At 41.7% G+C, this 139,288-nt stretch overlaps 4 protein-coding genes across 5 annotated transcripts; 3 read left to right on the forward strand and 1 right to left on the reverse strand.

Moving 5' to 3' along the window:
* The first annotated feature begins 24,681 nt into the window (after nt 1-24,681).
* LOC125466377 (B-cell antigen receptor complex-associated protein beta chain-like) lies at nt 24,682-60,075 on the forward strand. Its single transcript, XM_048560800.2, has 5 exons — nt 24,682-24,899; nt 37,068-37,382; nt 50,571-50,686; nt 53,386-53,436; nt 57,452-60,075. The coding sequence occupies exons 1-5, from the start codon at nt 24,830-24,832 to the stop codon at nt 57,545-57,547; spliced, it is 648 nt and encodes a 215-aa protein (XP_048416757.1). The 5' UTR covers nt 24,682-24,829; the 3' UTR covers nt 57,548-60,075.
* Nucleotides 60,076-84,853: 24,778 nt separating this feature from the next.
* Nucleotides 84,854-92,125, forward strand: gh1 (growth hormone 1). Its single transcript, XM_048560758.2, has 5 exons — nt 84,854-84,925; nt 85,689-85,852; nt 85,962-86,078; nt 88,984-89,124; nt 91,699-92,125. Exons 1-5 carry the CDS (start codon nt 84,916-84,918, stop codon nt 91,897-91,899), a joined length of 633 nt encoding a protein of 210 aa, XP_048416715.1. The 5' UTR covers nt 84,854-84,915; the 3' UTR covers nt 91,900-92,125.
* Nucleotides 92,126-93,978: 1,853 nt separating this feature from the next.
* rdm1 (RAD52 motif containing 1) lies at nt 93,979-121,540 on the forward strand. Of its 2 annotated transcripts, XM_048560307.2 has the most exons (7): nt 93,979-94,119; nt 101,327-101,506; nt 106,472-106,603; nt 112,728-112,896; nt 116,241-116,339; nt 119,463-119,548; nt 120,703-121,539. In XM_048560307.2, the coding sequence occupies exons 1-7, from the start codon at nt 93,997-93,999 to the stop codon at nt 120,802-120,804; spliced, it is 891 nt and encodes a 296-aa protein (XP_048416264.1). In that variant the 5' UTR covers nt 93,979-93,996; the 3' UTR covers nt 120,805-121,539. The 2 variants fall into 2 exon arrangements, with proteins under 2 accessions (XP_048416264.1, XP_048416265.1); XM_048560308.2 differs by lacking the exon at nt 116,241-116,339 and having other exon boundaries at nt 120,703-121,540.
* On the reverse strand, nt 95,631-101,017 carry LOC132206109 (uncharacterized; the record flags this gene model as incomplete). Its single annotated transcript, XM_059638647.1, has 3 exons — nt 100,977-101,017; nt 97,602-97,689; nt 95,631-95,681 (listed from the first exon to the last, which is right to left on the reverse strand). Coding segments are annotated over exons 1-3 (180 nt in total), but the record flags the coding sequence as incomplete, so codon positions are not given.
* Nucleotides 121,541-139,288: the final 17,748 nt, after the last annotated feature.

The following is a 139,288-nucleotide window of genomic DNA, read 5'->3' on the forward strand; positions in this document are numbered from 1 at the left end:
AACACAGGTGCCAAGATTAGAAATGTCACGATGGAGAGGCACTACATAATATTGGCTGTTGAGAGCCTTCATTCTGGGTAGGAAGAGACTTAAACACTAAACACTCTTTTTTTTACTTGTCCTGCTAGCCAATGGTGAGAGCTGATAAGTAGACTAGCCACTAAATGCCACCCAGCTATTCTTCAGATGGGACAGCCAAATATGTGGCATGATACTCACACTTTCTTCTTCCTTTGCAAAAGGTTGGGACGTGCCAGAAGGCAGAGAAATGAACTAGATACAGATAAGCGTATTTAAAAGTTCTGTTCCATTGGAGAAAACCATTGCTGTGATCACAAACTGGGCTGAAACAACTGGTGATGGGGTTACCTCAGACATCATGATCTGTATGGTTTATTTAGTCATTAGGGACATGTACAAATTTCTTTCTGGTGTCCTGTGCACTTCTTATTTCAGGTGTGCATATTCCCAGAAAAGGACTATATTCTCCTCTCTCTGAATCCTGAGATGTGTAGCTTCGCATTCTGAGCTGTACAGAAACATGATGCGAGATGTATTAAATATTGGACAATTTTACCTTAGCCATTCTCCTGGATTCCCTCTCTGACTGTAAGTCCAAACCACTACTGCCTATATTTTAATTTCACTCAGGCACATTCACCTACCAGCCCTATGCATGCCTACTTATTTTGGTACTCAGTCTGGCAATGACTCAGTTTTAAAATATTATTCCCTGTTACCAAATCTAACCATTACTTAGCCATTCCCTAACTTGTAAAAATCGTCTAACTCTTCTACCTTTGTATTTTTTTTTCACGGCCTCTTGCTCATCCCAGATTGGTTGGCTTGCCTTTATCTGTCAAGGCCTTAATTGCTTCTTTGAACTTCTCCACCACCCCACCTCTTTCAACCCCCCCTCCCAAGACACACACTAAATCTAGCTCTTTCACTAAGATTTTGTCCTATTGTCCTAATTTTGCCTCATGTGACATAGTGCCATTAATTGTTTGACAACATTCCTATGTAGTGTCTTCGAGATTAAGGTGCTACATAAATGCAGCTTGCTCTTGGGAGCCCTTGCTAGAATTTGGGTGCAATGGCCAACGGTCCCAAGAAATGTTCCATGGTTAGCCAGCTAAATGCTTTGTGGCAATGGCCTCAAGACTGTACAGCCCACATGACTTTGTGAGGACCATCTTGTTCCAACCGCCTTGACAAGACTAAAGACTCAGCATGGATAAGCTGAAGGCTCTTGTTACTCAGTTGATGCAAATGCAGCATAAGACTAGTCGCTTGGAAGCCAAATGTACAATCTGTAGTAGCCTCCACAGGGCTGAAGTGAGCCTACCTGAGGATGTGAAGGGGCAGAGATGAATGTGGACTAGGAATGCATGAAAATTGGGATTTCTTCATTTTTATAATGGATAGTTCTCTTTGATCAGGTGATGGGAGGATGCCCTGGGTGTCAAGGTCCATCAGCCGACGGTGGATAGGCACCAGAGTTTTCAATAATATGGAGCATACAGGGGCTTGAGATTCTGCTGTAGTGATGCAGATGTCCTTCCTATTGAATCCATAAATTCCCAAGCACACAATGGCCATGGGCCACAAATCCAGCAGACCATTGTCACAAAATTGCTTGCCTAGCTAGCAGAGAAATGGACTCTTGTGATGTTTAGAAGCCTGTAATACGAAAAACTGTGAATCACCCAATTGACACGACCTTCAATTGAAGTTTTTAAGTTTTCAAATATAGTTGTACCTTAAATTATCAGAAATAAAATTAACTCAGAAATATATTTCCGATCAGCAGATGTCTAACCCACACTGAAACTCATGTTTAAGAATCAACCCACCTTGTGGTTCCTGTTTGCCCAATATGGAGTACATCCCGCACGTTGTGAATTCACTGAATGCCGAATTCTAGTTGATGATGCAATATTAACTGGTGACTCGTCCTCGTATTGATAGGAGTAGGCTGGAGCTATAGTTGTTGGATTGGGGAGGCATTTGATATTTAGTTTGTGCCTTTATATGTATTTAGAAGTGCATAGAGACTAGGTTTCACTTCTCTTCATTGCCTAGTTATTTGAGTTGTCATGTATTCCAGCTTCACAGGAACATCTCTCACTTAAGAATTTAACTGGAGGTTTACACAGTTAAAAGGGACTTCCAAGTGTATTCAGGAACATCCAAGTGAGAACAACCTAATTCAAGAAGCAACATTGAACAAAGGACTGGTAAAGTTGCCCACCGAGTTGGTCCATTAGGTGTCCAGACAGCAGAGTGTTTGGAAACTTCATAACTATTTGTGAGACCGCCTAGGTGCTTACTCAATGACTGTTCTTGATCCAAATGCTAACTTCCTGGCATTCATCTGGCAATAATGTTACCTGCCAGTTGCCTGGCTGTTACTCAGATTCTGCATCATGTGGAGACAAAATGCTGCATTATTGCAAATCTTGGAAACAGAACTTAATGCCACGCAGTCTGCCTCAATATGAACTGTTGATATAGGGAATGTCATTGGTGAAACAGCTAAAGATAATAGGACAAAGCCATTTTCATGAGGAATTGCTAAGGCAATATCCTGTTCTTGTGATGATTGGTCTCCGCCAAGCAGAACCATCTTCCTTTGTGTCAAATATAATCCCAGCCACTGGATCTTCCTTTTGAACCCCATTGACATTAACTTTGCTAAGGCTAATTATTCTCTCGCTTTGCAAATACTGTCTTTGATGTCATGGGCAGCCACTTCTCCTCTGGCATTAAGCCCTTGGTCCATACCAAGATCAAGACTGTGGTAAACTTGGAGCACAGAGGTGCTCAGGAATCTTGAACTCAGTTGTCAGTGAGTGGATGATTTGTGAGTATATGTTCTTTGATGGAATTTTTACAGATTCATCTATCACTTTTCCGACTATTGGGCGCAGGTTGATGAGGCATTATTGGATCGATGAGTGTCTTAACAATGTTGGAACAGGTTGGCTGGAGAGGTGGCTAAGTATTTAACACTACAGCCAGATAATTGCAAGGACCCAGAACATTTGATGTGAATTTAGTTACTTCGTGTCAACTGGAACAAACTGAATTGACTGGACAGAAACACAAGGACAAGAATAAATATATGAGGAGATGATCTAAGCTGTCTCTGAATTTTATGATTAAGTGTGTCATCTTGAAGCTACTTCAGTCCCATGAGTATTATATTTCAAAACCACATACAGCTTTACCCGAGCAAACTACAAAATTAAAGAGAACAAGAGAACAAGTAAATGCAGTGAAAAAGATGCAGTCAGAGCCAAACTGGATCACTTTTAACAACAGCTACTTTGCATTAGCACAAGATTCTTCTTCTGTCTCAGTCTCAATGTTTGGAGGCATAAGTGGGCCAATCAACTCTTCATTAATAAACTTCCCTCCTCCATAGGGTCAGAAGTGGGAAAGTTTGCTGATGATTGCACAATTTTTGGCATCAGCCACGACACCTCAGACAATGAAGTAGTCCATAGCCAAATGCTTTAATGCCTGTACAATTTCCAGGTTTAATCTGACAAATTGAAAGTTACATTTGCATCACACAACTGCAATGCATTGACCATGTCCAACAGAGAAAAACCTAACCATTAGCCTTGACATTCAATAACATTACAATCACTAAATTCCCCGCTTTCAACATCCTGACAGTAACCATTGACCAGAAACTGAACTGGACTAGCCGTATAAACGCTATATCTGCAAGTGCAATTCAGAGGCTTAGGAATCCTGCAGCAGGTAAATCCCCAGCACCTATCCACCATTAGCAAGGCACAAGTCAGTACAGTGCTGGAATATGCTTCCATTGCCTGGATGAATGCAACTCCAAGAATGCTCAAAGCCTGGAACCATCGAAGGCAAAAACAGCCCACATGACTGGCACCACATCCACAAGACCACATCCCTCTGTCACCAAAGCTCAGTAAAATCAATGCCTGCCAAATCCAAGATGCCCTGTTCAAACTCATCAGGGCTCCTTAGACAGAACATCCCAAACCCATGACCTCTACCAAGGACAGCTGGCAGATGTGAACACCTCCGCCTGCAAACTCCCTCCAATCCATTTATCATCCTGACTTGGAAATATATCAACATTCCTTTAGTATTTCTGTGTCAAAATCCTAGAATTCCCTCCCTGCAGTGTGGGTGTATGTTCATCACATGGACTACAGCAGTTTAAGAAGGCAGCTCACCACTACCTTCTCAAGGTTTCTCAAGGGCAACTAGGAATGGACAATAAACAATGATCTAGGTAGCAATGCCCAAGTCTCAAAATGAAAGTAAAAAATGTCCCCTGAGCCTGTTCTGCCATAGTTGAGGGATTGATCTACACTACAAAGGTATTACCCCACCATTGCTTCATTGTCTTCTAATAAATCCATGGAACAAACAAAGCAGGTCTGAAGAAGGGTCACTGGTCTCGAAGCATTAACTATGTTTTTTTTTCCACAGATGTTGCCAGGCCTGCTGAGTTTCTCCAGCAATTTTTATTCCTGTTTTTGTTTGTTTCAATTCTCCAGCATCTGAAGTTCTTTGTTTTATAATATTAAATCGATGGATTTCACTCCTGAAATTCAACCATGAAATCCTTTTATTGAGGGAATACCAGTGTTTTTTGCTTTGTATGAAGAAGCACTTCCTGATTTTGCTGCTGAGTGACCTGGCTCTAATTGTAAGCTGCTGCTGTCTTGCACTGTACTGCTGCAGCACACACATTGGTTTCATTCAGAAGGCCAATCGTCACCCAATTATTTATGATCTAAAATCTTACACAATGCACAACAGCTCTCGAATATTTGTTCACACATTTAGCTTTGGCCAATTTATTTCCCTTTCTCTGTCTGTAAGCGCTCAGTATGTTTAAGCTCCACAGAGAGAAACAGGAGTACAATTATAAGACCATTTAGGAGCAGAATTAGGCTATTTGGCCAATCAAGTTTTTCTCTGTCATTCAATCATGGCTGATATGGTTCTCAACTCTGTTCTCCTGACTTCCCCGCATAACTCTTGTTCCCTTATTAATCAAGAACCTATCTATCTCTGTTTTAAGTGTACTTATAATTTGGCCTCCACAGTCTTCTGCAGCAGCAAGTTCCACAGATTCACCACTCTTTAGACAAAGTAATTACTCCTTCTTTCAGTTTGAAGGGGCTATCCCTTTACTCTAAGTCTGTGCCCTCTGGCCCTAGTATCTCCTACTAGTGGAAACATCCTCTCCATTTACATTCTGTCTAGGTCTCTCAGTATTCTGCAAGTTTCAGTCAGATCCCCCTCATCCTTCTAAACTCCATGGATTACAGATCCAGAGTCCTCAACCGCTCCTCGTATGACAAGCCTTTCATCCCCAGTATTGTTCTTGTGAACCTCCTCTGGATCCCCTTACAAGACCAGTACATCTTTCCTAAGATATAGAGCCCAAAACTACTCAATATTCTAAGATAATAAAATGTGAGGCTGGATGAACACAGCAGGCCAAGCAGCATCTCAGGAGCACAAAAGCTGACGTTTCGGGCCTAGACCCTTCATCAGAGAGGGGGATGGGGAAAGGGAACTGGAATAAATAGGGAGAGAGGGGGAGGCGGACTGAAGATGGAGAGAAAAGAAGATAGGTGGAGAGAGTATAGGTGGGGAGGTAGGGAGGGGATAGGTCAGTCCAGGGAAGACGGACAGGTCAAGGAGGTGGGATGAGGTTAGTAGGTAGATGGGGGTGCGGCTCGGGGTGGGAGGAAGGGATGGGTGAGAGGAAGAACCGGTTAGGGAGGCAGAGACAGGTTGGACTGGTTTTGGGATGCAGTGGGTGGGGGGAAAGAGCTGGGCTGGTTGTGTGGTGCAGTGGGGGGAGGGGACGAACTGGGCTGGTTTAGGGATGCAGTAGGGGAAGGGGAGATTTTGAAACTGGTGAAGTCCACATTGATACCATTAGGCTGCAGGGTTCCCAGGCGGAATATGAGTTGCTGTTCCTGCAACCTTCGGGTGGCATCATTGTGGCACTGCAGGAGGCCCATGACGGACATGTCATCTAGAGAATGGGAGGGGGAGTGGAAATGGTTTGCGACTGGGAGGTGCAGTTATTTGTTGCGAACTGAGTGGAGGTGTTCTGCAAAGTGGTTTCCAAGCCTCCGCTTGGTTTCCCCAATGTAGAGGAAGCCACACCGGGTACAGTGGATGCAGTATACCACATTGGCAGATGTACAGGTGAACCTCTGCTTAATGTGGAATGTCATCTTGGGGCCTGGGATAGGGGTGAGGAAGGAGGTGTGGGGGCAAGTGTAGCATTTCCTGCGGTTGCAGGGGAAGGTGCCGGGTGTGGTGGGGTTGGAGGGCAGTGTGGAGCGAACAAGGGAGTCACGGAGAGAGTAGTCTCTCCGGAAAGCATTCTAACCAATATTCTAACCTCAGTCTGACCAAAACTTTATACAGCCTCAAGAGTGCAACCCTGCTCTTTTATTCTTGCCTTCTCGAAATAAATGCTAATATCGCATTTGCCTTCCTAACTGCCATCTGAGCTATGTGTTAACCTTAAGAGAATGTTTAACTAAGACTCCTAAGCCCCTTTTATCTTCAGATTCCTGGAGACTTTCGCCATTAGAAAAATGGTTCCTGCTACAATTATTCTTACCAAATGCATGACCTTGTATTCTCCTACATTGTATTCCATCTGCCATGCCTTGCCCACTCTCTTAGCTGGTCTGTATCCTTCTGCAGCCTTCCCACTCCCTCAACATTACCTGCCCCTTCACATAACTTTGTGTCATCCTCAAGCTTAGCAGCAATGGCCTCAGTTCCTATCCAAATCATTAATGTAAAACATGAGTAGTTGTGGTCCCAACACAGACCCCTATAGAACTCCATTAGTCTCTGTCTGCCATCCTGAAAAAGACCTCTTTATCCCAACCCTCCCTTCAGCTAATTCTCTATCCATGCCGGTACCATGACCCTAAGACCATGTGCTCTTATCTTATTTAGCAGTCTCCTGTACAGCACCTTGTCAAAGGTTTTCTAAAATCTAAACAGATCACGTCCACTGGTCTTTCTGTGTCTAATTTGCTCCCCATTTCCTCAAAGAATTCTAACACATTTGTCAAGCATGACACTCCCTTGCAGAAGCTAACTCAGCGCTATTTTATCAGGTACATACAAGTACTCCACAATCTTATTCTTTAAATATGGATTGTAAAATCTTATCAACCACTGAGATCAGCTAACCAGCCTATAACTTCCTGCCTTCTGCCTCCCTACCTTCTTAACCAAGAGTGTTGCATTAGCCATTTTTCAATTGTCTCAGTCCCTACCTGACTCCAATGATTCCTGAAAGATTACCACCAATGCCTACAAAATCTCATGAGCTATCTCCTCCTGAACTTTGGGGTGTAGTTCACTTGATTAGGGTGATTTACCCACCTTCAGATCTTCCAGTTACCCCAGCAACCTTTCCTTAATGAAGCCATGGAACTACCTCTGTCCCCTACTCTCTTGAAGCTCTGGCATGCTACTGGAATCTTCCACTGTGAAGACTGATGCAAAGTACCTATTCAGTTTCTCCACCATTTCTTTGTTCCTATTACTACTCTTTAACCTCATTTTCTTTTGCTTTTATGCTGTCCCTGCCATTGCTGCACTAATGTCTTCCCTGCTGGGTTCCCCTTCCCATCAACTTTGGCTGGCTCCTCTGTGATGTCTTTGTCATTACCTTTACTCACGTGTATCTGACTCCAGCTCCTCCCTCTCAAACTGAAGGGTGAATTCAATCGTATTATGGTCACTGCCCTCAGGGAATTCCCTTCACTTAAACACTCTTACCAAGTGTGCTTCCTTGCACATTATCGAATCCAGAGTTACCTGTTCCCTAGTTGGTTCTACAACAACCAGCTCCGAGAAACCATCCTGTGGATTTTTCTCAGGAATCTGCTGCCAACCTGATTTTCCTAATCCACCTGCATGTTGAAGTCCCAAGTGATTATTATAGTCGTGCCTTTCTTACATGCCTTTTCTATCTCCTGATTTAGTTTCCATCCCACATTCTGATTACTTCTGGATGGCCTGTACGTACTATACAAGCAATGCGGTCGAGGGCATTCTCACCCACCTTCCTGCAAGAATGCTATCTCCTATTCCCAATTCTTCTGCCTCTGCCGCATCTGCTCCCAAGATGAGGCGTTCCACTTCCAGATATCCCAGATGCCGTCATTTATCAAGGACCGCAATTTCCCCTCCACAGTGGTCGAAAACGCCCTCAACTGCATCTCTTGCATTTCCCATACCGTAGCCCTCACACCCCCTCTCCGCAGTAACAACAAAGACAGAATTCCCCTTGGCCTCATGTATCACCCCATTAACCTCCGGATTCAACGCATCATTCTCCGCCACTTTTGCCACCTGCAATCCAACCCCACTACCAAGGACATGTTTCCCTCCACACCCTTATCTGCATTCCAGAGGGACCGCGCTCTCTGTGACTCCCTCATCCGCTCCACACTCCCCACTAACCCCGGCAGCCCTGCAACCTTTCCCTGCAACCACAGGAAGTGTCACACCTGGCCCTACACCTCCCCTCACATCTCCATCCCAGGCCCCAAGAAAACCTTCCATATTAAACAGATGTTCACCTGCACATCCACTAATGTGGTCTACTGCATCCGCTGTTCCCGATGTGGCCTCCTCTACATTGGGGAAACCAAGCGGAGGCTTGGAGACTGCTTTGTGGAGCACCTAAGCTTGGTTCGTGACAAATGACAACACCTCCCAGTCACGATCCACTTCAGCTCCCCTTCCTACTCCTTGAACGACATGTCCATCCTGGGCTTCCTCCAGTGCCTCAACAATACCACCCAAAAACTGGAGGAACAGCACCTCATATTCCGCCTGGGAACCCTACAACGCAAAGGTCTCAATGTGGACTTTACAAGCTTCCAATTCTCCCCACCCCCAAACTCATCCCAAGACCAGCACCCACCTCTCGTCCCCACTTCCTTAACCTGTCTGTCTTTTCTCCCAGCAATCCGCTCCTCCCATCTCACTGACTAACCCCCACTCCCACTTCCTGCCTACACTCACCTCACCTCTACTAGCCTCATACCCACCTATTTGACCTGTCCATCTTCCCTCCCACCTACCCACCCCTCCTTCCTCACTGACCAACCCCCATCCCAACTCCCTACCTATACTCACCTTTACTGGCTTCATCCCCACCTTCTTGACCTGTCTGTCTTCTCTCCACCTGTCTGCTCCACTATCCACCTTCTTTCACCACCTCCTTTTCTCTCTATTTATTTCAGAGCCCCCTTCTCCTCCCCCATTTCTGAAAAAGGGTCTAGACCTGAATCGTCAGCCTTCCTGCTCCTCCGATGCTCATTGGATCTTTCCCCTCCCACTCCAAGTTCCTGTGCAGTCGAGATGAGATATCTTGAACCTGGGCACCAGGCAAACAACACAACTTTTGGGACTCTCAATCCTAGCTGCAGAGAACAGTGTCTTTTCCCCTGATTATACTATCCCCAACCATAACTTGAGTTCTCTTTTTCTCCGATCTTGAATGGCTCCCTGTATCACAGTGCTATAGTCAGTTTGATCATCCTCCCCTAAGCCCCACTCTCACCTCCCCAAGAATTGAACTTGTATTGTTGGGATTAGTCTGCATTGCAAACCAGCTATCCAGTCAATAGTGCTAACCAGCCAGTAAATATCAGCTACAATGTGAAACAGGTGTCAGGAAATAAACAATATGATACAATTCTTCAGTTAATGATGCAGAGCGATATATCGTCAATGATTAACCATTAATGCAACGAGAAAATTGCACTACCTCATGTACGATTTGCTTACAATCATTTTTAAAATAGCTGCCTTGAACTGTTTTCATGTAAACAAACAGTTATCCTCTATTTCCTGTATTGATGTGACACAAATTTTATATTGCATTGAGAGGGAGTGTGATGCACCTTGGGTTCGTGCGTTGCTAATCTGACTGTGATCTGATGTTTGGTAAGCTTAATGTTCAAGCAGATGGTTATTCAATATGTGACTGTCACAGCAGGTGCAGTAGAGGAAAAACAAGTCATAAAACCACACTTTAATTTTTTTTTCTAAATTGTGAAAAGGTCTAGTGGAGCTATAAAGAGTAGCATCAGAAATGTCACTTGTTTTTAGATGTCAGTGATTGGAGCGCCATTGTGTTTTTGAGTACTCAGAGCCTTATCTTCCTAATATTAAAGTGATAGGACAATCTTCTGTCAGTTTGCAACACACTGAAAGGGATTTTAGGATCAAATTGTGAGATACAATATGTGTGCAGCATGACATCCTTGTTTGACTTGAGTTCTTCCAATGTAAACCTCCTTAAAAATCACATTGCCATACATTGGCCACTTCAGATAATTGTACAACTGGAATATACGAGCAAACAGATGCATACAAATGTTGTACTCCATAAGAAGGCTGCCCATTGATAATGGGCACTCAGTCACCAAACCCACTAATTACCGCAACTTTGTATGACAACATGCCACTCGGGGTTGTGGAGCTTTTGCGTTGGAGTTGAAGGGAAAGGATAGCTCCAATCAGGTGTTCTCAGGACCTTGATGAGGCACTAAGAGCCTCTGATTGAGAGACCCCTCCCTTACTCCCCTTAGGCGCACATCATGTGGAAACAGCCACAGTGGTGGCAGGAAGAGTCCCTTGAATGGTCTTTAATTGGCTACTTAATGGCCTCAATTAACAACAGGGCAGGAAGGTCACCATGGGCCTTTCCATTAAAACCTAATTCTTGTGGAGGCCAGAAGACAGGGGTCTTGGTATGCCTCTGGTCCAGTTAATTACAGGCCCTTCTTCCCTCTAGGCTCACCCTGCTAAGAATAAAAGGTTGTGCCCAAGAAATCGGACAAGATCAGCTGTAATGTGAATTTTACACTAAACTGACGTTAATGGACAGTAAACTAGATAAAGTGTAAAAAAGCCGTGAATTTTCTGGGTCAGCAATTTTTTATCCCTTCGTTTCTGGTAAAGTAAGTCAAATCTACACTATTATTATAGAAAAAATTAATAAAACCTCATTTCATGGCTCAATTAGTTAAGCCCCTAGGGGTGAGTAAGTGCACAGCTGTTCAACTTAATATTTTTTCCAGTTGCTGTTGTCACATTTTAACAAAATTGGCTTCACCAGGACTAGATTCTGCACCTTGCAGTAGATAAAGTGGATACAGTGGCTATTATCCAGCAATGTTAATTTGATAGATTTATGCCAATAATAAAATGTAATCTCAGCAAGCCCATATATGTTGTTGCGCTGCTAATATTGTGTCTAATTTGGAGCAGGAAGGGCGAGAAAGCAACACCATGTTAAATGGCCTCCCCCGTTTGAAACTATCCTTGTGCCCCAAGGAAATAACATTAAAGACTGCTGCACTAAGTCAAAGACCTGCTCCTTTAGTTATCAATTGCCATATTTTAATACTTAGGACAGAATCATGTTCAACTGATTACAGTAAGGCCATGTCAGAATAATTTCTTGCTCATTTTCATGCTGATGCCATCGTGGATTTACGAGTAAATCTGAGTCCCCAGGTCATTGGCAAGCATGATAGAGTTACCACAAAATCAATGGATTTAAACCTAAGGGCAGCACATCCTTAGGACATGCTGAGTGCATAAAATTGGTGTTAAAGCAGAAAAACCCCTCCCTACACAGAGGAGAATGGGATTGTGGTAGGCAGTTAACTTGGTTTAAGCTTGTGGAAGGCAATTAATTTGTGCTTGTCCATTGCATTCACGGCAAAATGTTAAATTCAGGCTTCCTGCTGTTTTGCATAATCTGTTTTGGGGAGCCTTCATTTCCTGCACTGTTCACTGGCTGCATGTATCAGTTGGGGACCTGATAATGTGGGTGCGTATTGCCATTTAAAGGCTGCCAGCTCTAGTCAATTTGTGGGATATGAGTGTCACTGTCTGGGCCAGCATTTCTTGCCCATCTGTAGCTGCCCTTGAGAAGGTGGTGGTGAGCTGCCTTCTTGAACTGCTGCATTCCTCCAGTTGTTGGTTGACCCACAATGCTATTAGGGAGGGAATTCCAGGATTTTGACCCAGCGATGGTGAAGGAACGGTAATATATTTCCAAGTCAGGATAGTGAGTGACTTGGAGGGGAACTTGGAGGTGGTGTTATTTCCATATATCTGCTGCCCTTGTCCTTCTAGATGGAAGTGGTCATGGGTTTGGAAGGTACTGTCTGAGGATCTTTGGTGAATTTCTGTAGTGCATCTTGTAGATAATATAGACAGCTGCTACTGAGCGTCGGTGTTGGAGGGAGTGAATATTTGTGGATGTAGTGGCAATCAAGCGGGCTACTTTGTTCTGGATGATGTGAAGCTTCTTGAGTGTTGTTGGGGCTGCACTCATCCAGGCAAGTGGGGGGTACTCCATCACACTCTTGACTTGTGCCTTGTAGATGGCGGACAGGCTTTGAGGAGTCAGGAGATGAGTTACTCGCTGCAGTATTCCCAGCTTCTGGCCTGCTGTTTTAGTCACAGTGTTAGTGTGGTGAGTCCAGTTGAGTTTCTCATCAATGGTAACCCCCAGGATGTTGATAGTGGGGGAATTCAGCGATGGTAACACCATTGAATGTCAAGGAACGGTGGTTAGATTGTCTCTTATTGGTGACAGTCATAGCCTGGCATTTGTGTGGCGCAAATGTCACTTGCCATTTGTCAGCTCAAGCCTGGATAGTATCCAAATCTTGTTCCAGTCAACATGGACTGCTTCAGTGTCTGAGATGTTACAAATGGTGCTGAAATTTGTGCAATCATCGGCAAACATCCCCATTATGACGCAGGGAAGGTCATTGATGAAGCAGCTGAAGATGGTTGGGCCTAGGACACATCCCTGAGGAACTCCAGCAGAGATGTCTGGAGCTGAGATGATTGACCTCCCACAACCACAACCATCTTCCTGCATGTCAGGTATGACTCCAACCACTGGAGCATTTGCCCTCTGATACCCATTGATTCCAGTTTTGGTAGGACTCCTTGATGCCACACTTGGTCAAATGTAGCCTTGATATCAAGGGCTGTCACTCTTACCTCACCTCCAGAAGTCAGCTGTTTTGTCCATGTTTGAACTAAGGCTGTAATGAGCTCAAGAGCTGAGTGGCCCTGGTGGAACCCAAACTGGGCGTCACTGAGCAGGCTATTGCTGAGCAGGTGCTGCTTGAGAGCTCTGTTACTGACACCTTCCATCACTTTACTGATGATCAAGAGGAGACTGATGGGGCAGTAATTGGCAGAGTTGGATTTGTCCTGCTTTTTATGTACCAGACAAACTTGAGCAATTTTCCACATTGTTGGGTAGATACCAGTGCTGTAACTTTTCTGGAACGGCTTGGCTTAGGGAGCGGCAAGTTCTAGAGCACGGTCTTCAGTACCATTGCCGGAATGTTGTCAGGGCTAGTAGTCTTTGCTGTATCCAGTACTTCCAGCCGTTTCTTGATATCATGTGGAATGAATTGAATTGGCTGAAGACTGGTATCTGTAATGCTGGGGACCATTGGAGGCGGCCGAGATGGATCGTCCAGTTAGCACTTCTAGCTGAAGACTGAATGCTTCTGATTGTGAACGTACATGGTGTCAAGATGAAGTTGAGAGAGTTCTTTTTGCAAACTTAAGGTTTTTGAAAAAGATTGAAGAGTGATTGCAACATGGAAGAAAAGTTGCACCAAAGTTTTTTGATAATAGGTCAGAGGTCTTTGTGCATGAGTGCGTGAGGAGAGACATTCTGTGTTCTCAAAGGGGTGTTAAGAAATCCTTTTTCTGTATGCAGCTAGAGATACTTGCTGTGGTGGATGATGTTAGAGTGCAGCTCAAAAACATAAATGTAGTTTAGGAAGACATTCAATGGTCCCACACATATTCCCAAAAAAGTGAAGTGAATATTCAAGAGGCATATCCTATGAATTGATTGAGCTTTTGTGGTCCAGTAGTTTTGTCCCCATCTCAGAGCTGGGAGGCCCAGTTTCAAGACCAAACTGCTCTTGATGTGTGTAGTAATATCACTGATCAGGTCGATCTGAAAATATCTCCGATCAACTGATTCACCATCTTCACTGTTTTTCAATTCACTACATTCCATCACCCATTTAACAGCAATTGATCTCAAACAGTATGCCATCCAGTGATCCCCATGGCTTAATTCTCCCTCACACACTGAGCGCATGTGACCAGCCTCAAACAGGTAACTCAGAACTTACACCCCGACAGCTATTCAACTATAGAAAGCCATGTCAAAGCATTTCACTGACCCAAATCACTCCTTCTTGCAGGAGAAGTTGATTCAATGAAGGAGGCAGCAGGAAGGAAGTACAGCAGGATAAGTACATCAGCAGCATTTAAATCCTATGGAGGCGACAAGGCAGACCATTATGTGAAATGGCATTATTGAGGTCATAGCCACTGGAAAATCTCTGTCTAGCCAATTTCACTTCTCTTTTCTTACTTTTACTGTATCCTACAATTGTCTCTGACTCATAAGATGTAAATTGCACAGCCACGTATTTCTTTCTCCTTTCCCCTCACCGGAACTGAACTATCCCTTGAATTAATCCAAAGATTTGTAGGTTAGGTGGATTAGCCATGCTAACTTGCCCCACACCATCTAGGATGTGCAGGTTTTGTGGATTAGCCATGGTAAATACATGGTTATGAGGATAGGTGGAAGACTGTGTCTGGGTGGAGTGCTCTTTGGAGGGTCAGTCCAGTCTCGATGGACCAAATGGCCTCTTTCTGCATTAGAGAAATTCTGTGATTCTATGAACCTTTTCTATCTCGAATACCTTAGGCCCCCTCTCTCACTAGGAGAAGGGAAAAGAAGACAATGAAGAATAAAGATGACATAATTCAAACTTGCACCTTCAGTCACTGGCTCACTATCAGTTCATCAAGGATAGGTAGGGAAGGAATCTGTATGCAGTGACAACACAAATGTGTAATACAGGTAGCAGCTCTTTGTTGAATTAGGCTACAGAGGAACGATAATGTGTAAATACACCAAAATACTTGGCGCAGTAGGAAACACGAAGGAAAGACTGCAAGCTCCAGGAACATTGAGGAATCCAACTTCAATTTATCAGTGGACTTTTTGCAATGTATGAATTGCATCCTTTCCAGCACAGAACATGTGATCACCTTCCTCAGGGTCTGTGCAGTGCGGTATGATGTTGTGTTTGAAGATCAATTTGACAGTTTCCATTTCAGTACTCACTTGACATGTCAAAAGCTTCCATGGCCACACAAAAAGTTTCCATCAAAGGTCTGAGTGCCGCAGTGGAGATTCAAACTGCTGCCTTTTACGGTCAGTCCCATGATTAAATTGGCAGCAAGGAACATGATGCCGTTTTATTCCATGACTGATTACTACAATATAGCTAACATCTCACCTTTATATTCCCTGCTCATTTAAATTGCATCAGCATTCAGTCGGTGTTGACTACAGTATCATCAGTAGCTAATACTACTTGAAGCTAGCCACCGGTGCTGAAGGCCAGCTGGTACCACTTTACAGGGAAATGCATTGTAAATGGAACAGGTGCCCAGAGAGAAAGAAATAAATCTGATCAGGGAAACATTGAAGAATGGCAGAACATGGGAAGGTACAATCTCCAAAACCTTTGGATACTGCACTGAAGGTTTTTGTGGATGATGCTGAAAGGAAAGATATTGAGGATCCAGAGGAGATCAAAAAAGCCCCTAATTATACATTGGGAAGATAATAGGAACAGATAGTTGTGAAGTCAATGCTGAAGGTTAATCATGAATGTTGGGTGCAATACAAAACAATGTTCAATGACCTCATGAGAGTGGTCAAGGTCAGAGGATTAATCTTGAGAAGCCGTATGTAATTGTTATGGACAAGACCAGATCCCCTCAAAACGTTTTAAGACGGCAGCCTAGACCCTAACATTTTCTTATTTTAAAGGCAAATGTGAAATGCTGTGTTCTAGATGTAACCGACTGGTCAAATTACTTGACATTAAGCAAAATATGATTTATTTAAAGACTATAGTTAAAATACAACCAAAGAAAGAGGATTTAGAATAAATTAACTCTATTTAAAATTTAACTGAATGATATAGTAACTGTTACTAATTAACTGTTCCAATATAGTAGCATCCCTTGGCAAAAGTGGATAGTTCAGAAAAATAGATTAGTCTCACAGGTAACCCAGCAGCAGAGAGAAACCCCAGCTTCTAAGTGTATCTAAGATAGGGAAAAGATCGCTTCTACTTCTTCAAGCCAATAACAAAAACTACTTAAGGCTAAACCTAAAACTGAAAAAAAAACTAGAAAGCCTGGTCTGTGAGAGTTGACCACACCCAGCCTGGCTGTCTCCATTTTTCCAACTTAAAAAAAAACAAAACTGTTTCCTCTGGTGATTTTGATAGACTGCTTGACACCTCTTTGCCTTACGACCTCTCTTCGAAAAAAAGACCAGGGTGGTACGGTGGGTCAATGGTTAGCCCTGCTGCTTTACAGAGTTCGAACCCACCCTCAGGTGACTGTGTGGAGTTTGCACGTTCTCCCTGTGTCTGTGTGGATTTCCTCCGGGTGCTCTAGTTTCCTCCCACAGTCCAAAAATGTGCAGGCTAGGTGCGTGCTAAATTGTCTGTAGTGTTCAGGGATGTGTAGATTAGGGGTTGGCTCTGGGCAGGATGCTCTGAAGGTTGGTGTGGATTTGTTGGGCTGAAGGACCTGTTTCCACATGATAGGGATTCTATGAATAAACTCTTAAATCCACAACATTGTCTTTATTTGCAATACCAGCATCAGGTACTGTTCAATTTACTCCACTTCGTCATTCACCAATAGTCTTAAATAATCATGAGTCATATTTAACATTAATAGGCTATGTGCATCTTAAACTGAAAGCTGTTCACCTAAACTATATGATTCTTTATGGTTTAAACCTGCATATACTGTCAAATGCAAGTTTTTTTTTACTGATAGACCTACAGTATAATAAATATTAGTTATTCATTGAATCTATATACCTCATTGTATACACCCGTGGTGATCAGTGTTGGCTTTTGTAGGCTGCACTTCCAACTGTCCAGACAACTTAGCCTAAAAAGCCTGTTATTCTTATATCTTCTTTATAGTGTGAATCATCTCCATGATGCCCAGAATGTGTCCTGGAGTCAGGTAACTTTAGAAAACCTTAGATGCCAACATAATAGCCATCTTGACAGTTTGATTGGCATACATTTGTTCCATATCTCTTACCTTATAACAGAAAGGTATAGTAGATGCCCTGAGCATCCCAGAAAGAAAGATCGATTGGTTTGCTAAAAGGAAGCTCCACTGTTCCTCCTTGCCTTTAATGTTAGCACAAATTTTTACCTGTTAATCACATCTAGATTTGATTCAATTTGATGGACCAATTCCCCCCTCACATACATAGGCCTGCTGCAAGTGTCTCCTATACAGTTCAAAGTTCGCACACACTGCCAGCTATTCATTCATGACTGCTATATCATCTAAAAATATTGCACAAAGGTCACTGACACACTTGCACTATTTCCACATGGCAAGGTGGACTCATAATCACAGGGCGACAGGAATGCCTACACGTCCTATTTCCCTTCAAGATGATTGTTGAAACATCAATCGCTAAGGCCATGTACACAGCCAGGACTGAACCACCGAAGGTGTTGGTACTCAAATATTGTTTTTCTCAAATTGGCAATTGATCATAATCCAAATTTCCTTCTAATTTACAGGTGACAGGTGGTTTAAATGTTCACCTCTTGTGTCTCTATTCCCATATCGCAGCTTTACTTTTGTAACCTTTGACCTTCCCAAGATGTGTAACCCAGTCAGATTATAGAGGAAGAACATGATGACAAAGAGACATTGTTCCTTGATTTGACATCTGAAGGACGACACGGTGGCTCAGTGGTTAGCACTGCTACTCAGTGCCAGGGTCCTGGGTTCAACTCCAGCCTTGGGTGACTGAAATTTGCATGTTTTTCCCATGTTTGAATGGGCTTCCTTCAGATGTTCTGGGTTCCTCCCACCGTTCAAAGATGTGCAGGTTACGTGGATTAGTGATGCTGAAAATCACCTTGTAGTCTTCAGGGATGTGTACACTAGCGGGGTTAGCCATGGTGAATATGGGGATAGGGCCAGGAGGCTGGGTCTGGGTAGGGTGCTCTTCGGAGGGTTGGTGCAGATCCTATTGGCTGAATGGCCTCTTTCTGCATTGCAGTGATTGTATGATTCTAACTCCATACTATTGCTCTTATAATTTAGAAGTTAATACGGAGGTATTATGAATTATGCAGGGGATAAAGGTAACATAAACGTCAGCTCACCAATGAGCAATGTTACATCAACATCTGCTGCTGAGGACTGGAATGAGGACTTTGATGGGCAGACCAAGAAGAAGAATAGTGGGTATATTCAATACAATGTTAAAATATGCCATTGTACTTCCTAAACATGGGGCAGAAACCAAAAAAAAACTCATGAGATTGCATACTTGGATTAAGAGAATTGTTTCATATGGTCAACAGGATGAAAGACTGTATGTGTGAGTTGGAAGAAATTCATCCTCTTCTTCTGGTGGTAAAGGCATTGAGGCTGCAACATTTGCTATGCAAATCTATGACTCTAAAGTTTCTTCGACATGAGGTGAAGGGGGTAAATCCACAGGTTCCAACAACTTTTCCGGCTATTCTGAGGGACAGGTTATGTTCTGTTCCTGTTGTGTTCACGAGTTTGCAAGTGGTTCACGTGCTTGTTCAGGACTGCTGCACCTACCTGAACTTTGTATTCACCTCGTATCAACCGTGCCTCTTACACATGCAAGGCCACTTCTATAGTCTCGGCACCAAACTTCATCCTCTGACGTAAACTGTCTCTCTCGCTTAGAGGAGTTTCATGTCCAGCATTGGCATTCCTGACGCCGTTTCACAACACCCTCCCCCAACAAAATATCCAAGAAGATCAGATTTAACCCGGTATGGAGTCTTGTCCCCATTCGCAACTTGGCTGGAGTATTGCATGAGGGGTCCCTGTAGTTGCATGAGAGGTGGTCCAGTAGTTAAATAGGAACCAGCACAGTTTGGCATTGAGTGAAGCTGTCGGCTACTTCTTTAGGCATGCCTTCAAAGTTTGGACTGTTCTTTCTGCCAGACCACTTCATGGTATAGAATTGTCCTTATATACCAAATGGCATTTGACTTTAGGAAATACTCAAATTCCCTACTGGTAGATGATGGCCCATTGTCTGTGACCAACACTTCCTGAAGTCTGTGTTCTGCAAAAGATGCTTGCAGTTTTTCTATCATTGTCCCCATGTTTGACAAATGAACTCTATGCATGTCCAACTGCTTTGGACTGACGTTCATAATAACTAAAGATGTTCAGCCCGTGGTAGGGCTGGCACAGTCAATGTGTAACTGAGTCCAGGGTTTACCTAGCCATTTCCATCAATGTGGGGGATCGGCTGGCAGTAATTTTTGTTCTTCTGGGCAGTGCCCTACCAACACAGCTATGTCTGTATCCAATCCTGGCCACCAGGCATACCTTCTTGCCAACATCTTCATTTTGGACACCCTGGAAGAACCTTGTGGAATTCAGTCAGTATTTGGTAGAGAATTTATTTGGGACAATCACCCTTGTTCCTCGTAATAAAATGCCATCCTCTACAATGATCTGAACTCACCTGATCCAGAAAGATTTCTATTTGGTTGTGATGACCCTTTTGTCTCCCCAGTCACCATCAGCTGTTTTAGTTTGGTGTCCACAGGCTAATATTGTCAAAGGTAACCAGATGGGTGTCCAGAAACTTAAAAACCGGAATAGACAGAATCAGAACCAGAATCTTACAGTGGCAACACTACCAATGATGTATCTGCCAGCAGGAGGTGGCTCAAGGCATCTGCATTTGCAACTTTCCCTCCTGAATATTGTTCCAACCTGTAATTGTACCCACGCAGAATGAGAGCGCACTGCTAATTTCAACCTGAAGCTATGGGTGGCTTGGCTTGTCCTCATTGAGTAGCTCTAGCAGGGGTTTGTGGCCTGTCACTATTGCAAAATTACAAAGGTACTGGTGAAATGTTCTCACACCAAAGATGACCACCTAACCGTCCTTCTGTATCTGAGCGTATTTGCATTCTACATTGGCCAAAGCCAAGGAAGCATACGCTATTAGGTGTTCTTCTCCATTTGACCATCTGTGAGCCAACACTACACTGATACTGTATGGGGAGGCATCACATATCAGCACTAGATCTTGCTTGTGATCACAGTGTGCCAACACCTTAGACAATGTTAGATGCTTCTTCACTTCCCTAAAGGCAATGTCTTAGCTATGAGATCACTTCCAAAATTGATCCTTTCTCAATGGCAGATATCAGGGCACCAGAATGGAGGTCAGGTTATGTCTGAATTTTCTGTAATAATTCACTCACCCAAGGAAAGACCTAAAGTCTGGTACAAACGTGGGAGCCAGAGTGCCTTTTATCATCCTCACCATCTTCCAATGGGTATAACCTGGTTTTGTCAACTCTGTAACCCAAGTAGGTCATTTGAGGTGCTTGGAACACACATTCTTCCCTTCTAAGTCCAATACATGTCTTGGAGAAATGTCTAAGGACTATGTCCAAGTTCTGTATGTTTTCTTTGTTGGTCTTCCCTGTTACTAGCACATCATCCAGATAAATGACAATCAAGGGCAGACCTTATAGAATGTACTCCATTGTCTGCTGAAAAATGGCACAGGCTGACAAAACCCCAAATGACAGTCTCATGTATTGGTACAAACCCTTATGGGTATTAACTGTAGCACACTTCTGAGAATCCTCATCTAACCGCAATTACAACTACTCATGGCTCATGTCCAGCTTCATGAAGAAGAGCACACTTGCTAGTTTTGCATATATGTCATTGTGTGAGGTATTGGGTATATATCCAGCTTCAACAAATGGTTTACCATTTGTTTAAATTCTCCAGAGAGGCAAACCGACCTTTTGGGCTTCACAACTGACTGGTGCTGCCCATTCCACAAACTGTATTGGTTTGATGATTCCTCCGCTTTACAGCCTCTTGATTTCTGCCTCTACTATTGCTGGAAGGCAAATGACATTGGTTGGGCCTTGCAGACTCATGGAATTGCTTCCTGGTCAACCTGCAAGGTGGCCTTGACTCCTGACTATCTTCTGATTATTTAATTAGGACTTCATTCAGGCAGCCACTTGCAAATCGAAAAATATTGAGCCAGTGAAGGTGAATCTTTCTCAACCAATTTCACCCCATCAGCCTTCTGCCTGAACCTTTTACTACTGTCAATAGTAACTGAACCAGCTGTTTCTTGTATGAGACTGGAAGCAAAGTTGTACCCTTAACCTGCAAAGGTTCCCCAGTAAAGGTTCTCAGTCTAGCCAAGGTCTTACTAAATATTAAGGGTTGGAGTTCAGAGAAAATTTTGTTGGAAACAGCTTCTACAATCACTGATACAGCCATGCCAGTGTCAACCTGTCATTAATCATTATTATTAGAATCGGCTGACCATTTAATCAGACATTTCTTTTGATTGGATCCGAGTTGGATGTCACCAAGCAATTTAACTGTTCCAAGACAGATGGAGGTAGGCTTTCCAGGATGTGCACATTCCTGGATAGCAACCTATGGATTCTTCTACTCAATTCAGGTCTACTGGGATCTTGTTCCCTCGAGTCCGCATACTGATAGCAAACACAATGGCTTGCCAGCCTGGATCCTGAAGAAAATTGTAACCATTTGGCCAAAGCTTGGCTTTGTTTTGGGGATTTGCTTTAGGGTTAACTAAAGTTCCTCTGTTCAGATATGTCCTGCATGAGGCTATGCAATTGCCTTCACTGAAGTGGCACTCCGAAGCTCGTACAGCCTGATGAGGTTTTCCACTTCCATCGGAATACCCTGTGATTCATCTGCTCCACTTGCTGCATTTTCCAATGACAAAGTCACTTGCCGTGCCTGTTTGAAATCCACTTGAGCTTCAGCTAATAGGCACTTTTGCATGGTTACACCATTAATCCCACATACTAAACAACTCTCAACATCTCAATAAGGGTTAAACCAAAGTCACATGCCTCTGCTAGTCTTTTTAACCTCATCAAAAATCCCAATAGAGGTTGCCTGGTTCTCAAACTGCTGAGTCAAATCAATAGCATCTCAGAATTAGACGAAGCTTGGAGTCATAATATTCCTTAACCAAATCTATCATTCCTTGAAAGTTTTTACTATTTGGTGCCTCAAAGTGAGTTAGGCTCCTAAAAACCAAAACAAACGCAGTGGGTCCACAAGTTGTAAGGAGAAGCACTTGTTGCTTTTCTTCTGCCCCTACGTGATTTGCCCAGAAAAAATAACACACACTTTCCATTTTCTGGCCCCGGTCACCAATGGCAGGTTCAAAAATGTCAACTTTACAAAAAGTAGCATGATGCCAGAAATGCTTACCCCAATTCAAAGGCACCTTGTTGCAAGCAAATGTCTTCAGGTCTATTTGTTTTTTCCTCTCATTGCCACTAAAATAACACCACAAATGCCAGCACGTCATCGCAAAGTTGTCCTTTATTTGCATGTACATAGTGCTTGACACTGGTCTGGTTTCTTCAGAGCCAGCTCTAAGAGTAAGAAGAACCTCTGCTACTCCTGTCTGTCTGTCTGTCAGCCAGAGTTCCCTGACTGGACCAGGTTAACAGTCCCAATCAGGGAAGTCATATAATTACAGGTCTACCTAGCTGCCATTGTCACGTTTACTATACCTAGCAATAGATATGCCAAACATTAGTCAATTCAGTTTACTCCATATGTATCAGGAAATGATTGAAAGCACTGGATACTGAAAAGTCAATGCATACTGACATGTTTCAGGCCATGTGAAAATGTGCTCCAGAACATGCCACACACCTAGTCAAGTTGTTCCTGTACAGCTATAACATTGGCATCTACCCAGCAATGTTGAAAATCTGCCCAAGTAGGTCCTGACAAGAAAAGCCAAATCCAACTCGACCAATTACTGGCCCATGAATCTACACTCAAACATCAGAAAATGTTGGGAAGTGTTATCATCAGTGTTATCAATCAGCACTTGCCTAGCAATAATTTTCTCACCGATGCTTAGTTTGGGCTCCACTAGGACCACTTTGATGACAAAAAGTCTTTCCAAGATATTATCGCTCCTTAACTCTGCAATGCCTTCATGCCTGTGCATACCTTCCAGCCTGTTCCCTTATTGCACCTCTCTCTTTTAATTCAACTTTAGTTGCAGAATTCCTCACGATTTAGAGAAAAGCGGGTGATTTCTCATAGTATCTTAGTCAACATGTATCCCTCAACTGATACACTAAAAAGATATTGCAAATGGTTGCTGTGTCAGATCTAGCTCTGTGCTTATTGTATGCTTTGTCGCAATAGTGACTACATTTGGAGAGTACTCACTTGGTTAGTTCAGTTGGCAGGATGGCCGGTTGGCAATGCAGAGTGATGCCAACAGTGTGGGTTCAAATCCTGAGTTGGCTAAGACTCCCATGAAGGACTCTCCTTCTCAACCTCTCTCCTTGTTTGAACCAAGTGACTCTCAGATTAAACCTTATTTTTACTCAAGTGGCTGTAAAGCACTTTGGGATGTCGTAAAGTCTTGCCAGGTACTAGATAAATGCAATTTTATGCATTCATTCATTCGTAATGTCCCTACATCAGTAATCTAGCATTTCAGGCTAATATTTTAAGAGTTTTGATTCCAATGCCATCTTGGCAGATGAATTCAGCAAAAAAATCTGGGATAAACGCAACAAAATGCAACTATTAAAAACACGTAACCACCCTGGTAAAACTGCATTGTTTTCACTCATGCCCTTCTAGGAAGAAATTCTGCCATTCAAACAAGTTAGGCCTGTTTGTGACTCCAGATCAATGTTAGATGGTTGACTCTTAACTGCCTTCTGGGTTTTAGGGGTTAGCAATATGTACTGGCCAAGCTAGCAACACCCATGAACAAATATTTAAAAAACCTCGTTACCTAGAAGGGAACCAATTTCAAGAGTTGGGCACTGTATGTGTGAGGAATTCCTGTTTAAAATTTAGAGCAGTTTAAAATGTGTTGTTTTTGCCAGTTTGAAGTTGTATCTGTTTGTCATTTCTGATTTTGACCTTTTCTGTTCTATTTAATATTTACACACCTCTATAAGGTTTTCTCAGATGCATTTTCCGCTGCCTTAATTCAGGATCTCTCAATCTACAAAAGGTCATCGTGACTCTTTGATGTTGACTGTAGAATTGATAAAATCATATGTTCTCAAAAAAAATCACATTTATATTTCAATGTCGAGGTAAAAACATTTGTAAAAGACAGATGACTGTTTTTAACAATTTACTCCACATGGCATGAAATGTAACATTTAAAAAACTGCATTTTATCCAATTTCAATCCTGGTTCCAAAAATATTGCACATTGTTTTCAAGATGTCATCAAGACATAACATAAAATGTAACTGTTTTAAAATATATGTATTTATAAAACATTCTGTTGTTTGAATGGTGTCTGGGGACTGAGTTCTTCCTGTTTCAGCTAAAATTAATGACAAAGGAAATCATACATTAACATTCAAGTATGTTCATTGCAACTCACCAATAGGAGCTGAAGCTACAATGGACAGGATTGAAGTTTCTTGATCAAGATAACTTAGTAAAAAAAAACGAGTACTACAGTGTGAACATCTGCAGCCAGGACAAAAATTCTCACTGAAATTTCTGCTCTGATTATACAATGGCCTTCGGTGCTGGCAAATCAAGACCAGTACCAAGCATTTTCCTTTTTATACTCAGCATTACAATTGGTAAGTATTTCTTCTTATATTTTCCTTCTTCTCATTTGATTCCAAAGTACTCATTATACTTGAAGGATTTGGGGATCTGAAATTGGAGAAGGCATTAGTGTACATCTTTGCAGTCTAACCTGCATATGTTTATAGAATCACTTTAAATGATTTTCTGCATGAATTTCTGTTGAAGTCTACCTCTTCAAGCCGCACTGTGCCATGGGTCAAGCTGAGATCTTTTCAACTCATGAAAGGTGATATTGCACAATGTTGAATGTTTGTCTTGAAATCGAATGATACATGTTGAAGCAGTGTTCTTAGTGCATTTCTTGGTCACTTATTGTATGCTATCCTCAGTTTTAAAAAACATAGAAAGTGCAGATTCCTTTGTTTTTAATATTGTGGCTTAGTCTTACCTCTGCTTGTGAAGAGCAACCTGACAGTAGTTTCTTTCTGAATCGGTAAATGACTTTCTTGATTTTTGTACAATTCTGCTGGAGTGGTTTGCAAGCAGCCTAGGAAAATAAATTGATGCTCAAGCCTGTCAGAAATTAGTGACACATAGTTAAGCAAATATTCCTGTTGTGCCTGTTTCTGTTAGTTTATTGTGTGAAGTTATTTCTTCATCGCTCACCTCTAATCTACTAGTGTCTCCAAAAGGTAACTTAATTTAATGCTGCTTTTAACATCAGCCATGTTAAATATTTTAGCATTTTATACTGGAACCCTGTTGATCTGTAGAATGTACATTGATTGTTTGTTCACCTGAGAAGTGTTTCATGCAAGAAAATTCCTGCCCTGGATGCTATTTTATTGAGTTGGACAAACGACCTTTTACTTAAATTCTTCTATTACTCCACTTTTGGTCTCACCGCCCTTCCAAGTTTCCTTCTATTAGAAATTTGAATTTTGCTTTCTGGACTCATACAAGATCTTTGAGCAAGAATGTGACCTTTTCAGAACCCTAGAGACATCTTTTTATCAATTTTCCCTTTCGCTGTGTCACAGCAGAACATAAACATGAAATCGCCCATCGAACAGCCCAGCCAAGAATTGACATATTTAATATGTACAGTGCAGAAATACATGAATAGATTTCAGTACAGGATTTGAATTTCAGCCTTTGCATAAAGTTTCCTAGCCTTTGAGTTATGAAGCTGGATAAAGTATTAAACATTCACAATTTCTGTAGCTTCTTCATCTGAAGTTTAATCTTTTCAAAACAAAACCTGAGACATAAAAGAGGCAGACATGCTGAAATATTTTTACAGTATGTACTTTTTCTTGTAGATTGCATATCATTCCTGCACCAAACAGATTTTCAACTTCACAAAGTCAGCTTGTAGGGAGAAGAAGAAAGGACAGAACTAAAATGTTTACAACAAATAGGAATTACATTCAGAATACAGTAGATATTTTGTGGTGTAGTGATAGATATAAAATTCTTATCTAATATTTGGTTCAAATAAATTTAAATCTATACTTCCATTAGTTTTCATTTCACAATGAACAAGACGAGGAATTTTTGCTTGTAAGGCTGGGACAGAAAGAAGTAGGCTTTGGCTTAGAGGTACTAAACGAGATATTCATAGACTTCAAATGTTGATTCCAATGATGTAGGCATACTCCTTTTCACAAAGTCTCATTCCTGTCTCAGGAATTGCCATGAAGCAAATGTATGTGTGGTACTAATTACTCTAATCTAATGAACTACAATATAATTAGGAAGTTGTTGATCTATTTTTTTCTGTGAATCCACCAGTCTCCATTTCCAAGATGGCAGTCGTGGGGTCAGCAGCGTTCGGCCTCCGCAGTGGAGGTGACCACACCCACAGCATTTCGCACACATTCATCATTCAGTACCGTGGCAGCTTCATTATCTTTCTACATTTATTTTCTGTGGGAGTCACTTGGAGCCAGGACCCGCACAGCCCCAGATGAATGCTTGGCTCTGGCTCTATAGTAGAGGATTCAGCAGGAGCCTGTGACCAGGATCCCACTGACTAATAACTGGTGGCAGCACTTGGAGGAGCATTAAATGGGGAATAGGAGGCATGAGACCAGGCCCATGGCTCCAGCTAGAATGCAGTGGTTGTGGGAGTGATGGCAAGAGAGGAATTGGCCCCAAAACAGAGACCCCCGAAGCCTATTAGAGATCCCAGACAATGTCAAGAAGCAAGTGTAGGAGTAATGGAGTGTAACAAGAAAAAGAGGAAAAGATGAATTCTAGTGCACTAAAATTTTGCATTACATTCAGTGTTTCAAGATGGCCACCAGAGTTTGACAACTCTTTGTGTGCATATGAAGAAACAGTTTTCATTATATTTTTATATATGTGTGACAATAAATCTAAATGACATAACTTAGAGAGTCAATTTAGGAGATCAGATTTTATAAAATTCTGTTGGATTCCTATGAATGTATTTTGAGTGGTGGTCTGACTGAAGTGCTTGGCATGTTAGAAAGACTAAATAGGGTAGATATAGAAAACCTCTATCTGCTGATTGGAGAAATCAAATGTGAAAGGTGTATTCTTCACATTTGAGGAGAACATTAGGTAACAATTTTACCCCAAATAGTAGGACAAATCTGGAATTCTCAAAAATCTGTGGATGCTGGCAAAATTGAAATTTTCTAAAGTAGGATTAATAGATTTTTTGTTAGTTAAGGTCATCCAAATAGGGAGCTACTGCTGGTAAATTAAACACAAATTAACTATGATCTGACTAACTAGTGGGGCAGGATCAAGAGGCCAAATTAACTATTCCTGCTTCTTTTACACCACCATCCCTCCAAATCACAGGCATGGTTGCATGTTGAATATGTTATTAGTTGAGAAATTGAGAGGCCTGGCAACACGAGTTCAAATCCCACCACGGTAGCTGGAAAATTTTAACTTCAATTCATTAAACATGTCTGGATGAAGAAACTAGTCTCAATAATGGAGTCTATTAATCTAGTGAATTGTTGTAAAAGCCTATCTGGTTCACTAATGTCATTTAAGTAAAGAAAATCTGCTATCTTTATGCAGTCTGGTCTACATGTGACTCCAAAAACACAACACTGTAGTTAACCCTTAATTATCCCCTAGCAACCCATTCCATTACATCAAACCCCTAGTAAAAGTAAAAAAAAAACAAATCTGGACCACCCAGCATTGACAGAAGCAAGTCCAGCTAGTTGATTCTGCAAAGGACACACTCAAAATTGGACCAGCTGTCCGACAGGCTTGTCAAACAATGACCTGACATAATACTGATCACTAAATCGCACCTTTCAGCCTAAGTTCATAGCACTTCAATCACAACTTTCAGTGTATGTCTTGTAATGCTGGCAGGATGTAGTCAACAGATGTAGTAGCACAGTGGTGACTCTGGGAGTCATCGTTCAGTTGGGTTCCCTTGAAATCCAAGGGCAAGGAAGCCTCCTGCTGAGTACTACCTACCACCTTTCTTCAACTTATGAGTCAATATTCCAATACACTGACCACCACTTGGTAAAATCTCTGAGTATAGCAGGAGTAGAGAATGTCCCCTGGCCGAGAGTATTCAATGTGCATTATCATGAGTAGTTTAGTAGCACCACAACTGACCAAGCTGGCTGTGTCTTGAAGGATATATCTGCCAGATTAGGCCACTAGCAGGTGATGAGAAACCAACACAAAGGAGGGAATAATTTGATCTTCACCTATACACTTGGTGCAGATGCATCTATCCATAACAGTATGCAATGTGTAATCACTGCATAATTCTTGTGGAGACAAAGTCCCATCTTCACACCGAGGACACCTTTAATTGTGTTGCATTGCACTAAGACTGTGCTAAATGGGATAGATTTGGAAGGCATCTTGCAAAGGTTGATGTTGTGGGTCATCAGGAACAGCAGAATTGTATTCCACCACAACCTTGAATTTCACGTTCGAGCATAAGTCTCAATCTGCCATTGCCGTTGAGCCAGGGCACAGACCCTAAGTCAATGTGAAGTGTAGAACAGCATGCCAGGAGCAAGAGGCATGCCTTGAAGTACTATGCCAAGACATTGAAGCTCCTTCACAGGATTGCATACCAACTAAACAGCAAAAGGAACATGTGATAACTTACAACCAATGGATTATTTCAAAAACTTAGCATTCATGGGACATCATGGTAACAGTGCAACCATTGAATAACTAACAGCAGGCAAAGGGTCCATGCATATTCATATCCACAGTGACGGCGGAGTCAGCAATGCAACCAACATCAGCTTAGGTACTGGGTTGATGGTCTAAATCAGCATCTTTCTGAAGTACCCAGCATCACAGAGACATGTCATCAGCAAATTCAGCTAACTGAACATAATATGAAGAAACTGTTGGGCCACACTGAAGGAAGCTCTGTTTGGATTCTGCTTGGATCAGTTGGCTCCTGTCCTCAGTCCAGCCTTGGTCCAAATATGAGAAAAAGAAGAAAGATGAGAATGATTACCTTTGACATTGAGGTAATGTTTGACCAAGTGAAGCATCTAGAGCTGGCATAAAATTGAATTCATGAGGGCTGAGGGAAAATCTTTTCAGGGGTTGGAGTCATATGTAATACTAAGAAAGATAGTTGGGATGGGGAAATCATTTCATCCCCAGCAGAGTGTTGTTGGAGTTCGACATATCTATGGAGTCTCTATAATGTGGAAACAGGTTATTTGGCCCAACAAGTCCACACTGACTTGCTAGTTGCCTGATGGTGGAATTGAATCCAGGTCCCTGACGCTGTGAGGCAGCAATGCTAACCATTAAACCACCGTGCCACCCCATTGCTCTGAAGAACATCCCAGTCAGACCATTCCCCACCCAATCACTGTAACACTGCATTTCCCGTGGCTACACATCCACCTTACTTAGCATCCCGGTCACTGTGGGCAGTTTAGCCTGGTCAATCCACCTAACCTGCACATCTTTGGACTGTGGGAGGAAACCCACACAGACACAGGGAGAATGTGCAAACTCCACACAAATGGTGGCCCAAGGCTAGAATTGAATCCAGGTCTCTTGGTGCTGTAACGCAGCAGTGCAAACCACTGAGCCGTCTCGGGGCCACATTAAAAGCTATCTTTAGCTGCTTCGTGAATGATCTTTCTTCAGGTTAGAACTGAGGATGTTTGCTGATAATTGCATCATGTTCAGTGTCATTCACAACTCCTCGGATAATAGGGCTGTTAATACTAGCATGCAGAAAGGCCTGAAAAACATGGGAGTTGTGCTGATGAAAGGCAAGTAGTAGACTTGTATTCTGCCACATTCTGTAATGTCATGGTGCCGCATATCTCTCACCATTACATATACCATTTGGTTTCGATTAGTTGGTTAAATTCAAGCAATGACTGTAACAAATAAGCTAGAATTTGGCCACCTCTCTTGTTATTCAATAGCATTGCCATTGTTGATTCAGCTATCATCAACATCTGAGGTGGCAATGGGGGAGTTAATGTGATTGATCTAAAACAAATACCGTGGCTTCAGAGAATACTTGAGACTGGGAAATGTGTGGTGACTCAGTCACTTCCTGAACCTTAAAGGTCAGTTCACCAACTGCAAGGCAGAAGTCAGGAGTGTGATGAAATGCTCACCAATTGCCTTGAATATTGAATCTCCAACAACATTCAAGCTGCCTGACACCATCTAGGACATAGCAACCTACTTGACTGGCATCCTACCTAACAACTTAAACATTCACTCCCTCCATTACTGGCACTGAGTAGTTACAGTATGTACCATTACAAGATGCACTGCAGCAACTTACCAAGATTTCTTGGACGGCACCTTCCAAATTCTTTAGTTCTAGTTTATTTTTATTGTAGAAAGCCTATACCTATCTGTTAACATTGATTATTACTCTTCTGTCAGAACAATGTCATGTGAAGCGTTTCAAAGAGAGGAAGCTACAATTATAGCAGTCAGGATGAGGCTGCAGTTAAAACAAAATGATGCAAATGCTGCTTTGCATAGTTGATGTTGCTGGAAACGGTAATTTCTTCCCTGCAGCTTTTTGATCTGTGTTGCAAGAGATACTATTTGTTGCTTTAATTTTGCCACAGCTCAATAAACAGTGATTCCTGTCCATTTTCACAGAAAGAGGAAGCAAGTGTGGTAGATATCTATATACACCACACACTTGAAAGATCTTTCACATTCTGACTTATAACTCAAGTTCATTTGGTTTCTGGGACATAATTTGCTCTGCCACTAAGATGCTAGACTACTGTCGCTAGCGACTAGAAAAGACAAAATAAAGGAGGCAATGCCAAATCACCTCCTAATGTGCATGGAGTCACCGTACAGAGATGCCCTGAAGGTGGCATTAAGTTTTGGATTTTACCTTAAGCTCCAAATGAATCCCGTTGCAAATCTTAATGGCCTTAAAGGATAGCCATAGAAAGGATGAGGGCTTACTAATGCAAGAGGAATGTTGTTTTATGTATGAAATTAAGGCGCCTTTCTGAAATCAATTAGGAGGTTAACTTCCTTTTCAAACAATCATTTCTTTCTGTGGAGTAGATCAGAAACAAAATGTCACTATCTGTTCCTGTGAGAATTATCATCTCACAACCCAGCAAGCCGGGAGCAAAAGCAATTCACAACACACATTGTTAACAGCTGGCCTCTATAACATAACATCTATTCCATGTTGCAGCAAAGAGCCCTGTTGTGGCACAAAGGTAGTGTCCCTACCTCTTCACTAGTAGGCCTAGGTTCAAGTCCCATATACTCCAGCAGCGTGTATTAACAGCTCTGACCAGATCAATTACAAAATTAGATTGTTAAAGCAGACTTGGGCCCTCTTGTGGTACAGTATCCTTACCCCCACACCTAGAGACCAGGGTTCAAATACCACCTGTTTCAGAGGTGTCTAATAATGTCTCTGAACCAGGTGATTACAAACATAAACATCCATGGTGAGGCCAAGTGGCCCTTCTTTTAGCACAGTGATGGTGTCCCTACCCCTGGACAAGGAGGTCTGGGTTCAAGTCACACCTCGTCCAGAGGTGTATAATTGCATCTCTGAACAGCTTATTTAGAAAAATAGGTTAATAAATAAAAATGCTGAATTATGTACATAATGAGGCAAAGGTGGGTCTCTTGTGGGACAGTGGCAGTATCCCTACCCTTGGACTGGGATATCTGGGTTCAAATCCTACCTATTGCAGAGGTGTGACAAAACATATCTGTGTAGGATGATTAAAAAAAATCTAACTGATGAGACAAGGGTCCTTATGGTTCAGTGGAATGTCTCTACCTCTGAGGCCAGCAAGCCTGGGTTCATTCCCATCCTGTTCCAGTAGTATGCAATGACATCTCTGATGCAGGTTGATTAGGAAAATATTACTGGGGTTCTTGTGGTGTAGTGGAAGTGTTTCTATATCTGGGCCAGGAGACCTTGGTTCAAGTCCCACCTATTCTCGGGATATGCTGTGACATCTTACAACAATTTTTGTTTTAAATTACACAGTGGGGTAATGGAAGCTTTTGTGGTGCAGTTTTACTGTCCCTACCTCTGAGGCAGGAGACTTGGGTTCAAGTCCCACTTGCTCCAGAGATGTACAACAATGCCTCTGTATAAATTGGCCAGAAACATGGTAGGGTAGCAATTTTACTAGATTAATAATCCCAGAACCCTAGGTTCGTATTCTGCAGGTCATGAGCTCAAATACCATTAAAGCAGATAATGAAATTTGAACTTGATATACATATTCTTAAAAAAACTGGAATAAAAAGCGAGCCTAATGTCAACTATGTAACTGTTGTCATAAAATCCCATCTGGTTCGCTAATACCCATTATGGAAGGAAACCTGCTGACCTGATCTGACCAAATGTAGCTGTAGACCCACAGTAATCTGACAACAGAAAAGAGCATTGAAATGAGTCTCACACATGTCAAAAACTAGCCCAAGCTCAAGAGTAACAACTTCAATGAATGCCCTTGTGCAACTGGCACTGAAATTCTGCATAGCTGGGGCATCAAGAACTGAGAATCTGGGAATGAGCACAGAGGCCTGAATTGATGATAGAAGTGAAGACTTAGGCCATAAAGCTCATGCTGGCCAGGTACTACCTGATAGTAAGGCAGCTCTTCACTGTGCAGAGGGAGAGGAACAGTTTCATGCAGAATTTGGACTTGAGGGGAAGGTCTGACAGCACTGAATTCACTCCAACCCATCTACATTTCATTGGACACCCGAGAGCTAGCTCAATAGGCTATCCTTCCACTTAGAAGGCAGCTATGTCTGTCACTTAGCCAATACGTAGCACTGCAATGTTTCTGTGCTTGTGCGCTCCTCGCACCCCTTAGTGGTGGCATCCCAATGAAACATGCCCTTTCCTGACTCTAGTTTGACCACAAACAGACCTTGAAGAGCAGACAATTACACAACATCTGACAACAGAAAAGAAAAGAACATTGAAATGAGCCTCACATACGTCAAAAATCAGCCAAAGCTCAAGAATACTACTGCTCTCTCAAAGCTCGTGACCCTTTGGAACAAATGGGTTGATGTTTCTGAGGATGAGAAGTTAACCTCTTTAACCTACTCAGTCTGAAATCAGCACATTGATCCCCCCCATCCTCACCTCTGGTAAGCCCATCTAAGACCATTGCTGCCAGCAAATCCAGTTTCCCAGTGATTGGGTGACAGAAACAGACATCGTGTCACCTTCTGCAAGTGATGGAAATCCAGGTCCTGGACATTTTCTTTTAAATTTGGAATGAAAATAGGCCAGTTTCTCACTTCCTGGTGGACAATCTCAGCTTAGCATTGATAAAGCCTTGAGGAAGAGTTTTAGAGATTTATTTCTCAGCCCATTTATAACATGGAAGCAATTAATGCATAAAACAACATGTGTTGTAAAAAGGCAGGAAAGCTTAGACATATTTTATCAAGATACCTCATAAATTAGAAAGTACAATTTGATTCCAATTGTTAGGTGAATGGTTCTGAGCATGCAGCAACAATGCCAAATTTCACTATTATTTTATTTCATAAAAATAATATTTGTGAAGGGGATAACAAAGTGTGGAGCTGGATGAACACAGCAGGCCAAGCAGAGTCATCTTGTTGATAAGTGTGTACCTGGCCACAATGAGTACGAACAGAATCAATTGTATCTACCTGTGATCAAATCTCCTGACAGCACTAATAATCTCAACCATTGTTCCTGTTATCCAAGGCAAGAATATGCTGGCATTGAATCCAGAGAAAGTTCACAAGGTTGATTTCAAGTATGCAGGGACTTTATAATGAGAGGTTAAGTAGGTTGGACTTGTTCTCGTTGGAGTTCAGAAGAGCGATCTTAATGAAACATTTCAAATTCTTATTGAACTTGATAAGACAGACGCGGAGGCATTGTTTCTCCTTGTGGGAGACTAAAGAAAAATTTTGGAGTGAGAAGTCATCCATTCAGACAGTGATGAGGGGGAAGTGTTTCTTCAGAGAGTACTGAATCTATGGCAGTGTTTACCACAGAGGGCTGTTGAGACTGGGTTTGTGTGAATATTCAAAACTGTTTCACATCCCACTTGGGAATGTGGGGCCGATATTACATCCACACCATTCCCAAGGGTGCCACAAAAGCTAAAGATCTAATCAAAGTAATTAAAGTCCCAAATTTACCTGTACGATAGACTCATCTTAACAGAAAATACTGACCTGATTTCTGTACTTAACAAGAACTATTATTTATTACAACTAAATAAATTCTAACCACAGGTAAACAACTAAGAATTAACAATATAAAAAATTTAAAAATGAAATTAGGAGGGCTGGAAAGTGTCAAGAACTGTCCTTGGAAGGTAGGATTAAGGAGAATCCCCAGGCATTTTATAGCCATATTAGGAACAAGAGGATAACTAGGGAAAGGGTAGGTCCACCAATGCACAAAGGGTAGAATTTATATGTGGAGCCAGAGGAAGTAGGTAACATCCTTAATGAGTATTTTTCACATTGTTATTATTTCACATTGGTATTCATGGATGAAAAAAGCACAGATGGAGGTAAGTTTAGAGAGGAGCAAGTTGATAGGGTCTGATGGGATCTATCTCAGGATAATGCGGGAAGCCAGGGAGGAGATTATTGGGACCTTGACAGAGATCTTTGTATCTTCTTTAGCTACACTTGAGGTCCCAAAATACTGGAGAATGGCCAGTGTTGTTCCTTTGTTCAAGAAGGCCAACAGGGATAATCCAGGAAATTATCGGTCAGTGAGTCTTTCATCAGTGGTAGAGAAATTATTCAAGAAAATTCTTAAGGACAGGATTTACTTGCATTTGGAAAAGAATAAATTTATAGTGATAGTCAGCATGGCTTTATACGGGGAAGGTCTTGTCTCTCAAATCTGATTTGAGTTCTTCAAGGAAGTGATGAAGATGATTAATGAGGGTAAGACATTGGATGTTACCTACATGGGCTTTCGAAAAGCATTTGGCAAGGTCTCTCATGATAGCCTGGTCACAAAGATCAAATCGTATGGAATCCATGGTAAGTTGGCAAGTTGGATTCAAAATGAGCTCGGTCATAGAAGACAATGGGTAGTTTTGGAGGGGTGTCCTTTTCTGACAGGAAGTCTATGAATAATAATGTTCCATAAGGATCAGTGCTGGGACTTTTGTTGCTTGTGGTATATATATAATTTGGATGCAAATGTTGGTGGTCTGATTAGGAAAGTTGGAGATGACGTGAAAATTAGAGGATTTGTGGATAGTGAGGAAGGATATCAGCTGGAAAGTTGTGCACAGAAATGGCAGATGGAGTTTAATCCAGGGAATTGTGAGGTGATGCATTTTGGGAAGTCAAATGCAAGTGGAAAGTATACAGTAAAGGGGTGAACCCTTAGGGAAATTGATATACAGAGAAATCTTGAGGTCCAAGCCCATAGCTCCCTAAAAGTAGCAACGTAAGTGGATAAGTAGCAAATAAGATATATAGCATGCTTGCCTCCATCAGCTGGGGCTTTGACTATAAAAGTTGGCAAGTCTTGTTGCAATTTTACAAGACATTGGTCAGGCCATATTTGGAGTGCTCTGTTCAATTCTGGTCTCTGCACTAAAGAAAGGATTTGGAGACTTTGGAGAGGATGCGGAAGAAGTTTATCAGGATGTTGACCAGCTTGGAGTATGTTAGCAATAAGGACAGGTTGGACAAGCTTGAGTTGTTTTCACTAGAACATTGAAGGCTGAGCGACAACCTGATAGAAGCATATAGAATCATGAGAAGCAGAGATCCGATGGATAGTCAGAGTCTCTTTCCCAAAATGGAAATGTCAAATACTGGGGGCATAGGATTAAGGTGAGGGGGGGGAAAGTTTAAAGGAGATGTGCGAGGCAAACTTTTTACACAAAGGGTGGTAAGTGCTTAGAACGCACTGCCAGGTGAGATGGTAAAAGCAGATATGATAACAAAGTTTAAGAGATATTTAGATGGACACATGAGCAGGCAGGAATAGAATGACATGAACCATGTGCTGGCAGATGGGATTAGTTGGGAATGGCATCATGGTCAGCACAAATGAGGTGGGCCAAAAGGTCTGTTCCTGTGTTGTGCTGTTCTATGTTCTAACATATAACTCAACTGTTAAAACAATAACTCTCCCCTTTAAAATCCCTGCACACATAGAGACAGACAAAACAGCATCCCTGAAGGAATAAAGCCTTGAGAAACAGAGAGGGAGAGATCCAGTCTCTTCCTGTCTGGAGGCCTTGTGCCTCTCATGGCTTGCTGTGTTCGTCCAGCTCCACACAGTGTTATCTCATAATGAACTCCCACAACTTATTCTTTTTAAAGGGCAGCAAATCCTCCATAGTCCTGGGTTCAAAACTTTTTTTTTCATTTTAAGCCACAATCAAAAATTTTAAAAATAGAAAAACTGCAAAATTTACAGTTGAGATCAGCAGGCTTTTAATCAGTAAAGGAATGAAGGGTTTTGAGCACAATGCATGGTGTTGGAGTTAAGAGTTATACAATCAGCCAGTATCTTTTTAAGTGCCAGAACAGCCTTGATAGACCAGACTTCTGAGCCTGTGTCGAATAGTTAAACAACAGAGTTCCGCGGTGTGCTATGTTATTACTTGATTTCTATGCAATGGCATCCCTGCTTACCACTTCCTGTAAAAGAAAATTAGCTATTTATAATACATATGTCCACTGTATGTCTGTTTTAATTGCAGGTACATTATGTCAGGGGCTTGCCTTTAATTACTCCGTACCGTATCGAGCTGTTAAGCTCGGAAAGAACGTAAAACTAACTTGTGTCTTTGCACCTCCTGCACAAAAACAAAAGTTTGATGTCAAGTGGTATAAATTTAACGAAGAGCCCATTGAAGCGCGCGAGATATCGGGAGTGACAACCGGAAACGGGGACACATTTTCTTGGCTTCTTATTACGAATGCATCAAAAATTCATTCTGGGATTTACTACTGCAGTTCGTCATTGCAGACCCATACAGATTCACGGTGTGGTACAGAAATTAATGTGATAACAAGTAAGTAAAAAAAACTTTGCTTTTTTGTGCTGTGCAAAAATGTGTAGTTTAATATTACTGAAAATTACATTGTAAAATTTCATTTCATATGGCAGTTACCACATTGTATTTTTAATAATTTTGCATATTTAGAATATATAGCTATTTTACAAATCAGTTTATTTTGCCAGTATACTTACTGTGGAACTTTCTTCCCCCGTGGGTAATCCCAGATAACCCATCAGTCAAACCAATACAGAATCTTCAATATTTTAACTACATCAGCTTTTTTAAACGATTTAAACGTTTATATTTTGTACTGGATGTACTAGAGTTACACATAATGAAGTAGGTTAAACTCAAAAACCAATGGGGTAAATAATTTTTTAAAAAATTCAGGCAAAGTTCTCATTGCATTGAAGGGTCCAAATTAAAATCTGCATGTAAATTGAAGAATGAGATACTTAGATGAGACAACAAATAAAATAATTTCATTCAGGTAAATAGTTTAAAGGACAAAGAAATGATGTTGGTCAATGGAGCATCAAATATAATTAGATTGACAGGGTAATTGAATGCAAAGTAGGAAGGAAAAGGTTACTACTGAATGTAATGACATCATTGGGAAATTGGATCAAACTTGCTGTAATTCTTTTCTGTTCCCAAATGTTTATACCTTTTCTATTGGAGGACTGTATACTTTAAGATGCACTGAGAACCAAATTTTACTTTTCAAATGCATGTAACGAGCAGTTTCTCTGCTCCCACCTCTGCCAATGTCAAGTTTCGCTCCCAAATTATGGATATAAAAATTTGGCATGTTAGACAATGTGGTCACCTGAGATGTCATTCCTTACCTATTGTTGGCTTTGATACTTGTTTCCAACATTGTCACCCTGACTCCTCCTACCTTTCCATAAGTGACATTCACATTCGTAACAATTTGGGAGCCAAGTGGTTACCATTCCAACATCTTTGGTGTTGTATAAAGCTCTCAAACCCTGGTAATCTAGTTCAAGGTGCTTTCTTAGCACATTGGTTTTCCTTTTTTTTGTCATAAATCATTGTTTAAGTGCTGTCAGACAAGAGAACTGGAAAGGTGTATTCATACAGCTGTGGTTTATATTCCTAGTTAATATGCAAAACACAACACCAGAATCTCAGTGAACTGAATGTAGTGAGTGTTGTGGGAGTCCCAGTGGCCACTTACATAATAGTAGCAGAGATAGCAAGAACTGCAGATGCTGGAGTCAGAGACAGCAGAATGTTGAGCTGGAAGAACACAGCAGGCCAGGCAGCATCAGAGCAGCAGTAAAGTTTTGGAAGTGACCCGACACGAAGCATCAACTTTCCTGCTCCTCTGCCGCCTGGCCTGCTGTGATCCTCCAGCTCCACACTATTGTCTGTACATATTAGTAACGCCTTCATCAACTGATCTCTCAGAGCCCTGAGTCTTTAATTGGCAATGGAAAAACTACTCTGGAGTCTCAGTTCCATGGGGATACCTACTTCTAGGTCTTATTCCACTATAATAGAACTCTCAACCCAAAGAGCTGCTGGCCCATTTGAGGCCATCAGCTCTCCATTACCATCTGGGGATGTTGGTTGCTGCCGGTCTTTCACTTATGTTGCGAAGTTGGATAGAGTACATGTGGTTTTGGAGGCAAGAAGTTAGAATTTTAAAATGCTAGAGGGGAAAGTGTTTTGTGGTCCCTTTAAAAGATCATGTGCTTTTACCATGCTTAGAGATTTAAAATGGATGTCTGTGAACAGCAGGTTGAAAGTTTGCAAGTACACAGAAAGCACAGGAATTGAAACATTTGTATCAAAAGGCCTTACAGTCAGCAGGCCAAGCAGCAGTTTTTAACAAGACAACAAGCTTTTGGATTTAGCCAATCAATTTGAGCCAAGCACTTAGATACCAAAAACCAATTACATTTAAATCTGATGGTTTTGACAACATAGGGCCAATCCTATTGTAAGAAGTATTGATATGTTATCAAGGGTATGAAAAGAAGGGGGTAGTTGGACAAAGCTCCAGAGCTAACTACCATCTGCAAGATCTAACAGCCCTCAGCTCTCAAGAGAGAATTATTGGTTCTCACAGCCTCCTCTGTGTCTTAGAGGATATACCAACTAAGTAACAATAGGACCAACAACACAAATAGTTAATATTCCTGTCAGAAGAATTGACAGAGAAGGCATAGAACATTCCAGAAGACACACAAATTGTCTGTAGTTTCAAGAGATTAATTTCTTTTTTTTATATGTGGGACTTGTATTTATTGGAACAGCATACCATCAGAATATTTCTTTATTTGGGAAATAGATAAATATATTATCACTTGTTGATTGTAAAGTGAGTATAAAGGATTTAATTTATTTCTCCATTAGAGGTTTCTGAAAGGCAGTTACACCACTTTTCACACTTATTAACAGGTTATAGGGCAAGGTGCTCGTCTTTGGGTGTTTCAGTTTTAGTTTTTGGCATGGGGGGAAGCCAATGTCTGCTTTATAACAGATTAGGGGCTCAACATTTGGGATTTGGACAGATTTGAACAGATTTCATGTATGAAAGGTTCCAGCAGATATAAGCAGACTTGGAGACTAGTGTCCTCGATCTTTAAATAAAATTTAAGTGAGAAGTGGAAAACATGTTTAATTACTCTTACTTGTTGGTTAAATCAAAAGTGGGGAAGCAGCTCTTAACATTGCTAAAGAGGTGCTGACGGTCAAAGATGCTTTCTAAACTTGCTAAAAAAATTTAGCAAGACAGAAAAAGGTGACACTTAGAATTATCAGGTAGGCTAAAATTGTGTTTAACTAGGGACAATAAGAAAGATGAAATAGTAACGGAATTAGTCAAGCATTTAAGTGTAGAGAAACAGTCAAATGCAGTGGTGTTAGAAAAAACTAAATTGCAAATGAGACAACTGGAGTTAGAGGACAAAGAAAGGGAAAGAAGGATCCTAGCTGAACCAAAAAGAAAAAGGAAAGAATCACTCTGGCAGAAGAAAGGGAAAAAGAGAACGAGTTTGAATTTCAGTTGTTGGCAGTTAGATAGGAAAGTCAACTTAAAAGGATGGAGATGAAGGCAGAAGTCAGGCTTAGTGAGGGGGATAACGATGATGAGAAAACCCATCGTAGCCAAAAGTCTGGTAGGATTATATACAAATATGTCAAAACATGATCAAAATTCAATGAAAAAGATGTAGGAGCCTTTTTCATTTCCTTTGAGAAATTGGCCAAACACATGAACTGGCTAGAGATTGTGTGGGTAACTTTAATTCAGACCAAGTCGATAGGTAAAGCTAATAAGGTGTTTGCAGCACTGTCAGAAGAGACATCAGGAGAATATGACGAAGTAAAATAGGCTAGTTTGAGATCCTATGAATTAGTATGAAAAGCATTTAGACAATAGTTCTGAAATGTAAGAAAGGAATCAGGTTAGAATAATATCGAGTTTGAAAAAATTAAGCAGAGTCACATTGATAGATGGAGGAGAGCATTAAAGATAGAAAATATGTATGAAGCTGTTAGAGATATTATTCTGCTGAAGGACTTTTAAAAACTTACTTTCAGAAGTGATAAGAATGCATGTTGAGGAACAGAAAGTTCAGATGGCAGATTAATACGCATTAGTGCATAAATCGAAATTTAGCTCTGACAGCAATTTCATTCCGGGAAGGAGGGAGCTCCTTCAATAAAAAACAAAAAGTAGATCACACTGGGAACAGTTTACTACATGTGAAAAAAGAAGCCCAAGAGGGTGGAAAAGTGGTGAAAGACCTCAGGTGTTTTAACTGCAATAAGGTGGGGCACATGAAGTCACAGTGCTGGTAATTTAAGAAAAGCACTCGGATAATGATGTGGTAAAAGTGGCTAAACCAGTGGGATTAATTAAGGTAGTGAAGAAAATCTCAAGAGAAATCGAGGAGCTGCAGGAAAGCGCATAACCTATTCACGGGCTGGATAGTAAGACAGTGCCTGATCTTTTCAAAGACTCGACCTGTATGGGTAAGATTTACTCAGAGAGAATGGGGGAGGAGGTCAAGAAGTTAAAATATTGAGAGATACAGGAGATAGGCTGCCTCAAATAGTAAGGGATGAAAAGATTTGTACTCCTGAAATATTGCCTGAGAGCATGATAATCTGTGGAATAAATGGAGAGAGGACTAGTGTTCCCCTGTGTAAGATAAGGCTAGAAAGTCTAATCAAGATGGGGGAAGTGATAGTGGGATTGATGGAAAAATTGGCTATTCCAGGAGTACATGTTATTGTTGGAAATAGTATCACTGGATCACAAGTGGGGGAAAAAAACAAAAGAAAACAGGGAACCGATGAGTTAGAAGTGAACAGATTAAGTAAAATATTAACAAACCGAATAAATCCCTCCTAACTACTAACTATTCCTGAATAAAGCAAGATTCTGATGGTATGCTGTTCCACTAAATTTCGTATTTTTTTAAAACAAATACATCAATGATGCCATTATGCTACTAAAGTTTGGTATAAATTTCCTGTAGAATCCGCTCAATCCTAAAAATCATAGCACTTCCTTCTTCGAGGATGTTCTTGGAAATTCCTCAATAGCCTTTATCTTTATATTCCTCTGTGTCAGCCATCAATATCTGACATTGTACCCTAAGAATGCCACTTCTGCCTTTGCAAATTCTGTTTTTGCCAAGTATATAACCAACTTTGCCTTCTGCAGTCTGTCAAAGAGCTGTGCCGTCTTTCCACAAGTGGCGATAGATCACTAAGTCATCTATGTAGGCAGCACAATTAGTCAATCCTGCCGCAATTCTGTACCGAAGTCTTTGAAAAGTTGCTTGTGCATTTCTTAACATGACTTTCTTAACAAATTTGGCAAAAATTGGACCCTTGGTCTCACTGAATCTCCCTGGGTAGTTCAGAACAGGTAAAGAAAACAAGCAACTCCTCCACAACCCTTTTTGCCTTGACATTCCATAATGGAATTGCCTACAGAAACTGGGTAGGCACATCCATTATGATTAGCAAATACTGATTCCCACTTTTGATTATACAGAGGGCTCATACATGACTGATTATAACCCATGTTAAAAGTTCTTCAAATGCGGGAATTAGCATCAAAGGCACTGGTTTTATTACCGCCTGTGGCTTTCCTACCATCTGACACATATGACAGGTATGGCAAAATCCAACCACATCTTTATGTAATCCTAGCCAATAAAATGCTTCTCTGTCTTAGCCTGAGTCTTCCTCACTTCTAGATGACCTCTTACGGATAATTTGTGTGCTAGTTACAATACTTCCTGTGTGTATTCTACTGGCAACACAATCTGCTGAATTTCTGCCCATTTCTCAACTGGACGAACCTGCCAAGGTCTCAATTTCCACCTTAAGATTTTATCCTTAAGCCAACAGAATTCTTGAATACACTCTGATTCCTTTTCTAATTAGGCTTTGTGATATAAATCCTTTATCGTCTCAAGTTACTGTTGTAACTCTATTAATCTTTCAAAACTAAACACCTCTGCCTGATCCTTTACCTGCTTAGGTTTTTCCTTTACCATTTCATCAGACAGGGTGTCAGCTAACTGGGCATCAACTCCTTCATCTTTCTCTTTTGTTTTCCCTCCTTGTTTTAACTTATGACCATGGGATCTTATAACCACATAGTCTGGAAAAATACTAGGGTATTTTTCTTTTAACTCATCAGTTCCCTGTTTTCTTTTGTTTTTTTTCCCCACCCGCGATCCACGGGGACAATGTGCAAACTCCGCACAGACAGTTACCCAAGGCTGGATTCAAACCCAGGTCCTTGGCGCTGTGAGGCTGCAGTGCTAACCACTGAACCACCGTGCCACCCTTAAGATGCTGCAGAGCAAGCTGTATATTTAGTATGCCATAGAATGGCTCTATAGGAGTCCATTTCTTGGCTTGTATTGTCCTAGTTATTTCATTGTATGGATTAGGAGAGTTTGACTACACTTTCTCAAAACTTTGAACATGTATATTTTCCTCTGTTCACTGAATTTATCAAAGAAGCAAATGTAGGTATGAATTGGAGAATTAGGTCTTCCACTCATTTCTAGTTTTCCATGAAAATCTGTGAACAAATTGTAGGACAATCATCTCGTGTAATAAGCAGTGTAGTGTTTGTTACCAAACTAATATTTCAGAGGCCTGATCTGGAGAATTTGCATGCAAATCTTTATAGCAGCTTGAGAATTTAGAATTCAGTTCTAAAGCATCTTAAACATCTGGAACTATTGAGGTGAAGTTGGTAAAAGTGATCATGACACATAAAACTCCAATTTGTTTACTAACATCCATTAGTAATGGAACCCTGTTTTTATTGGGCTAGGCCTGTGCTTAAACCCAACCCATACCAATGTAGTTGGCCCAATGGCTGAAAAGGAAGCCACTCAGTTACATCAAGGTTTTTTTTAGCAGTTGCAGAAGAACAGCCGTTGCCAACTTCTTCTGAGCCACAAAAGGAGCTATCAAAACAAGACCTGATCAAAGAGAAGGCAGAAACAGAAATTGCTGGAAAAGCTCAGCAGTTCTGGCAGCATCCATGGAGAGAAAGATCAGAGAGGTTAGTTTTAAGGAGTGGCTTAAAACAGTACGTTCAGGAAGGAAAGAAGTTTAAAGCTCAGGGAATTGTCACCAACAGAGTGATCAAACTCCAGGATTAAAGACAGAAACTGTATGAGCCATGAACTCTCAGGCAGTTGCAAGGATGGAGGAGTTTGAAGAGATAATAATGGGTTAGTTCATGGCAAGATATTAAAAGACGATGAGCATTTTAAAATGAGGCTTTACTGGATCAGGAGCTTATATAGGCCACTGCGCATAGATTAGATGCATGAATCCGAACTAGGTGCAATTTGAAATATTGGCAGCAGCATTTTATATGTAATTAAGTTTAATAAGGATGCAAGTTGACCGGGAGAATCAAACTGTAGGGGCATAAAAAGGCATGATGCAGTTTCAGCATCAGACAAGCTAAATCAGGGTCAAACATTTATACTATTTCAAACATGGTAATAAGTGGCTTTGTGATAAATAAATAATTAAGCAAATAATTCTTGAAGCTTCTTCATTGTGAAGTGCTCACTGAGTTATAGGTCCTGTCTATTTGTGTAAATGTTTGATATTATTGCAGCACGATATCAAGCAAAGATGATCACCTACTTTAAGTCTCACAACTTAATGAGATTTTCTGCTGCTCTTCCATCATTTTTCCACTAAAAATTAGAAGAGGGGTGAAAATCTTGGCCACCAACCTCTCATTGTTCCTGCTCAATTCAGAGTCAGTTTGGGTCAGATGAAAAATAGCAATGGGACCTAGGGGTACACATACAAAAAACAGTGATGTGGGTTAATAAGTTCAGAAATATCAAATTAAGAGATTCACCTTAAGAGAGTTAGGATGGAAAAGCAGAGAAGTTAGGATAAACTTATACTGAACTTTGACTAGACAACGCCTATGATCGGTTCGCACTAAACAACTGCACCTCCTACTTACGAACCATTTCAACTTCCCCTCCCATTCCGCAGATGACATGTCCATCCAGGGCCTTCTGCAGTGCCACAACAATACTACCCGACAGTAGCAGGAACAGCAAATCATATTCCGCCTTGGAACCCTGCAGCCCGATGGTATCAATGTGGATTTCACAAGCTTCAAAATCTCCCCTCCCCCTACCGCATTGCAAAACCAGCCCAGCTCATCCCCACCTCCCTAACCTGTCCTTCCTCCCACCTATCCCCTCCTGCCACCTCTAGCCCCACTCCCCGTCTCTTACCAACTAACCTCATCCTGCCCCCTTGACCTCTCTGTCCTCCCTGGACTGACCTATCTCCTCCCTACCTCCCCACCTACACTCACCTTTACTGGCTCCGGCCCTGCCTCTTTGACTGGTCTGTCTCCTCTCCACCTATCTTCTCCTCTATCTGTCTCCCCCTCTTTCCCTATTTATTTCAGAAACCCCTTCCCCCTCCCCCATTTCTGAAGAATGGTCTAAGCCAAAACGTCAGCTTTCCTGTTCCTGTGATGCTGCTTGGCCTGCTGTGTTCATCCAGTTCTACACCTTGTTATCCCTAACACTTGGATAATATAGCATTTGAGACTGGATTTTCAATGTGTTGTCAGGAACTCAACCACACGACGTTTGGGTCCTGACATTGTGCCTTTGTTACCTCACTATCATGATGCTGTTTTGAATTTCATACACCCTAATTAGACAAGGGATGAGTTTGGTGCCAGTTAGAGGCATTGAGTGCCTTCAGGCAGGTGTTGCCAGTCTGGCATCAATGGCACAGGCTGGTGGTAGCCATATTGGTGGCTGCCACTGCTTTTGCCAAATAAAGAAAGCAGCACCCTCGAGAACCGGTAGTATTCTAGCAATCCAAGAGGCCATGCAGGCTAGACTACTGCAGTACCTCTGGAACCAGCACTCGGAGATTCAAGAGAAGCCAGATATAAATCTATAAACTGAAAGTTGCTGGTGGCCTCTCTGTAAGCTCGGTAGCTATGCACTAGAATACAACAGATTTTGTTTTGTACATTCATAGGCTGTGGATGTCAATGGCTAAGCCAGCATTTATTGCCCATCTATAGTTGCCCTTGAGAGAGTTGTGGTGAGCTGCCTTCTTAAACTGCAGCAGTGCACATATTATAGGTACACTGACAATGCCGTCAGTTCAAGAATTCCAGGATTTTGACCCATCAACAGTAAAGGAATGGTGATGTGTTTCTATACCAGGATGGTGATTGGCTTGAAGGACAACATGCAGGATGTGCAGTTGCCATATATCTGCGGCCCTTGTCCTTCCAGATAGTAGTATTCATGATTTTAGAAGGTGCTGCCTTATGAACTTTGGTGAATTTCTGCAGCATATCTTGTCAATGGTAAACACTGCCACTGTAGACTGCCAGTGGTAAAGGGGAGGAATGTCTGTGAATGTGATACCACTTAAGCATGCTGCTTTGTCCTGGTTGCAGAGAAGCTTCTTCGGTCCAGGTTCACCAAACTGAATGAGCTCCTTAATGAGTTCCTTAAAAGCCTGATGAACTCATTCATTGATGCCACCTGCCTTTTTTGCTTCATTTCTAAGGACAGCCCTTTGAAAATACAAACTGTCCCAGAGGCATCAGAATTCTGGGATGGCCTTAAGGATTGCAGTTGCAAAGTCTCATCTGCACCCAGTTCCAGCCAGTGTCTCTTTAAACCTCCCATCTACTCTCCATGTTATACAAATAACATCAAGGATGACACTAGAACTGACAGATTATCTTTATAAGGAAGGGCTGCTCAAGATCAGGTTATTATCTCTGAAAAGAGGAAACTGATGGGTGACTGGTAGATGTTTAATCTTTCATCATTTTCCATACATGTTTACACGGTGGGGAGAGACAAAAACTGTATGAAAATATGAATATATATATATATTCATAGATGTTGTAAATTAATGAAGTGAGGTGACTCTCAGCAGGGCTGCATTCAACCAAGCGTAGCGTCAAGGACCCCCAGCAAAACTGTTGGATTCGTACCTGGCATGTAGAAAGATAGTCATGGTTGTTGGAGGTCCTTTATCTCAGCTGTAAGTCATCTCTGCAGGAGTTCCTCAGGGTAGTGTCCTAGACCTAACCATCTTCAGCTGCTTCATCAATGACCTTCCCTCCATCATAAGGTCACAAGTGGGGATATTCACTGATAATTGCAATAATGCTCAGTACCATTTGCAACTCTTCAGATACTGAAGCAATCCATGTTCAAATGCAGCAAGCTCTGGACAATACACAGGCTTGGGCTGACAAATGACAAGTAGTATTCATGCCACACAAATGCAAGACTATGACCATTGCTGATAAGAAACAATTTAGCGATTGCCCCTTTACATTGAATGGTATTACCATCACTGAATCCCTCACTATCAACATCCTGGTGGTTACCATTGACCAGAAACTTAACTGGACTCACCACATTAGCTACAAGAGCAGGTAAGAGACTAGGAATATTAAGGAGATTAACTCACCACCTGTTAACTCCTCAAAGTCTGTACGTATCTTCAAGGCACAAGACATGACTGTGATGGAACGCTCCCCACTTGCCTGGGTGACTGCGGCCCCAACAACACTCAAGAAGCTTTATGCTATCAGGGACAAAGCAAACCATTTTATTGGCATCACACCCACAAGCATTCACTCACTCCAGCACCGATGCTCGGTCTTGGCAGTGTGTACTATCCACAAGATGCACTGCAGAAATTCACCAAAGATCCTCAGAGAGCACCTTCCAAACCTGCGGCCATTCCGTCAAGAAGGATAAATGCAGCAGATGCATTGGAACACCACCAGCTTCAAGTTCCCCTCCAAGCCACTTACCATCCTGAGTTGAAAATATATCGCCATTCCTTCACAGTTGCTGGGTCAAAATCCTGGAATTCCCTCCTTGATAGCATAATGGGTTGACATACATCAAGTGGACTGCAGCAGTTCAAGAAGGCAACTCCTCACCACCTTCTCAACTGCAACTAGGGACGGGCAGTAAATGCTGGCCCAGCCAGCAAAAACTACATCCCACAAATGAAGAAACAAAACTTTCCAAATACAAGATAATCAGACATAAACCCAAAGTAGAATTCAACAGAGATTTCTTTACCCTGAGAGTGTTAACAACATGAAATTCATTGGCACAAGAAGTATTTGACAGGAATTATGGCGGTACATTTAGGGGGAATCTGCATAGGTATTTGAGGGAGGAAGGATTAGAAGGACATGATGTCAGGGTCCGGTGGAGAAGGAGGGGAGGAGGCTTTCTGGAGCATAACAAACCAGTTTGGGCTGAATTCATTGTTTCTGCACAGTGTATTCTGTGCAATTTCCTTCTCCCTTAAATATTTTCCCCATTGCATATAGAAATAATTGAGGGATGCATCATTGTTCCCTGAACCCACTGATTCCCTCACTTCCATATGAAGCCTGATAGCTGTCTCTGGACCATTTAGCAAAGTGCTCACCAGGATTTGAATACTTCATCCATTGACAAGAAACTTATAAACAAAGGGTTTGCAAGGAAGACAACGCCAATGGCACAGAAATCCACATAGTCTTGATCTAGATTTCTGGTATTAACTGAAGGCTTGGCAGATTTAGAAATGACAGAACTGGAAAACATAACAAGGCAGCAATCACATCTGCACTACAGTTACAGTTATAAAGAGAATAAGTAGTAATAATGAATATGGAACTGAACTGAACGTTTGGCAAGTGAACTAATGGTATAAACAACTGTCAGCACAGCTGGCACTGAAGCTACTGTTACAGCGCAGGATTTTCTATATACAGGTAGAAATGCAAGGATTATGCTTAGAAAGTGTAAACATGACTTATGGAAAGTATAAGTGCACCATGCCGTAAAATGATGTTTTTTTTTTACAAAGTCCACCATAATGTAGTAAATCCATTGTCTGGCATCATGAAGAAAGAAATAACTTGCATTGACACAGCATCTTTCCAATTATTGAGATCTCTCAAAGCACTTCACAGTTGAAGGTTTGTTTTGTTAAATATAGGGCAATTTGTGCACAGCAAGGCCCAACAAATGGCTGAAAAGCCAGTTTAATGTGTTTCAGATATAGCGACTAAGCTATAAATGCTAGTCAGGACTTTGCCCCAGTTCTAAATACACTGTCTGGTGGTTTCTTAATTTTAAGATCTCATCCAAGAACCAGCTCCTGGTGCACAATGAAAAGCAGATGGCAGCCATGATTGGATTTGTAATTGCCTTAAAGATTTGAGAAGGCAAAGAGCCAGCAGCCTCTTTGTGTGTACAAGCGACTAAAAATTATGAGCTATCATGAAATGGTTTTTAAATTTGCTTCATTTTCAACACTTTAATTCGACTGCAAAGTAACTTGGTTCCTTGTAAGTCATTGCAGATGAATCAGTTGCTGGGGTTTCCCGTACACACCCCCCCAGCTTTGAAGACTGACATACCATCTATGCTTGCACACAACCTCACCCTCATGGGCATTTGCAAACCAAGCTTCAGGAATATGATGTTCATATACTGGGGCAGCAATGGTGGTTCATTAGGGGTTGCACAGTGGGTCACAGTGCCCCTCACAGCACCAGGGACCCATGTTCAATTCCAGACTCAGGTGACTGTGTGGAGTTTGCACACTCTCCCGGTGTCTGCATGGGTTTACTCAGAAAGCTCTGCTTTCCCCCCACAGTCCAAAAATGTGCAGGTTGGGTGGATTGGCCATGCTAAACTGCCTATAGTGTCCAAGGATGCATAGGTTAGGTGGATTAGCCATGGGAAATGCAGTGTTACAGGGATAGGATAGGGTAGGAGATGCTCTTCAGAAAGTCAGTGTGAACTTGTTTGGCTGAATGGTCTGTTTCCACACTGTACAGATTCTGAAATATCCACTTGTGTCATTCCTCCATAATCTGTACAGAATTTACAGCAGAAAATAGAGAAAAATCCTTGAGTGGTGTACCTCAAAATACTTGATATCTAATTCCAGTTTCTCTTAATGTGCACAGTTATAATGTTGTCATTTTACCCTGTTATGTACTAGATGCTAGTTTAGCTTAGATATGAATTTATCACTTTATGACTTGATGGTCTCCATGACGATATGTCAAAGGAGTTTCCACGGCAAAACTGTGACCAAACAGAATCTACTTGCCTGGTCTGAGAATTAAGATTCATAGGCATCTCCATGCCTAACTAATTAATTAACAGTCACTTCATTGCCGTATAAAATGGTGCCCCTATGTTCAAGTTCGTTTTGATGAGTGCAATGCAAAAAAGTTTCAACTTCTTGTTATTTTTATCAATGTTTAAGCTCTGTACTACCAAGCAAGTATGAAAATATAACTAAGTGTTGCAACCCACCCAGATTGACCATGGATTAATAATTGACAGCCATGTAATGATTGAAGAGAAAAGAACCCAATAAATATACTGTGTAACGCAGTCCAGATGAAGATGCAAATGGAGTTAATCTATACTCTGGACTAAGCAACCTCTGGAGCATAGACATCATGGACACTATAGATATCATAATTTTCTTATGAAACAGACAACAAGTCATTATTAAAATGGTTCAGAGTTGTTAAACCTGATCACAACTTGATATAGTCAGATTGAAAAGCTGTTATCTCTTGTAAAGTTCTGCTTTGTGTTTTTTGCCATTCAGGAACCTTTGCTAAAGATGATCGAGATACTATGTACACAATGAAGGACATGTTAATTTTAATTCAAGGTATACTGCTGATCCTGTGTCTCACGTTGCCAGGAATGTTGTTTCTTAAAGTAAGTAAGCAGCAATTTATCCTCACAACTACTTAATATATTTGCCTGCAAATGTCATAGACTGTTTGGGGTCACCTGAGATTTTTGTCTTTCCTACTTGGGTGTTAAGGATTTCCTGCACAGCATATAGGAAAGGATAGTCTTTTATGAAGGATCATCTAGAAAATCTTACTGAATTTTCATAACAACAAAACTAAGTCTATTGAGTCTGCCATTCAATTCATGCTTGCTGTACATCCTAACTTCATCTACCAATGATGGGTTGAAACCATTGATAGCTTTCCCAAATAAAAGTCTAGCCATCTTAATTTTAACATCTTCAATTAATTCCCAATTTCAATGCTTTTTGGGGAGACAGTTCCAGATTTCCCTCATGTAATGAAGTGTTTACTTATCTTGGCTCTGAAAACTCAAGCTCTAATTTTAACATCATTCCCTCCCATCAGAGAACGTAGATTCTCTCTCCCTATACAGTACAATTCAATACAGCACAGGAACAGACCCTTCAGCCCATCAACCCCATGCCAATTCTAATTCTTATTTAATAAAAGCAACTAGTGAGACCTAGTAAGGAAAACCAACAGCTCATCGATGTTTTATTTCTAGGCCATTCTTAACGTCCAGGTATTGAACATGATAATTGACCTGCTCAGTGCAACATGAATCGATAATATCTGAGTAATAAACAAAAGCAAAATACTACAGATGCTGGAAATCTGAAATAAAAACAGAAATTGCTGGAGAAACTCAAGTGTGGCAGCATCTTCAAAGAGAGAAATAGTTAACATTTTGAATCCAATATGACTTCTTCAGATTACCACTTCTGAATTTCCTTTATTCTCCTTTATCTGAAGAAGTCATGTCAGACTCTAAACATTGACTCTATTTCTCTTTATATAGATTATATCTTGTTTTTATTAACACATATTTTTGGGTTGAATAAAGCTCCCTTACATGATGGGACAGAATGAGTTATAGAGAATCAGTAACATGCTTTATAGCCTACTCAATGTAAAATAGTCATTATTAAAAATGTAATTTTTTTTCATTCACTTATGGGACATGGACATCACCACTGGTCCAGCACTTCCTTACGTTTCTCTAGTTGCCCTTGAAAAGATAGTTTTTAGCTGCCGCTGTAAATTGCTGCTGTCCACAAAATAGGCTGTAGACTTGCTTTTACATGTTGCAAGTCAAGGTCTACCCCGTTTACTGAAAGACCAAGACAGGAAGTGTTCCCTGACTGAAATTTGATAAAATCACCTAAAACAAATTTGATTTTCTTTACACTCTTTTTCTCCCCATTTTCACCCATTCCCCTCTCCTGAACGTGTTAGTTCCTTGCTGAGATGTGATTGGTTGTTAGACTATTGCTTTGTCCAGTCTAATACACAGGAGTGCATTTTGAGCAGAACATTCCTGGAAAGTATCAGGTATAATAACTGGCTGATTTATGTCTCCCTAACCTATGAATATTCAGGCAAGCTCCATATTGTAAATGTAATCAGCTATTTATTTTCTTAACCTTCTGGTTCTGAAATCACATGATTCAGAAAGGATTTATTTCCATTCCCCCACTAGCCTATACTGAGCAAATAAGTGCTCTGTCATTGTGCCAAACAACTTAAAGGACTACATTAGCCAAATTAAGTAGTAGGGTGTCAAACCTAGCCTCCATCCGTTGATAGCAGTAAGGAGAAGAGGGAGCCAGGGCAATTGCTCATTTGGAACTTGACTAACACCATCCAAATTAAACTTGAAGCTCTTGCCAGCAGGAGGAAGAGACTCTTATTCTTGTTATTTCTAAGAGTAGTTTAACCTCATTGATGGAATCATTTGTCAATGCATAGCCCCAAAGGAGCTAATATACTTTCTTTTAAGATATAGATATTATGGAGATCATTTATTTTTAAGTCAGCATGTGGAGTAAAGAGAGTATTGAATTAAAGGCGAGTGATAATGGGAACTCTCTGATGAAGGGTCTAGGCCCGAAGCGTCAGCTTTTGTGCTCCTGGGATGCTGCTGGGCCTGCTGTGTTCATCCAGCCTCACATTTTGTATTGAATTAAAGGCGGGCCATTTAAGACTGAGAGAATTGTGAATCTTAGGGATGTCGAAGCTTAATGATTGAGCATATTCAAGACTGAAATCAATAAATTTCTGATTACTAATGACATCAAAGGATACAGAGATAATGCAGGATAGTTACATCAAGTTGAAAATCAGCCATGATCTAAATGAATGATGAAGCAGGTTCAATGGGCTGGAAGGCTTACTTGTGTTACTATGTTTCTATGACTGTTAGCTGAAGCCTGATGCTAACGCCCAACATGTGAACCTATATTTTAATATTGGAGGGCATTTACCGCATGATGTTTTACCATATCATACTGTCATTATTAGTTAGCAGGAAATGACAAAGTATAATTTGACATGTTTGTCAATGTATAGCATCTCCATTGCAGATGATGTTTCAACACAACATGAAACAAAATGTTCCTATAACTAATGATTTCAACATTTAGATGCTATTTAATTGCTCCATATAGTTTATTTAAGCAGCGTTTGGCAATCAAGTTCAGCTACTGGGCATGTCATTGCAGTGCAAATGCCAGTATTTCTTAAGGGCAAGGTTTAAAACAAATCAGTAAATGATAAAGAAAGAGGAGTTGCAAGTATAATCAATTTTATTTTTCACAGAACAATCGAACAAAGAAGACTGAAGAAATAGAGACATACCATATGTATGAGGTATGAAATAAATAAAGGGGAAAATTTTATTACTAATATTACCTAGTAGAAATGTAAGATATATGTATTGTTTCAGATATTTTTAATTATCTTGATCCAGTTATGCCAGTTTCACAAAGTATCTGTGATGTGAAATTGATCTGGCTGGATCAGAATCAGCCAATAGAAATTGATGACTTGCCACACATTGTGGAGATTGCAACATCGTGTGATTATGTGCACAAATTTTGGATGAAGTCCCTTACGCACTTACAATGCAGGTATATGTACTTGAGAGGTCTTAAACACCCACAATCATTCTGTAACTAAAGAAATAATGCACTCACATTCTGCTTCTCATCTTATTTTAGCAACATAAGCACAACCAGGCACACATACACAAAAGCAAAATGCTGCAGACACTGGAAAACCGACACAAACGTAGAAACTGTTGGATATATTCAATAAGATTGGCAGCATCTGTGGAGAGAGGGTTAATAGTTTCAGGTTATGATCTTTTCACCAGATGAAATACACATACATGTCCCATGTGAATGAGTATAGAGATTACATGCTTAGTGGTAGTATGAATAATTTACTTTTTAGAATTTATTGATGAGCAATGAAATTTGACACATTGGATTCCCAACCTGAGTTTGTGTAGGCTATTTAAACATTTAGATGTTCTAAACATGTCAGAGCAATTATACAGCATTGAATTTTTTAAATTTTACACTGAGTTTCAGGGCACTGGAGAATAAATACAAGATCAGCAACTCACAAAGTCCAGAAACATTACATTACACAATCCACTCTCTTAATCAGTATTAAAAGTGATATTAATATATGTTCCACCAAATTGCAAACTGAATTGTTTCTGACGCCAAATATTTATCAAGCTAAAGTTATTGTTGCTTGGCTTTGCAAAGATTTAGCATGTTTTATTCTGTTCCTGAATGGCTATGCTTTTGCTAATCAAAATATTGCACAATGAGGTGTCTTAGCATTTTGAAAACTAGAGCCATAGAGATCTACAGCGCAGAAAAAGCCCCTTCGGCTCAACACGGCTCAAGCCCCTTCGGTCAAAAACAACCACCTGACTATTCTAATCTCATTTTCCAGCACTTGGCCCTTAGCCTTGTATGTCATGGCACTGCAAGTGTACATCTAATTACTTCTTAAATGTTAGGATGGTTTCTGCCTCCACCACCCTTACGGGCAATGAGTTACAGATTGTCAGCACCCTCTGAGTGAAAAGGGTCTTCCTCATATCCCTGCTAAGCCTTCAGTCCCTTACCTTAAAACTATGCCTCACTGTCATTGATCCTTCCATCAAGGAGAAAGGTTTCTCTGTCAAACCCGTCTACCCTCATAATTTTAAACATCCCAAACATGTTCCCTCTTAGTCTCGTCTGGACTAAGGAAAACAAACTCAGACTGTCCAATCTCTCTTCGTTAAACATTACGTTGCTCACATTCATGTTTTCTTGACATCAAAATAGATAGATATCTACGTGTATGTACAAACATTTGGAATTTAGCACATTTGTCACAAAGTATCAGCCACACTGGGGAAGAAATTCAGGACCACTTGTTAATTTCTCATTTGACTGATTTCACTGAAACTGAGTGGGGTGTTTAACTGCCAGCCAATACGATACAACCTCAAGGTGAATTTCCACCCTGCAACATCTGTGTTACACTTGTTACTGATTGCTTTAAATATTGTGCAACAAATCTTAAACAAACAAAAGGATTAACGAACACACTAAAAGTATCAAAATGATCATTTCAAGCTTTTGTTTTTCTCACTATGATAATCCGAACCCTTCTAAGTTGAAGAACTATCGTTGTACATGATGGTTTTTGTCTGGTTTTGAAATGGGCACTTTTTGGGTGAGGTGGTCAAGATAATCACCCCACCGCAGTTTGCTGGGGATGAATGTACTGTTCTAAACAATGCAATAAAACAAACTAACTAACTAAAAGAGCAACAATGCTTTGAAGGATGTTTCCGACAATGGAAAATCCCAACATGTTCAGATGGACAAGTGTAAATGAATTGTGTACATGAGCAGCCTATACAGAAAATCCCTTTGTGCAAAATGGAATTGCCCAGATGGAACTTCTGCCAAAAAATTCAAACTGTGGGGCTGAGGTTCCTGAGGAATGTTTTGAAACCTGGTGTCAATGTAAAAGTCTGAACATGGGGTCGGATCTGACACAAATCCATCACATGCTTGAGCTGCCATCATACCGTGAGTAACATTAGGGCACGTGCGCCATGTTCTTCGGATTCTGGTTGGCTTTGAGCATAAGCAGGACATCTGAAGATCTGCTCCATATTGGTTCTTCTGGCTTCAACCTCCAATTTCTCCACCATTCAGTATGTCCATGTCTCTGGTCACCCTACCAACCTGAGCCCCCACCTCACCTGCTAGGTGTACAAACTTGTATTGGTGAATGTGTGGATTCAGAAGCAGTGGCCCTCTGATGATAACAGCTATTCCTGTTGAAAAGAGCTCCAGCTGAGGCAACCATGTTCTGTACTTGACCAGCTCCTGATAAAAGACAGGCAATTCCTCTAAGGAGTCAGCTATCCCATGTCCATAAACAGAAGCTACCTGTTGCAATTGAGGCTGTGTGCCTGGCAGAAAAAAAAATCACCTGTACACACCATCTAGGAAGGGCCTTGATGTAAAGATATCCATCCAAAGGTAGAAGACTATCACCTGGGTGGGAAGGCACACCAGTGACTGACCAGCCTCCGTAAACAGGAAATTCAGTCCCTCAACAGTGACTCAGGATTGTTTTGTATCGGAAGTTTTATGGGCATCTTCTGGACTGGAAGTCTCAACTATTTCCTGTCTAGAATATTAACCTGTCCCCAGACTAGATTTATTAGCAACTGCCAATCAACTGACTTCTTCCTTTTCATAATACGAGTTAGTGTCCAATTGTCTTCCTGTAAGTACTCATATAGTAGAATGAGATGTTATGGTTTTAAAGAGCTAGATCACATTAAACACAGTCAATTCAAAACAGTAATCCATTATGTTGACATTATAACACATAAAATCATATATCCTTCAACTTACTACGAATATCAGCAAACATCTTGTTACGATTTGTACTGTCCTTTTGAATTTTAAGTTTTTAAACTGTTTCAGATTTTTAATAAGCTTGCAGATATTATGTCATAATTGTTAACGCTGTACTGCAAATTACATCACAGAAGATTATGGCTAGCACTGGCAGGTACATGACCTTTTAAATATAAGAGCTGATTTCCTCATGGGGGTTAGCATTCATAATGGTGCTTCAACCAGAGGTCTGTAGTGCTCATTTTCTGTCTATTCAAATGAACCAAGGGAAAGTTTAACAGCAATAGACCAATCCATTGTGAGCTCCACTTCTCCAGTGAGATCATCCAGCTGGAGAATCATCACTAGAGTTGACCACAAAAGTGGTAGCACAAAAAAAAACAAGCCTACCTGTCACAATATGTAACATCAGGGTAGGATATCTGTTTGATACATTTCTTCATTATATTGCATGTGTTTGTACTAAGTTCTTCCTTGCATCAGAGTTTTATAGATGACAATATAGTGTAAGCAGACTGAGCTCTCTTATCCAATAGAGCTGATCCTAATTTCTCTGTGATCATCCAAAGCTAATTGATGTTACTGAGTTGTGATTACTCATACTCATCTTAAGTCTTCTAAATGATTGATGAGCGATTTAAGTTAGTACTTTAATGGAACAATCGTTCACTTATTTAAGTGAAACAGGTAACAAAATGATTTTTTATGTTGAATTGTGGACAGCGTGGTGGTTTCGGTGAAGCACAGCAAATGGGACTAGATAAACTTATTGATATTGCCATAGCCCTTTAACATCACAAGAAACATCTTAATGTTTTCTCTGTGGACGTAGGTTAGACTTAACAGTGGTATCTAAGTTGAGGTGTTTATGTGGGTGTATTGAAAGTTGCTTACATTTCTTTTAAAAGAAAATCTATTTTGTTTCATTTTAGGGTTTGGAAGTAATGCAGACAGCAATGTATGAAGATATCGGCAATGTCAGACTAGCAGATGCTAAATGGACAGTTGGCGAGCAACCTAAGGAATAAATTCCACAATTATCTCATTGCTCACTTGCATTACAAACCTATACCAATGTTCCCATGAACGATATTTTCAAAGAAATCCTATTACTGCTATAAGAATCAACTTGAAGAAAATGGTCAAGGTGGCTTACAGAAGTGATTTTTGGTTCCCAGTTGACACTTCAGTCAAGTCTAAATGTATGAGGCAGCAACATTAAAAGCCCTAAATTTTGCAGATCACCCCTTGCCTATCCACAAGCATGTATAAACTGTTTTGTTTGCCTTTTGTACTTTAACATTGGGAATATTTAATTGAGTCTTAATTATATGAAGAGGCTTCTAAATGTTGGGGATATCTATTGCTGATTTGTAGGGAAATTGTCTGCACAGTTTAATCGAGCGATTGATATATTTCATCAACTTAGAGCTGTTTACTAACCACATTGCATGTAGCATTATGGATAGTCAGGAAAATTATTGATATGTGCACAGTTATTTGTATTGGTGCATATACCATCCAAAATAATGAAGGGTACAACACCAGTTAAAGATTTTATCCTTTTGATAACCCTTATTTTGTCAGCTGAGTGTAAAGTTGTCTATTACATCAAGATGAGATAATGTGCATAATAGAGGAGACTACAGGTATTGTTAATATGGGAAAATATCTTTCTTTTTCCATAGATCAAAAATTAGGGAAAATTAACAGTTAACCTGATATAATTTATACAAATTTTCACCTGATGTGAGGCATGTTATAAGGACTTTTTAAAGGGTTGATGTGATCCCTGAACAATATGGGACACTTTGAGTAGCTTGTCAAAGTCATCTTAAGCTGAAAACATTACAGAAAAAACACACCCCAAACCACATAGCTTTTCTGTAAATTAGACAGCATTACAGGCTAGACAGAGGTGTTTCTTTTCTGGTAATTTGTTGACTTCTAATTATTTTTCTATCACGTGGTCACAGATGTCAGTTTTTAGTGACAAAATCAAGTTATTCATCCAATAATGATACGGTACGAACTGATTTTCAACAATGATGTTTGGATCTATTTTAAGGAAATTTGAATGTGTATATATTGTACAAATAATTGAATGAGAATCTTGCTATTATTACTAACAATGTGCTAATTAAAAATATATGTATGCTTGAAATTAACAACGTGTTCACCTCCATGCTTTAGAATTCAAGGAAAAATGTAAATTCAAGGAGTTTGTTTAATTGTTCTTTATTTGGAATCTGTGATCACTTACCCACTTTTAAGTGCACTTCTTCAAAGGGTAACTGTATGTAGCCTAATTATAAATGATTGAAAATCATTTCATGCTTTACTTTTTTTAATTCTTATGAGCTGTCAATAGGTGCAGACAAGAACATGAGGCTTACCAAGCCCACTCATTGCAGGCAGCAAGACAACTTCACAGAGTTTACCCTTCTCTCAATGCTTTAGAGATGACCTAGTGCATATTCCTTCTTACATTGTAGTTTGCAAAATAATTAAAGGAAAGAAGCGTGATCCCACAAGCCAACCCCTGTCTCAGAGGTCGTATACACTCCAAATGTTTCACGCTCAAACATATAAATGCCCATTAAATTCTAGATTATTTATTTGTTGTTATTTTTAATAATTTGCATGAATCTATTAGTTGTGAATGAAAATAATGTTCTATTTATTATCCCGAAGTTACTTCTTTGTCCTTTATCACCGTAAACTATTTGTTTGAATTTAATTTGCCAACAATTTTTAAAACTGCTGTTAGTTTGATGCTGTACATACCCCATCTTTTCAATAGATAAAAAGGATTTAAACAACTAGAAAGTTCCACGGTTTCTATTAAACATTAAACATAAAGGAATTCTATTTAAACATTGCTTTCTAAGTTGAAGCATAGTTTTGCACCTTCAGACAGGGGGGCAAAAAAGCAAATTAATGCAAATATTTTTTGCTTCCTGTGAGGTAATCGTTAACATTTATCACCAAGTGATGATGTCACACTGCTGGCTGCTGCTTGCTAAAACGCACAGGGACAAAATAAAAACCAATATAGGATAGTTTTTTTACATTGGAAATTTTATCAAAACAGGTTTTCACAAGCAACTTAGCAGAAACAGAGGTTTTCTCTGTATTAATGGCTATCCTGTGAACTAGTGCAAGTGAAATAGTATAAAAATGCACCTAACTTGCTGCCTTCAATGTAATTTCAGCCAGTAGGAGGCAGTGTTTCATCATGCTGTGGTAGCATACACTCCAATGGCTTCTTTTAGTAAGTGCAAAATAATTGGCTTTCTTTGCGTCATTTATCTATATGTAGAGATATAGTGAAAGTAACTGAAGTAGAAATTAATTATTCGTGTTAGTTATGTCCATTAAGTGGAAATCTGATAGGGATTGGAGTAATCCTTTTAAAGTGAAAATACTTTCTTTTTGGAAATCTTTGGTAGATAACTAAAGCAATTTCTAAACAAAGTAACCTTACTGTTTATCCATTTATACAATGAACACAATGATGAATTGCCAAGGAATATCTGATCGACATATTTTGGTTTACCAAATAACTTGAGTGTTTCAACAGGAACTTTAAAATTCAGTGGATTTTTCCTGTTATTGCACTTCTATTGTAGATTTTAAATAAATGGATATGCTGACAGAATGTGTAACCTGCATTTCTGCAACCTGCTATCAGATACAACCTATGATCAAACTCTAAGCTAGAGTGATGGGATGAGAGTATAAATTTTCCATTGACATAGTTTTTAATGATAACTTGAAGCTTGTAATTGATTTCTATTTGTGTTGCTGCTCAATTTTATGACCCCAGCTGATGGTAATACTGAAGAAGTCAGATCGGAAAGTGAAAGCTGTCTTGATAGACCATTTTTTAAAATTTTTGTTTCTGTTTACGTGGTAGTCAGCCACTGCACATATTCACAGGAGGCAAGCAATTTATTTTTAACAAAAGAATATAAATTTTAAAAACAACAGGAATAATATGTGGACAATATCACATTGTACATGAACTATTCAAATTATTAAAACCGTACAGTCTCTCAAACCTGATTGAAGATTCTCCCTGGCTCCATGTTAAAGCTTCTTACTCAGCTGGAACAGCTTAAATCTGTTTCTGTTTGGCAAATTTCTGCTTTGCATTCATTCAATGTTATTTTGTTTAGGTATTGTATCTCCTTGAAACCCTTAAATTAAACAGCTCAGCCAGCTCACATACTAGTTAACTGTATTCCTAAAACTTATGTCTTCAACAGTCTTGTAGAATATTTTCTCTCTGACACCTTCGTAGCCTCCTGCTTCTGAAACATACTTCCCAGTCATTTTATACATTTTAAGGGGCTTTTGTCCAGCCAAAATTGCTTAAACACAGGTACATTCCCTCTGCTATTACGAAGCACTGCTCTCTGAATGAATCTACTTGTGATCCTGCTCTTTCTCTGTTTCTCTGGGTCATAAAACTCAATTGGCAACCACCCTAGCAATATTTCCCCTGGTGGCTTGCTGGTTATTTAGCTAAAATCTTATCCATTCTGGAAAAAATGGCTTTGAACTCTGGAATCAAAATGACTTTCTGACATTAAAAAACAAGTCATTTTTCCTCTGCTTTAGAACCCAACTTCCCAAATAAAAAAGTCTAAATCTTGAATTATACCACCTCAGAAAAGTTGCATATCTATCTTTAAGAATATTTTAACTTCCTATTGTATTTTCCTCCAATCACTATTACTATTTTACTAACATATTTCGTTTGGACACTATAAATATATTTATATTTAATGGGGAAGGACTTTCCATATCAATCATATTCTACACAACTCTACTTGATCATGACATTGTTTCTCCATAACTTCTTGATAAAATAGTGTCATCTTCTTAATAAATGATTTCCAAATTGTATGCATGTAGCATTAAAGTCCAATGAAACAATCCCAGACTTTTGCTATTACATGTAGAGGATAATATCCATGCAAGTAAGTCTCTGAGGAGTAATTAAATATATAACCTTCAAAATGTTTTGGAGCCAATATCAAACTTTTTTTTCAATTGCTGAATACATTTGTTGGCACAAATCCAGTTATCCTTTAGAAAAAGAACTGACTGGCCATTTGATCCCCATGTTAGCCTCGTAATGAAACTGCATCAGCTATTTTAAATGGCATGGTTTAATTCTACCAAAACCAGTGTTAATGTCAACTTTCATGCTGTCAAAGGCACACTGACATTCCTCTATCCATTCTAATTTCTTGACTTTCTTTAAGAAGCTTGTTAGTGGAGCTGAAGATCAGAACAAATTTCCAATAAAATCTACTCATGCGTATCATTTTTGTCTTAAGCACAGGAAAATCAAGAAAGTCCATATTTTTGCCTTTCTGGATGATATGGCTTTGTAGTTTGATCCAAGTAAGTTACTTTCACTTAAACAAAACGACTTTTTGCCAAGTTTATGCGCAAATTGGCCCTTTGATCAAATAATGTTCCAAGTTTTTTTGAACATAAATCATCAGTTTATACAGGACAGTTCAATGGCCTTTGTTGTTTAATTTCTTTGAACTTGCTCAATCATTTTTCAATGCAAATTGCATGAGTTTACATTGATAAAGTTCATTTAGGGTCACAGTGGCTGAGAGGTCTTTGTACGAATGAATGGAATTTGCTGAGTTTTCTTAAATCACTTTTTGCAAAAATCCATGCTTGTCCAATCCTTCTAGTACAGTACTCAAATGCTCCTGTGTCAAAGTTGCAATAATCAATGCAATATCATTGTGATCCACATGGTTTCAACATTGTCACAAAATGTGAATTCCAGATATTATGACTTGGTTGAATAATGTAATTTTCTATCATGAGCTTGCTTTTTGCTCTCACTTCTGCAAAACTCTCTGGGATGAGTCTGTAAGTATGTTTCTTTAACTTCATGTAGGCAAAGATATTTTCCCCTATTTATTTATGCAATGGATTCCTGATTGAATATTAGCTTCTTAAGTCACCTCAAAATTTGTCTGGGAGAGAGTACAATATTTCTTCACTTCCACATTATTCAATCTGATTACTGTGGGGCTAACATTTAATCTCTAATTCATTTCACTGTTTACTTCTTTAGCTACTATAAGTATACTTCTCTTCCAATAATCCTTACGGTCATTATATTGGTTTAACATTAACATAACACGCTTGCTGATTCTTTCTTGTGTCAGGGGCACTCACTGCATGATTCACATCAATGGGTCTCTTATTGAATTGATATAGTCCAGCAAACACTGCTTTTAATGGTTGCGTAGAAGCAAGTAAAAATATAGCACCTTACCTCTGGCAGCACAATTTTGAACTTAGGCCCATTTTTTAACTGTTTTCATTATTGAACACCTTTTTGGTCAAATCACAAGCTTTGCTTGGTTTCTGTTTGAAACTAAACACTTAGGTTGTAAGTGGAGACTCCTCATAAACTTTTCTTCAATTTGTAGGGTTGTCTCATCTCATGCCCATGAGTCAGTTCAAGAGAACAGAATCCTGTGGACTAATTAGAAACTTCCCAACTGGTAAACAGCAACAATATAATTTTTTTTTATCCCAAACATTAGGATAATCCTGACATTAGGCTCCAATCAAACTTTATAAAGTTTGATTCTGGAAGTTAAGCAGAAGGTGTAAACTGCTCTATCACCAACAATTCATTTTTTTATGCATTTGAAACATAAAATTTGATTCTTGAGCTGATTACAGTTCTGTGTGTAATTCATGTTTTGAAATAAAATTGGATTAATTTTTCCAATACTTTTTAATAAATATTCGCCAAATGTACTCTCTCAGAAAATCTTGTTAGATTATCCATTATTGTTAACAGATACTGATTCCCACATCTGGTTCACACTCAATCGCTCAAAGTCATGCTGAATTATTCTTCAAAAACTGATATCAGAATTAAAGAAACGAGTTTCAATTATGTTGTAGTTCATTACCTCTTTATCTTTTAAATAGTTGGTTAGGGAATCAGGAATTGGTTCTGATTTGATATGAACCAGACCATACCCCCTCAAAATACATTCAGAAGATTTCTAGATGCTGACTTTTTCCCACGTTATAGTTAAGTGTAGGTGTGGTGTTCCAGATGCAACTCAATTGGTCAAAATACTTGACACTTTATTTTTACACTGTCGTTAAAAAACAGACAAAATAAAAATAAAAAGAATTGGCTTAACTATAACTATCAAAATGCTTAACAAACTAACAGATATATTAACTAATACTAATTAACTGTTCCAATATAGTAACATCTCAAACACACCTTGGCAAAAAAGAAACTTCAGTAAAATAGATTGTCTTGCAGGCAATTCTACAGTGCAGGATGAAAAACATCAAGAGAAAACTTCGGGAGAGAGACAGTGGCAGGGTGAGATGTACCACAGCTTCCAAACCCAGTTTCAAGACTCCAATAACTACTAGTGAAAAACTAAAACTAAAATCTTGGCTCTGGGGGAGCTTGCCTCACCTATTCAAGCTATTTCTATTGTTCTGAACTTTTAAAAAAAACTGAAAGGCCTCACATGCTGTTTGCATTATTGGATTCAAATAGACAGTTCTCCACCTCTGTCTTAAAACCTCTCTTCAAAGCAAAAACCAGGACAAAATATGACTTTTAAAGCCATAATGTCATAATGTCAATTTTTGAGTGGCTAAATTGTTGCAGTTGTCTCAGAATACATTTGTTGCACTTCTATTAAAGGAGCTAGGCTGGTATGTTTAGTCTGTCAGCATCGTCATCTTTACCCTAATCAATTTTACTTATGTTTTTGAAAGAAGTATCAGCTGACTGCTTTTCCACATAATCTCCCTTTTGCATACACTGTTTCTGTTCCTGTCTGATTCTATGGATTCTGATGTTCAGTCACAACACAGTTAGAAAATAATCCAGGATATTCCTTCTGGCATTCTCTGTTTCTTTTTGCATCTTCCAATTGCTCCAACAACCTCAATGACATCAGCATTTGTGAACTGGCCAAGTCATTCCCCATGATAAATTTATCATTTCTATAGGGATTAGTTGCACTACTACAACTAAAACTTCTCCACTAAAACATTCTCCAGTCTAATGGGATTGGTTTGAAACCTCAATATATTGCCTCCAATTAGTATTTTCTCCTTCAATGACCCCACTGGATTTATTTCATCAGCCAGCATCAATGATTGTCCTGCTTCAGTGTCTCGCTATTTTTATTCGATTTCCCCTTGTTTAGAAGAATTAGAAACTATCACTTCTTTTTGAAAAATACATATTCAGAACATCCAGTGTTCTTAATTGCTTTGGCATTACTCAAGGAAGATGTTTCTTAACTCCCAGAAACCAGCTGCACCTTCTTGGTGGGTCCTGGTGAGACACATTCCATCTATGGTACTGCTACAGATTTAATATTAATTTTCTCTTCTGATCCACCCTTTTTTGGTTTTTTTAAGGTATTCCTGTGCTTCAACATGTTCCTCATTCAGTTTTTAGCAATTAACTTTAGTATGCCCACTCGTATTGCAATAAAAGCCCGTTATGTTCTTTATACCAGTTCTAGATTTAAGCCTTTCTGCTTTATTGGTTTGGTGCTCTGGTGTTTATTACTTTAACCCAACACCTTTACTATCCACAGCCTTTCTATTTCAGCCATTTTATTGTTGATTCCTCAATGAACATGTGAAAAATTACCTCATCTCGAATCTTTGAGACTTGATACTCATCTATACACGTTAAAGTGTTGCCAAAAATCATTTTAGAATTCTTCCCTAATGATGATTTCCCTCACATCCTAACTTTTCTGACTTCTTCAGTGAATAAAACTACTGAAACCAGAGTGTTTCTTTTTCTCTGTCAAACTTTATAAATGTCAGGTTAAGTTTCTTTCTTATAGTTCCATACTTTAACTGATAATCTCCAGAGACAAGCATTTGATTGCCTTTTTTTTAACAGCTTCGTAGTCTGCAGACTGCTGTTCTGATACACTGGCTGATTTAATCCGTACACTCTGTGATATAAAGGTTAAAGCATCTGTTGCCCGTTTCAACTACACAGGTATCTTTTCAAAAGAAATTAAATATCTTTCAATTCCATCTTTAAAATTTAAACACTAAATGAAGATTTTTAGTTAAATCAAATCACTCATTGTAATCATAATCATCCTCTGAATTCCTATCTTTTCTGTTGTTACTTTAACCTTTTCTCTAGCCAAATATTATCTGAGATCTCTGCTTTGATTTTCAAGCTTCTTATATGTTCTTTTTCTTTATTTTTCTTTCTCCTCTCCTTCCAATTCTCTTTGTTTTTTGGTCTCATCTCTTGCAATTCAAGTTTTCTTACTTCTTTTTCTCTTTTTCTCAGGCTCCTTCAATTTCACTTTTTTTCATTTCTAACTAAATATTAACCAAATCCTTACAAGAAAATCCTTTTAATTTTTACCTTCCATTTATCTAGTAATTCTTGCTTAGCTTAGCCTTAGTCAAAAATTTCAAATAATCCACTGTCACAACATTTATTCCCAGTAGAATATTAGCAATAGTCAAAAACATTCTAAAATTCCAGTTCTTGTCACATATCAATTTGTTACAATATCCATTACAAACTCACTACTTCCACAGTTACTAGGAGTATATTCCTTAACACCCTGCTTCCTGTAAGGACTCCATCCCATTCTCCTAGTTTCTTCTTTTCCATTACATCTGTCCCAATGATGCCACCTTCAGCAAAGGGACCTTAGAAATGTGCAATTTTTTCCTCAAACAAGGATTCCCTGCTACCATAGTTGACAGAGTCCTTAGCCATGTTTGACACATCTCCCACTCTTCTGCCTCCACTCATTTGTTTCTTTCTCATAATTATGGTATAGTCCCCTTGCTGCTCAGCTACCATCCCACCAGCATCCACATCCATAGGATCATAAGTCATCATAGGGGAGGCAATGGCTTGGTGGTATTATCTCTGGACTGTTAATCCAGAGACCCAGATAATGTTTTGGGGACCTGGGTTCAAATCCTGACACTGTAGATGGTGGAATTTGAATTCAATAAATATTTGGAATTAACAGTCTAATGAAACCATGAATCCATTGTCAATTGTTGGAAAAACCCATCTGGGTCACTAATGTCCTTTAGGAAGGAAACTGCTATCCTTACCTGGTCTGGCCTACATGTGACTCCAGCCCCATTGCAGTGTGGTTGACTCTTAGCTGCCCCTTGGGCAATTAGGAATGGGCAATAAATGCTGCCTGGCCAGTGACGCCCTCATCCTGTTAATGAATTTTTACAAAATTCTGTCACATCCAGCTGGATGCCATGTCCAGACACATAGTCCCCTCCCATCTTTGTCAGCATTCCACAGGAACTGTTCCCTGCAAGTCACGCTGGTCCACTCCTCCTGTTACACCAACAACTCCTCGCATTTCCCCATGCAATCACAGAAGGTGTAACATCTGCCCATTTACCTCCTCCCTCCTCACAATCCAAGGCGCCAGAAGCTACCTTTCAGATGAAGCAGCCATATACTTGTACTTCATTCAATCTTGTTTACTGTATTCATTGTCTACAGTGCAGAGGAGATGAAACACAGACTCTCTCTCTCTTTTCACACTCACTCTACCAGTTTTGATTTTGATTTTATTGTCACATGTAGTGAAATTTTAAAAAAGTATTGTTTATGAGTGGTACAGGCAGATCACAACAAACAAAGCATGTACAGATCAAAAAGACTTAGGGACAGTCGGGTTACATTATTCCATTCAACAGTCTGATAACAGCTGGGAAGAAGCTATTCCTGACCCTGCTCATGCATGTGTTCAGGCTTCTGTGTCTTCTGCCTGATGGATGAGATTATAGGAGGTCAGAATGCAATTGGTCTTTGATGACTTTGGCTGGCTTTCCGCAGCAGCGAGCCGTGTAAATAGAGATGTAAATAGATGGAAAGTTGGCTTCCATGATGGTCTGGGCTATGTACACCAACTTCTGTCCTTTCTTACGGTCCTGGACACTGTATTTCCTGAGCTGCCTGAGGAAGAAGAAGTGTTGTTGTGCCTTCTTGACTGTCACATTTATGTCCTCAGTTATCGTCACTCCGAGGAACTTAATTCTCTTCACTGTCTCAACCTCAAAACTGTTGATGTAGGTGGGGGTGTGTTCTCCTCCTTCCTTTCTGAAGTCAATGATCAGTTCATTAGTTTTGCTGACATTGAGAGACAAATTGTTTTCTTTGCACCACACCACCAAGCCCTCTATGTCCCTTCTGTATTTTGACTGGTTATTGCTAGATATCTGTCCCACTACAGTGGTGTTGTCAGTGAACTTGTAGATGGCATTCATTTGGAATTTGGCAACACAGTCGTAGGTTTACAGGGATACAGTAGGGGACTGAGGACGCATGCTTGGAGGGCTCCAGTGTTGAGTGTTATTGTGGAGGATGGGCAGTTACTTATCCTCACTGATGGCAGCCAATGGATTAGGAAGCTGAGGATCCAGTCACAGATGACGGAGCTGAGTCAGAGGTCATGCAGTTTTGAGATTAGTCTGGAGGGCATAATGGTGTTGAAGGCAGAGCCATAGTCAATGAGCAGGAGTCTGATGTAGGTGTCTTTGTGGTCCAGATGTTTTAGGGAGAAGTGCAGGACTAGGAATATGGCATCCTCTATGGACTTGTTATGTCAGTAATCAAACTGTAGGGGATTGAGGCAGATTGGACACTAGAGTTGGCATGGGGCACGACTAGTGTTTCCTATCTGCTTCCTCCCCACTGATACTGCCAGACCTTCTGAGTTTCATCATGAATTTCTGTTTTTATTTTGCACCAATTCTTCTCTTTCAATTCTCACTAACTCCATGTAACCATTTTTAAACATGCAGAAATCCTCCTTAAACTTAAAGATGCTTTATCCCACAGACAGCTGGTGTTGTGATCTCAGCTGGTGGTAATACCGGGGAAGCCAAATCCCAATGGAGAAATTGGCTGGATAGTTTAAAAGTTTTATTTTGAATTTTTATTACCACGAATGCCAGTCATTGAATATCTTCACAACAGGCTATAATGTATCATTATAAGAAAAATCACAAACTATCACACATCCAAAATAATTTCAATACAAATATTAAATATATATTTTCATCCCTTTTACCCTAGCAATAATCTTGCAGATGATCAAATCTTAGTGAAGTCAACCTATCCACATGCTGAAACTTCTTGCTCAGTTGTCATGGCTGTTATTTGTCTCTTGTCAGCAAATTTCGGCTATGCATTCACTTTATGCTACTTTCTTTAGTTAATGTCTCTGAGATCCTTAACCTGCACTTAATAAGGGTTCTTTATACTCCAGTCTTAAACAACATTGTAGGATACCACCTTCCCTGATACCTCCATGGCATTTTGCTTCAGGAGCTTTCTTCCCACTGAGTCATAAGGTTCTCAGGACTTTGCCCCAACCCCAGTTACCAACATTTCAGCTATTATGAGCTTCTTTCTGAATGAAACTACTTCTGGCCTCCCTCCCTCTGGGTCATAAAACTCAAGACAGTGAACACCATAGCAATTATCTCCCTAGGTCATTTGTTGATCATACTTGGAAATACTATTTGGGACACTGTTCAAAATTCTTCACTGCGGTTTTGTTTAAAATGTTAGCTCTTCATAGAATTCAACATTAAAATCCATTTTCACTCCACTTTTTAACGCAAGTTTCCAAATAAGAGTAATATATTACGAACCTCAATCACAACAGAACTACTCATAATCTAGCACAATTTGGCCATGTCATTTGGAAAGTAAATTTTCATTTTGTTTTAGAAAGTGCTTAGGTAAAAGTTGAAGTTTGACATATTAATGAAGTAAATTAGAGGAAACATTACTCTCCATCTCACACTGTTGATGGATGCTAAAAATGAAATCTATTCCATTCTCCTGTTCCTATCATCAAATATCTAGCAAAAGAATGAAATATAAGTGAAATGTTATAGTGTCTAATATTTCAGTCAATTTATGTCAATTCAATTTGTCATTAATTTGAATTCCTGAGTCCTAAAAGATGGTGTCTCTTTTCCACACGAACATTTGCTTGACCAGGCTTATATTGTATCCATTCACATCTACTATTATGTAGTGTCAGCAACCATGAATCAAGTAAGAACATCCAGGTACAAAGACAAAATAAAATGACCACTGATCCACCAACTACATCCAATCAGTCATTGGTACAAACTTTCAATTTGCACATCTACTCTTTACAATATTCTACAATTTTATTAATGCTGTCTCCTGGAAGAAGTAAAATGAGAAACAGAGAGACTTTAATTTTTTTGGACCATTTGTTCCCAATGCTGAAATGGCTGTTGTGACATTGTGGGCATATGCAATTGCAGCCAATTGACAGCTGTTAAAGAAATATTATAATTCTCCTGATTCAGGTTTTTCATTGTCCATTGTGATCTACAATATTCCTTAAGTTACTGAATGTTAATACTCACAAGTTTCCAGCAAAAGTTGAAGATGAAAATATTTTGTTTTTAAATTTGCTCGCGATCATTTTGCACTTATTCCTCACAAGAGCTGTATGTTACTTGCATTGCTACGCACAGATTACAACATTCCAGGTAGCAGTGACATACCCCCAAAATGCACTATTAATTTTAAAAAGAAAATTCCTTTAAAGTTCCTAAAGAAAATCAATGAAACGTGATGAATTTACCAAATCAAGAAAGATGGTACAACATGGATCATGGAATTCACCTTAATCAATGCTTAGAATTTTATTCTATAAGAAAACAAATTTAACCAACTCCCATTCATTACCCACAACTTGCACCACCAACCTAGTATTTAATGCCCATTTGTACTAATCAGGAAACTGTGTTCCAATAACAATATACTCTGATCAGGTAACTTTATAATGACCACACTCATTACAGCATCAAACATGGAGGAAGAAGCCAGCAGAAAAAATTTTCAGTTTACAGATGAAGAAAAAAATTAATCACTGAGAAGCAAAAGAAAGCAACAAGCAGACCAAGCATTCAGTCAAGCTACTCAAAGGTAAAAACATGTATTAATTAAGCATTTTTTAGCTCGATAAAACATACAGAATCCCAGTGATGTAGACTGCTTTGATGTTTATGTTTAAACTGTTTAATCATAAAAATAATAAATTATAAAAGATGAAAAATTTCTCCGATGTTTCTACTCTTTGTAATTAGTTTTACTGGTTGATGTGTACTTTGCAAAAAATTAACACAATCACTCATAGCTTCTGTGGACCAACCTAATGAGCAACTAACATAAAACCAACAGCAAAATCAAAAAGTGCTAATACGACACAATGGGCTGGTCAGCATCTGTAATGCAAGTTAGACAAGTTGACACCTTGACTCAAGCATTTTCTTGATACAAAATCATTGTCAGTTATTACCATACATCAAGCAGTGCTGCTGAGAAAAACTGAATGCAACACAGCAGCTGCTTTGCCCCACTCTGCATAAACTATGCTGTGATGAACTAAATTCCAACATTTCAGCACAATTTCAGAGGTATTGACATCACCATCTTGTATCAATTTGTTCTATCGTAGATTAGAAACTGGAATTTGCTGGGGGAGGTGAGTTTCTCAAAACCAGTTGAGAAGAAATTTGTTTAAAATACAAAATCTCACTCCAGTGTTCACCTTCATCCAGCAATCATTTAATCCAACTGCAGATATCAGTGCCATATGCTGAGAAACAGGATTTCTATTTCAGTGTCCAGAATAAAACTTCTGTTGAAAATATACAGTTCTAAAGAAATTCAAAAGATTCAATTTAAGCATTGTGGCTTAGAACGGTTTTAACTCATATTACACAAATGTGCTACCTTGGTACAGGCTGCAGAGCCATTTGGTCTTAATATGACTTCATCTTGGTTATTAAGGGCAAACATCCAGTCCTAGGCTGCCTAAACATTACAGTAAGATAGTAGGAAAAGCAGCAATCATTGAATCAGCACAGTTTTACTCCTAAATTGGCAAACTCTGCTCCACTTTCTGTTAGATTTTTCATCTGAACCCAGTGTGTAAACTTATTTAATATTTCCCTTCCTTATTATGCACAGGTCATTTCACACAAACGTAGGTTATAGTGCTAATCTGGTCATAAATATAGCTTCTATAAACATTTAAATAAGTTGCTGATTGGCAAGTGGCCCTCCTCCCATCGATAGTTAATGTGTTTGCAAAAAGTCAGCTCGGCTTGATAGTCTACATTTTCTGGTGTATCACAAGCTAAGATCATTTTAAGTGATATATCTTGGTCTACAACACAGGGAGTCTTAAAAATATTCTATAAAAGACAGTAGGTATTTTAAATTGTGTTTTTAAAGTTACAGATCTTATAGCTACTTTGTATAATAGTTGCATTGATTGAGTCAGCAGATGGGCTTTGTTAGTGGGATTTCAAGTCCATCCCAAATGCATACTTAATATCTAGACTGACTGAATATACACTAACAATTCTTGAAATAAGTACAAATGGCTGATTGGATCCTTTACAGGAGTATATATTTTTCCAAACATTATTAGGCATGGCAAAAAAATCATGTGATTTTATAATCATTTCCAATCTACAGATTTTGAGGCGAAGCTAGTTGCTAAAACAATTACTGACACATTTGAAGAACCAGATGCAAAGCCTTTTTCAAGTTCCTTTTTGTTTGCAATCATGTTTTAAAGTGTTTTCATTTACTTATTTGCCAATAAAACAATGGCCAAAATACTAAAATCTGAAACAAAAACAGAAATGCTGGAAACATTGGGCAGGTCAAACAGGCAATTTAAATGGTCTTGTCTGTAGAGTGGAATTTGATATCTCACTTGCCTGTGACAACTGCTCACAAATATCAAGAAGCAGAAATCATGATCTTCTGAAGGCTCTTATCAATGTCTCCTATAACATTAAAGGGGCATAGAACAGCAGCAGTTCTTTCATTCCACCTGTTTTAATCCTGAGCTTCTTTCCCATGCAACTGCAGCTTCTAGGAATTTCTCCTAACAATGTTTTTCAAAGATTTTCTCAGTTGTCACTTCTATACTTGATGTGCTGTGCTCAAGTCTTGAAAGCTAAGGACTAAAGTCCACAAAAGCATTTTTGGTTTGCAAGATGTTGCTTTGTTTATTCTATGACTACAAATATTTATGAGTAACAAAAGCCTTTGATATTATTTCCACCTTCTGACTGAACTGTAATTATAAAAACCAAAAGAAGTGCGGATGCTATAAATCAGGAACAAAAACAAAGTTGCTGGAAAAGCTCAGCAGGTCTGGCAGCATCTGTGAAGGAATAAAACGTTAACGTTTCGGGTCCGGTGACCCTTCCTTTTAGAACTATATCCATATCCATTATTTGTTGTTGGCCTTAACTGAATAATTGTTATTCAGTTAACAATTAAAAAAGTAGGTGAAGGCAAAGCAACAACATAGACAAATCAGTATCTGTCAGACTGGCTTAATAATCTTTGACATAGACGAGTTGTGGGCACAGCCCATTCACAATGTTGACCATGCAAACTAAAGCAGTTCAGTGCAAAACTGAAGGAGCTGTTGTCCTTTATTTTACTGACCTATTTTCCTAATCAATCTGTTCACAGATGTTATTACACACCTCTGGAGCAGGTGGGACATGAACCCAGACCTCCTGTTCTAGAGGTAGGGGCACCACCACTGCCCCACAAGAGGACTACAGTCCTTTAAAAAGATTTTTTAATGGTCTACAGGTGTCGCTGACAAGGCTAACGATTGTTATCCTATGCCAATTTACCTTTGAAAAGGCAAAGATGAGTTGCCTTTTTGAACCACTGCAATCTGAGCGTCGTAGGTGCATCCACGCTGCCTAAAGGAATAGCGTTTTCAATTTTTCAAACAGCCATATTAAAGGAACAATGCTAAAGTTCCAAATCAAGATGATGTATGGCTGGGAGGGGACTTCCAGGTGGAGGTGTTCATGTACCTGCTGCCCTTGTCTTTTTCATAATATACAAAGTCCTGTTTGCTGACTTGGGTAAACATAAGAAGAAGAAATATACTGGACTGAAATCTGGTTCTCTTTCCAAAGGTGCTGCCAGACTCAATGAGTTTCTCCAGCATTTCCTGCTTTTGTTTTATATACTATGGAAATTCCACCTAAGTGTTGAAAGAGCAGAAGGTTTATTAACCATCTCACAGAATGCTGGAGAAATTCATGCCAGACTTGAGACAGTAATTCTGTATCTCTTCCCACAGATGCTGCAAGACCTCTTGTGTTTCTCCAGCATCCTCTGTGTTTGTTTCAGATTCCTACCATCTACATTATTTTGCTTTTTTTCAAAAGAATTTAATAATCTCATTCCTGTTTGTATAACCTTTCCATGTATAATTGGAATCACAGTGACTTTACTAGAAAAGTAACTCAGTCCTTGTAAAGTGCTTTGGAATGACTTGCAGACTTGAAAAGTACTACATAAATGCAAGTTATTTCTTCCTATTAATGCGTAAAAGAGCATTAGGACAAACAGAAGATAATCCAGCATTCTAAATGCAATTTACTAGTAGCCTTGTAATTATCTTACACCCCCACCCTAACTCCAAAACACTCCATCTGATAATAAACTGCAATCTTGGTATTGTATGGAAGGAAGCACACAAAAAAGGGTAGAGTTCGTGTAAAAAGTTATGGTATGTAAAAAGTCACAAGTCCATTCTCCAAGTTAAATGTTTCATTGAGTTAACATGATTTGATGTCTATTGCCTTGTGTAGGAAGTCGTTCAGGACCATCTGATGAAGCCCTTTAAATCAGGTAGTTCTCATCACTAAAGTTTCCACAAGCAAGATTTTGCAATGTTGAATATTGTAATTTAACATCAATCAATAATACAAGTCAATCATTTTATACTTACAGTTTCCTTTAAATAACTTTTATATTTAAAGCTTCACAGTTGTTTGCTGTTAATATGCACCTTGATTTGAATTGTTCTGTTTGGTCTCATGATATTTGTAAATCCTGGTGTTTTTTGGCAGTTTTCTTTAGAAAATGGTATGAATTGGTTAAATTGTGAAGTCAAATATTTTTGAATAAGTATGAGAAATTACAAATAAAAAATAGAAAATTAATTTGATTTTCTGATCTTAATTTGTAAAATTAGTGTCAAATGGTATTATGATACATAATTACAATTGCAATATCAGCATAATTCATTGTGCAGGAAATATTTTGAATAATTTTTGAGATGAAGTCTGGATACTTCATATATTTTGAATTTTTCTCAAACACTGGAGCCAAAATACATCTTGTTAATGTTTTAGGCAACTAATGTACAATACCGTTCATGGAAACCTGGGTATCACCAAGACAAGTGAAAAATAAATGTTATATTCAATCTTTTAAAATAATGAGTGCATGATATGATATAATACTCAACACCTATCTATCCCGCAGTCTTGGTATGCAATTAGATTTTGACCTGCAACAGATGATGTCATAAAAAAAACGCTTGTGACTGATCATGACACATTACCTTTTCTCACCCCCTCAACTGCCCTGCAGGTTTTGACTGTTGGAATCACAATACCATCCTTCATCATATTTCCTCTTGTACTTGGTTCCAACATTGACCCATCCAATTATAGACAAGGCAACTCCAGCAATGGCTTTTCTTCTTACCACACACTGTTACTCCCCGAGTCCTGAAAAAATGTGCTCTTAGTCTCTCCCTCTTCCTTATCTATATCTATATACTGTCTCTTTGTAGTGGCATGAGCCAGCTGCAAAACAAATGGATAACATAAGCCTCCACCCTTTTTCTCTACTTGTTCATTAGACCTTAACATTGTATTGTTATCAGTTGAGCAGCCTTGGATAAGATGAAATTACCTGCTGTTATATTCTGGCATCACCTTCAGACCCAGGCAGAAACTCTGTATGCAAAAGCTGCAAAAGGTTACACTGGACTGCAAATGTATAAATAGTTGGTTGGCACCAGCGAAAGTATTGTGTGCAGGCCTGGAAACAATATTAAAGGAGGATGTGATTACGTTTTTGGAGATGGTGCAGATGAGGTTTACCAAGATGTTGCTTGGGCTGAAGAGTTTTATTTATGAAGGGAGATTGCCTAGACTGGGTGAACCAAAAGAACTGCGGATGTTGTAAATCAGGAACAAAAATAAAGCTGCTGGAAAAGCTCAGCAGGTCTGGCAGCATCTGTGAAGGAGAAAAAAAGAGTTAATGTTTCGCATCTGGTGACCCTTCCTCAGTTGCCTAGACTGGGGTTCTTTTTCTTGGAGCAGAGGAGACTGAGGTCAGGACATGATTGCAATATATAAAATTTATGAGGGTCATAGACAGGGTACATTTCACCAGGGATCAGTGATTTATGGGCATATATTTGAAGTAAGGGGCAGGAAGTTTAGAGAAGATGTGAGAAATATTTTTTTCACTCAGAGGACAGTGGGAATTTGGAACTCACAGCCTATGAGGATGGTAGAGGCAGAGATCCTAATAACATATAATAGTATTTAATGTGCTTTTGTGGTGCCAAGACATACAAGGATCTGGGTCAAGCACTGAAAATTGGGATCAGAATAGTTGGGTCGTTGTTTTTGACGGGGGCAGACTCAGTAAGAATCAGCTACACTCTAAAAACATTTTTTCTCATTTCTACTTTGGTGATCTCTTGGCCGGTCACCCAGCTGCCCTGGGGTTTAGATCTGATGTATTGTTACTGGAATTGCTTAGCTCTCAGAATCACCCACTGCTCATACTGGTTAGCATACAAGTATTCCTGTACAGCTTCTCCAGATTGCTACCTCAGTTTTTCTTATAGATAGCATACCATCCTGCACATTTCTTTGAAATTGATCTTCTGGCTTGGTGATAGTTGTAGGGTGGAGATATGTCAAACCTGGCCTTACAGATTATGGTTGAAAGCAATTCTATTGCTGCTGATGGCCCACTATGCCTCATGGATGCTCAGCCATGAGTTACTGGATCTGTTTGAAATCTATCCCATTCAGCATGATGGTAGTCCCGCACAACAAAATTGAGGGTAACTTTAATAAGAAGATGGGATTTTTGTTTCCATAGGAACATGTGGTGGTTGCCCCAACTGTTAATATCATGGGATAGATACATCAGATACAGGTATATAAATCAGAATGAAGTCAAGTATGTTTTTTTTCATGTTGGTTCCTTTACCACATGCCACAGACGTAATTCGGTTAGACACCAGACGTCATCAGCATGGCTTTCTTTGTCTTGCCATTTGACACATGCCACAATATTCAGAAACAAACACTATTTCTGTCTTCCCTTGACAACTGCTTGTCATGTTTGCCAGCAGCGATCAGTCAAGAGGGTGGACATTTTGCTGTAAGGCACTGTGCTAAATCAATGCCAGGCCTACAGTATGTGCCAGCAGCTTCAACCAAATGGCTATATCTGAAAGTCTAAAGGGAGTAGTCCTCAGCAAAGTAAAGTTGGCACATACCGGCACCGTAAGTTAAGGACATTGTGTAATGTTGGGAAAGTGCTTGGCACATTCAGTCAGGCGTTTGGTGCACTCAGAGTTAGGCTTCTGAATCATGACAGTGATAACGAGTAATAGGCCACAGTCAGTTCTGCAGATCCAGTGCATCCTGACAGGGGATTAGTTGTAAGCTATTCTAAAGCTGCACAGAAATCAGTCAAGGGCCTGGTCATTCATCAGTCAGGGTTGTCCTTCCAAATTAATTAGGGGAGTGAGCTACAGTCAGTCCTGAATGATGACAAGATGTTATGCTATGCTGGGTGTTAGGGAAAGTGTAGCACTCACCTAGGCAGTGTTCCAACATGGTCTAGGACCAAGCACAGGTAGACTGTGCAGCTTGATTTTTGTAGCTGCAGTTACAGTGAAATTTCATCAGACAGGTGATAATGTAGAGTGACAGTGTATTTATGAATGTGAGCTTATATTCAGCATGAAATGTCACCTGTGCCACCTATCAGTCCTCAGAAACATTTTCTTTGCAATTTCCCTTCCAGTACATGCACAGTGAGTTGTTCTGCATAGCTGGAAATGATTAACCTAGTGGACAACCAGAGCTTTAAATATGGCATTGGTGGTGGAAATCCTAGTAGGTCCTGGCACTGGTATGTCCAAGAGCAAAACAGCGCAAAAGTAGTGCTATAGAGGTGTGGTGAAATGGATAATTACGTGAGGTAATTTCTAGGGAAAAAAAAACAGAAATCCTCCATTAAACTCCCTGAAATTAACTCAGCTATTTTTGTTTTGAAAAATTCAGTCCAGTATAATACAGTTAACGAAACAATGCACTTTTCACTGACATGGCATTTCATCTAACAAAAACTCAGCAGTCTAACAAAGGAAATTAAGAATAATGTTAGCTTTTTTTAAAAATGTTATACCATTTTGCAAAGTAGCTTCAGGAACTGGTGTGTTTTCAAACCAACAAATGTCATGAAATAGTTGATTAAGAAAGGAAAAGATAAAATACATTTTTCTAAGAACACAATGCCAGATATTGAGGTTGCTCCCTGGATAACTCATTATTGCACAAATAATAGCATTCATACATTCCAACAGTTGAGTCCCTATTTCTTCTTCTTAAATCACGCCTATAATTCATTGAGGTGTGTGCATAATAATAATGGATGCACTTTGAGATGAAATGCAATGCTTGTGAAAGAGTTGGTTTACACTCAAGAAGCACCTGCATGTGATGTTGTACTTTAAAATTTAATTATACATAAACACAATTAGAGTCCACACATTTTAATGAAAGCTTTATTCCTGTTAGCCACAATCCATAAAACTCACACCCCATCGATTTCTAGCTCCAATATTTATGCCACCAATGCATACACAATTAATCTTTTATTAATATATCCATTACCTGTTCCCTCATTACATTTAGTCTCAGGCATTCCTTCAGGCCATATAAGATAACAACATGTGTCGATTACAATGTATATGGGCCCCATTTCACCATCACCACTCTTTCAGTGTTTCACATCTGTTCCCAATAGTTTGACAAGTCTAGTCAGCTGGAGATGAGGTGGGGTCTTGTCACATAGTGGTAATCTTCCTATCTTTGGGCTGAGGGGGCCTGGGTTCTAGGTCCACCTGCTCCAATGAGGAATACCATTTCCTCTGCTACATCTGTCAAGGCAGCTTTTTGTTCTCCACTTGCAAAAAGGTTACAAATAAATATTCTCCCTCATATGTGGACATCAGCCTCGAATGCTATCCTCAACTGGTTTGGCTTGTGAACCAATGTGGTTCCCAGAGTTTGGATGCTGCCACGCCTGAGCAAATGGAGCCACAGGTAAGGGTTGGGTATGATTCAAGGGTCAGGTGCACTTAGTCATTCAGCTATTAAGTAGGATGTGGCTGATTCCTGCAAAAGGAACTACTTCTGGCAACTATTTCTACATACTATTTCAAAACACAAAGACAGATTAAGTGACTAAGCACCATGGTGGCAGGTGGCATATACTGGGGGAAGTTTGAGGTTATTCACTTTCGAAGTAACAACAGTGGAAAGGTCTTAACATGCAGTGAGTAGCATCTCCATTTCTGAGCCTGAAGCCTGAGTTTTAAATCCCATTCCAGGACATTTTTGACAAGGAAGATATGTTCAAATTTGGTCAAATGGGTTTAGTGTTATTCTGCAAATTATTCCAAGTTATGCCAATAGCAAGTGGCAAGAGTAGGAGATTCCTTGTTAGGTGTATGCTGGAAAGAAATTGGACCTACTACTACTCACTCCAGTTGAGATGAATTCAGGTCAAGATCATAACATATGCATTAGATTCGCCTTAAAGAACTCGAGAAGAAAAAGAAAGAATAGAAAAACATAATATTTGTAAAAGGCACACAATTTGTAATGCTGATACTCAGAGACACATGTGCACTCATACAATATATGCAAAGTGACCATCACAAATGTCCGGTTGACCATTACTGCAGACAGGAGTACAGGAATGAGGAAGTCTTGATATAATTCTTACAGACATTGTCGAGACCGCACCTGATTTACTGAATGAAATTTTAGTTTCCATATTTTGGCAAGAATATATTTAACTTGACGGTGGAATAGTGAATGTTCATTAATTCAGCTGATAAGATGAGAGTGTGCACTAGAATTAGAGGTTGAGTAAATTGGCCCTCTCCCCATTGGGCATCCAAGAAAGGCACTATTACAGTACTCATGGATGTCTTCAATTATGCAGGTAGATAGGAAAAGTTGGTAGCAGATGTCAAGAAAATAAATTAATGGAATGTCTACAAGATGGGTTTTTTTGGAGCAGCTTGTGGTAGAACCCACTAGGCAACAGGCAATTCTGTGTTTGGTGATATGTAATGAGGCATACGTGATTAGGGAACTGAAGGTGAAGGAACCCCCAGTGACAGTGACCATAATAGGAAAGAATTAACCTTGCAGTTTGAGACGAGAAGCTGGAATTAAATTTAGCGGTATTACAATTAAGTAAAGATAACTACAAAGACATGAGGGAGGAGCTGGCCAGAGGTAATTGGAAGGTAAGGCTAGCAGGGAAGATGGTGGGTTCAGCAATAGCAGATATTCTGGGGGTAATGTGGGAGGCATAGCATAAATTTCCCCAAAGGAGGAAGAAACACTCTAAGGGGAGGCAACAATGGCTGACAATAGAAGTCAGGAACAAGATAATAGCAACAAAAAAGGATACAATATGGTGAACATTACCGGGAAGCCAGAGGATTGGGAAGCCTTCAAAAACCAGCAGAAGATAACTAAAAAAGCAATAAAGGGTGAGAAGATGAAATATTAGAGTAAGCTAGCTAGTAATGTAGGAGAAGATTAATCAAATAAAACTTCTAGGTATCTAAAAGGTAAGGGAGAGAAAGAATGGACATTGAATCACTGAAACATCACTGAGAAGTAATAAGAGGGAACAGAGAAATGGCGGAGGAACTCAGTAAGTACTTTGCATCAGTTTTCACAGTTGAAGATGCCAGCAGCAAACCAGAACTTCAAGAGAGTCGGGTGAGAGCAGAGGTGAGTATGGTGGCCCTCACTAAAAAGGTGCTTAGGAAGCTGAAAAGTCTGAAGTTAGATAAATCACCTGTACAGGATGTACAACACCCCAGAGTTCTGAAGGACCTAGCTGCGAAGATTGTACAGGCATTGGTGGTGATCTTTAGAGAAATCACTTGATCATGCAGATTCATTGAAGACTGGAAAATGGCTAAAGTAACATCCCTGTTTTATAAGAAAGAGAGGCAGAAAACAAGAAACTATATGCCAATTAGGCTGACCTCATTCATTAGTAAGATTTTAGGGTCCATAATTAAGGACAAGATTGTGGAGTAGTTGGAAGTGCGTGGTAAGATAGAGTGGAGTCAGTATGGCTTCATCAAGGCTAGATCGAGCCTGACAAATCTGTTAGAATTCTTTGAGGAAGTACCAAGCGAGTTAGACAAAGGATAGCCAATGAACGTGACCTATTTGATTTTATAAAGCCTTTGATGAGGTGCTGCACAGAAAGTTCCTAAATAGGATAAGAGCCCATTGTTTAGGGGCAAGATACTAGCTTGGATAGAGGATTGGCTGACTGGCAGAGGCAGAGAGTAAGAGGTCTTTATCAGGATAGCAGATGGTGACTAGTGGAGTTGTGCAGGGATCAGTGTCGGGACACAGTTACTCATGTTATACATTAACCATCTGGACAAAGGAACTGAGGGCATTGTTGCAGATTTTAGAAAGATACGTGGAGGGACAGGTCATGTTGAGGAGGTGGGGAGGCTGCGGAAGGACTTTGACATGCCGTGTGAGTGGGCAAAGAAGTGGCAGATAGAATACAACGTGGGAAAGTATGAGGTTATACATTTTGTAGGGAAGAATAGAGGCATAGACCATTTACTAAGTGGGGAAAGTCTTTGGAAATTTGAAGCACAAAGGGACTTGGGAGTTCTAGTTCAGGATTCCCTTAAGGTTAACATGCAGGCTCAGTTGGCAGTTAGCTAGGCAAATGCAACATTGGTATTAATTTCAAGAGGGCTAGAAAACCAAAGCAGAAATGTACTGCTGAGACTATCTGACTCTGTCAGATAGCATTTGGAATATTGTGAGCAGTTTTGGGCCTTGTATCTAAGGAAAGATGAGCTAGTGTTGGATAGTGTTCAGAGGAAGTTTATAAGAATGACTCCAGGGATGCGGATTTGTTGTATGATGAGTGGTTGAGGACTCTGGTCTGTACTCAAAGGAGCTTATAAGGATGGGGGGAGTTGATTGAAACACATCGGATACTGAGAAGTCTGGATGGACTGGATGCTGAGAATATCTTTCCGCGAATGGGAGAGATTAGGACCCAAAAGCAAAGCTTCAGCATGAAGGGACAATCCTTTAGAACTGAGATGAGGAGGGATTTCTTCAGACAGAGCATGGTGACTCTGTGGAGCTTAGTACCACAGAGGCCTGTGGAGACCAAGTCATTTAGTGTATCTAAGACAGAGATAGATAGATTCTTGATTAGTAAGGGGATCAAGGGTTCTGGGGAGAAGGCAGGAGAATGGAGTTGAGAAATATATAGGTCATGATCAAATGACAGAGATGATTTGAGGGGCTGAATGGCCTAATTCTGCTCCTATATCTTGTGGTCATTGGACTTCAAAAGAATGAAAGGTCATCTCATAGAAAAATGCAAGATTTTTAGCAGGAAACACAATGAAAGGAATAATTCCCTTGCCTGAGGATCTGAAACATGGGGACACAGTCTCAGACTAAGCTAAAGAGAAAATTATTCTCTCAGAGGGCTGTGAATCTTTGGAATTCTCTACCCCAGAAAGTTGTGAATGTTTTATTATTGAATACTTTAAGGGCTAAATCACACAGATATCTTTTTCTAAGGGAAATTTCTTTTCTAAGTGTGGAGTTACGTCAGCAGATTAGCCACAATCATATTTAATGGCAAGCTGGACAGACCATGTGTTTATTCCTGCTTCAATTCTTGTGGTCAACTCTGATGCTCACCACATTTTCCTTCCTAGCTAATGAATTGATCAGTGTAAAAAATACTCACTGCTCATCCATGCATTAAATTCACATCATTTAACACCCATGTTAATCAAGGTCAAAAGTCACATGACACCAGGTTACAATTCAATAGGTTTAGTTGAAATCACAAACTTCCAGAAAGCTGCCCATTTGTCAGCTCCTGACGAAGAGGCAGCGCTTCAAACATTGATGATCTCAAATGAATCTGTTGGACTATAACCTAGTGTCGTTTGACGTCCGACCTTGTCCACCCCAGTCTACCACCAGCACCTCCACATCATGTTAATCATCGTAAACTGTTGATGCTAAGGCAGCCAGAATAATGACATTGTTAGGAAAGGATTGATTTTAGTTTCCCTCTGCATTATACTTCTTAGATTATGTGTCAATAACGATCACTTCATTGATTTTGTGTACTTTTTACAGTATTAAAAATTTGTAATTAATTTCCTACTGACTAGTAACTGCAGTTTTCAGTTGGAGCTACAAAACATGAATGGTGATTTATGTTGATAAGATAGTAATAAAAGGTTTCACTGAAGAGCTACATAACTAAAAAAAAAGTACTGAGAAAAGCTTGTGCAAATATGAACCTTCTGAAGAGTTATTTTCTTGTAGATTAAAGACAAACTTACATGATAACTTTGGTGTTTCTACACTCCATTTGATAACTGATTCCAAATGCATCCAGTTTCTGTCTTGGTTCTAAGCAGAGACCATTTTCCATGCACTATAATGTTGTGTATACAGACACTAAACATCAGTTGAAAGCGGACTCGCTCGCCCAAGCTCAGTGGCTAAAATTAATGCAAAAATAAAACTATGGTCTGCTGAATGTAGTTTGCAATTAGAAGAGCCTTGCTATATAACACTTTTGAGCTGAGTCTGATCTGCATAGAGACGTAGTAACAATTTTCTTTTTATAGAGTTCGCTACATGCACAAATTAAATTGTCTCCACTGCATTTTTTAGGTGAACAATGGGAACACTTTTCCTTTTCCTTAACATAGAAATGTTACACTATCATATAATTTTAAAATACCTGAGGTGGACTCAGAGAGTTGTTATAAAATAGGCACACTTAAAATGCTCAGACCCCGGCAACTCAGATGAGAATGAGACAAAAACCGAAAGATCTGTAAATCAGAAACAAAAATGGAAATTGCTAGAAAAGCTCAGCGGGGGTGGCAGCACCTGTGGAAGGGTCATTCGATTCGAAACTTTAATTCTGATTTCTGTCCATAGATACTGCCAGATCTGCTGAGCTTTTCCAGCAATTTCTCTCTTTGAGAATGAGGCAGCCAGTTTGACTGTAATGCGGTCAAAGATCATACTGTGATCTAGCACTCAGTTGTATTGTAATTTCTGGTGTAGGCATAAGTAGTACTACAAAAACACATTGAGAATAATTCCATCTGTCATGATTCAGAAAGTACACGGTGAATTGCAAAGCAACCTTCATTAAAAAAATATAATTTTTCAAATGTCTAAAGAATGTTGCGCATTGAAGATGTCCATGATAGCACAGTTTTAGTGGATGCCTAGTGTGGTACTGTCTTAACAATGCATCATTAAGTTGACTTTCTCTTAAAGAAATTAGTGCAGATAATGGTTACAAATAAAGATGGAATAATGGATTGGATACAAAATGACTGTGCGAGATACAGCAATACTACTTAGTCAAACTTTCAGTGAATGTTTGCTTTATAAAAATCTTTATGCAAGGGGCTACTGAGAGGTGATAAGAGTACATGCTGTACGTCCATTTCTGACTGTTGTGTTCTTTGTGTAGGTGATTGGAAATATCAAAGCAGCAAGATGCTGTTGAAACTTCATATGCACAACCCAGCTCAGCTCAGTATTGATGCCTTATTCATTCCTCACTCTGTGAAATGTATACCAGTGACATATTTACTGACCAGTATGTGAGGGGTTTTGTTCCACAGTTCTGTATGAAACAGAGTTGAAACAGTGGTCATGTCACACCACTTAATAAAAACATGGTGCTTTGTGTTTTTTTTACTGTCATCAGTTCAGGTTACCAGAACTAAAGTGCAATGTTATTGCATATTTAGTGGATTGTAGATGACACTGACGTGAACACACAAACAAATTTGGAGGTCGTGTTACTAATAACATGTTTAGGAAGTGCATAGTCCAATGTTCTATAATAATACAAAATGCATTACATTCAAAACATTTTGTTTTTTTGCCCAAATTTCAATTTATGCATGGATTTCAAATGATATATATGTTGACTGGTGAAGGCAATGTTACAATTGTCTAAACCAAGCTTGCCTATAGTTGCTTGCATCTTTTTCGTTAGTTACAGGAAATTGATAGGATGGCTTCAGGTAGTATCTCCTGGTTTATTTTGTTGGGGTTTCTGCTTGATTTAGGATTTAAATCTTTTTAACAGAATCTTCCACAAGTTTCTCTTCAATTGATCTTGCCAAGTTTTGACTCTATCTGTTACGTTTCAATTTTTATTCCTATGCCAGTCATACCAAACTATTGCTTGATTATTTGTTTTTCCTCAATGATTTCTGGTCAACTTGTTGATATTACAGCATTCGACAATGCAGAAGTGTGGACCCATCAAACTCTTGAACATTGCTCGAAATTATTCCTGAACTGTCCATTGTTGTGTTTACAGGATTAGACTCCTATTTTGTTCAATAAATTGCTTGGTGAACAACTTTTAACCCAAGCTAAAGCTTGCAGAGGAATCCTTGTCCTTTGTACATAAATCCTTCTCTTTTTAATTTCCGATACCACACAATAGCCTAAAAAAAATAGTTTTTACTAATCAACCTATTTAGACATGTTATGGTACACCTTTGAGGCAGGTGGGACTTCGACCAAGGCCCTCCAGCCCAGGGTTAGGTGCACTACCAGTGTGCCACAAGATCCCTAAGAAAGGGGACTTGAACCCACAACCAACTACTTCAGACATGAGAAGTACAGGCAGTGAGGTAACCTAATGCTTTCTCTTGTAACTCTTCACATTTCTTTGATGCTGCGCGGTTTATTTTGTTGTCTTTCTCCACTTTATTTCCCCCAAAAAGATATGTTCAGTTTAGTTAGAACTGTTCTTTTCTTCCCCCTCCACACTAGGTTTGTCACTGTGTTCCGTTGCCTTGGCTCTGATGTGGGTTTCCATGTTGTACCCCAGAGATCTGGAAGCATACCCTTTGCTGCCTCTGTCTGAACTTTTCGCCAAGGCTGTGCACAGGGCACAGCACCTGCACCTCGTCGCTGCAGAAACCTGCAAGGATTTTGTACGTAGTGATCCCTAAATGATAGTTACTCTGAAGCATCATTAGCCACAGCAATTAGCTTGTTATAGAACTTAAGCATTGACATGCATCTCATTTGCCTCTTCTACAGGAACGAAAATATATCCCAGAAGAGCAGCGCCATTCTCACAAGAGTTCACCCTCTGCTTTCTGCCAGTCTGAAACCATCCCAGCACCTACCGGCAAGGAGGATGCCCAGCAACGATCGGTAATGTAAACACACACATCATCCAACCCTTTAAACACTACACCTTGCTCAAAGCTTCTGTCACTAGATTAAAAATTGTTCCCAACACAATACGTCACCTAACTAAATATATCTATTCAAAGCAAAAACAGAAATTGCTGCAGAATCTTGGCAGGTTTGGAGGTATCTGTAGACAGAAAGCTGGATCAACATTTTGGGTCTAGTGACCCTTCCTCAAGTTCTAATTGTAGCTAAGAAAAGGTTACACTATATGCTGAAAACAGGATATGGTTGGAGATGGAAGTGGGGGTTAGCACTGCAAGTGGAAGGGGTAAACAATATCCGGAGACTGAGATGGGAGAGAGAGAGAGAGAGAGAGAGACAGCAGCAACTGGGCAGGCAAAGGGATTGATTAAAGGGATTGAGCTGGGAGAAAGAAAAGTTGCTAATAGGGACCATTATTGGGTGAAAACTGGTTGGCTGTAGGGAAAGGAGCCCATGTGATGACAAGACTAAGTGTGTGGAATGGGGGAAAGATATGGAAATAGGTATTCAGGCCCTTAAATTGTTGATAATAAAATGTGAGGCTGGATGAACACAGCAGGCCCAGCAGCATCTCAGGAGCACAAAAGCTGACGTTTCGGGCCGAGACCCTTCATCAGAGAGGGGAATGGAGTGAGGGTTCTGGAATAAATATGGAGAGAGGGGGAGGCGGACCGAAGATGGAGAAAAAAGAAGATAGGTGGAGAGGAGAGTATAGGTGGGGAGGTAGGGAGGGGATAGGTCAGTCCAGGGAAGACGGACAGGTCAAGGAGGTGGGATGAGGTTGGTAGGTAGGAAATGGAGGTGCGGCTTGGTGTGGGAGGAAGGGATGAGTGAGAGGAAGAACAGGTTAGGGAGGCAGAGACAGGCTGGACTGGTTTTGGGATGCAGTGGGTGGAGGGGAAGAGCTGGGCTGGTTGTGTGGTGCAGTGGGGGGAGGGGACAAACTGGGCTGGTTTTGGGATGCAGTGGGGGAAGGGGAGATTTTGAAGCTGGTGAAGTCCACATTGATACCATTGGGCTGCAGGGTTCCCAAGTGGAATATGAGTTGCTGTTCCTGCAACCTTCGGGTGGCATCATTGTGGCACTGCAAGAGGCCCAGGATGGACATGTCATCTAAAGAATGGGAGGGGGAGTGGAAATGGTTCGCGACTGGGAGGAGTAGTTGCTTATACTCTCCTCTCCACCTATCTTCTTTTCTCTCCATCTTTGGTCCGCCTCCCCCTCTCTCCCTATTTATTCCAGAACTCTCACCCCATCCCCCTCTCTGATGAAAGGTCTAGGCCCGAAACGTCAGCTTTTGTGCTCCTGAGAAGCTGCTGGGCCTGCTGTGTTCATCCAGCCTCACATTTTATTATCTTGGATTCTCCAGCATCTGCAGTTCCCATTATCACCTTAAATTGTTGTACTGGATACTGAGTCTTGAAAGCTGCAGGTCTCCCAAGTGAAAAATGAGGTACTGTTTTTATAGATTACACTGAGCCTTGCCAGAACATGCAGCAGGTCCAAAGCACAGATGTTGACCAGGGAATATAGTGGTGTATTAAAGTGGCAGGCAATTTGGAGTCATATTTGTAGACGGAATGCAAGAGTTCTGCAAAGCAGTTGGCTAGTCTGTGTTTCATTCCCTCAATGTAGAGTAGATCACATAGAGAAGAGAATACAGTAGACTAGATTGGATGAAGTTCAGGTAAATCGCTGATCCATCTGGAAGGTATATTTTGGCCCTTGGATAGTGAGGAGGGAGGAAGTATAAACAGTTATGCCTTCTGTGATTGCATGGAAAGGTGCTGTGGGGGCATGGGGTGATGTTGAAAGTGGAGGAGGAGTGGAGCAGAGTGTCCTAGAGGGTAAGGTTTCTGTGGAATGCTGAAAAGGGAGAGGAGGGGAATATGTTTTGGTGCAGAAATGGCAGCTTATGATCCTTTGAAAGTGGATGCTGGAGGGACAGAAAGTGAGGACCAAGAGGACACTATCAGTATTATGGGATCAAAGAGAAGGGGCGAAAATAGATGTGTGCGAAATGGATCAGATACAGCTAATGGCCTTGTCAACCACCATGGTGGTGAATCCCTGTCTGAGGAAAAAGATGAACCTTTCTGAAGCCCAACATTATCAGGAAGACTGCATCATCAGAATGGATGCAATGGATTCAGAGAAACTGGGAGAGCAGAATGGAACCTTTATAGGGAAAGGGTGTGAGGATGCATAGTTTAGGTAACAGTCGGCGTTGGAGCATTTGTAATTGATATTGGTGGCCAGGCTATCCCCAGAAATGGAAATAGAGTTATTGAAGAAGGGAAGGGAGGAGTCAGAGATGGACCCAGTGAAGTTGAGAGTGAGGTGGAAATTGGAAGCAAAATTGATAAACTTTTCCAATTCCAGACAAGAGAGGGCAGCAACACTGATGATGTCATGAATATACTAGAGAAAGAGTTGTTGGGAGGGACTCAAATAGGATTGGGTCAAGGAATGTGCCATGTGCCCCACAAAGAGTGAGGCGTAAATTTCATATTCTGTTTTTGTTTCAGATATCTGCAGTCTTTTTGTTTTTCGTTAATTCCTAATCAAATGTTTGTGTTTTCTGGTTAAATTGACTTGTTTTGGAGATAATACTCTCTGTCAAACTCAAGTTGGTTGCTAAACAAAGAAACGTTTGCAACCTGACTTCGACGATATTTATGACCCACAGAAAGTGGTGACTCCGCACAGTTAAAGCCAATACTTAACTAGCCCACACAAATAGTCAAAACCAAATGATACCAAAGATTATTTAGATTTTCCCCTGAGAGCTTGTATGTTCATATTCTACCAAACTTCAACGTTAGAAACAAAGCAGTATCAAAGTGATTGGAACAAAAACGCTTTTCCCATTCTCTCACAGGATAAGGAGCTGTTGTTGTATTCGCTGCTTCTCATTCGGTCCTGGTTCGATTCCGTTCAGAATAGTAGGGCTTTCAGAACCTCAGACAGGGTCTATGACAAATTGCAGGACCTGGAAGAAGGTATCTATGCTCTGTTGAAGGTAGGTGCATACAATATGACTATCGCTCCTGCAGTGATAATTTGTATGATAAATACAAGATGTTTGCCAACAAGGGAAAAGTCAACATAGAAAATGAAATGTTGATGCTTTCAGTTCACACCTTGTTTATGCATTCATTGCTTTTACACTCATTCACTGTAAGTTTAACAATACCAGTTTTAAAATTGCAAGAAAGCACCATTATTTTTGCGTATGATTGATTGGGTGAAAGAGATAACAACTCGCCAGTAATAGATAACAAAGTGTGGGGCTGGATGAACACAGCAGGCCAAGCAGCATCTTAGGGACACAAAAGCTGACATTTTGGGCCTAGACCCTTCATCAGAAAACCTTTTCTGATGAAGGGTCCAGGCCCGAAACGTCAGCTTTTGTGCTCCTGAGATGCTGCTTGGCCTGATGTGTTCATCCAGCCCCACACTTTGTTATCTTGGATTCTCCAGCATCTGCAGTTCCCATTATCTCCTCTAGCCAGTAATAGAGGTGTGGTAAAGGATATTTAAATTACCCCAATAGTGATGCCCATATAATTTTAGAAGCACTACATAGTATGTATCACTCTAATCGACTGAAATACGTTTTATTCAGGATGTAACTACATTAATTGTCCAGGCTGGTCAAATATGAATACTTCACGCAAATATCTGATAAAACGCCACGTGAAGGATGTTATTAAACAGGAAATTGTATGAAAAGGATTTACCTGTGGCTCAGTGGTTAGCATTGCTGTATCAAAAGCACAAGGAATCTGAGTTCAATTCCTGCCTGTGTCGAGTTTGTATGTTCACCCGATGTCTATGCGGGTTTCCTTTGGGTGCTCTTGTTTTCTCCTGCAGTCCATAGATGTGCAGGTTAGGTGGATTGGTCATGATAAGTGGGGGTCTGTGTGGGGTTTCAGAGATTGGGTAGGCTGCTCTTTGGAGAATCAATGCAGATTCAATGGGCCAAATGGTCTCTTTCTGTATTGTAGGAATTCTATAAAACTGGAAGGTTTGAGTTTTTAGGATAGTCTGGTTCTTTTTTCCCTGGAACTTAGGAGGCTGCGACCATATGGAGATTTCTAAAATCATAGCCGAGGTCTTCTCCCCAGGGTAGGGAGTCCAAAACTAGAGAGCATAGGTTAATGGTAAGAGGGAAAAGATTTAAAAGAGACCTGAGAGGCAACTTTTTCACCCAGAGGGTAGTGCATATATTGATTGACCAGCCAGAGGAAGTGATAGAGGCGGGTACAATTACAACATTTAAAAGACATTCAGACAGGTACGTGGATAGGGAAGGATTACCAAGATATGGACCAAATGCAGGCAAATAGGACTGGTTCAGTTTAGGAAGCCTGGTTGGCATGGATGAGTGGGTTGAAGAGTCTATTTCCATTCTGTATGACTCTATGTAAGATTTATATAGAAATGTTAAAGCTGTTGAAATAATCAGTAATAACTCCTTAGAATAAAACTGCTCTAATAACAGAAAAGGTAATTAAAACAATTCCAAAGAGTTATGGTTCAATTACTGGATGGTATAAGTAATTCCCAGTAGAATTTAATGCTTCAGAAGTTATCAGTAAGAATTACTGACTTTGGGCCATCACCAAGTTGGCTGACTAGGTGCATTCAATATTGAAACAACAAAATTAATGTACAATCGATTGCTTTACGAATATGATGTTCAAACACAATGCAATGAATTTCATTCACAGTCAAAACAGCTTTTAGATTCTGATTACCAAACAGACTGAAATTTGTCTAAATAGATCATGAGGACATGAAACAGGATAAGTGCAGCATTCAAATATAAAATATTTCAAATAATATAATAAAAGCTACAGAAAATTGATTAGAAAGCATGTAATTTAAGGGTGAAATAAAGAAAATGAAGAAGGGAAAAAAAGCAGAAAAAAAAACAGGTTTAGGATATTTACATACTAGATTAAATGAATTGGATGGAATCCATCAGTGAAACTATACAAGGAATAAACTTAACAAAATAATTACTTTTTCCCCTCTGATTTTATGTTTTTAGACAAATCTGGTCTAGTCCTAGAGCTAGTTTTCAAAGATACTCATGAATTTATTTGCTTCAGCAAGGCACATTCATTATTGTGATACCTCTTTACTTGTATAACAGTAAAGGCAGACTAGAAGATATTACATGTAATACTGCATATTGCATGTTAAGGTAGCTTCAGAAATCCATAATCACAAAATTTAAGCTTTTATCTGAATTGCAAGGGTTCATAATATTCTTTACTAACTTTCCACATGCTTCTTTAATACTTGAAAAGAGTTCATGTAATCTCTTTGGCCCATATTTAAGATATTTCCCAGAAGTGTACAGCAAGGCTAAAAATTGTAAGTTTTCATCAATGAATCAAATGATTTTACTTGAACAATATGGCACAGGATGTACTGAAATAATACTGTTCCATATGATGAAAACAGTGAGATTTTGTTTTACTATGTTACATTGCCAGGCCCACACATAATCTTATTTATCTGTTCTGAAAAAATGCTCTTTTTGTAAAACTGCTTTAACACCAACTCTTCTATCATTTCCCAGACTCTAGAAGATGGAGGCTCTTCACAAGGTTTTGACTGGCTGACATTTTTCTATGACAGGTTCGATGGAAACTTAAGTGAGGAAGCTTTGATGAAAAACTATGGTCTCCTGGCTTGTTTTAAGAAGGATATGCACAAAGTTGAAACCTACCTGAAAGTTATGAATTGCAAACGTTTTGCAGAGAGTAACTGTACTGTGTAGTGTAAGGTTATAGACAAAATGAGTGAGGAAAACTCGATAAAGACACTCAAAATGTTACACAGAATTTGTCTTAAAGTTGATTATCTTCAAAGAAGTTATGTCTATATAGTATATATGTTACATTAATAGGGGATCTCTGATATGTAGTTGTAGAAATGTAGAAATATTTTCTGCAATTATAATTGATATCCAAAATTCATTGGTAAATCTCAGAAAATATTTATAATCTTGCATTTTGCAATAAATTACTGCATTGAATTGCCAACAAGCGTTTAGTTTTATTTTAAACTACCTTTTTGAGATAGGTGATTGAAACTATGCGGTCATTCTAATGAATGGAGTACCTTCCAGATTTACCACCTTCCAGCACATGCAGGGCAGTTAAAGCAAATGCAGATACAAACTAAGACATCTACAACAATTAACACCTAATGTTAGAAGAGCATCAAGATATAGTTTGCCTTTTTAAAAGTTCTCATTTTCACCACTGGAAACAATACCATTTTGTATTAATAATTTTAGCAATCAATTTGCTAACTAACTTAATGGGACTGAAATTTCAAAGCGACATTGTGAAATGTCTTGAAAGATGAAAAATAAGTCATTGAAAGCTAATGCTTTAGGAGAAACTGAAATAGATGCTTTTTCTGTGGTGTTACCTCCACACTTGAGACCGTTAAAAATGATCCCAGACATCACCGTCACTGAAGCCGAGTCTCAGCACGTAAGAGCGCCACCAAGTGTACACACTTGGTGCAACACACACACTCGATCTTGGAATGATTGCTGTGGTTCTTCTTTGCGTATCCAGTATAAATTCTCAGATAAGTGTTCTGAACGCAGTGAACATTTTATGGTCAGTAGATGTGAAGCTGGAAAAACACAGCAGGTCAGACAGCATCCGAAGAGCAGGAAAGTTTCGGGCCAAAACCCTTGTCAGGACAGGACAGGGGGAGAGGAGCCCAGAAGTAAACAGAGGGAGGGTGTGGTTTCGGGGACGGGTAGGTTGGATTGGTCATTGGGATAGGTGGATAGGAAGAAGATGGGTTAGGCCAGGTCAGGGAGGCAAGGATGAAGGGAGCACTGGACATGGGATAAGGCTGGAGGTGGAGGGATGTTGAAGCTGGTGAAGTCAACAGTGATGTCATTGGGCTGTAAGCTCCCAAGGCGAAATACCGGCTGTTGTCCCCATAATTTATGTTTGGCCTCACTCCAGGCACAGAACATTTTATGGTACTTTTTGTTTTTTTTCCTGTCATTTCACATTGCAGCATTATAATATCATGTCACCCTTTTGGTCTCCCAGCTTGTTAATGGCCAATATAAAACAGCAATAAATCCAAACTTGAAGAGGCAGACAGCATACAAATCAAAATCAATGTTGAAAGTACTAAATATTTACAAATCTGACCAAGCTACTAATGAAGGAGAATGGCTAATGAACCAAAAGAAGCATACACATTTCATGTTCAAATAACTTATTAATTAATGGGATTTGGATGTTCATTGTTCTGTTTTACCCTGTTTGCTTCCAGAAGCTCATAATGAGCTATCTTCTTTATGCAACTCAGTGGCCTGTTAGGCCATTACAGAGGGCAGTTTATGGTCAACAACATTGTTCTGAAAAAGGGTCACTGGACCCAAAGCCTTAATTCTGCTTCTCTCCTCAGATGCTGCCAGGCCTGCTGAGTTTTTGCTGTAACTTCCGTGTTTTGTTTCTAACATTGCCTTCAATCTAGACTCAGATAAAGTCCAAATTGGACATTGACGGCAGATTTCCTCCCGTTTGTGAACTAGATGTGTTTCAAAGACAATCTGATAATGTCATATAATTGTGATGTAAAGTTGTTGAAAGCGCTGGTAATTTAATTGCTTTGGAGCTGAGCATCCAGCTAGTTTGTGGTCGCACCAGCTCTGCTTTCGGGCTGTAGATGAATGAAAGAAAGAAAGAAAGAAATGTCACGCCAATAGCTCGAGGCTGGCGGGGGTGGGGTGGAACAGGGGGCGCGGCTTATCCCAAGTACCAATCAGGAGTCAGCAGTCACCATGGAGACGGGCTTGACTGACAGGCTACATTATCTGGTCGAGGCGGGGATAATGGCTGCTGTCGCCGGGAGTTTGGCACAGGCAGAAATTATAGACTTTAAAATCCCGACTCGAAATGATAAAACTCTTTTTGTCTGCAATATTCTTCCCAGAGAGTCCGAGGCTGAAATTTATGTGAGTGCCGGGGTATGACAGACAGCATGAGGAGGAGATAGTGGAGGGGGAATGGGTGGGAGGATGTATGAGGTGTTGGTGGGAATGCTGGGGGTGGGGGTGGGGAAGCGTTGGTGGGCATGCTGGGGGTGGGCATGCTGGGGGTGGGGGTGGGGGTGGGGAAGCGTTGGTGGGCTGGGGAAGAGTTGGTGGGCTGGGGAAGAGTTGGGGGGGTGGGCTGGGGAAGAGTGGGGGGGTGGGCTGGGGAAGAGTGGGGGGGGGGCTGGGGAAGAGTGGGGGGGGGCTGGGGAAGAGTTGGGGGTGGGGCTGGGGAAGCGTTGGGGGGGGTGGCTGGGGAAGCGTTGGGGGGGGTGGCTGGGGAAGCGTTGGGGGGGTGGCTGGGGAAGCGTTGGGGGGGTGGCTGGGGAAGCGTTGGGGGGAGGGCTGGGGAAGCGTTTGGGGGGGGGCTGGGGAAGCGTTGGGGGGGTGGCTGGGGAAGCGTTGGGGGGGTGGCTGGGGAAGCGTTTGGGGGGGTGGCTGGGGAAGCGTTGGGGGGCTGGGGAAGCGTTGGGGGGCTGGGGAAGCTTTGGGGGGGGGCTGGGTAAGCGTTGGGGGGCTGGGGAAGCGTTGGGGGGCTGGGGAAGCGTTGGGGGGCTGGGGAAGCTTTGGGGGGGGGCTGGGGAAGCGTTGGGGGGCTGGGGAAGCTTTGGGGGGGGGCTGGGGAAGCGTTGGGGGGCTGGGGAAGCTTTGGGGGGGGGCTGGGGAAGCGTTGGGGGGCTGGGGAAGCTTTGGGGGGGGGCTGGGGAAGCGTTGGGGGGGGGGCTGGGGAAGCGTGGGGGGGGGGCTGGGGAAGCGTTGGGGGGGGGCTGGGGAAGCGTTGGGGGGTGGCTGGGGAAGCGTTGGGGGGTGGCTGGGGAAGCGTTGGGGGGCTGGGGGGGGGCTGGGGAAGCGTTGGGGGGGGGCTGGGGAAGCGTTGGGGGGGGCTGGGGAAGCGTTGGGGGGGTGGCTGGGGAAGCGTTGGGGGGCTGGGGAAGCGTTGGGGGGGGTCTGGGGAGGGCTGGGGAAGCGTTGGGGGGGGGCTGGGGAAGCGTTGGGGGGGTGGCTGGGGAGGGCTGGGGAAGCGTTTGGGGGGGGGGCTGGGGAAGCGTTGGGGGGGGGCTGGGGAAGCTTTGGGGGGGTGGCTGGGGAAGCTTTGGGGGGCTGGGGAAGCTTTGGGGGGGGGCTGGGGAAGCGTTGGGGGGGTGGCTGGGGAAGCGTTGGGGGGGTGGCTGGGGAAGCGTTGGGGGGGGTCTGGGGAGGGCTGGGGAAGCGTTTGGGGGGTGGCTGGGGAAGCGTTTGGGGGGTGGCTGGGGAAGCGTTTGGGGGGTGGCTGGGGAAGCGTTGGGGGGGGGGCTGGGGAAGCGTTGGGGGGGTGGCTGGGGAAGCGTTTGGGGGGGGGCTGGGGAAGCGTTGGGGGGGTGGCTGGGGAAGCGTTGGGGGGGGCTGGGGAAGCTTTGGGGGGGTGGCTGGGGAAGCTTTGGGGGGCTGGGGAAGCTTTGGGGGGGGGCTGGGGAAGCGTTGGGGGGGGGCTGGGGAAGCGTTGGGGGGGTGGCTGGGGAAGCGTTGGGGGGGGTCTGGGGAGGGCTGGGGAAGCGTTTGGGGGGGGGCTGGGGAAGCGTTGGGGGGGGGCTGGGGAAGCGTTGGGGGGGGGCTGGGGAAGCGTTGGGGGGGGGCTGGGGAGGGCTGGGGAAGCGTTGGGGGGGGGCTGGGGAAGCGTTGGGGGGGTGGCTGGGGAAGCGTTGGGGGGGTGGCTGGGGTAGCGTTGGGGGGGTGGCTGGGGAGGGCTGGGGAAGCGTTTGGGGGGGGCTGGGGAAGCGTTGGGGGGGTGGCTGGGGAAGCGTTGGGGGGCTGGGGAAGCTTTGGGGGGGGGCTGGGGAAGCGTTGGGGGGCTGGGGAAGCGTTGGGGGGCTGGGGAAGCGTTGGGGGGCTGGGGAAGCTTTGGGGGGGGGCTGGGGAAGCGTTGGGGGGCTGGGGAAGCTTTGGGGGGGGGGCTGGGGAAGCGTTGGGGGGCTGGGGAAGCTTTGGGGGGGGGGCTGGGGAAGCGTTGGGGGGCTGGGGAAGCTTTGGGGGGGGGCTGGGGAAGCGTTGGGGGGCTGGGGAAGCTTTGGGGGGGGGGCTGGGGAAGCGTTGGGGGGCTGGGGAAGCGTTGGGGGGCTGGGGAAGCGTTGGGGGGCTGGGGAAGCTTTGGGGGGGGGCTGGGGAAGCGTTGGGGGGCTGGGGAAGCTTTGGGGGGGGGGCTGGGGAAGCGTTGGGGGGCTGGGGAAGCTTTGGGGGGGGGGCTGGGGAAGCGTTGGGGGGCTGGGGAAGCTTTGGGGGGGGGGCTGGGGAAGCGTTGGGGGGCTGGGGAAGCGTTGGGGGGGGCGGCTGGGGAAGCGTTGGGGGGCTGGGGAAGCGTTGGGGGGCTGGGGAAGCGTTTGGGGGGGGGCTGGGGAAGCGTTTGGGGGGGGGCTGGGGAAGCGTTTGGGGGGGGGGCTGGGGAAGCGTTGGGGGGGTGCTGGGGAAGCGTTGGGGGGGTGCTGGGGAAGCGTTGGGGGGGGGCTGGGGAAGCGTTTGGGGGGGGGCTGGGGAAGCGTTGGGGGGGGGGCTGGGGAAGCGTTGGGGGGGGGCTGGGGAAGCGTTGGGGGGGTGGCTGGGGAAGCGTTGGGGGGCTGGGGAAGCTTTGGGGGGGGGGCTGGGGAAGCGTTGGGGGGCTGGGGAAGCTTTGGGGGGCTGGGGAAGCTTTGGGGGGGGCTGGGGAAGCGTTGGGGGGCTGGGGAAGCTTTGGGGGGGGGGCTGGGGAAGCGTTGGGGGGCTGGGGAAGCTTTGGGGGGGGGGCTGGGGAAGCGTTGGGGGGCTGGGGAAGCGTTGGGGGGCTGGGGAAGCTTTGGGGGGCTGGGGAAGCTTTGGGGGGGTGGGGCTGGGGAAGCTTTGGGGGGGGCTGGGGAAGAGTTGGGGGGGGTGCTGGGGAAGCGTTGGGGGGGGGCTGGGGAAGCGTTGGGGGGGGGGCTGGGGAAGCTTTGGGGGGGGGGCTGGGGAAGCGTTGGGGGGCTGGGGAAGCGTTGGGGGGCTGGGGAAGCTTTGTGGGGGGGCTGGGGAAGCGTTGGGGGGCTGGGGAAGGTTTGGGGGGGGGCTGGGGAAGCGTTGGGGGGCTGGGGAAGCGTTGGGGGGCTGGGGAAGCGTTGGGGGGCTGGGGAAGCGTTGGGGGGCTGGGGAAGCTTTGGGGGGGTGGGGCTGGGGAAGCTTTGGGGGGGGCTGGGGAAGAGTTGGGGGGGGTGCTGGGGAAGCGTTGGGGGGGGGCTGGGGAAGCGTTGGGGGGGGCGGCTGGGGAAGCGTGGGGGGGGCGGCTGGGGAAGCGTTGGGTGGGGGGCTGGGGAAGCGTTGGGGGGCTGGGGAAGCGTTGGGGGGGGCTGGGGAAGCGTTGGGGGGGGCTGGGGAAGCGTTGGGGGGGGCTGGGGAAGCGTTGGGGGGCTGGGGAAGCGTTGGGGGGGGTCTGGGGAAGCATTGGGGGGGGCTGGGGAAGCGTTGGGGGGGGTCTGGGGAAGCATTGGGGGGGGCTGGGGAAGCGTTGGGGGGCTGGGGAAGCGTTGGGGGGGGTCTGGGGAGGGCTGGGGAAGCGTTGGGGGGGGGGTGCTGGGGAAGCGTTGGGGGGGGCGCTGGGGAAGAGTTGGGGGGGGGCTGGGGAAGCGTTGGGGGGGGTGGCTGGGGAAGCGTTGGGGGGGGTGGCTGGGGAAGCGTTGGGGGGGTGGCTGGGGAAGCGTTGGTGGGGGGGCTGGGGAAGCGTAGGGGGGGGCTGGGGAAGCGTAGGGGGGGGCTGGGGAAGCGTAGGGGGGGGCTGGGGAAGCGTTGGGGGGCTGGGGAAGCTTTGGGGGGGGCTGGGGAAGCGTTGGGGGGCTGGGGAAGCTTTGGGGGGGGGGGCTGGGGAAGAGTTGGGGGGGGCTGGGGAAGAGTTGGGGGGGGTGCTGCGGAAGCGTTGGGGGGGTGCTGGGGAAGAGTTGGGGGGGGTGCTGGGGAAGAGTTGGGGGGGGGGCTGGGGAAGCGTGGGGGGCGCTGCTGGGGAAGCGTTGGGGGGGGGCTGGGGAAGCGTTGGGGGGCTGGGGAAGCGTTGGGGGGCTGGGGAAGCTTTGGGGGGGGGCTGGGGAAGCGTTGGGGGGCTGGGGAAGCTTTGGGGGGGGGGCTGGGGAAGAGTTGGGGGGGGCTGGGGAAGCGTTGGGGGGCTGGGGAAGCGTTGGGGGGCTGGGGAAGCTTTGGGGGGGGGGCTGGGGAAGCGTTGGGGGGCTGGGGAAGCGTTGGGGGGCTGGGGAAGCGTGGGGGGGGGTGCTGGGGAAGCGTTGGGGGGGGGCTGGGGAAGCGTTGGGGGGCTGGGGAAGCGTTGGGGGGCTGGGGAAGCGTTGGGGGGCTGGGGAAGCGTTGGGGGGCTGGGGAAGCTTTGGGGGGGGGGCTGGGGAAGCGTTGGGGGGCTGGGGAAGCGTTGGGGGGCTGGGGAAGCTTTGGGGGGGGGGCTGGGGAAGCGTTGGGGGGGGGGCTGGGGAAGCGTTGGGGGGGGTGCTGGGGAAGCGTTGGGGGGGGCTGGGGAAGCATGGGGGGGCTGGGGAAGCATTGGGGGGGGCTGGGGAAGCGTTGGGGGGCTGGGGAAGCGTTGGGGGGGGCTGGGGGGGCTGGGGAAGCGTAGGGGGGGGCTGGGGAAGCGTAGGGGGGGGCTGGGGGGGCTGGGGAAGCGTAGGGGGGGGCTGGGGGGGCTGGGGAAGCGTGGGGGGGGGCTGGGGGGGCTGGGGAAGCGTAGGGGGGGTCTGGGGAAGCGTAGTGGGGGGCTGGGGGGGCTGGGGAAGCGTGTGGGGGGCTGGGGAAGCGTGGGGGGGGCTGGGGGGGCTGGGGAAGCGTAGGGGGGGGCTGGGGGGGCTGGGGAAGCGTGGTGGGGGGGCTGGGGAAGCGTTTGGGGGGGGGCTGGGGAAGCGTTTGGGGGGGGGCTGGGGAAGCGTAGGGGGGGGCTGGGGGGGCTGGGGAAGCGTGGTGGGGGGGCTGGGGGGGCTGGGGAAGCGTGGTGGGGGGGCTGGGGAAGCGTAGGGGGGGGCTGGGGGGGCTGGGGAAGCGTGGTGGGGGGGCTGGGGGGGCTGGGGAAGCGTGGTGGGGGGGCTGGGGAAGCGTTTGGGGGGGGGCTGGGGAAGCGTTTGGGGGGGGGCTGGGGAAGCGTTTGGGGGGGGGCTGGGGAAGCGTTTGGGGGGGGGCTGGGGAAGCGTTGGGGGGGGGGCTGGGGAAGCGTTGGGGGGGGGCTGGGGAAGCGTTGGGGGGGGGGCTGGGGAAGCGTTGGGGGGGGGGCTGGGGAAGCGTTGGGGGGGGGGCTGGGGAAGCGTTGGGGGGCTGGGGAAGCGTTGGGGGGGGGGGCTGGGGAAGCGTTGGGGGGCTGGGGAAGCGTTGGGGGGGGGGCTGGGGAAGCGTAGGGGGGGGCTGGGGGGGCTGGGGAAGCGTTTGGGGGGGGGCTGGGGAAGCGTTTGGGGGGGGGCTGGGGAAGCGTTTGGGGGGGGGGCTGGGGAAGCGTTGGGGGGCTGGGGAAGCGTTGGGGGGGGGCTGGGGAAGCGTTGGGGGGCTGGGGAAGCGTTGGGGGGCTGGGGAAGCGTTGGGGGGGGGCTGGGGAAGCGTTTGGGGGGGGGCTGGGGAAGCGTTGGGGGGGGGCTGGGGAAGCGTTGCGGGGGGTGCTGGGGAAGCGTTGGGGGGGGGAGCTGGGGAAGCGTTGGGGGGGGAGCTGGGGAAGCGTTGGGGGGGGGAGCTGGGGAAGCGTTGGGGGGGGGAGCTGGGGAAGCGTTGGGGGGGGGAGCTGGGGAAGCGTTGGGGGGGTGGCTGGGGAAGCGTAGGGGGGGGCTGGGGGGGCTGGGGAAGCGTAGTGGGGGGGCTGGGGGGGCTGGGGAAGCGTAGTGGGGGGGCTGGGGAAGCGTAGTGGGGGGGCTGGGGGGGCTGGGGAAGCGTAGGGGGGGGCTGGGGAAGCGTAGTGGGGGGCTGGGGGGGCTGGGGAAGCGTGTGGGGGGCTGGGGAAGCGTGTGGGGGGCTGGGGAAGCGTGTGGGGGGCTGGGGAAGCGTGTGGGGGGGCTGGGGAAGCGTGTGGGGGGGCTGGGGAAGCGTGTGGGGGGCTGGGGAAGCGTGTGGGGGGCTGGGGAAGCGTGTGGGGGGCTGGGGAAGCGTAGGGGGGGCTGGGGAAGCGTAGGGGGGGCTGGGGGGGCTGGGGAAGCGTGGGGGGGGCTGGGGGGGCTGGGGAAGCGTAGGGGGGGGCTGGGGGGGCTGGGGAAGCGTGGGGGGGGGCTGGGGAAGCGTAGTGGGGGGGGGTGGCTGGGGAAGCGTGGGGGGGGGGTGGCTGGGGAAGCGTGGGGGGGGGGTGGCTGGGGAAGCGTGGTGGGGGGCGCTGGGGAAGCGTGGTGGGGGGGGCTGGGGAAGCGTGGTGGGGGGGGCTGGGGAAGCGTAGGGGGGGGGCTGGGGAAGCGTGGTGGGGGGAGCTGGGGAAGCGTGGTGGGGGGAGCTGGGGAAGCGTGGGGGGGTGGCTGGGGAAGCGTAGGGGGGGGCTGGGGGTGCTGGGGAAGCGCGGGGGTGGGTGCTGGGGAAGCGCGGGGGGGGGCTGGGGAAGCGCGGGGGGTGGCTGGGGAAGCGTTGGGGGGTGAGGCAGAATGGCGTGGGGGATAGGGTGCAAATGGGAAAGGAAGCAGTGGATGGGGGAACTGGGGCGGTGAGAGAGTAGCGGAAAGGGGCAGGATGGAAAATGGGAAGGTAACGATGGAGAGATTGGGGAAGGAAGAGAAGTGGAGTTGTTGGGGGGGGGGAGGGAAGGACCTGGGTAACAGAGAGTCTGAATGGGACGATGGGGGGAAGAATAGGGAAACGGGAGAGAAGGTGGTGATGAGTTGGGGGCTGGGGTAAGCATGGGCTAGATGGTGAAGTAATCTGTAAAGGGGAAGGGAGGTTGGGATTGAGGAGAGTTTGAGATGGGGAGAGAGGGGAAGGAAAGAGATATCTGGAAGTTGTAGGTGTTAAGGGAGGGGTGAAGTGTAGGTACTGAGGGAACCAGGTTGGTATTGAGTAACCAGCCCTGTCTACTTTGGGGCCAAGGGGAAATATAGCCTTGTAATGACAAAAATGGTGAATAGTGAAGTATATCCACCCCCTAAGGGAGTGGAAAATGAGTGGCTGTCTCACAATTATAGTGGTCTTTGTCCCTTTCCTGTGTCCACAGGACTGCATTTTCAAAGCATTTTCTGATTTTGGACTCCTCTACTCTGTGCGGGTTTGCAGGAATGCTGCTGTAGTTGAACCTGGGTATTATGCCATTGTCAAATTCTATTCAGCATTTGGTGCTGCCAAAGCCCAAAATTTTACAAATGGGAAGTGTTTATTCCAGACAATTCCTTTGAAGGTAAGAACTAATTTGAAATGGCATAGATTTTATAAGGATGATATCGTTGTTAACTTTAAACACGGATCTCTGAATGCAGCCAAAGTTTATTTTACTCTTTGGAATAAAGCAGAATTATTCCCTCAACACATTGATTTTGCAATATTTCCAATGTAACTAATTCTGATTCCACTAATTTTAGCTTTTATTTCATTAGACAACTTCTAAAAATAACTCAAAATATTTTGCATGGTCGGTGTTGAATCCAGTTTCAGTGGCAGGTTTCAAGTTAATGTGGAATTGAAGGCAAGGCATTCTTATTTGTGCATATAGAGCCATAGAACTGTACAGCATGGAACCAGACCCTTCAGTCCAACCCGTCTATGCTGACCAGATATCCTAAATTAATCTAGTCCCATTTGTCAGCATTTGACCCGTATCTCTATCAACCCATCCTATTTATATATCTATCCAGATGCCGTTTAAATGTTATAATTGTACCGGCCTCCACCACTACTTCTGGCAGTTCATTCTATACACGGACCATCCTCTACATGGAAAAAAATTGCCTCATAAATCCCTCTTTAAAATCTTTTTTCCCCCTCACCTTAAACTTATGCCCTCCAGTTTTGGAGTCCTCCCACCTGAGGGAAAAGACTATTGCTATACACTGTACCCGTGCTCCTCATAATTTTTTAAACCTCCAATAAGGTCACCTTTCCACCTCTGATGCTCCATGGAAAATTGCCCCAGCCTGTTCAGCCATAAACTATAACTCAAACTATCCAACCCTGGTACAATCCTTGTAAATCTTTTCTGAAACCTTTCAAGTTTTACAACATCCTCCCTATAGTAGGGCAACCAGAATTGTGCGCAGTATTCTACAAGCGGTCTAGCCAATGTCCTGTACAGCTGCAACATGACCTCCCAACTCCTATATTCAATGCTCTTACCAATAAAGGCAAGTGTATCAAACACCTTTTTCACTAGTCTGTCTACCTGCAACTCTCAAGTAACTATGAACCTGCACTCCAAGGTCTCTTTGTTCCGCAACGCTCCCCAGGACTTTAACATTAATTGTATAATTCCTGCCCTGATTTGCCATGCCAAAATGCAGCACCTCACATTTAACTAAATTAAACTATATCTGCCACTCCTTGGCCCATTGATCCATTTGATCAAGGCCCCGTTGTACTGTGAGGTACCCTTCTTTGCTGTCTGCTATACCTTCAATTTTGCTGGTCATTTGAAAACATACTAACCGTACCTTCTTTGTTCATATCTGAATCATTTATATAAATCACGAAAAGCAGTGGATCCAGCACTGATCCTTGTGGCACACCTCTGGTCACGGGCGTCCATTCTGAAAATCAATCTCTGCCACCACCCTCTGTCCTCTGCCTTTGAGCTGGTTCTCCCTGTATTCCATGTGATCTAACCTTGCCAACCAATCTACTGTGAGGAACCTTGTTGAATGCCTTACTGAAGTCCATACGGAAACATGTCCACCGCTCTACCGTTATCAATCATCTTTGTTACTTCAAAAAACTCAATCATGATCTCCTATGTACAAAGCCATGTTGATAATCCCTAATCAGTCCTTGCCTTTCCAAATACATGTAAATCCTGTCCCTTAGGATTCCCTCCAACAATTTGCTCACCACTGTCAGGTTCACCAGTCTATAGTTCTCTGGCTTTTCCTTTCCAATTTTGTAAATAGTGGGATCACATTAGCCAACTTCCAGTCTTTTGGACCTCACCTGTGGCTATTGATGATGCAAATATCTGAGCAAGGGGCCTGGCAATCACTTCCCAAGCTTCCCACACAGTTGTAGGGTACATCTCATCAGGTCCCAGGCTTTATACATTTTAAGACATCCAGCACCACATGGACATTTTTCAAGATGTCGCTCTTTATTTCCCCATGTTCTCTATCTTCCATATCCTTCTCCACAGTAAACATTGAGGCAAAATGCTCATTTAGTATCTCCCTCATCTTGAATAAATAAACCAGAAATGCATTCAGTTCAGTCCGTGTCCAAATGCAGCACGACCTGGACAATATCCAGGCTTAGACTAAACTGTAGTAAGTACTATTGATGCCCCACAATTGCCAGTCAATGATCACCTCCAACAACACAGAATTTAACCATTGTTCATTGACATATATACATATCACTGAACACCAGACTAAAAATGTTCTTGAACAAAATAACACAAGTTTATTGTACAAAATAGAAAAAAAACTCATGGCTGTTCAGAAAAATATTTACGTAAATGACAAACCAAACTTTAAACCTGTTTCCTGGCAACATCCTTTTATAGCATCTCAAACTCAGTAAAATGTCACTCCTGTCTTAACTCCTTTTAATTTGGTAGTTGGCAGGTTTTATGGCTGAGAGTTCTAATAACTGGATAACTTCTATACAAACTCTTTCAGCTTGATGACTTCACAACCTAACGTTTGCTAGACTAAAAATGTTTTTCTGAACTGGAACTATTTTGAATTAAACCAAAATCACTTGTGGTCCCCGGTCTATTTTGTCTGTCATAAAGGTTGAATGTTGTCATCACTTGACCAGTTAATACCATACGTATCTTGCTGGGCACTTAACTGACAAAACATGCTTTTGTGGAAGTGATGTAATTGTTTCACTTTAAAATGACATTTTTCTTTGAAAATAAAGTTTCACAGGATTGTACATATGTTTTGCCGCTACTTAAAATTTTGGGAATTTCAATTTTAATCTCATTGTAGTTTTACACATTGTGTTTTAAAGTTTCCGTGTTTCTGTCTTTTAATGACATTTTTGGTAACCCTGTACATCTGTAATTCATTAATATATTAAAAGTCCTTTTGCACAAACTCCACTTTTTCCATTATAACTTTGTATAGTTAACATAATATAATTAATCCCTTCACACCAGTACAGTCACTACTGTTCTATTTGTGGTAGGTGGGTGTCCTTGAGAAGACAAGAACTAGGAGCAGGAGTAGTCAGTTCTGCTGCTTGAGACTACTCTGCTGTTTGATACAATCATGGCTGATCTCACCTTGGCCTCAACTTCACTTTCCTGCCTGTTCTCCATAATCCTTCAACCCATTACTCGTCAAAAATCTGTCTACCACCTCCTCAAATTTATTCACTGTTGTGTTACCACCAGCCTCAGCTAACAAATGCCACAGATTCATGGCTTTACAAGGAAAAATAACCTCTCCTCATCTCTGTTTTAAATCTGCTACCCCTTATCCGAAAACCAAGACCCCTCATTCTAGATTACCCCACATGTAGGAATATGCTCTCTAAGTCTACTTTGTCAATCCTCTTTAGCATCATTATACCTCAACATGATCTCCTCTCATTATTCCAAACTCTGTAGAGTATAGGTCTAAACTGCTCAATCTTTCATCGCCAGACAAACCCATTTTCTGTGAAATTAATGTAGTGACAATCCTTTGAATTGCCTCTTATGCAACTACATCACCCCTCAAGGGGGCCAAATTTGCATGCAGTACTTCAGGTCTGGTGTCACTAAAGTCTTGTATAGTTGCAGCAACACTTACCTACTTTTATGCATTATTGCTTTAGCATATTGTATTATTCCTTTTGTCTTCCAGATTATCTGCTGCACCTGCATTGTAGTTTTGTGATTTGTGAGGATAGTATGACTTTGAAGTATATTTTGCCTTAAAAAAGGCTGAGACAGGTGACTAGTGATCTGCTCAAAGCCAACAAAGTACACAACTTGTGAAGCCTTGGGTTTTTTAAAATAGGAAAAACAGAAGCAACCTGATAATTGTAGCTTTCAGCAGTTGCATGGGTCTTAAAGCTGAATGTAAAATCTTTTAGCTGTAACAGAGATATGAATAAGCTGTGGTTCTTTCTGCTGCTAGAATTTCATGTGAGACACTCTTGTTTACTGAATTTGCCTTTGTCAAGGGTGTGTTTATGGGATGTTGCTACATTGAAAAAGTTAATTTGTTAATGTATATGTTATAAGTATTTCAATAGATACAGTTAACCCTTCTTTAATTTTGTCTGTGTTTTAACTAGTGTAAAAATAAAGTGTATTTAGCTTAAAGTCAAGTAGTTTGACCAATCAAATTGCATCTGGAATGGAATGCCTTACACTTACCTTTAAAATAGGGAAACATTAAGTCTAGGCTATCTTCTTAATATATTTTGGGAGCTGGGGAGAGTGGGTTTAGTCTGGTGCATAACAGATTGGGTATTTCACTGCATATTTCGATAATGACAACATAAAGACAAGGGCAAAACATACAGCTTTAAAATTTGGATTCGGTCGTACGTGGCTCCATTATTTCTTTTTCCCTTGAATCACCATGTTTGATTTTAACTGCCTTATGACATTGTACAGGTGATTAACTAAGTTCTTGTGCACAATAAGAATTTATAGATATGCTACCCGTTATTTCAAATGTTTTCTCTTTTAGTAACATTGCATGTGTAAGCATTACCAGGCCATACCCTATTATTATCAGCCTGATATTTGCATCAAAACCTGATGTCAACATGTGGCAGTTAGACCTCTTTTAAAAGCTGACTTAATAGCTGTACTGATAGTAAATGGTGCTGTTCTGCCGAGGCAGGCATGTTGACATCAGACCTATTTTTGCTGCAAGACAAGCGAAATAGATGTTCTGAAATTCGTACAATTGCGATACAAGTCTGGGGATTAAGCAAAGTTGAAGATTATCATATAATCTGCTGTCACTGTTGTCTGGAGACTGCAATGTTGCAAGTGGTTGCAAATGATTAATTGTAATTCAACCCACCATCCAGCATGGTATCAGTTTAACAAAAAATCAAACTTTACATCATTTTCCCTTCAAAAACCCTGGCGGACTTTGAGGTACCAGGCTTGTGCTTTGTCAGAATTTCTTATTTAAGTGTATTGCTTCTAGTAAGTTATTCAATATGTGTAGATATCATTTCTAATTTTGTTTCATTACTTTTTATATAGGTTCAAATGTGCACAAAGCGACAGTCTATGAAAATTTCCCAAGAGAACCAACTTCCTCTAAATAGCATTAAATGCCAGGAACTGGCCAATTACTACCTTGGTTTTAATGGCTGGTGCAGTCGCATAATTGCAGTAAGTAGAAAATAGCCATTCAAAACAATCTTCCTATCTCTGAATAAAATATAATGGACTTCTTTGTATTTAAAGCATTAATTGAAATGAACTTGAGCAGCCCACTTTTATGCTGGACAGTAAACTTCCAACATTTTTAAAATAATGTTGCTTACTGTAGCTGCTTGCCCTTCACCTACACTTAAATAGTTATTGTCAGCCACACAATGTAATTTTGAATATGTCTTGTTCTTGAATTGGAGCCTTTGACTTACTGATTCGTTGTCACTTGCTGTCTCTCTACCTTAAAACCTTTCACCTTCCCCTCACATTCGCAAAAAATAAACTATCTTTTGAATTCCTCACACTTCAACTCCATTCAGCCTATCCCATGGCTTGAGACAGCATTGAAATCTTATGGTGATCTTCATAACTCTCTTCACCAGGGGTCAAATATGGGTCACTTGTGCTTCCCTTTATTAAAAACATGTTCACTGACCTTCAGGTGTGGAGATTATAAACTCAAGCATATGTGGTAAATATTACAAACATGATTTATACTCAAACGTTGTCTTATTTACATGGTATTATTCTCTCCGATGTAAAATTGTCCTGGAGAAAGCATTACCTTAAAAGTTTTCTTTTTCTTATCTGGTTGTCTCCTTGTATCATCTGGCATACGTTCCCTCCATTGTCAATTTATACAACTCTATGAAGCACTTGTGTGTCTTTTTACCCAAAACTGGGGCACTTCTAGCTACAGAGATAGTAGAAACTGCAGATGCTGGAGAATCTGAGATAACAAGGTGTCGAGCTGGATGAACACAGCAGGCCAAGCAGCATCAGGAAGGCTGACGTTTTGGGCCTAGACCCTCCTTCAGAAAATCTAGTGCAAGAGTGTGTTAAGAAATTAAGCTCAATGATGTACAGTTTGCAAGTTTCTGACACTGGGCTCAGTGTAGAGATAGCTGGGAAAGACTTCTGTGATCTTTGCCCAAACCAAACTGGAGAAAATAATAAGTTATTCATGTCTAATTCTTGAACAAGCAGGTGAATACAGTTACAACACTCGGTCATGGAAGGAAATAAAGGGGTAAAATTAAACATCAATATACACTTGGAAACTGATCTCATTTGTTTCTGAAGAAGGGTCTAGGCCCGAAACATCATCCTTCCTGCTCCTCTGATGCTGCTTGGCCTGCTGTATTCATCCAGCTCTACACCTTGTTATCACACTTCCAGCTACTCCATCTTTACAAACACTCTTTCTTTTTTTTTAGTTTACAGTTTCAGATTCATCTTCTGTCTTCAACCTGTCTGCCTTCTGCGATCATACTTGACATAACCTGCCCGGCATCCTGGATTGCATGTTAACCCCTATTTATGCTTGCTATTTCAATCAATCTTTTGTCCTGCTGATCAAAGTTCCCAGGATATCCTCCATGACTGATTGTGGGTCACTTTCTTTTCATCTTTGATTATTTCTCAACTGTATTGAATCACATTGAACGTGCTTCTTTATTCTAAAAATTCTCCTCCATTGTCCAAATGGGGCATTGCATTTTGGTGCACTACCACTAAAGCCATAATTCATAAAGATGTATAGCATGAAAACACATCCTTCAGTTCAACTCGTGCATGCTAGCCAGATATCCTAAATTAATCTAGTCCCATTTGGCCCAGATCCCCCTCAACCCTTCCTAATTCATGCAGTCATACAGGTGCCTTTTAAATGTAATTATACCAGTCTCCATCACTTCCTCTGGCATCTCATTCCATACATGCATCACCCTCTGCATGAAAAAGTTGCCTCTTACATCCCTTTAAACTTTCCCATGTCATCTTAAACCTGTGCTCTCTAGTTTTGGACACCACTACCCTAGGGAAAAGACCTCGGCTATTTCCTCTGTCTGTGCACCCACCCTCATGATTTTATTAACTTCTATAACGTTGCCCCTCAGTCTCCAGTCCAGGGAAAATAGCCCTGGCCTATTCAGCCACCCCCTAAAGCTTAAGACGTACAACTTTGGCAACATTCTTAAGTTTTTTTTCTGGACCCTTTCAGATTTCACAACACCGTCTTTCCTATACCAGGAAGAACAGAATTGAATACAGTGTTCCAAACGTTTTTGGCCTAACATGTCCTGTACAGCCTCAACATGACCTCCCAACTCGTACACTCAGTGCACTGACCAATAAAGGCAAGCATACCCAAAGCCGCCTTCACTATCCTGTCTATCTGCAACTCTATTTTCAAGGAACTATGAACCTGCACTCCAAGGTCCTTGTTCAGCAGCACTCCCCAGGACCTTACCATTAAGTGTATAAGTCCTGCCCTGATTTGCCTTTCCAAAATGCAGCACCTCACATTTATACAAATTAAACTCCATCTGCCACTCACCCATTCGGCCCATCTGATCAATGTCCTGTACTACTCGGAGGTAATCTTGTTGGCTGTCCACTTCATCGCTAATTTTGGTGTCATCTGTGATCTTCCTAACCATATCTACTGTGTTCACATCCAAATCTTTTATAATAAATGATAAAATGCAGTGGACCCAGCACCAATCCTTGTGGCACACCACTGGCCACAGGCCTCCTGTCTGAAAAACATACTACTTTGCCTCAAATGGCATTTCATGTCATGCTGGCATGGTCACCTGTAGTTTATCTGTGAAGCTGTGTATTGATGGAACCCTGATTCATTATTTGCATGTCTTTTGTTGATATTTGGACAAATGAGATCAGTTTCCAAGTGTATGTTGATGTTTAATTTTGCCCCTTTATTTCCTTCCATGACTCTGTGTGTGTTGTAACTGTATTCACCTGCTTGTTCAAGAATTAGACATGAATAACTTATTATTTTCTCCAGTTTGGTTTGGGCAAAGATCACAGAAATCTTTCCCAGCTATCTCTACACTGAGCCCAGTGTCAGAAACTTGCAAACTGTACATCATTGAGCTTAATTTCTTAACACACCCACTAGAATTACTTTCTTGCTTGAAATGCCTGTTTCTGCATCTATTAATGAAAAATACATCCACACTTTTTTTTTCTTCTTGAGGCTGAAATTATTTTGCAGTTCTTGCTGTCTTCATTCTTTCTAACTTAGTAACAGTGTTTGAAAACTGATTTATTGCCGCACATGAATCTTGCTAGTCATCCAATATCTGGTCTGTACTCAGCTTCACAGTCTTTTCCATTGCCAATAGTATCAACTACAAGCTCTGATTTTTTCATTTAAATCTACCAGTGGCCTTGCTTCTCTCCATTTTCAGCTTCCTCTAGTTATGTTTTCATGTGTTCTTTCTACTCCCAATACCAGATTATTTGTCACATCCTTGCAGCATTGATCATTGCTCGTTCAATCACTATGCTTTCCAACCTGTGATTTTCTATTTTGGTACATCTGCTTCTGTTTCCATCCATGTTTTAGAAGCCTCCTGCCAAAATTTTTCTTTGACTGTACTTTCATGCTACCTTCAACCTTGATGCCACGCGCTAAGGGCTGAGCGTAAAGCACTTGGGTATCTTTACACTTTATATAAGATGCTTTATGTGATTGAGCTATCATCCTGTAAATTAGTTTACCATTCATGCACTTAGCACATAGAACATTACAGCCCAGAACAGGCCCTTCGGCCCTCGATGTTGCGTTGCATGATGAGCAATATGTCATCAGATTAGAAAGAAACTGCCCCATAGCTGATGACACAGAATGAGGAACCTCTTATCATGCTGCAGCTGCAGATGTTGGAAATAAACTCTGTTTGAATGAAGGTTTTTCTCTTCTAAGAAAGAAAAAGGGACTTTCACATTTGCACCACTCATGGGAATATTCAGTAACTATTTTCCCTTTTACCATCAGTATGCTATAAAAAGTGCAAAGTTAGTCTAAGAAAATGGCCCTAGTTAATTTGTTGTGAGGGGAATTGACTACAAATGTATTGAAGTTATACTTAAGTCATACAGGCATTGCTGAGATCACATATGGAGAGATACATGCAGTATCGGTCACCTTATTTAAAGAAGGATGTAAATGCAAGGAAGCAGTTCACAAGTCTACCGGGCTAATAATTGAAATGGATGGGTTGTCTTAAGGAAATGTTGGACAGGCTAGGCTTGTGTCAGCTGGAGTGTGGAAGATTTAAGAGGTACTTTTTTGAAACATTTGGATCTTTGGGGTCATTGCATGTGGAAAGGATGTTTCTCCACAAACTCAGAATCACTGTTTTAAAAATAAGGTGTTTCCTGTTTAAGATTTAAAAAAAAATTTCAGATGGTCATGAGCCATTGGAATGCTCTTCCTCAAACAGCGAGGCAGAAGTGAGTTCTTGATGAACAAGATTTGAAAGATTATCAGGATAAGCAGAAATATAAAGTAAACAGTCACAATCTTGGTTGAGTGGCTTATTCCACCTAATTCGTGTGTTTATGTTTTTCTCTTGTCCTGCTTTGTTGAATAGCAGTGCAATATTTGCTAGCTTCCCCTCCCTTAATGCCCTTCTATAATGTGAGGAATTTTATAAAATCACCACAAATGCCTCCAACCTCTCTGAAAGCATCTCTTTTATAAGTTTAGAAAGTAGCCTCTTGTGTCCAGGAGAATTGCCCCATATTGTCCCCATAATTTCCTGTGCTGATTTAAGTACTTTAACTTCCTCACTCTCATATACACTTTGATTTTCAGTCATTTTGGGAATACTTTTTGGACGTCCTACTGTGAAATTGGGTACCAATATTTTGTTTTCTGCCATTTTCCTATTTCCCACTGTAATTTCTTTCCTCTCAGCCTGTGTACTTTAGCTTCCATTTTGCTTACTTGTAAGAACTTGCAATCTGTTTTTGAGATTTCTTGTTTTCTTGTGTTTGTATGACTTTATTTTGACTTTTTGAATTTTTGATCATCCTTTGTTGTTTTCACAACTATTCCAAATATTCAGGCTTACCACTGTACTTTGACATTTTGAGCCTATTCTTTCCAGGCTGCACTTAAAGCCAGTGATCTCACTACGTGACACACCATACACACGTGGGCAGTAGGAATGTATTGCAGGTTGACATCACCACAAAACAATGGAACAGTAGCTGATTTGTAACAAAAATCGTCCTGCCCAGCCATTCACAGGGTAGAAGTTCTGAAGTGTTCCTAGAAAAATTAAATATTCTGATCATGAAGGATTTATTCCTTTTGGAAAGCTGGATTGAGCTGACCAATCGCTCCACAGAGGTTAATGTATCACTTGTATGAGAGGGTGATTGTTTCACAAAGCTGTATTTGATTCTGAGTGTTTTGCAGTAAAATAGATACTTTACATGACATGCCATTTTGCATGCACAATGGCAAACAGCAACAGATTCCTGCTGCAACAGATCAATGTCATCTGGACTGCACAAGGCATCCATGTGCACACAGCTGTCAGCAGCCATCTTTAACGACACACCTGTCTTTGGAGCACACTTATTTTTCATTCAAAACTTAACTTCTTTAGGCAATCATAGCTGAATTACTTTTACTGTGGTGATTGCTTCTTGATGGAATGTAGTTTCATTGAGAATTGTTCTGAATATGTCACTGCTTATCTATCTATCTTTTTAATCCATTTACTCAATTAAATTTAGGCATAAAGCTATGTAATTCGCTTACAAAATTAAAGATTCCTTCAGATATAAACATATCACTGAAATTGTACATGGAATAGAAATGCATGTGAATTTATTCAAATGAATTATACTATTAAGATTGCACTGGTTCATAGGTTACTTGACAGTGAGGTTACTAATTTACACTATCACGTTCTAGAATACAGAATCTGAAATATATTGCCTTGTTTGGTGCCATGTTGTAGTATTCTGGGAAACGGTCTTCAATTAATCTATGAATTAATTTTCCAGGTTACCTTTGCCAATTTGATTTGTGAAGCACCAATTCCTGCATAAGTTGTGATGTGGAAGTGCCAGTGTTGGACCTGGGGTGGACAAGGTCAGAAATCACACAACACCAGGTTATAGTCCAATAAATGTGTTGGACTATAACCTAATCTTGTGTGATTTCTGACCTTGCAAAAATTGTGTATGCTAAGGGTGTCTGTGTTCTAGTTCACATTTCATTGTCTTATTTGCAGCCTCTGTTTCTAATATACAGCTCCAGAATATTTCTAATTCAGGTGGATGTGAAGAAAATACACAGGAACTGGGGCAACTGGAGAGAAAGAGCATGAAATATATTTGTGTTATGGAAGTTAAATTGAGAAATTACGGCATGTGTTCTAAAGGTATTGGGATTTCTGAAGAATTTGACCAAGACATAACAGGTGAGAAATAAATTGGAACTTGTCTAATAGACACTATATGAGTGTCTTCTTATTGGTATTATCGAGCGATGTTGGTCAATATATCACTTGCCACCATTCTACAATACTATCTTTATGTACCATTTATCTATAAGAATAATTTCAGCAATATAGTCTTTCCTCAATGACTTTTAAACTTGTACTCTGAAATAGAATCTTAACTCATTGTCCTGACTTGGAGTCAAAGGCAAACTGGAACTTCCATTCATATTGAGAAAAGCACAGAATCTGCTTGCAGCTAACCTTTGGATAGAAATTTGAAATGTATAGGAACTTATTTATTTTAGTACTGTAATGCTTATATTTCCATTATGGGCTCACAAAAAGCCATTTCTCCACACTGCTGATCCGCTCAGAATGAAGTTAACCTTTACAGGTGATAATATGTGACCCCTTCAAGCCTGTACTGGACCTTTAAATAGAAAAGCAAGTTTTCTTCTCTACTGCAAAAAAAATTTTAAAAAGCCTTATCCAAATTATATGTGTACAATGGACCAGCTGAGGTGCATCTCACTGTTATGGTTTTGGTTAAGATCCTGTATGTATATATTTTAAAATATGATTTCTCTGTTTAGCCACATGATTGACACACTTTCCTGTTACTACTCTCCCAAAGCCAAAGGTGCAGAATAAATGTCATTAGTCGCTGCAGTCAGTGAAACTAAGTTAACCTTTCTGCTGTCGGTTTCCGATAACGGAATCATACCTAGCAGCTCAACTGGTTATGTGCAAAGCTTAACAATGAACTTATCTACCTTTCTTTGTCTTTCTTCAATTCCTGCTCCTGTTACCATGCTAATATTTCAGCCTATTCAATCTGTCTCTCTTTCAGTTTTGCATCCCTTATTAACATAATCTTGCTATAAAGAGTGTTTTAATTGAAAGTATCTCTATCGACAACAACATAAATCTAATGAACCACAGCTAGCCAAAACCCTGGATATCAACATAGGCAAAGGCAGTAAACCTGACAAATGGAGTGCCATAAAACACAGCTGTGGGAATAATGATGCCAGAAATAGAAAACAACAAATAGTAGAACTTATTGAGTGAAGGGCATGCAAACAGATTCATTGATCAAACTAAGGACCGATGAATGAAAGGCGGAAGCATGACTGTAGAATTGCAAAGGATGTAGAATGATTTCAGATGCTATGGGGCAGAAGTTCTTGGTTATAAAAACACCATTTGGAGTCAGGACATGCATTTAAAAACAAAATTTGATGTTGATTTCAGCATCTTCGCTCGTGAATACAGCAATTAAATATTAAACATAACATTAAATATTTAATCTGTTTTAATTTTAAGCTGTGATTGGGACATAGGGAAGTACCAGGATGACCTTACTTATTAGATTTATTTCTTTTGGGTACAAGTTAATTGTTTCAGTTGTGCAGAAGATAGTTGCCACATCAGGTATTATACTGTAGGCATTGATCACAAAGCGTGGAAGAACTGGGGAAAAGAAATGTATTACAAGTGGATCTTACTTATGGGGTTTGTGATTTATTTTATTTGTGGCAAAAGAGTTTCTAGCAGATTCATTTCCACCAACACTGTTCTTGCTACGATATGAACTGTACCTTTCCAGTGCTTGTAGTGGTTAAATGAAAACGCTACAAATACTATAGATGAATAACAGAAACTGACTGACTGATAAATATCCTGCAATGCTGTTTGAAGTGTCTGAACAGTGCAAAAGAAGTTTAAAGTTAAATGATTATAAAGGAAGATGCTTTGGATGTCATTGATAGATCTCTGGAATTATGCTTATAGTTAGTGTCATAAATAAACTCTATGCGGATCCTAACTTTCACTTATGCCTGTATTGACTTAGCACCCTTGTGCTTGCTAAATAATGCTGGCTACTTGTCCAGCATTGCTTTGATTTTAAACATTCTCATCTTTGTTGTCAGATCCTTTCATGCTCTCGTCCTGCAGGTTGCGGAGATCTTTGTGCTTCTTCAGTTTGGGCATTCTGCACACGTTTTTATTGCTCCATCGCTGGACACTACTTTCAGCAGTCGAGAGCCTTAAGCTCTGAAATTCTATCCCTGAGCCCCATATTCCTCTCTACCCTGTTTCTTAAAACATACTTCTTTGAACAAGTTTGACATATTTATCCTAATACCATCTTGTGACTATCTCAACCTCCTTTGAAACACTCATGGTTTATTACATTAATGGATCAATATAAATGCAAGTTATTAATTTGCTTTAAGCCCCACCTGTAATTTAATGACATAAGGATAATCCAAGTAGGCTTGGAATTAAGACAAAAGCTCAGAAGCTAACACCACATTGTACAACACTTTCCATTACGGTTTACAATGAATGTAGTGGCAAATGGCTCAGTTCAATGAAGTGTCTGTCATAATGGGAGTAAAATATTCAGTTGATTTCATGGGAACTAGGAGCTTAGAATGCACGTGCTTGTGAAAATCAGTTACCGGACAAGGTTAATCCTTTCACGCCTCTGTAATGATTTTGTTTTGGGTTTACTACGAAATTGCTTAAAGTTAATGATTTTGTTTTGGTATTCACCCTGTATCTGGGAAGCTGTAGGAGTAAAGGACAGGGATGTGGTTGTGAAAGGTTTCCCTCCTCCCAGATATTTGAGGTTCCGTTGACTCAATTTGCCACATTCAAAGATCAAAGCTAAATCATATTGTGAATCTTTTTAAAACCAGTAATTAATTTGGATTTGTACACTGCACAACTTGAAACTGTCATTACCAGTTGTGTTTCTATAACTTGTGGACAGTACTGTTGCTTTGTCTGATTCTTCTAAATTCAAGGTACAATTGGCCGAGACAGCAAGCAATTCAAATTACCAGTGTGAATGTAAACAGACATTTGGTGCAACAGAAACAGTATGCCTTTGACTCATCACATAACAAATGCAGCCTCACTGCAGAACTTCACCAAATGTTCCACTTAATTATAGTACTCACCGAGTGTTATGCACTTGCGGGTGTTTGTTTCACGAGACATACACAGTTCCGTCTGCCTATTGAAGTGAAAATGAAGGAGTAAGTGGTACTTTTCAAAGAAGACTGGGGAGTTTGTCCTTGACAAACACCATATAAAAAGACTAAAACATTGTTTGCTGTCTTTGACCTCACTGTATGCAATTTTAAAAAAGCATGACACTTCTAAAATGGTCAGAGATGTGAAATGCTTTGAAACTTAAGATCATGAGAGGATTTATTTGAGTTCTTCCAAATATGTCTGCAGCAATATATTGTTAATCAAATATTCCTAATCATCTGAACACTCATTGTTAAGCTTTCATTCTGTTGTAGATCCACTCAATTTTGCCTTGAAAGTTGGAAGGGCTCAAAAGGCTGCAACACAGAAAGCTTTATCAGATGCATTTCAGAAGTTCTTCATTGTTTTCCTAGGTAAACTTTTTTGTAAAATTTTCAAATTTTTTAGCTTTTCAGTTGTATGATCAGTAGCAGTGCAGAACAGATTTCAAAATGGCTTGAGTCACCACACAACAAGGGGAAATACTTAGTGATGAAATTCTACCAGTGCTGAGAAAAGTTGATTTTGAAACAGTTATTGAATAAAGGCAAAGATAAAAGCCTGTTCAGAGGCTTCATTTTCTCAGCTATCAACATAGATGACTTCACAGCCAGTGTGCTTGATGTCACACACTAAGCATTGGATAGATATCTAGACACTCGAGGATGCACTAATTAAAGAAATGTAATGTTCAAGCTCTTTCTCCCCTTTTCTTGAGTTGACTTTATGTTGGTGTGTGATTTTTCGAACTAATATTCCCCTCTAAGTGTCCATCTTTCATTTCTGAATTTAAAGATGTTGAGTTGGGCATTTTATTCAACTCAAGAAGGCATCACAGTTAAGCCATATAGCCTTTTTTTTTTGTTTTTTTTTTGCCCTTCCTTCCAGGCTTGTTCAACACTGACAAAGACTTTTTCCCCCCTCTAGTCCTGAGGTCACACATTAGACATGATGAGTTCTGGTAGCACAGAAAAGGTCCTTTTCTATCCTGAAACCTGCCTGGCTTAAACAACAAAACAATTGGAAAACCTATGTAATTCACATGCTTGAGATCACAATTTACCATAGATGGTACTTTATTCATTCATGGGAAGTTGGCATCTCTGGTAAGGTCAGCATTTATTGCTTATTCCTTTTTTTTTGCTAGAGAAGGTTGTTGTGACCACAAGAATTAAAAGGAGTAGACTGTTCACCCCATTAAGCTTCTTCTGTCACTTAATAAGATCACGACTGATCAAATTGTGGCTGCAACTCCATGATGCAGCCTCCACTGCTCTCTAAGGAAGAGAATTCCACAGCGTAACAGCCCTCTTAAGCAGGTGGAAAAAAAAAGTTATTTATCTCAGTCTTAAATGGAGGATCTTAACTCGTTAGCTGTGTCCCAAGTTATAGATTTTTGTCAGGTTTTTGAATGTTCAATAAGATCCCTTCTCATTCTTTAAGTTAAAGTATAGGTTCAATCTGCTCAACTTTCCCTCATAAGATCATCCTTCAATCTAGCAAATGAGTTAAGTGAAACCTGTCTGAGTAGCTACTAACGTAGTTATATTCTGTTGTAAATTAGGAGAACAAAATTGTACACAGTACTCCAGATGTGGATAAACGAAAACCCTTTGCAGCTGTGGCAACAATTTCTGAATTTAGTTACTTTTTTTAATTAATCTGTTCAGAAATGTGATGATACACCTCTGGAGCAGGTGGGATTGGAACCCAAAAGCCTGTTGGCTCAACAGTACCTATGTGCCACAAGACCTGTCATTTTCTTGCTTTATACCGGATTCTTATAACAAGAAATGCCAACAGTTCTTTCTTCCTAATCGCATGCTGTACCTACGTACCAACTTTTAATGAATCATTTCTTCTTGGAGCAATTGAGTACATTGCCAGGCCACTTCAAAGGCAGTTAATAACAACTACATTGCTGTGTGTGGGTTTGGAGTCTCATTTGGACTAGATGAGCTATGAGCAGGAGATTTCCTTCCTTGAAGGTCGTTAGAGAATTATATGGATTATTTATGTAGTTACGTGGCCATTTCATTAGCCCAGGCAATTTGTCTATTAGTTTAATAATGTAACCACTATGCTGCTGATCTCTACATATGTAAAATGTTTTTAAGCACCTTCCTCTTTTGACCTCTATCCTCCTCCTCCAGAAGCATAGTAGAAGTTGTGCAAGACTAAGTCCAAATGTGAAAAAGAACATAATTTTTGAAAGCCATTTTTGACTTGGCATTCAAGGTGAAGCTTAAGCACTGCTGTCAGAGAACCCTTGTAAGCATTACTCAGCAACCAGTGTATTAGAACTCCATGTAGTAGACAGTCTTTCATTTCAAAGAACAAGTTATTTTATTACACATCTTCACTTGGGGACTGGATCTCCCAACACCCAGAGACTCAATGCAATGAGTTATTAATGGTAATCCTACAAAAAATTTCAGAACCTTGTATGTTTGGTTGCATTGAATGTGTGGGTCAGAACACAATAGGCTTAGTTACCAAGTAGCCTGGGAAAGGAGCAAAGCAGGTCCTGGAAGTTCAATAGAATTGCCATTCCAAATCCTCCACTTTCAACATCCTGCGATTACCATTATCCGGGTAAATGCCTGGGAATTCTGTGCTGAATCAAGTAGCTTTTGACTCCTCAAAAGTAGTCCAAATCTACAAGTTAAGAGTTTGATAGATTACTCTCCAATTGCCTGGATGTGTGCAACTGCAGCAACACTCAGAAACTCAACATCCATGACAAAGCATCCACTCATTTAGGACTCTGTTCAATCTTCTCCTTCCACTGGTGCATAATTGACAGCGTTGTATACCATCTACATGGTAGGCTTCAGCAACTCACCAGGCTTCATTTGACAGCATCTTCCAAACCTGTGACCCTAATCAGCAAGAATGACTAGAAACTATGCTAGGAACATCGCCACTCAACTTCCGTCTTATCACCCAACATCCTGAATTGGAACTATAATGTTGTCTTTCACCGTTGCTGAATCAGAATCTTAGAACTATTTCATAAAAGCCCTGTGGGTGTACTTGTACCACATGGACTGCAGTGGTTTAAGAAAGCATCTTCCCATCGCCTTCCGAGTGACAATTTAAAATGAAACAAATAAATGGTAACTTTAAGTGAACATAAAAATCAACAGTTAATGCAGATTTGATGCAGGTATTTCAAAGGAAATGGACACTTTTCTAAAGTGGAAAATACCTTGGGCTAGTGGACTCGGGCAAATTATTAAGCCCCCGTGATCACAGAGCAAGTCTGGTAGTCCTTGGGGGTTGGACAGTTATTTCCTGTAAGTTCCTTCTGATATTCTTTTGAGTTTTTTCTGACTGCATGACTTTGAAAGGTTAAAAGTGCTTGGGATAAGCGTAATGCAATATTTAATTTTATCCTTAATTTTCTTGCATTCATTGAATCCTGTGTTGAGATGCTGCTTATTATTTGCCAACAACTGTGGGCTTAACTTTCCCTTCCTTTCTTTTTCTTGTAGGGAATGGCAAGTTGTCTCTGCAATGGAGCTCAGAACACGATGAGACTGACTGTTTCACAGAGGAGGAACTTCAAACACAACTGCAGGTACGGTCACTGGACACATTAAGATAGGAAAATGTTCTTTAAGAAGTGGAAAACATGTTCCTTTTTACATAGATGGGACTAATGCAATAAAATGTATTTGTTATATTTATTATTCGTTCATTTGTTCATTCATTCATACATATCATTTGGGCATCACTGGCTGGCTGATCATTTCTTGCCGATCACTAGTGCTTTTGAGAAGTGGTGGTGAGCTGCTTTCTTGAACCACTGCAGTGCATTTGCTGTAGATGGACCCACAATGCATTAAGAAGGGAGTTCTAGACCCAGTGACACTAAGGTAATAATTTATTTCCAAGGCAGATGGTGAGTGGTTTGGAGGGGAACTTTCAGGTGGTGGCTTCAGAAGTATCTGCTGTCCTTGTCCTTCTAGATGACAGTGGTCATGAGTTTGTAAGGTGCTATCTAAGGAACCCATGATGCAGTTCTGCAGTGCATCTTATCTTATGGATGGTACTGATTGTTGTGGTGGAGAGCGTGAATGTTTGGATGTAGTGACAGCTCAATGCTTTAATCTGGAATGCCTTAAATGCTGCAGAGGTGCACTCATCCAGGCAAGAACGGAGTATTTCATCATACCCTGATCTCTGCCATATAAATAGTGGAAAGGCCTTGGGGAGTGAGGAGTTGACATAGTCTCTGCAAGATTGCTAACCTCTGAGCTGCTCTATAGTCCCAGAACCTATGTAGCTAGTGCAATTCCATTTCTGGTAAACGGTAACTCTCCTGATTTTGCTAATGTGAGTGAATTCCAAGGGACGATGGCTAGATTCTGTCTTGTTAGAGATGTTCATTGCCTGGCAAGTTTGGTTTTTTTTTTCTCTAATTCTTTCATTATCTGCTACAGCCCCTTATTTGCAGCTATATTCTTTAGGATTCAACCAGCTTGGTCAGTGGTGGTGCTGCTAGTGAGCCATTTTTGGTGGTAGACCCTGAAGTCCCATACCTGAAGTAAAGGCTGAGCCCTTGCAACCCTTGGTGCTTCTTCCAAGTACTGTTCAACATGGAGATTCTACTGATTCATCAGCTGAAGGGAGTAGGGATGGGGAGTTATTCCTGCTCTGAGAAACCTTTAAATTTCACATTCTGTTTTGCAGTATCTTGAGATACGTTACTGGGTTTGTTTTCCATCACAGGTAAATGACATTTCATGGAGTCAATTTGAACATGAGGGACAAGAAGAAATTCTTTCTGATTTGAGTTTTACTACAGAAGGTATGGAAGGAACAGAGACATGAAGAAATCAAAACCTTCAAGAACTTCTGCGGACAAGAGCCTTCCTGGAATCATTAACATAAACATTGTGTTAACTTTGTTAATCTAAGATAGGCAACTGCTTTTGAAAAATTGGAAGCACTTATTTTCATTAATGGTCTGACAGTCTATACTGAAGATATTTCTACTAAGAATATAGGAAAAAATGCTCAGGTAACTGTCATTGTATAACTGCAGTACATCAATGTTTTTAAAGGTTTTTTTTGCCTCCCACACTAATATATTCATACATGTTGATTCCATATCTGGGATTTTGGTTAGCTGGTAAGACATAGGTCAGATTAGTACCAACAGGGTACAGAATGGGGTTTGTTCCCTTTTCCAGCCAAGTTAGATTTGGGTCCTGCCTCTTCACTACCTCTATAGTAAAAATTCTGGCACTTTGTAATTACTCAACAGATAACTAACTACCAAGGACCTACCTTTGGACAGAGGACTCAAAAAGATGATGATTTTGTATATGTGATGCTTTATAACGATTATGTTTGGAAAATAAAATTTATCCAATAACACAATGAAGTACTTATAACTGCAGGAAGTATCTGTTGTGCCTCAGTCCAAAACAGCCCTTTTTATACAAGCAATTGTTAAGAAACAAAAAATGTGACTTCTGGAAAGTAACTTTACAAATACTTCCATTGTTAAATTAATTAAAGCTTGTTGTCCAATTATTCTTTTACCACAGCCAGCCATTAAAACTCTTTTAAAAGGCATTGGCCTTTTCAATTGAATAACAGTAACAAATTCAAAACAATCATTCAATTCCAAATAAAAGATTTGTTAACATCTTTATTTGGAAGATGCCATTTCACTGACAATATCAGTATATGCTATTTACTGTTCATGTTTATCATGCTCGTACAGAACATGCCCAAAACCTAGGTGAGCAAAGGGCTAGGGTACCATTTACAAGATTTCCAAAAAACGTTTATGGCGAGTTATACAGCACGAAAACAGACCCTTCGGTCCAACCTAGTCCTAAATTAAGCTTGTACCATCTGCCTGCTGCTGGTCCGTATCCCACCTATTCATTGTACTTAACAAAATCACATCTAAAGATGTAACTGTCCCTGCATCCACCACTTTCTCTGGCAGTTCATTCCAAACACAAGCCACTCTTTTAAAAAAAAAGTTGCCCCTCACGTCCTTTTTAAAACTCTCCTCTCACTGTAAAAATGTACCCCCTAGCTTTGAACTCCCCCACGCTAAGGAAAAAATCCTTGCTATTCACTTTATCTCTGCCTTTCATGATTTTATTAACCTGTATGCGGTCATCCCTCAACCTCCTGCAATCCAATGAAAAAGTCCCAGCATATCTAGCTTTTTTTTTAAATAACTCAAACCCTCCATTCCTGGCTACATCCTAGGATATTCAAAAAGATCATGTGCTTACAGGTTGACTGCTGGTATTTCATTTCAGGCAGCATGGAAAATTTTGGATATATTTTCGTGTGTTTTATGAGTGAAAAAGTTAATGTAGCAAATGTACTTCCAATGGTTGCTGTTATGACTGGACTTGTCTCTGTGGTTGGAGCACACTAGGGAAAAAGGAGCAACTGCCATCGAAGTGGAGGGCACCATTCATCTCTTTTACAGAGTTACAACACATACTGCATCCAGAACATGGATAGTGTTGTGACTTGGCTTCAAGGCCACTAACCTTTGGTGTTTATTCCACTGGGATTTTCCATCTGCAGCAAGGGAGGTCAGGAACGTATCTTCGTTTTCAGCTATAATGATCAGCCCCCAGGCAAGACTGCCTGTTTTTTTTTTTTTTCCCCCACAGTTTAGTATAGGTACCCAAGCTGTTGCTGTCCTGAGCAAGGACAGATGAACTGGCTGTCTTTCTTTATTCACTGCTTGGTTCCAGCAAAGTTAGTTTGAATAGAATACCTCCCTTTTGAATATCATTCTCCAAACAAACTAATAATGTATTAAAATGAATCAATTTAACCAGGTTTTCTTGATTTAAGAAAAAGAATGAGTTTCTGACTTTAGTATATTTATAAGTTTATTAATTACAACAGGAAAAAAAATGCAATATATATTCACACAATTTAGAATTAAGAGGTGAGTCCAAAAATATTATTAAAGCCAAAAAAATTATGCAGATCACTGATTTGTTTGCAGAGAGTGGATGCTTGAAGATTTCAGACCTTGCAGTGGGGGTTACCCTTAGTTTTAGCAACAATAGTTGAGCAGTCGATTTGAGATTCTCGCTTTTTTAGACTGATTGAAATACTTCTGTCCTTTTTTAAAAACTGATTTGCAGCATTTGGAATTAGAGCATGTCTACCTACAACGCACAGTTGTTTGACTGTGACCTTCACAGCATGCTAATATTCAAATACAGGATGGTACATGTGAGAATGTTTAGCACCCGCAGTCCATTCCGCTGGAGTTAGAACTGGCTTTTTAACTCAGTGCTCGTATATTCTTAAAAGGAGGAAAAAAAAAACTTTTAAAAAATGCAAGATAACAAAGTGTGGAGCTGGATGAACACAGCAGGCCAAGCAGCATCTCAGGAGCACAAAAGCTGACATTTCGGGCCTAGACCCTTCATCAGAGAGGGGGATGGGGAGAGGGGAAGGCAGACCGAAGATGGAGAGAAAACAAGATAGGTAGAGAGGAGAATATAGGTGAGGAGGTAGGGAGGGGATAGGTCAGTCCAGGGAAGATGGATAGGTCAAGGAGGCGGGATGAGGTGGTAGATAGGAAATGGAGGTGCGGCTTGAGATGGGAGGAAGGGATGGGTGAGAAGAACAACAGGTTAAGGAAGCGGATACAGGCTGGGCTGGTTTTGGGATGCAGCCCAGCCTGTCTCTGCTTCCCTAACCTGTTCTTCCTCTCACCCATCCCTTCCTCCCACCTCAAGCTGCACCTCCATTTCCTACCCACCATCTCATCCCGCCTCCTTGACCTGTCCATCTTCCCTGGACTGACCTATACTCTCCTGTCTACCTATCTTGTTTTCTCTCCATCTTCGGTCCGCCTCCCCCTCTCTCCCTATTTATTCCAGTTCCGTCTCCCCATCCCCCTCTCTGATGAAGGGTCTAGGCCCGAAATGTCAGCTTTTGTGCTCCTGAGATGCTGCTTGGCCTGCTGTGTTTATCCAGCTCCACACTTTGTTATCTTGGATTCTCCAGCATCTGCGGTTCCCATAATCTCTTTTTTAAAAATGCAGTTTGTGACAGAGTTTTCTGTTGAGCAGATCATCATCCCCCCCACCCCCACCCCCCTTTAGCTTTGTAGTCACTTGAGATCACAATTCAGAGATAATGGGAACTGCAGATGCTGGAGAATCCGAGATAACTAAGTGTGGAGCTGGATGAACACAGCAGGCCAAGCAGCATCTTAGGAGCACTAAAGCTGACGTTTCAGGCCGAGACCCTTCTTCAGATGAAGGTCTAGGCTCGAAACTTGAGAGATCATAATTCATTTTGTTTAAAGTTCATTGGCACCTTTAGGATATTACATCCCATTAGTCGTGCACTTTTTTTACATCTGTAGCAATCCTCTTTTAAAAAATACATTTTGGAATTAAACACGCTAAGTTGTATTTGGAACCCAAAAATACTATGTAATATTGTATTTACACAGAACCTTCCATGACCACTGGATGTCTAATAGAGTTTTGCAGTTAGCCAAGTGTTTTTTAAATGTAGTTGCTGTTATAATGCACGACACACATAGCTAATTTATGCATAGGAAGCTCCCCTAAACGGCAGTGTGATAATGGCCAAATAATTTTTTTGTGATCATGATTAAGAAAACCAGGGTTAAACTATCGCCTTCAGGATTGGGGGCGGGGCGGTTGTTAGTGTGATAGGAGAAAAGTCTATTTCTACTCTCTAGCTCGTGAGGCAGAATGAGAACAAAAGATACTCACTTGTGCTGGGTTTTTTCCAGAATTCAAGATGTCGTAAATAAACAAAATTATGCACTGAAATGGACCACTCAACCCATTGTTCCAACTGAAAAAAAGTTATCCAGTTTAATCCATATTCTCAATTTGTGATCTGTAAACCTGTAAATTATAACATTTCAAGTAGATATTTCGGTAGTTTTTAAACATAATGAAGGATTTTGCCTCTACCATCTGTTTAAGGCAGTGAATTTCAAAGATAGTCCCTCTAAATGAAAAATAAAACGCCTCAATTCCCTTATAATCAATACTTCAAATCAACGATCCCTGGTTGCCGTGCATCAATGGACAAGTTACTTTTGTGCTCAAAAACTGCTCAACGCTTCTGCTGCCTGAATACTGAATTTCTGGAGAATGGTTTATTCCTCTACTGATGTTGAAACTTGCACGTGAAAGAATTAGTTTTTGGAGGAACAAGAAAACAGACAGTAAAATGCATCACAAAAGCATCTTGGCTCGCAGACTGTGAATTGCAATAAATGTCCTAAGGCCCAGAGAGAATTATTTGCTCCTTCAATATTCATCGTTGCTATGCCCTCGATTGCCTGTCACAGCCAACACATGCTCTCGTGAGTAGAAGTGTTTGCTGACGTCTTATAACTTGTGTTGAATATGAGGTTGTTCTGCAAGAAATATGGTTTCTAGTGTGAGAAATGAAACATGTTGTTTCTGCAGGTAAGGATGAATAGTGGAATTTTACAGAAGCAGACATTCACAAGATTTTGTAGCAGAAGTATATCATTAACCAGAGATTAGGTTCTGCAAACATGGCAGTTAGCACGACCAGAAACATTCTTTTTGCAGACAAGGACATGGTAGAGATAAGGGTGTTGTAGCAGAGGCTTATTTCTGCAAACCTGAAGATTCACACTTACAGCATGTCTAGTGCTCTTTAAGACAGCCAAATTAGGATTGCAGGAAAAAAAAAGGAATGAGGCCTTCGGCCGGCAGTAAAGGGAACAATAAACAAGGGCTGTCAGGCAGGACAGCGAATGATAGGATAAGACCAATGGGAGCAGGGAGGCGTGATTCTGCACCTCGTAAATTGTATAAGAATGTTTAACTTTCTTTGTGTGTGTGCCTGTCTAGCAGACACCCTTTCTTGCAAGATCGTACAGAATAGAATTGTCTTGTTTCCAAGGCTTTGTCTCAGGCTGAATTTGTGAGCAGGGACTGTTTCTCACAATTGGGGGCTCGTCCGGGATCCAACACTCCGACCGCTCGACACTCTTGGGACGACGGGGAAGGCGCGCCTCGCCCATTTCGGCGATCTCCAACTCCCTTGTTTGTCGTTTGCGGTTTGGGCGGGTGCGATCCGGACTGGGAGACCCTGGAAACAAGACGGGTAGACGCGGCGGGTCCGGTCGGGTAACTCTTGTGCACAAGGCCCGGGTCAGGAAAGGTCTTAAAGATCTGTCCGGGGGAAGCGCTGCAGGTATTGCCGTGGGGACGTACAGGAAGTACGGGGAAGTTATAACGACCAGGTAACTCCGTGCACGGACCAAGGTAAGAAAACTGACCTTTAAGTATTGCCTTGGTGGTCGGGGACGATGGGAAGTACAGTGACTGGGCGACCGGGGGAGCAGCTGTATTTGCTGCGGTGCCGCTGCGGGGGGGTATGGAAAGTACGGGGAATTAGTACATACGTGGCCAGACCAGCCAGTATGTAAGTCGAGTAAGGTGTCTGCCTGATTCTAGCACCCAGACTTAGACCGGTTGTTAAGAAGGGAAATCCCCCATGCGAGGGTTAGGACCCTGAAAGCGGGTGTGGAAGAAGGCGCCACCGAATCTCAACAAGATTAATTAAATTAGCAACAATGGGAGGCAAGGGGAGTTGCCTGAGTAGTGATCGATCTGCAAATAACATCAAAGTGGAATATATTCCGCCCGACAGCCCTTTGGGGAGAATGTTGGGCAGTTGAGAATACGGCTCCCGGACATGGGAGAAAGACAAGACTACAATGATAAATTATTGTTGTTTTGTTTGGTCTAGAGAAAGCATTAAGGTACCTGGTATTCTTTTTGGCCCAAATATGGATCTAACGAAGATTGGCTGTGCCAAAACCTATATATCAATCGGAAAGAACCATTCAGTCAGAAAGAGTCAGATTATGCGGCTTGTTGGATGGGAGGTGCGAAGGTAGAACTATATCCTATGAGTGCAGAAGGATCAGGGGGAAGACAGGGAAAGGACGAACTCTGAGGTAAAAGACGCGGAACCTAGGGGGTCCAGAATTACACGATCTGCCACACGTAGAGAAGGGGCAGAAGCAAAGGAAAAGGAAAACATATCCTTTAAGGGAGGTCCCGATTGGGGATGGTGAAATTGGGTATGTGAACGCTCCCTTAACCAGTAGCGAAGTCAGAATCTTTAAAAAAAGAAATGAAAAGTTTAATAGAGGATCCAGTCGGACTGGCCGAGCAGTTAGATCAATTCCTAGGACCCAACTTATATACCTGGGGAGAACTGATGGCAATTCTAGGAACTCTATTTTCAGGGGAAGAACGAGGTATGATTAGGAGGGCGGCCTTACAGGAGTCGGAAAAAAGACACCCAGCAGGACTGAATGTGGTCCCTGCAGATCAGAAATTCCCGAATGCCGATCCTCATTGGGACAATAATGATAGACACAATAGTGAATCAATGCGGGATCTGAGGGAAATGGTAACATCTACATTTCTTCAAAGGCTCAAGGAGGCCACGAGGAAGTATTTGGGGATGGATCCCGATGATCTGGTAGCTCAGGGACTCTTAAAAGTCCAGTTTGTAACTAAATCGTGGCCAGACATACAAAAGAAATTACAGAAAATAGAGGGATGGCGTGAGAGACAGATGGAGGAATTACTATGAGAAGCGCAGAAGGTGTATGTAAAAAGGGAGGACGAGAAGCCGAAACAAAAAACAAAAATGATGGTCGCCGCCATTAAAGAAGTAACAAAGAAAGAGAGAGAGACAAAGAGAAGAGGTAGATACTAGACGTGGGAGACGACAAGCAGGATGTTACCGTTGTGGAAGAGTGGGACATTTTAAACGGGAATGCCCAGAGTTAACACGGGAAACGGAAACGGTCTCCCTTAATGGCCCTCGACGAGGATTAGGGGAGTCAGGGGTTCCTTCCTCCTAAGGCCCACCGGGAACCCTTGATAAACTTAAAGGTGGGACCTGAAGGGGAGGAGGCAGTATTCTTGGTGGACACCAGGGCGGCACGGTCATCCCTAAGTTTTATACCTACTGGTGTTAAATTGACTAACGAGTATATCAGGGTTTCCGGAGTAAAAGGCAAAGGATTCCCAGTGCCTATTTTTGAGCCAACCCTAATTAGAAACAATGATAAGGAAGTGACAGGACAATTACTATACATTCCCGACATTGGGAGTAATTTACTGGGTAGGGATTTGATTATATTGCTGGGCTTAAAAATTGGGGTAGAGAATAGTGCGGTAGCTGTAACAATGGCTATGTTAACGCCTAGGGAAGAACAACAAATCAGTCCTGATGTGTGGGCGAGAGCTGATAACGCAGGGCACCTAACTATTACCCCATTGGTGATCACACTGACTCGAAAAGATGAGACAGTTCGGGTTAGACAATACCCTATATCCTCTCTCCTTATGAAATGATGTTTGGATTACCTTTCTTGGGTGGAAAAGGGGAATTACCAACTGTAGAGTTCAATGATAAGTTTTTTTTAAAGAACTATATTGTGGCGCTCGGTTCTTCTTTGTCTGTCCTTAGGAAGAAGGGTCTGTTGACCCAGACACCTCCACTCGAGTTCGCAGTACATCGGAAACGACTGGATGATTGGGTCCTGATCAAAACCTGGAAAGATACCAAACTGCACCCAAGCTGGGAGGGACCGTTCCTAACCCTCCTGACTACTGAAACAGCCGTACGTACTGCTGAAAAAGGGTGGAGTCATCACACTCGTGTTAAGGGTCCGGTGGACGCTCTTTCCCCTCCGGCCAAGTGGCAAGCTCATCCTACAGACAACCCTCTGAAAGTCAAGCTGAGCATAAAGAATGAACTGAACTGATATGAGAGACTATTAAGTATTGGTTAAATTTTTTTTGAATTGTAAGCGTTGCGCGAATTCACGCCTCCCGGGTAGTTAAAGGGTTAGAGAATAGACACATAGGGGTTGGGAAGCTGAAATGAGCAGGCAGCTTTATATTGTCATGATAATATTGGCGCTAGTTGCCCAGGGGGTTGGGAAGAATCATTTTGCTGCGTTATGTCAGAATTATGCTAGAGTAACGGGGCGTACTGACTTGGGTATGTGCTGCGATCCCACACCATGGAGAATCTGGAATCCCTCTCACGGTAATACCATTTACAAATAGAGAGGTGTACGAGGTACAACAATTTGACTTGGGCTCAAATGATACAAAATGGAGATCTGAAAGGGGTGATTATAAATTCGCGGGATGGTTCCCTCGACCGGCTCCGAAAACCCCGGGTGCTATCGACGGCCTTAGGGTTTCCCCACCAAAAGGAGTAGTCAATACCACTGTTTCTGCAATCAGAACAACAGCACACCCTTCCAGTTAGGAAACTCATCTTGTGTCACCACCAGCCAAGCTACTGGCATAAATGTACCCCACATATTGAACATGACATATTGGATATGTGGCCTAGAGGCCTATCCCTTTATCCCCGGGGAAAGGTACATTCGGGTGACCGAATGCATAGGAAGTGTAGAAATGCATAAATGTTATGATTTTGATCGAACACTGCCTCAAAGTCAGAAAGGCTGGAGTGGCTGCTGCTACCTCACTTACCTAATTCCCCATCTGAGGCTGTTAGATAAAACCCCAGAAATAACTCAGAATGGGCAGGCTGGGAAGCGGACACCCCGAGAAGTAACTGAAGGGGATCGCTTCCTCTGGACTTTGATACCTATGTATGAGACTGCCCGAGCAGGAAGAGAAATACAAAAGTTGGCGCCTTCCCTGGAGGAGTTGGCCAACAATACTGCCGATGTGTTGGCAGAGACCCAATCCCAAGTGGCGGCCATAATGACTGAAATGATTGCCACCAGGCTAACAACTCTTCAGAATAGGATGGCTCTAGATTGTATTCTGGCAGAGAAAGGGGGGAAGAGTCTTGTACATACATACCTGCCGTTTCCCATAACATTCTGGGAATGGGGGAGTTGGGGATTACCTGGTTGGGGAGAGTGGTTGGTTAATTTGGCCATTTATGGATTATTGATATTAGTGGGTCTGGTGGTGGGGTTTAATGTCCTTAAATGGATACTGAACCAATTAATGACGTCTCTAGGGGAACGAACCCTAGTACATCACCAGATGCTTTTACAATCAGCAGATGGTATGCAACAAAGAGAAAGTCAAAGAATGCTTCTAGAGTTCGAAAAACAAACATCACAAAGAGTGGTTTAAGGGGTAACTGTGTACAAGATTGTGAACCTCAACGCCAGCAAGCGTAAGAGGGCAGAAAATGGGAAAATGAATTTTAAAAAGGGGCTTAATTAGTGCAGAAACAACAGTTTGAGAAAAAGAAAAAGGGGGAATTGTGAGAAATGAAACATGTTGTTTCTGCAGGTAAGGATGAATGGTGGGATTTTACAGAAGCAGACATTCACAAGATTTTGTAGCAGAAGTATATCATTAACCAGAGATTAGGTTCTGCAAAGATGGCAGTTAGCACGACCAGAAACATTCTTTTTGCAGACAAGGACATGGTAGAGATAAGGGTGTTGTAGCAGAGGCTTATTTCTGCAAACCTGAAGATTCACACTTACAGCATGTCTAGTGCTCTTTAAGACAGCCAAATTAGGATTGCAGTAAAAAAAAGGAATGAGGCCTTCGGCCGGCAGTAAAGGGAACAATAAACAAGGGCTGTCAGGCAGGACAGCGAATGATAGGATAAGACCAATGGGAGCAGGGAGGCGTGATTCTGCACCTCGTAAATTGTATAAGAATGTTTAACTTTCTTTGTGTGTGTGCCTGTCTAGCAGACACCATTTCTTGCAAGATCGTACAGAATAGAATTGTCTTGTTTCCAAGGCTTTGTCTCAGGCTGAATTTGTGAGCAGGGACTGTTTCTCACACTAGTACGTTTAGAGAATTTGGGGATAATCGTGGTCTGTGAGATGTGGGTTTTTGCTATGTTTAGGGCTGTAATAGTTGTGAATGTGAGGAATAAGTTTCATGAGCGTGATGCAGAGATTGAATGCAAGGGAATGTGGAAAGATGGAGTCTTGTGGTTCAGTATTGTTATCTTGATTATTTCAGTACGATCATTCATGTTCTGGCAATATCGTAGACATGATTCCTCGCTGGATTCCTTGCATTTTTCTTAGAATCATAGAATCCCTACAGTACCTGTCGTCCCATGCTGCGCACAGACGGAAAGAAATCCCCACTACAGCGCCACAGAGCATGTGTTTTCTTTTCGCGTGTTTCAGCTAAGGTGATGCTGTTTACAAAAGCATTTGACAATTTTAGATGTGGATATCAACAATAATTGGATGGGCTGTTTGAGTTGTCAGTTCATGAAAATGCCATACCAAGAAAGAAAATTGAGCTTCAATATGTAAGGAGCCAAAATACAACAAAATGGGAAGGAAGGCGAAGAACACAAGTTGTGCAAATTCCCGAAAATGGCAGAATTACTGATATGTTACTTACACAGATCGGTGGTTTCTATACAGTATGTTGAGTGTTGTGAGCTATGTTGCGAATTATTGTGGACTATTTGTCGAACCTTGTGAAATAAAATGTTCTTCTGAACACTTAACAGCTTGTACAATTGGCTGAATGTCCGACTTCATGGCTTGATTAAAAGGCTTGACGAGATAAGAATTTGACCTATTCATGAATCACGGGAGGAGCGTATTAAAGCAGAAGCAGGGGTTGCTTTCCATCAGCAGTGTTAAGGATGGGGGTTGAAAGTCCTCTCTTTCCATCCATCCCACCACGTTAGTTGGGATTCAAAGCTGCTGTCTTTGTTAGCTCTCCTGCACTGTAAGGTTGACGCAAAGGGGCAAGGCTGGAGACGTCACAATGGCAAGGAACGCTCTGCCTAGCAACCGCCATCTGGTAACCGGGTGGACATCAATCGGAGCAGCGCCTGAGAGTGACTGGGGGGGACATGGCATCAATGGTGTTAGTGGCATCGGGGCCTACGGGGTTCAAATCCTCCTGTCAGGCCTCGGTGTGAGCGATCAACACGGGTGTCAAGGAGGGGCCGAGCTTCCCAGACGCGGACGGGGAGGCCTGGGCTCGCTCACCGAGACAAGGGCCCTCCGACCTCCGAGGCGTCAAGGCCTCCCTTTTGTGGCTCTGTCGTTCCAGGTTGCACTCCCATCGGGCCCAACGCCTCCAGCTTAAGACAACAGGTGGCTTCACCTGGGCACAGAAGAACCACCATTTGGCTATTAAGATTTGGGATTTCTTCACTGGGTGTCAGACCTTATTTAAGATCATATTCCAAGCGTCCTGTTGTAAGTTCTTCCATCCACACTCTGGACGTCAAATTTCTGGGCAGCAGGCACCAAGTGGCCCGGCAGCCCCTGTATGGGTTCACTAATTAGGGTACAAAATATGGCAGTTGGCCATGTCATAGTGATACTACTTCTTTGTAGACATCTTTATATTGGCCTAACGCAGACCACCGCCGAGAACATTGAGTCCCAAAATGCCTCTTGTCCTATTTTGTGCACGTGTACCTCTTGGCTGTTATCTTGCATTGGGGCTGGGAAGTGGCATCAGCTGGATAATGTGCCATTCATCAGAGGGTCATCATATATATTCAACACTCTGTAAGTATCAGAGCAAGAAAACAGCATGCAGTAATAGCATTCATGAAAATTATTGTTTACATAATTTTTGTCAACTTTGAATGAATAATTCTTCGATTTTAATGTGTTGCCTTCTAATTAGTGGCAAGAATAGTTTGAACAATCAGTAACATGTGATTGACCACTGGGCCAAATTCTACCAGTTGCCCAGAACTAAATAGTGAAATTACTGAAAGAAATATCATTAAAATGTTGTATTTTTTGGTTCAAACTCAAGTCTGCCAGTAAGATATCTTTGACTGGCCCATTTGATGGAGATATCTCATGATGATAGCTCTAATTTAAGTGGAGTTTTAGTTAATCAATTAGTTTGGAAAAAAGCCTCTAATAAAGAATAACTCAGAGATAGTAAGAACTGCCAATGTTGGAGTCAGAGATAACACTGTGCGGACCTGGAGGAGCAGATCAGGCCAGGCAGCATCAGAGGAGCAGGAAAGTTGACGTGACGCTTCGGATCAGGAGCCTTCTTCAGAAATAATGTTGCTAAAGAAAAACAATGCTGGATTGAAGGTAATGGCATCATATCTACCTTGCCAATGCAAATCTTTGTTGCATTTTTAACCTTTTTTCACTTACAAGGGTAAATTCAGACAGGAATATCATTTACTAGCCAAACCCTCCTTTCAGTTTCCCTGACATTAAGCCACCATTATCCTCTTTCGAGGTCCATCCCAGGCATTGATCGCTTTGTATATGAACAGTTTCTGAATTTTCTATATTGGTACCCCGGCTGTAAAGCAGAAATTTGTGAACTCAAATTCCATCCCAAGATTTGAGCATAAAATCTAGGGTGACTATCAGTTGAAGATAGTGATTATGGGACTTTTTGAAGTACTGTCTTTCAGTTGAAAAATCATGGCTTTGTTGTAGGTATGCATGACTCTATGTTGAAGAAGAGCTTGAGAGTTCTGCCTGTGTTCTGACACTGTTTCTCCTCAACCAACATCATTAAAAACAGAATATCTCGCCATAATCACATTGCTGACTGTGGAACTTCACACAAATTGCCTGCCATGTTTGATGCATTACAATTGTGACTACACTTCAAAAATATTTTATTGGCTGTGAAGCAGTTTGGATAGAGCCTTAATCATGAAAAGTGGTAAATAACTTGTTTCATTTCTTTTCCGTTTGTAACAATACCACCTTGTTTTGCAGGCAAGGTTTTACTTGAAATAAGATTAGCATTTTCTATGCAGTCAGTGCTCTAATCAAATGTTTTCTGAGCGTCAATTGAAAAAGCAATCCACAGATATTGCATTCCATCATCACTTCAAAAATTTAAGGCTCTTTAATCAGCATAATCAACCCTCTCAATCCATGCTTATTCTCTGATTAGCTTCAGATTCTCAACATGTTCAATCACTCAGTAACTCCAGCAATTTTGCAAGAAAAGGTACTGCTCCATAATTCCAATGTCCTCCCCCCGCACCCCCTCAACACTTCACCTTCCTTAAGAAACAGTATGATGTTCACCTTTTCAGTCTAAAGAATTTTGATGTATTTCCACTGTGATGGAGCATCCCTGTCTTCATTTATGTTATCAGATCCTTAAATTTTTTTTAAAAGCTTTGCAAACATTATCAAGCTCATTAGAAAGATGTATTATAGATAAAATACCCCTTTATTTATTGAATAAATCTAAGAAGAAGCAAATGAGTTACAATATTTTCTTACTTTTTGACTCAGTTTACATCCTTCACATTTTATTCATTGCTCAAAGCATATTCTGGTAAGGTCAGCATTTCTACCCATCACTAATGCCCTTGAGAAGCTGGTAGCATGCTCCCCCTTCAGCCACTGAAGTTCATGTGGTATAGGAGAAGCATAGTGCTGTTGGAGAAGGACTTTTGACAGATATAGAGAAAGAACAGCTATATAATTCCAAGTCAATATGGGGCATAACTTGGAGGGGAGCTTGCAGGTGATGGGTGTTTGCATGCATTTACTGGCCTTATTTTTCATGGTGATAGAGACTGCAGATTGAAAACATGTTAAAGCTGCCATTATGGGTTGCTGTAGTGTATCCTGCAGTTGGGATATTCTGCTTTCACTACATTAGTAGCAGAAGGAGTTAATTATTAAGTTGGTGGATGGAGCACCAATCAAACAGGCTACTGTATTTTGGTTTGGATAGTATTGAACATCTTGCTCGTAACTGGAATGGCACTCAGTCAGGCAAGAGTATATTATCACATTCCTGAATTCTCCTTTTGAGGATGGTTGAACAGGTGTTCAGGAAGCAAATGGTGAATCTCTTCTTGCAGTATTTCAAGTGTCTGACGTATCTCTGTAAGAACATGTAGTTGGTTAAGTTAAATTTCTGGTCAATAATAACTCCCAATATACAGACGTTGGGTGATGCAGCAATGACAATGCCATTGACCATCAAGGAGGTTTTGTTTTGATTATTTGTCATTTTCAAAGAATTGTTTTCCTTTTTGTTTTCAAGTTATTCTGCTGTGGTCAACTCTAATTTCCTTTTGGTAATTTGTTTGCTTTTACATTTTAAAAAGGAATCTTATTGTGATGCAAGGAGCAAATTTGAAAAAGAGCTGATTGCCCTCAGTGCCCTGGCCAATATTTATCTTTCAAGTAACATGACTAAGACAGATTGTTTTCTCATATGTCTCATTGCTATTTGTGAGAATTTACTGTGTGCAAATTGTTTATCTCATTTCCTTCCTTAAGACAGTGACCACATTTCACTGATATAATTAGCTATAAAGTGCTTTGGGAAGTCTTGACTTTGTGAAAGGTGCTATAGATATGCAAATTATCTCTACATAGTTTATTTCTGTTTGTTACATGTATTATTTGACTAATTCATTAAGGTTCCTATTTTTTGCCTTCATTTTGCAGCTGATTACACATATTACTGTACTTGCTCAGTAATGTGTTCTCAACCAAAATTTTCTTGGGTACTGCCCGATTGTTAAGAACATAAGAACTAGGAGCAGCTGTAGGCAATTCTACCCCTCAAGCCTGCATTTTTGTTTGCACATGCTTAGATTATTTATTAATATAGTCACCTGTTATTCTTTTTATTTAGAACCAATAATCTAAATCAAATTCCAGTGTTGTCTTTGCTCCATTGACATTGCTTTCAGCTTGTTAAAACAGACCAATAAATTTTAAGGTTTACACACAGAGCAAACTTTCAAAATAACTTTTAAATTATTTTTATTATCCTCTCAAAGTTTTTTTTTAGAACATAGAACAATACAGCCCGGAACAGGCCCCTCTGGCCCTCGATGTTGTGCCAACATGTGAACTAATCTAAGCCCATCCCCGTACACTATCCCATCATCATCCGTATGCTTATCCAAGGACTGTTTAAATGCCCCTAATATGGCTGAGTTAACTACATTGTCAGGCAGGGCACTCCATGCCCTTACCACTCTCTGAGCAAAGAACCTGCCTCTGACATCTGTCTTAAATCTATCACCCCTCAATTTGCAGCTATGCCCCCTCATAGAAGCTGACATCAACATCCTAGGAAAAAGACTCTCACTGTCCACCCTATCTAATCCTCTGATCATCTTGTATGACCCTATTAAATCCCCTCTTAGCCTTCTTCTCTCCAGTGAGAACAGACCCAAATCCCTCAGCCTTTCCTCATAAGACCTTTGCTCCAGACCAGGCAACATCCTGGTAAATCTCCTCTGCACCTTTTCCAATGCTTCCACATCCTTCCTGTAATGGGACGACCAGAACTGTATGCAATATTCCAAATGAGGCCGCACTAGCGTTTTGTACAGTTGCAGCATCACACCTCGGCTCTGGAACTCAATCCCTCTCCCAGTAAAACCTAACACACCATATGCCTTCTTAACAGCACTATCAACCTGGGTGGCACCTTTCAGGGATCAATGTACATGGACACCAAGACCCCTCTGCACATCCACGCTACCAAGAATCTTTCCATTGACCCAGTATTCTGCCTTCCTATTCTTCCCAAAATGAATCACCTCACATTTCTCTGCATTGAATGACATTTGCCACCTTTCAGCCCAATTCTGCAGTTTATACAAGTCTCCCTGCAACCTGCAACATTCTTCCAGACTGTCCACCACTCCACCAACTTTAATGTCATCTGCAAACTTACTAACCCATCTGCCTATGCCTGCGTCCATGTCATTTATAAAAATGACAAACAGCAGTGGTCCCAAAACAGATCCTTGAGGCACACCACTTGTAACCGGACTCCAGGCTGAATATTTTCCATCAACCACCACTCGTTGCCTTCTTACAGAAAGCCAGTTTTTAATCCAAACTGCTAAATCTCCCTCAGTCCCATGCCTCCACATTTTCTCCAATAGCCTACCATGTGGAACCTTATCAAAGGCTTTACTGAAGTCCATGTACACCACGTCAACTGCCCTACCTTCATCCACATGCTTGGTCACCTTCTGAAAAAACTCAATGAAGTTTGTGAGTCATGACCTGCCCTTGATGAATCCAAGTTGACTATGTCCAATCAAATTGTTGTTTGCTCGACAATTATAAATCCCATCTCTTATAATCCTTTCCAAAACTTTTGCTACAACAGATGTAAGGCTCACTGGTCTATAATTACCTGGGTCATCTCTACTGCCCTTCTTGAACAAGGGCACAACATTTGCAATCCTCCAGTCCTCTGGTACTAAACCTGTAGACAATGAGGACTCAAAGATCAAGGCCAAATGCTCTGCTATCTCCTCCCTAGCTTCCCAGAGAATCCTTGGAAAAATCCAATCCAGCCCAGGGGATTTATCTACCTTCAGACCTTCTAGAATTGTTAACACCTCCTCCTTACTGACCTCAATCCTTTCAAGTCTAATAGCCCGTATCTCAGTCTTCTCCTCTACAATATTCTCCTTTTCCTGAGTGAAAACAGATGAGAAATATTCATTTAGCACCTCTCCGATCTCTACTGGGTCCACACACAACTTCCCATTTCGGTCTTTGACTGGCCCAATTCCTCCCCTAGTCATCCTTTTATTCCTCACATACGTATAAAAAGCTTTAGGGATCTCCTTTATTCTACCTGCTAATGCCTGCTCATGTCCCCTCCTTGCTCTTCTTAACTTTTTCTTTAAATCCTTCCTAGCTAATCTGTAACTCTCCATCACCTCATCTGAACCATCTCGTCTCAACGTCACATGAGCCTCCCTCTTCCGCTTAACAAGAGATACAATTTGTTTAGTAAACCACGGTTCCATTACCTTATCACTTCCTCCCTGCCTGACAGGGACACGCAATATCTGTTCCTTAAACCAGCTCCACTTTTCGATTGTCCCCATCACCTGCATTTTGCTACCCCATTCTATGCCTCCTAAGTCTTGCCTAATCGCATTATAATTTCCCTTCCCCCATCTATAACTCTTGCCCTATGGCATGTTCCTATCCTTTTCCATCACTAAACTAAACGTAACCGAATTATGGTCATTCGCTCCAAAGTGCTTACCTACCACTAAATCACACACCTGACCTGGTTCATTACCAAGTACCAGATCCAGTGTGGCCTCCCCTCTTGTCGGCCCTTCAACATACTGTGTCAGGAAACCCTCCTGCACACATTGGACAAAAACTGATCCATCTGACGTACTAGAGTTATAGCATTTCCAGTCAATGTTGGGGAAGTTAAAGTCTCCCATAATGACCACCCCGTTCCTTTCACTCCTGCCCAGAATCGTTTTGCCAATCCTCTCCTCCACCTCCCTGGAACTTTTCGGAGGCCTATTAAAAAACTCCCAGCAGTGTGACCTCCCCTCTCCTGTTTCTGACCTCAGCCCATACCACCTCAGTAGGCGAGTCCTCGTCAAAAGTTCTTTCAGCCACCATTATACTGTCCTTGACTCACAAAGCCACACCTCCCCTTCTTTTACCACCTTCCCTGATCTTTATGAAAGATCTAAACCTTGGAAACTGCAGCATCCATAAATGTTATTTTAATGTTATTTGCCTTAGAATCCTTCTGTAAACTCAGAAAAGCAATTTACTAGTAATTTTGTTGATTTCTCCTTTGCCATTTTATAATTTCATGTATTTCAATTGCATATTTGTAGCACCTTCTCCAAACGCTCAGAAAGGAGCACGTTCACAGACAAAGAAAGGTGCTAGTTTAGAAAGTGGACCAAAGCTGTCTAGACGAACGACCAGAAGATTTAAAAAGGCGTGATGATAGTTTAGTGAATAGTTTTCTCTTCCCCATTAAATGAAACAACATACATTTAATTTCCACAAAATGTCTTGCTTGAATTTTGGACTTTGCAGGTTGAAGAACTGGTGATAGAAAACCCTAGCTTATCAGTTTGTACTACACTGTCAAAATGCATGAGGTCACTCTTCAGTTTTACCTCTCATTGAAGATATTTTTAAGGAATAGGATTATGATTGGCCCAATATTATTTTTAAGTAATAGGATTATGATTGGTACAATATTCTTTTTAAGTGCTGCACAGTTTTGAAGATTTACTAATTGCTACTTAATTTTGGTGTAGTTCTGCAGTGGGGTGTTTGATAGCATCTAAAAAATGTGTTGCATTTCGGCAGAAGATTTTGTGTGGCCATAGAGTCTTACGACATGGATAAAGATCCTTTGGTCCAACTCATCCATGCCAACCAGGTTTCCTAAACTAAAATAGTCTCATTTGCCACCATTTGACCAATATATCTCTAAACGTTTCCTGTTCACGTAACTGTCCAAATGTTTTT

The sequence above is a fragment of the Stegostoma tigrinum genome, chromosome 31, assembly GCF_030684315.1.
Source record: "Stegostoma tigrinum isolate sSteTig4 chromosome 31, sSteTig4.hap1, whole genome shotgun sequence".
Taxonomy (NCBI): domain Eukaryota; kingdom Metazoa; phylum Chordata; class Chondrichthyes; order Orectolobiformes; family Stegostomatidae; genus Stegostoma; species Stegostoma tigrinum.

Bases quoted from the DNA above. Each gene is read 5' to 3' on its own strand.
- LOC125466377 (XM_048560800.2), top strand. From the start codon at position 24,830: ATGGCCTTCGGTGCTGGCAAATCAAGACCAGTACCAAGCATTTTCCTT. The intron at 24,900-37,067 runs GTAAGTATTTCT...TTTTAATTGCAG, and splicing joins TATACTCAGCATTACAATTG to GTACATTATGTCAGGGGCTT. The intron at 53,437-57,451 runs GTATGAAATAAA...GTTTCATTTTAG, and splicing joins AGACATACCATATGTATGAG to GGTTTGGAAGTAATGCAGAC.
- gh1 (XM_048560758.2), top strand. The intron at 86,079-88,983 runs GTAATGTAAACA...ATTCTCTCACAG, and splicing joins AGGATGCCCAGCAACGATCG to GATAAGGAGCTGTTGTTGTA. The intron at 89,125-91,698 runs GTAGGTGCATAC...ATCATTTCCCAG, and splicing joins GTATCTATGCTCTGTTGAAG to ACTCTAGAAGATGGAGGCTC.
- rdm1 (XM_048560307.2), top strand. From the start codon at position 93,997: ATGGCTGCTGTCGCCGGGAGTTTGGCACAGGCAGAAATTATAGACTTT. The intron at 101,507-106,471 runs GTAAGAACTAAT...CTTTTTATATAG, and splicing joins TCCAGACAATTCCTTTGAAG to GTTCAAATGTGCACAAAGCG. The intron at 116,340-119,462 runs GTAAACTTTTTT...TTTTTCTTGTAG, and splicing joins GTTCTTCATTGTTTTCCTAG to GGAATGGCAAGTTGTCTCTG.